The following is a 144,179-nucleotide window of genomic DNA, read 5'->3' as shown; positions in this document are numbered from 1 at the left end:
CATTAAACTCTCTGTCCCTTCTCGTCACACTCTGCTTATTTTTACCCAAATCGTTACTCTGTTCAAATACTCCATGGAAACTATGATAACAGGCCAACTGGGAAATGGAAATGTCAGTCTGAGTTGAATGATGTAGACTGAAAAAGTAAATTAGCATGCAAGAGTAGCTATTGTTAATTAGCAGTCTTGATACAGACCATATGATAGGAATGCAGATCAGCAACATGGGTACAGAAATCACTGTGCCAAATAAGATTTCTATCCATTCACTTTAATGGCTAGAAGACTGTGCAAGTCATGATTCTCTACATCTGAATTCCCACTGAGCAGAACTATTGCATAAAACTATAAATATGAGCACACATTTGCAAAATTTGCACAGTACTTTTTTTCCCACCCTTGATTGCCTTTAGGCATCAAAGAGAAATTTGACAGAAATGTATCTTTTTCGCTCTTGCTCTCTCTCTCTCTCTCCCTCTGAGAATGGGATCGGACTGTGTGTGGGGACCGAGAATGGGACCGGACTGTGTGTGGGGACTGAGAATGGGACCGGACTGTGTGTGGGGACTGAGAATGGGACCAGACAGCCTTCGGGCAGGGTTGGAGGTAAGTTGCTGCTGTATGTTTCTGTATGTCCGGGCATCTGCTGCGCCGATTTCCCTACCTGCGTCGATTTCTTTAACTCTCCGGAAGATTTTTCTGCAGAGGCCAAATATGCTGGCCTAAGCAGAACTGGAGTAACTCTCAGCTGGCCAAACTTCCTTAAATGGCCAGAATTGGTGTAGGTGGCTGGTTACGCCATTTTGGGCTGAAAAAAACTGACTTAAAAAAATCATAACTGAGTTACACTGGTGCAAATTGATTGGGGAAACTGTGGTTTTTCAACTTTGGCCAAAAAGAGCAGCCTGCTCCAAAAAAACGGTGCAAATCACTGGCGACAATTGAGCCCATAATTCTTTAATCTTTGTTTGTTTGTCAGTGAGGTGTGATTCCTGAATTGTTGTATGTTAAAATGGCTACAAGTGAACTAAGTTAATTAGTTAATTAGAGACGTGCCATTGCGTACTGGCATCCAAGTTTCAGGAAGATTTTAATCATTTGTATCTACGTAAAGCATCATCTTTTTAAATTAAGATTCCTGTAAAATGGAAGAAATCAACTGGTACTGAATAGTGCCGAAACAGACAGACTTATAATTAAAGTTTTATTTGATGAAATAGCAATTATATATAACAAGAGAAATTTGTGATAAGATAACAAAATAGGGAGTTATGCTAACCTCATTAGCCCAGTGGAAAAATAGCTCGTTAGTGAGAAAATTACCTTGTTAACTGAGATTATTGACTGAGATTAATGTTTCCCCTCATATGATGTTGCTCATACCTTCGGACTTAACTAAGGAATGTGGGAAAATGTATTGTAGGGATAAGAGAAAAGTATAAAAGTGCAAAATTCATAGAATCATAGAATGGTTACAGCATAGGAAGAGGCCATTCGGCCCGTCGAGCCCATACCAGCTCTCTGCAAGGGCACTGCAGCTAGCCTCACTCCTCCGTTCTTTCTCCGTAACCCTGCAAAAAAAAAATGTCTTTAGGCACATATCCAACTCCCTTTTGAAAGCCATGATTGAGTCTGCCTCCACCACCCTCTCAGGCAGTGCATTCCGGATCCTAACCACTTGCTGCGTAAAAACGTTTTCCCTCATGTCGCCTTTGGGTTCTTCTGCCAATCACCTTAAATCTGTGTCCTCTGGTTCTTGACTCTTCTGCCAATGGGAACAGTTTCTCTCTATCTACTCTGTCCGGACCCCTCATGATTTTGAACATCTCTATCAAATCTCCTCTCAACCTTCTCTGCTCCAAGGAGAACAACCCCAGCTTTTCCAATCTATCCAATATAATGATATTTGGATTTCGAGGGTTACCTGAATATTGATCTCAGAATTGTGACGCATGTGTCCTGAACCTTCAGCTGTAATTGTAAGTACTATACTATATTTTAAGTGTATGCTTAAGTACTATTGCACATACTTGATAAATCTATGAACATTTGACCTCAAAGTGTCAAGAACCTTATTGATTTTGATAGAATATCTAATCATATGTTGGGGTCGGAGAAGAATTTCACAGATTTTTTTCCCCGATATTGGCCTGGGTTTTTAATCTGGTTTTTCACCTTTCCCAGGGGATCATATAGTTTTGGTTGAGGTGCAGAGTGTCTCCACCACCACTCCCAAGTTCCCCTCCAAGTCACACAGCATCCTGACTTGGAAATATATCGGCCGTTCCTTCATCGTCGCTGGGTCAAAGTCCTGGAACTCCCTCCCGAACGGCACTGTGGGAGCACCTTCACCACAAGGGACTGCAGCGGTTCAAGAAGGCGGCTCACCACCACTATTCTCAAGGGCAATTAGGGATGGGCAATAAATGCTGACCTTGGCAGCGACATCCACTTCCCTTGAATGAATTAAAAAACAACCTTATTCACCTTCTCAACTTGTCGTAGAACTTCCAACACAGACAAGCTTCATATGTGTCACATGACATATATCACAGTGTCAGCCATGGTTTGCACTCTCGTCTCTGAGTCAGAAGGTTGTGGGTCCAGGTCCCACTGCAGGGACTTGAGCACATAAATCTAGGCTGACACTCCAGTGCAGTGCTGCGGGAGTGCTGCACCATTGGAGGAGATGTTAAACCGAGGCCCCATCTGCTCTCTCTCAAGTGGACTTAACAAATCCCCTGACTCTATTTCGAAGAAGAGCAGGGGAGTTGTCCCCACTGTCCTGGGGCCAATATTTATCCCCCAATCAACATAACAAAAACACAGATTAGCTGGTCATTATCACATTGCTGTTTTTGGGAGCTTGCTGTGCGCAAATTGGCTGCCGCGTTTCCCACATTACAACAGTGACTACACTCCAAAATGTACTTCATTGCCTGTAAAGTGCTTTGAGATGAAAGGCCTTCCTCTCTCCTTCCCTTCATTCCTCCCTTCATCCCTCCCTCCCTTCCTTCCTCCCTTCCTTCCTTCCTCCCTCCCTTTCCAGTGGTAACTCCAGTATGCCCAATGGTGGTTGGGCATAATGCCCAGGAATGAGTGCTTGCACACCTAATGCTTCATTAAGCTACGGAACTTTATGAAGCAGCTAGCTCAAAGGCTGAAAAATAAGGATTGAAAATGGATAAACACAAATTAAAGGGCAAATGCTCTCGTTATCTCATTCTCTCATGTTCTACGCAAGGATCCGTGCGCTCAAACACTGTTGCCTTGGGCAGAACGTCATGAACTGCAATCTCTTTAAGCACTTGGTAACAGTGCTTTGATATTTAGATGACATCTCAAGAACATTGGACGTGGCAAAGAAAAAAGAACGAATGCCCAGGGGCCAGCAAGTTAGACCACTACATTTAAATTGACTGCTAAATAAATTCTACCTTGCATTAGCAACCGTGGAATACAGGGGGAGAATAAGTTAGTGGGCTGTGAAGTCCCAAAGCTAATCCATGACTGATCTCTTGTTTCTATGGCAAAATATTAAGGCTGTAAAAAAAAATTAAAATTCTTGAATTTAATAGTCCAACAGCCAAGAATGCTGATGAGTTAATGAAAGTGAATGATTTATTGAGAATTATTATTTCCTTCCGTACTGTAGAATGAACAGATTTTTTTTTAACCCACAATTAAATTGACCCATGCCCAGGTGTATTTTCAGGCCACTTTAGGCTTCAGTGGTTTGTGATCTACTTTTTTATTTTCTTTGTGAAGTATTCAGTTTTATTTTTTTTAAGCTTCCCACTGTTGCCTTCAGCTGTTGCAATAACACTTTCAGGTTCACGAGGTTGATTCCTGGGATGAACGGGTTGTCTTATGAAGAAAGGTTGAGCAGGTTGGGCCTAGATTCACTGGAGTTTCGAAGAATGAGAGGTGATCTTATCGAAACGTATAAGATTATGAGGGGGCTTGACAAGGTAGATGCAGAGACTATGTTTCCCCTCGTGGGGGAGTCCAGAACTAGGGGGCAGAATTTCAGAATAAGGAGTCGCCCATTTAAAACTGAGATGAGGAGGAATTTCTTCTCTCAGAGGGTTGTAAATCTTTGGAATTCTCTACCCTAGAAAGTTGTGGAGGCTGGGTCATTGAATATATTCAAGGTGGAGATAGACAGATTTTTGAATGATAAGGGAGTCGAGGGTTATGGGGAGTGGACAGGAAAGTGGAGCTGAGCCCAAGATCAGATCAGCCATGATCTTATTGAATGGCGGAGCAGGCTCAAGGGGCCTACTCCTGCTCCTATTTCTTATGGTCTTATATTCAGGTTTCAGTGCTTTCAGGTGATGTGTGAGGGGTGTGGGTGGAAGTAAATTAAACGTGAAAAACTGACAATGAAGAAATTGTGAAGATTAATCTTTATATTAACAGCCCTTTAGCTGGAATTCCAATATCCCCTCACATGAACCATTGTGCGCTTAATTAGAAGTGCCTTCCAGTGAGGTATTATCATGATGTATGATGCTCAAGGTTGGGGCGGAGTTTTCGAGCCACTTTTCTTCCATCTTCCTTGGGTCTTAAAGGTTATTGGCAACAGTAGCCAAGACTGGGTGGAGAGCTTGTGGGCAGGTGGTGAAGAGATGCATCTTGGGCTTTCACTAACCTGAGAATCGATGCCGGCAGATATCTGACAGAATGGATAAAATATTCCACTCTCTGCAATACTTGGTCACAGCCCGCTAATTATTGAGTCTTGGCAGTTGAAATCAACTGAGCTACAAATACAAGTCCATGGGCTAGAACCTCCACTTTTTTTGCATGCTTAACGTCCACTTAACAGCCATTTGACTGCTGAAATGACGGATAACAACCATATATTGCCCATTTTGGCACAAAATGTAAATTGACAGGCATTTTTAGTGTTAGTTTCCCCATGTGCTTAACGCCGGGAAAAAATACTACCACCCGCCCACATTTTTTGGGCGGAATCATCAGAATGGGCAAAATCAATGCCCATAATATCGCCCAGCATTAATTTCCGCACTGATTTAACGCCGAGATTCAATAATACCGCCCGCCCACTTTTTTTTGTCGTAAGGAGCATATTTACCGAAACTAGCAGCCATGAGATCGCCCAGCGCCACTTTCACCGCCTCGCACACATATCGCCCACAATATCGCTCGCCCCAAAAAAGTGGAACTAACCGGAACTAATCACAACGTTATGGACACCATGTTGTAGATCACATGTCGCGTCCTTTAAAAGGCTGCTGTGCTTCAACCTCAGCGGAGTTCGGATGTACTCTGCTGGTCATTGGAGTTGATGTGAACATCTCTACAAACATCGTGACCAATTGGAATTGAATAGGTGTCTTCGTTGGGACATTCCTTGTTGGTGATCAATCGGTGGAAAACAGAGAGCTACTGCAATGAGGTCTGTCCTTTCTCACCCTCCCTTGGTGACCAATTACATGCAGCAGACTCAAGATCGCCAAAGGTACGCTCCACTGCATTATATGCCCAATGTATGACGTGACAGACTGATGAGGAGTACCAGATGTTACACCCCCCACAAGTACAAGGAAAAGCATTCTTAACTCGATCTGCCCGACACCACCTGCCTTCGGAGTCTGCACTTCCACAAAGAGGTTATCACTGAGGTATGCCAGCTGATAAGGGCGGATCTGCAGCCTACCACACCATCAGTACTGCACTATCCATCGAGGTCAAAGTCACCATGGCACTGTCGTTCTACACCTCAGGTTCTTTTCAGGCCACAGCTGGAGACATTTGCAGACTTTCTCAGCATGCCACACACCGCTGCATTAGACAGGTCACTGAAGCCCTGTACACATGCAGGAGGGACTTGATCAGCTTTCCTATGACCAGGGAGGCACAGAGTGAGCGGGCTCTGGGATTCTCCAGAATTGCAAACTTTCCCTAGGTGCAGAGAGCAATAGACTGTTCATATCGCGATACGGGCACCTTTTCAGGATGCTGTGGCTTTCAGGAACCGTAAGGGATTCCACTCCCTGAATGTTCAACTGGTTGTCGACCACCAGCCAATTATACTGGCAGTGAATACTCAATTTCCGGGCAGCATCCATGATGCTCACATCCTACATGAGAGCACTGTATCTGACTTGTTTAACAATCAGCCACAAGGTCAATGCTGGATGCTTGGGGACAAAGGATATGGCCTCGCCACCTGGCTGATGATCCCCCTGTGTGACACCCACACCGAGGCTGAGAGGCCTTACAATGAGAGCCACAGAGCAACTTGCAATATCGTGGAGAAAACCATTGGAGTGTTGAAGCAGCGCTTCAGATGTCTGGACCATGCAGGAGGCGAGCTCCAATACCACCCTGAGCAGGTAGTTCAATTCGTGGTGGTGTGCTCCATGCTGCACAACTTGGCTATCAGGAGGGGACAAGAATTGCCTGATGAGTCTGACAATCCACCTCACCAGAGAGAGGGGAGGCGGACGCTGACATCGGCCCAGACAATCAGGCTGACGCTGAAGCCATGCCTCCAGCCCCCTGTAGACCGCATGAAAGGGCCCGTGGTGGCATGATAGCTGCAAGAGCCTTACGTCAGGAGCTCATCAATGATCGCTTTGCCTGAAAGAACGTTGGTGTTACTTATAGGGCTGACACACTGCTGGGTGTGCAGGTGATAAATCAATGGTGGGCATCACCTTGGTGACAGTTAAAGTTTAAGTTGATTGAAGTTAAGTGTAATTATACCCTTTGATGTTAAGGAATCACCAGCGTGTAACGGTGCAGCTATCTGAGCCAATGCGCTACAAGGTTTTGTTAAATAAAAAACATTTAAACCGAACATTAGTCTGAAATCATTAGTATTTCTGTACAAACCACAAACCAACCCTCCCCACTACCCCCTCCCCGCCCCCCCCGCCGCTTCTTCTCCCACCTCTACCCCTTCCCCTTCCCCTCCTGACTCCAAGCCGCCTGGCTGAGGAGCTCCTCAGGCGATGCTTCATTGGGGGGCGTGGGGGGGGGGGGGGGGTGATGGCCGAAGCACTGCTTGGACGGATACGGGAGAGGATGGTCCTGAGGAGGGAATGTGCTCCCAGCCAGAAGCAAGATGTCGCTGCTGGCTCTCATGTGTGGTTGGCAATGGGGGTGCGGCAACTTGGGGTGCAGTGCCACGTTCTGGGACCACAGGGAGCCCTCTACCACCAGTGTTCCTGGCTACCAGCTTCAGGGCCTCCTCCATCCCTTCTATGTTATATCTTATTTGTTGGACTAAAACTCGGTGCCAGCTATGTTCTTGGTGCTTCGTCGGCTTTTTGCTGCTCGTGAATCTCCCTTGTGCCTCCCACAACAGCCAGACACACTTTCAGTGCCTCTGAGCTCCCTCTCTCTCTCTGTCTCCTCTTCTGAGCATGTCATGATGACCCTTGACCGCCATGCCATTGCTAAGGCCGGCGACACTTTACGGCAGAAGGTTGAAAAAATGTAATGCTTTCGCCCATTTCAAATCGCTCGCGGTAACGCCCATTTTCAAAAATGGAGACTAGGTGCTTTGAGAATGTGCGAGAAGACTCTTTTTTACTGCCCACGCCGGAAATATCGCCCATTTTTGTGCAATAAGCACAAAAGTGGAGGTTCTAGCCCCATATCACAAATGCACAGTCCAGAAAGGAACTGAATATATTGAATGTGGGTACCCTTCATTGTTTGGAACTAAGGTGTGTTGTGGCAGGCATGGAAAAAAAGAAAGAAATTACATTTATACTGTGCCTATTATGATCTCAGGATGTCACAAAGTGCTTTACATCCAATGAAGTAATTTTGAAATGCAGTAACTGCTGTAATATAGGAACTGGGTGTGACAGACATATGTTGTATTGGTGCAATGCGGGTACAGCATGGAAGCATGCCATTTCAGTGCTAGCTGGTCCTGGAGGGCAACGGCTATGAAGAGAGCAACTGGATTGGATGTCACCATAACCCAGGTCGGTGACTGGAGCATGGGAAAGTACAGCAGGAGCGGCAAGGTGGGGGCGAAGGAGCGGTGAGAGTTTGCAGAGTGACGTGAGCGGGGCCCAGGAGAGGCGTGAGCTCGAGGCCAGAAGAGGCGAGGGCCCAGGGGCAGCTCGGGCCAGCCCACACTGCGATGTGTGTGCGCGCACTAGGTCCGTGCAGCAGAGCAGGTCTCCAGTCGTCCTGGTTAACCCTTGCCACTGGACCAAGACTTGGCTCTGTCAAGCCCGTGTGGTGGCTGGTGTGTAACGGCCACCCCACGTTAAAAAAATCCACGCACAGGCATCTTCCACCCTTCAATGTGTAGATCAGGACCTGGAATATCAGCTCCTTCATTGAAACACCTGTGAACTCATCCCTTTTTGGTGGGGAAGCAGGTCATCCTCGATACGAGGGACCGTCCAAGAAGATAGGAAATGGGGCAGCCAATTTGTAGATACCAAGGTGCCACAAATAGCAACGTGATAATGGCCGGATAATTTTGAAGGAGGTTGAGCGATAAATGTTGGCAGGACTCCAGAGAGAAATCCTCCACTCTTCTTCGACGTACGATCACAGGATCATTTACGTCCACTTGAAAGGGCAGACGAGGCCTCGGTTTAACATTTCAATAGGAAGATTGCACCTCGAATAGTGCAGCGCTCCCTCAGTGCTGCATGGGGGTATCAGCCTGGATCATGTACTCAAAGTCTCTGGAGTGGGGCTGGAACCCACGACCTTCTGACTCGGAGGTGAGAGTGCTGCCCACTGAGCCACTGCCGGCACCATGGCATTTTGTTTATTTTTATGCGTGTGCGCTCATCAAGTTGAAAAGAGAACAATCCTGACAAAGGCAGCACAGTTTCTCCTCTGGCAATCAGTGTCTGCATCCAACACTCTCATCGCAGGGTAAGCAGGGTTTAAAATTAATGGACAGTAACTGCAACAGGCACATTAAACTGAATCTCAGAGCAGTAACCCCTATAGCACCAGTGCAAATTATGTCTGTTACACCCATCATTATTGTAGCCTGTATGAAATTGTTCTGGACATTGCTTCATTTGTGCCAATTATTATTGAATTTTGCGTTGTGGATTTGTACTTCCTTGGAACTGCACTGAAACAGAATCCTCAAATCATTTCCACCATCTACAAGACACAAGTCAGGAGTGTGATGGAATACTCGTTACTTGCCTGGATGCGTCCAGCTCCAGCAACATTCAAGAAGCTCAACACCATCCAGGACAAAGCAGCCCTCTTGATTGGCACCTCATCCACCACCTTAAACATACACTCCCTCCACCACCGGCGCACCGTGGCTGCAGTGTGTAAGATGCACTGCAGCAACTCGCCAAGGCTTCTTCGGCAGCACCTCCCAAACCCGCGACCTTTACCACCGAGAAGGACAAGGGCCGCAGGCGCATGGGAACGCCATCATCTGCAAGTTCCCCTCCGAGTCACACACCATCCTGACTTGGAAATATACCAGCCGTTCCTTCATCGTTGCTGGGTCAAAATCCTGGAACTCCCTCCCTAACAGCACTGTGGGAGCACCTTCACCACACGGACTGCAGCGGTTCAAGTAGGTGGCTCACCACCACCTTCTCAAGGGGCGATTAGGGATGGGCAATAAATGCTGGCCTTGCCAACACCCACATCCCAGGAACGAATAACAAAAACTGCTCAAAGTCATTACAGTTAAAACCACTTAAGACACACCCTAATTTTAATTTAACCCACCTGGCGGGAAGAGGGAGAGTTTGAGTCAACCATCAATTTTCCACCCTGTTCAATTTTACTCTCCACTGAAGCTAATTGACTTCCGCCCCGAACCCATCTCATTCCCGTCGAGTGGGTTAGCTTAAAATCGGGGGTTGACGGTTTTTCCCCTTGCACTCTGTAGTAGATCCAAATTTAATTTCCAAAGATGGAAAATGAAAAGTAACTCAGCCCCGTCTCTGATTTGAGAAGAGTTGGGGAGAAATTTTACAAATTACTATTCCCAGTATGGAGACTCGCTTGACCAGAGAACAGAAAGACTTGTATTTCTATAGCACCTTTCACGACCACCGGATGTCCCAAAGCACTGTACAACCAATTAAATACTTTCTGAAGTGTAGTCACTGTTATAATGTGGGAAACGCAGCAGAACATTTGCACACAGCAAGCTCCCACAAACAGCACCGTGATAGTGACCAAATAATCTTTTTTTTTAAAGTGATGTTGATTGTGGGATAAATATTGGCCAGAACACTGGGGATAACTCCTCTAATCTTCTTCAAAATAGTGCCATGGGATCTTTTACCTCCATCTGGGAGAGTAGACGGGGCCTTGGTTTAACATCTCATCTGAAAAATGGCACCTTCGAAAGTGCAGAGCTCCCTCAACACTGCACTCAAGAGTCAGCCTAGATTCATTTGGTCATTAAAATGAATTGAGGCTTAATTGCCAGAAAACGAGGAGATACACAAATTAGGTATCTTTATCTCCTAGTCACATTGTTCAATCTGCTCTCCTGGGATTGCTTCCTTACATAGATTTCTCCATGATATACTTGAGATGAGGTCAAAATTTGTTCAATCACCTGGTCCCCCCCCCATATCCCTGCCATATTTTAGTCCATGAGCCTAATCATCATCATCATAGGCAGTCCCTCGGAATCGAGGAAGACTTGCTTCCACTCTAAAAGTGAGTTCTCAGGTGACTGAACAGTCCAATATGGGAATTACAGTCTCTGTCACAGGTGGGACAGACAGTGGTTGAAGGAAAGGGTGGGTGGGGAGTCTGGTTTGCCGCACGCTTCTTCCGCTGCCTGCGCTTGTTTTCTGCATGCTCTCGACGACTAGACTCGAGACGCTCAGCGCCCTCCCACATGCTCTTCCTCCACTTAGGACGGTCTTTGCCAGGGACTCCCAGGTGTTGGTGGGGATGTTTGCATTTTATCAAGGAGGCTTTGAGGGTGCCCTTGAAACGTTTCCTTTGCCCACCTGGGGCTCACTTGCCATGTAGGAGTTTCAAGTAGAGCGCTTGTTTTGGGGGTCTTGTGTCAGGTATGCGAACAATGTGGCCCGCCCAATGGAGCTGGTCGAGTGTGGTCAGTGCTTCGATGCTGGGGATGTTGGCCTGATCGAGGACACGAACGTTGGTGTGTCTGTCCTCCCAGGGGATTTGCAGGATCTTGCGGAGACATCGTTCATGGTATTTCTCCAGCGATTTGAGTGTCTACTCTATATAGTCCATGTCTCTGAGCCATACAGGAGGGCGGGTATCCGTACAGCCCTGTAGACCATGAGATTGGTGCCAGGTTTGAGGCTAATAAGTAGACATGCTGAAACAAACATTCCACCTAAGACATTGCCCTTGCTCTAAATGTAAGGCAGTTCCAAGGGATCTTCCTATTGCCAGTATTGACTTTATCAGACATTTGTACAACCTTATGCTAACATAGATTCTAGATGCAAGGCTCAGCAAGCCCTTGGGACACAAAGAAAAAGTTTAACAAGCAGTCTAGACAACTGATTAAATTCTACTTGAAATGGAAGCTCTTAGAGATATTTGATTCACCACCATCCTATTATGTCCTACAGAATGACTACAATGTTAGTTATGAAGATGGTAATAACATTAACAGACTGTTGTCAAGTTACTAATGTAAATGATCTTATGGAAGATAGATCACAATAAAGCTATGGTTTTCACTCAATTTGCTTTAGTATTTTTTCCATCAAAATCACCAATAAATCATTATAAACACTATACAAATGACAAAAGAAGCCTTATTCCTCCAGACAATAATAGTTCCCTCAGCATTTTTGTCTCCCCTGTCTTTCTGTCCTTTCATAAGAACATACCTTGTGCAATTTGTGATTTTTGATGCAGAAATACTCTTGTATTCCGTGCGGAGAAATGGCGATCCTGACATTTACCGAGAAACCACCAAAGTGGTAATGGTTAATATTCTGGTTCAACACGACAACAAAAGGAAATTTGCAGATTCTTCACCGCCCACAGCTGGAAAATTAAAGTTGACCTTCAAAGAATTACTGTCCAACGAAAAAGTAACTCTAGGTCTCCCGTGCAGTCCATTTCTTTATGTGTGTTGTTCTTGTGTCTAAATTTGCAAAACATTATGCTGTGCACATGTGTTCAGTCATTCCGGAAAATAGCCTATTGAACCATTCTGACTTTATTTACTGGTGTAAGGAAAGCCAATGTTGGAGCATCACTTACTTCATAGTATCGTTAATGCTCTCAGACTGGGGATAATTTGCGCGGAAATTGGCTGCCCCCTTTCCTACATTACAACAGTGACTACACAGCAAAAGCACTTCATTGGCTGTAAAGCATTGAGGTTGTAAAAGGTGTTCTTTCTTCACCTGTCGCAGAAAGAGATGCCATCAGTGCAAGCAGCTGAACCACTGCTCTCACACATAGGTAGTTTTGTATCAACAGTACCTCCATGCCCTCGCCCCTTCCTATCTCTGTAATCCCCTTCAGCCCCACAACCCCCCGAGATGTCTGCGCTCCTCTAATTCTGCCCTCTTGAGCATCCCTGATTATAATCGCTCAACCATTGGTGGCCGTGCCTTCTGTTGTCTAGGCCCCCAAGCTCTGGAACTCCCTCCCTAAACCTCTCCGCCTCTCTTTCCTCTTTCAAGACGCTCCTTAAAACACTTATCTCTTTGACCAAGCTTTTGATAACCTGCGCTAATTTCTACTTATGCGGCTCGGTGTCAACATTTTTATCTCATATTACTCTGATGAAGCGGCTTGCGAGGTGTCACTATGTTAAAGGCGCTATATGAATATAAGTTGTTGCTGTTGATGAATGAGCTGGGGTTTAACCCGGCAGATAACCTGAACCCCATCCGCATATTAAAGAACCACTTCTACAATATAAAAGGTTACATTGGATGCAATTATTGGGACAGTTACTTCTGAAATCATGAAATAGTTTATTTATTCTGGATAAAGCAAGAAAAAAAAGTGTGCCGAGATAGCAAAAGATAAGTTTCATGGTGCAAGGACAGACTGAAATGATGGTTCTAGCAACGTTGAAGCACCTTGGGACATTTTACCTCGTTAAAGGCGCAATATTAATACAATGTTGTTGTTGTTGTTGTTCTATCAGGACAGCCCTGTTTGTGGCTCATGGGAAGGAGGTGGCCCAGAAATCACTTTGCATCAGGATGGAACACCAGGAAGAAGATGTATCAGACAGACTTGCTGCACAGCCCGGTGCTGCTGGAAGCAACCTTGAATAAAATGTCAGAATTACAACCCGTCACTGTCTCCTTTGCTGTCTTGAATTGATTCAATTGACGAGTGAGTAGAAAGTAAAGCTCAGAGATGTCAGGTTGTAAAGTGTTGGCAATTAGTATTGGAATGGTTACATGTTGGGTGGGTGCTGTTCCCCATTGTAAGTATCAGCAGGTTGTGGGAGTGATTGTCACATTCCATTTATCTCACAGGGACCATGGCTACATGGCAGAGCTAGAATGCGATGTTGCCATGAGAACAAGAGCTGGGGGTGGAGTGGGGTGGGCGAGTGGGAGTTTAAATTGAGGTTGCTTTGGTGAAGTCTAATTTAAGGACTCACCCAAGTAGGTTTGATCTTAGAATCATAGGATAACACAGCACAGAAGGAGGCCATTCGGCCCATCATGACCTTGGGACCATCGCGATCGGCTCTTCAAATGATTATCCAATTATAGTCCTACTCCCCCGTTCTTTCCCCACAGCCCTCCAGATCTTTCCTTTTCACAACAACTTTTATTTATATAGCTCCTTTAACTCGTGAAGTGGCTCAAGGCTCTTCTACAGGAGTATTATGAGATAAAAAAATCCGCGTAAGTAGAAATTAGCACAGGTGACTAAATGCTTGGTCAAAGAGGTAGGTTTTAAGGAGCGTCTTGAAGGAGGAAAGAGAGGTAGATAGGTGGAGAGGTTTAGGCAGGGAGTTCCAGAGCTTGGGGCCTAGGCAACAGAAGGTACGGCCACCAATGATTGAGCGATTATAATCAGGGATGCTCATGAGGGCAGAATTAGAGGAGCGCAGACATCTTGGGCAGGGGGTGGGGGGGAGGGGGGCAGTGGCTGGAGCAGATTACAGAGATAGAGAGGGGCGAGGCCATGGAGGGATTTGAAAACATGGATGATAATTTTGAAATCGAGGGGTTGCTTAACCAGAAGCCAATGTAGGTCAGCGAGCACAGGGGTGATGGGTGAGCGGGACTCAATGCTAGTTAGGCACAGGCAGCGAGTTTTGGATCACCTCTAATTTACACGGGGTAGAATGTGGGAGGCCAGCCAGGAGTGCGTTCGAATAGTCAAGTCTAGAGGGAAGAAAGGCATGGATGAGGGCTTCAACAGCCGATGAGCTGAGGGCAAGGGCAGAGACGGGCGATGTTACGCAGGTGGAAATATATATCCAATTCCCTTTTGAAAGTTACTGTTAAATGTGCTCCCACCATCCTTTCAGACAGATTTTCATAAATCGCTGCGTAAAAAAATTCTCATCTGCCCTCTGGTTCTTTTGCCAATTATCTTATATCTGTGTGGTCTGGTTACCGACACACCTGATCACCCACACTTCTGCTGAGTGTGGAGAGAACCCTCAATTGGCTTGTCACATGGAAGGCCCAACAAAGTGGTGTCCTCTTATAGTGGATATGGTTGTCCGGGCAATTTGGGAAACTAGTACAAACCAAGTCTATGGAAACCAAAGGCATTAACATGCGTATAAGATAATTGATTGTCCTGATTCAGTGTACCTCAATTTCAACTTTCACACGAGTCTTTCCTATCTCAGAAGAGTCCGAGAAAGCGAAGGAGCTGAACATTTCCACAAGCAGAAAGACTACGTGATTTTTAATCATCTTCTTCTAACTTATGGTAACAGCAAAGCAAATCAAACATCAATATCTAAGTTGGATATCCAGACCAAAGCTTGCTGTGTAACAGCGTGGATATCTTGTAGGCTGCCTGCGAATTCCATCTGAGGGCAGTGTTCAATGATGTGCTCCAGGGTCCGATTAGGAGGTTCACATTTACATGATGGGGAGGCTTTAATCTTCCACCTATGGAGAAGGTGGCAGCATCGACCGTGACCGGTTCTGAGGCGGTTGATTGTTGTCCACCATTTGCGAGAAAGGTTTGATCCTTCAAGTTGTACTGTGGCCCACTCCGTGTGTCGTGGTTCTTCGCCATCGGTCATCAAGGCTGAGGGGAGATCGCTGAAAGGCTTCGGCGACGGTCCAAAATGGACTTCTAGATTTGAGACGGGTTGGTGGTGGGTTGTTCAGGTCGGCCTGGATCGGCATGTCTTTGCTGGTGTAGTGGTTGTATTTTCTGCAGACTGCATATTCGTGGTGTAGGTGTAGTGATACGATGTTTGCACGGGGAGCCAAGATGTTGGTGTGAGTTTTAATGCTGAATTGAGGTGGGGGGATTGGATTTGTCTGCTTACAACACTGAACACACCAAACAAGTCAGGTGGATCATGCATTAGTCTCCCTTAAGCAGTTTACACTCTATGGAGAATATCTATCTGTAACATCGGGGCTTGTGTTGTATTATGGAAATTGAGAATTGCCTGATGCAAGACCATTATGGCATCAAATAACGACGACTTCTATTTCAAAGTAAACCCGATAGAAGGGTTAGTGTCGAACGTGATGAATGCATTTCAAATGACTTGTTAGCTGCCATAAAACAAACACTACTTATCAGAATTGAGGATAAGTATAAAAGGCAAAAGGCTGCATTTTCGGTCTTCTGCTGGCAGTAGCGGCGGTAAACACTTCCGTGCAGGTAGAGAGCGTCCAGCGCCCTGCCGGGACTCTCGGTGCCAGTTTGGAGGGGGGGAGGGTGGAGCGTTACCGCCCGGAAGAGGCGAGCCGGTGTGCGACGCCCCCTGGTTGCGACACCGGCTCGATCTTTGGCTCCCGCCCGATCCACAGCGCCCTGTAGCGCGCACCCTGCTGGGAACGCCTGTGAAAGCAGGCGGTCAGAACTGTAGCGGCCGCAGTGAGGGAAGTAATGTCCACCTCAGGTAAGTGTGAGTGGGTTTTTTTGCAATTTATGTTGTGGTGCTGTTTTTGGGAGTATTTTTGGTGTTTTTTTTTAAAAGGAGTTTGCTGTGCGCAAGTTGGCTGCCGCATTTCCCACATTACAAAGTGACGACACTCCTAAAGTACTTCATTGGCCGTAAAGCACTTTGAGACATCCGGTGGTTGTGAAAGGCGCTATATAAATGCAAGTCTTTCTTTCTTTATGCAACCCGACCAGTGGCACCCCTTTATTTGAGCCATTTTACCTCAGATGGTAGTAACCATCTCTTGATGGATCACTCCATACTGAGACATACAATTGCACACTTGATTTCTAAACAAAGAATTTGCATTTATATAGCACCTTGCACGACCTCAGTATGCCAATGAAGTACCTTTGAAGTGTAGTCACTGTTGTAATGTAGGAAACGCGGCAGCCAATTTTCACACAGACAACAATGACATTTATGACCAGCATCTTACATAACCCTTGCCACTGGACCAAGACCTCGCTCTGTCAAGCCCGTGTGGTGGCTGGTATGCAACGGCCACCAAACGTTAAAAAAAATCCACACAGGCATCTTCCATCCTTTAAAACGTAGTTCGGGATCTGGAACATTAGGTCCTTCATTGAGTAACCTGTGAACTCATTCCTTTTCGGCGTGGACGCAAGTCATCCTCATTTCGAGGGACCGTCTATGATGGTGATTATGACCAGAGAACCTGTTTTATTGATGTTGGTTGAGGGATAGATATTGGCCAGGGCATCGGGTAGAACACACCTGCTCTTCTTTGAAATAGTGCCGTGGGATGTTTTAAATCCACGTGAGAGAGCAGACGGGGCCTCGGTTTAACGTCTCATCTGAAAGACGGCACCTCCGACAGTGCAGCGCTCCCTCAGCACTGCACTGGGAGTGTCAGTCTAGATTTTTGTGTTCAAGTCTCTGGAAATGGACTTGAACCCATAATCCTCTGAAGCCAAGGCAAGAGTGCTATCCTGGAATACCCAAGGCTGACCCTTGAGTAAGCATATGGGTAAGATTCAAAAGGAAAACTTGACAGCAGAAGACGAAGAAGCAAAAAGAGAAGACCTGGCAATAATCAGCTGCTCTGCATTTTCCCGACTTTCCTTTCAACTCAACAATAAATATGGACACCCAACATCGCTAATACACTGGCCACCCACGCTCCTTAAAGATATTTTGTGTTTGAGGGGGTTATATAATCAGAAAGTAACACTTCTTTACTCATGAATAGAAACATAGAAAATAGGTGCAGGAGCGGGCCATTCGGCCCTTCGAGCCTGCACCACCATTCAATATGATCACGGCTGATCATTCAACCTCAGTGCCCCACTCCAGAATACGAATGATTTTTTTTTTTAAACGGAGGGGAGCTCAGCCTCCAAATAGGCAAAGGAGTTGCTGTGCATGGCAACATTGCTGACAGAGGGACTGCCACTTCAACGACCAGGAGGGCTTGACAGGAGGTCCGAGATAGGCCGCAATGATTTAAAAACATTGCGCAAAGGTAAGGCATGAATACACTGGACTGCACAGTAACAGCACAGGATAGATGTAGACCTGAAGCAAAGAAGTCATTGATCAAGATTCATGCAAAGAAACACATCTCTGACAAAGAGAAACCTTGCAAGGATGCATCAAGGCAATGATCTGCAACGCGCTGCCTGAAAGGGCGGGGAAGCAGGTTCAGTAGTAAATTTCAAAAGGGAATTGGATAAATATTTGAAAAGGAAAACATTTTCAGGACGATGGGGAAAGAATGGGCTCGTGGGACTAATTGGATCGCTATTTCAAAGAGCCAGCACAGGCACGATGGGCCGAATGGCCTCCTTCTGTGCTGAAAGCTTCGATGAATCTATGAAATGTGTAATGCAAAAATAGCCTACAAAACCATCTATTATTCATTCGAGTCCAGTAGATACAAGGCCTGGGTGGAACATGTGTTTGGAATTCTATATTCGTGTCTCAGCAGTCGTGTTTTTATTCAATCATTTTTTTCCGAAACAATTTTGATGAGTAGCCCGGTGATATGAATACTCTAACCCTTTTCTACACAAAGTAATTTCCCCCTAATCCCCTTATATTTTTAAGGTTTTTAAAAATGTGATATCTTAATTTGACAAGGCATGACTCTGGGCTTTTGGTGCTTACCTGTAATCTCATCAACGTTCTCCAACTCCGAGGAAGAATTGATTAAAGAAGCTGGAATGGCTAAATGTCAGGAGTGTTCAAATTCAGTTGGATCTTTACGTGCTCTACCTTCCAGAATCCCTTTCAGCATCAGATTATCCAAAGTGAGCAACTGGCTTCCGAGCTCTTTATTTCCCCCTCACTGCAAGTCCCTGAGACAGTAAACAACAGCAACTTGTATTTATATAGCGCCTTTAACCGGAGATGTTCAGGCAGGGAGTTCCAGAGCTTGGGGCCCAGGCAACAGAAGGCACGGCCATCAATGGTTGAACGATTATAATCAGGGATGCTCAGGAGGGCTGAATTAGAGGAGCGCAGACATCTCGGGGCTGGTTGTGGAGCTGGAGGAGATTACAGAGATAGGGAGGGGCGAGGCCATGGAGGGATTTGAAAACAAGTATGAGAATTTCAAAATCGAGACGTCGCTTAACCGGAAGCCATTGTAGGCCAGTGAGCACAGGAGATGATGGGTGAACGGGACTTGGTGCAGGTTAGGGCATTAGCAGCCAAGTTTTGGATCACCTCAAGTTTATGTAGGGTAGAATGTGGGAGGTCTACCAGGAGTGCATTGGAGTAGTCAGGTCAAGAGGTAACAAAGGCACGGATGAGGACTTTAGCAGCGGATGAGCTGCGGCAAGGGGCGGAGACGGGCGATGTTACGGAGGTGGAAATAGGCGTTCTTAGTTATGCTGCGGATACGTGGTCAAAAGCTCATTTCAGGGTCAGTTATGACATCAAGGTTGTGAAAAGTGTGGTGCAGCCTCAGACAGATGTGAAGGAGAGGTATGGAGTCAGTGGCTTGGGAACGGAGTTTGTGGCGGCGACCGAAAACAATATTCAATTGGAGAAAATTCATGCTCCTCCTGCTCAGTCCTTATCATCGCCTTGCTTTGCTATTCTCATCACCATCATCATCATAGGCCAACCCTCGAACGAGGATGACTTGCTTCCACAAGAGTTCACAGATGTTTCAATGAAGGACCCGATGTTCCAGTCCTGAACTCTAATTGAAGGGGTGAAAGATGCCTGTGTGTGGATTTTTTTCAATGTATGGTGACCGTTGCACACCAGCCACCACCCGGGCTTGACAGAGCTAGGTCTTTGTCCATGGCAAGGGTTAACCAGGACGACTGGAGACCAGCTCTGCTGCATGGACCTAGTGCGCGCACATATCGCAGTGTGGGTTGGCCCCGTGTGCTGCCCCTGGGCCCTCGGCTCTTCCGGGCCCCGAAACCTCAACTGTCGCACCTCCACCAAGATCTCTCGCCGCTCCTCCACCACGATCTCTTGCCGCTCCTCCATCACAAACCAGTGCAGCGGGACTGAAGCACTTTATGAGGCTTGACAAGGTGGATGCAGTGAGGATGTTTCCACTGATAGGGAAGACTAGAACTAGGGGGCATAATCTTAGAATAAGGGGCCGCCCATTTAAAACTGAAATGAGGAGGAATTTCTTCTCTGAGGGTTGTAAATCTGTGGAATTCTCTGCCTCAGAGAGCTGTGGAAGCTGGGTCATTGAATAAATTTAAGACAGCGATCGACAGTTTCTTAACCAACAATGGATTAAGGGGTTATGGGGAGCAGGCAGGGAAGTGGATCTGAGCACATGATCGGATCAGCCATGATTGTATTAAATGGCGGAGCAGGCTCGAGGGGCGGTATGACGTACTCCTGCTCCTATTCCTTATGTTCTTATGTGGACATCAAAATTAGGAAAGCTTAAATTTTTTTTAATTTACTACTATACCATCTGGACGACTCAGATTCCTTTCTACCCCCTCTATTTGATCACGCAGTGTAACCAGTTTGTTTTTGTTTCTTCAAATTGAATTTTAAAAGCGGCAGATTGTTCAGAGTTGCGTTTGCCGCTTTCATATCACAGATCTCATTCTGCACCCTTTGATATTGCAAAACTCATCACTAAGGTTTTCATAACTGTCTATCAGGTAAAAACAAGGTCTGTTATATTGATGGCTGAGGAGTAGCCGTTTTATCATTGGGCTAACATTCCTGGTGATTTTTCAGTTAGGTCTTTCAAGAACTCAAAGCCGAACAATTACCTCCAGGGATTTAGGTGGGCAAATGCGTTCATCCGGCCATCCGCCACTTGCTGTTTTAAAGCAGGTGTTCATCCGTTTGAAAATAAATAGGTTAATGTCCCACACAAACGTGGAACAAAAAAAAATCTAACGGTGAATAAAAACACAAGCGCGTGTTTTTAACAGCAGAATGGATCATGTAAATTATTCACACTGAAGTGTGGGCATTGAAGAATGGAAGGAAAAATTGGTGATGAAAGGTTGCTGTAAACCGAGTGGACATCTGTACCAGTGGCAGTGAGTCAATCCTCAACACGAGTCAGTACACGTTAGGTGTGCTGAATTTCTTTTCAAAAGATTTGACCTTCTGGAAGATTGAAAGAGTGTCTGCAAGAGGGCTCATGGAGCAGGGAGGGCCAAACACACCATCAAGTCACCTTCCCATGTTGGATTTTTGCAAAAATAATTACCTTCTTGCACAAGGGGACACAATAGCTAAAGTATATGCAAAAAGTATTAAAATCTTGACTCCCAACATTTTATGCATTTCTTCTGTCTATGCCACATTCTGGCAGTAGTAAAAGAAAGTCTTGCATTTATATAGCGTCTTTCATGACCACAAAGTGCTTTACAGCCAATGAAGTACTTTTGGAGCATAGTCACTGTTGTAATGTGGGAAATGCGGCAGCCAACATGTGCACAGCAAGCTCCCACAAATAGCAATGTGATAATGACCAAATAAACTGTTTTTGTTATGTTGTTTGAGGGATAAATATTGGCCAGGACTCCGGGTGTAACTCCCCCCCGCCACCCTTCTTCGAAATAGTGCTGTGGGATCTTTTACATTTACTTGAGAGAGCAGATGTCGGTTTAATATCTCGTCCGAAAGACGGCACCTCTGACAGTGCAGCACTCCGCTACGAGTGTCAGCCTTATTGTGCTCAAGTCCCTGGACTGAGGCTTGAAACCACAACCTCTGACTTAGAAGCAAATTTGCTACCCACTGAGCCACAACTGACACTGTGTCCACACTGCCCTAAGATTGGAATGATGTAGTTACTCCCAGTGAAGGCACTGTAGAAGATACAGCATTTTGCAAGTGTGACACTTACTGATAACAACAAGCAACTTGAGCATTAAAAGGGAAGCACAACATGTGTCTAAACTTCCATGCCCATATGGTAATTCAATCATATTTTTGTCATGTTTGTTGAAAACGAGCCAATTCTTGTATCTCTAATACAATCTGTGGTGTTCAAAGGATGGTACTTTACACTGTACATCTGGCCAGGTGCAAAGTCACAGGAATTATGGACCTGTTTTCAAAAAAAATAAGAACTAGTTGGTTTATTAGCAAAAGGTTTAACAATCAAACTACACATTACCAATTCATCTACCAGGCTCACAACCGCCTGCCTCATCGTGGATCCCCTGAACCCAACTGGCTGGGGTTTTATTGAGTCTTGTTAAACCAGTCCCAATTCAACAGCTCTACAACGATTTAAAAGCATACAATTAACCAAGTGCCTCCCTTGTTAAAGTGGACAGCAGTTCTACAACTATTTTGTTGAACCGATAACTCAAGTGCCCCCTTATTGAGAAACAATTCGAAAGCTTCTTGAAAGGGCAAACACAATCCAAGTGTACATGGGTTTATGAGAGGCATGTCATGGCCAAATATTGCACTGGTCATCTCCAAGGATATCGAGTTTGTACATTAAGATTATCCCAATGACTCTCAGAGTAGTTGATATTGTTTTTCTCACTTTGCAGCAGTAAAGTGAAGCTCCTGGGATCAAGGAGGAGATTGTGAATCAGATAATGAATTTGCTGGCTAGTAGGAAATCAGGCAGATAACAGGAAACTTGGTTGTTAGTTATTGTCACTGGCAGCAGTTCTAATTGATCTGCTGTGAGTAGCCATGGAACTTGGGGACCAGTGCAATACAACAACTTGTATTTATATAATGCCTTTAACGTAGTAAAACACCCCAAGGTACTTCACAGGAGTGTTATAAAACAAAATTTGACACCGAGCCACATAAAGAGATATTAGGGCAGATGACCAAAAGCTTGGTCAAAGAGGTAGGTTTTAAGGCGCATTTTAAAAGGAGAGAGAGGTGGAGAGGTTTAGGGAGGGAATTCCTGAGTTTAGGGCCTTGGTGGCTGAAGGCATGGCTGCCAACAGTGGAGCAATTATAATAGGGAATGCTCAAGAGGTCAGAGTTAGAGGAGCTCAAATATGTTGGATGGTTGTGGGGCTAGAGAAGATTACAGAGATAGGGGTGGTGTAGGGGTTGGTGGAGACCATGGAGTGGTTTGGAAACAAGGATGAGTTCCTAGAAGTTTTAAATAGAAAAACATTTTCTATAGTTTCCTTTAAGGCGCTCCTTAAAACGTAACTCTTTGACCAAGCTTTTGGTCATCTGCCCTAATTTCTCCTTATGCGGCTCGCTGTCAAATTTTTAATATTATAATACTCCTATGAAGCGCCTTGGAATGTTTCATTCAGAAAAGGGGAGGTGCAACGAGCCCTGGGTATCATGGTACATCAGTCATTGAAAGTTGGCATGCAGGCGGTAAAGAAAGTAAATGGCATGTTGGCCTTCATAGCGAGAGGATTTAAGTATAGGAGCAGGGAGGTCTTACTGCAGTTGTACAAGGCCTTGGCGAGGCCACACCTTGAATATTGTGTACAGTTTCAGTCTCCTAATCTGAGGAAGAACATTCTTGCTAGTGAGGGAGTGCAGCGAAGGTTCACCAGACTGATTCCCGGGATGACAGGACTGGCATATGAAGAAAGACTGGATCAACTAGGCTTATATTCACTGGAATTTAGAAGAATGAGAGGGGATCTCATAGAAACATATAAAATTCTGATGGGATTGGACAGGTTAGATGCAGGAAGAATGTTCTCAATGTTGTGGAAGTCCAGAACCAGGGTCACAGTATAAGGGTAAGGGGTAAGCCATTTAGGACTGAGATGAGGAAAAACTTCTTCACTCAAAGAGTTGTGAACCTGTGGAATTCTTTACCACAGAAAGTTGTTGAGGCCAGTTCGTTGGATATATTCAGAAGGGAGTTAGATGTGGCCCTTACGGCTAAAGGGATCAAGGGGTATGGAGAGAAAGCAGGAATGGGGTACTAAAGTTACAAAAATGATCAGCCATGATAATATTGAATGGTGGTGCCGGCTCGAAGGGCCGAATCGCCTACTCCTGCACCTATTTTCTATGTTTCTATGTTTCACTACATTAAAGGCGCTATATAAATACAAGTTGTTGTTATGTGGGACAGCGCCTTCTTGAAATACAGGCAGATGACATCCACTGTTTCTCCCCTATCTACAGGCTCAGTGTCCAATGTCAAGATAATGCAAGCACACTGCGAAAGGATTGCTGTACATTCAGCTCTAAGGGCCCTAAGCTCTGGACTTCCCTCCCCAAACTTTTCCAACTACCATGCTGACCAAGTTTTTGTTCCCCTATCCTAAGATCACCTTGTGTGCCTTGGTGTCAAATTTTGTTTGATAATCGCTCCTGTGAAACACCATACGTTGAAGGCGTCATAGAAATACAAGTTGCTGCAGCAAACATTTCCATACATCGTTATTATAAACAGTGCAGATCTAGCTAGTTAGGCAGAGAAGTTAGGCATTCTGAGCAGAGTTATCCGGCCCTGAACAGATCAGATATGTGTCAAACCTGAAGGTTCGGTTAACAAAAGAACCTGCTATTTTCTGAGGTGACGCATGATGAGTTGTCTCTTTTGCTGAAAAATATGCTGACAAAATCCATTTACATGGCTGCCATAATGGTCATCAAAGTACTAGATGGGCCCGCACACAATGGAATGCAGTGCTGGATGTGTTTGTCACAGCAACCTGAAAAGGCATTCGTCAAAGGAAACCCGGGGCATCATATTAGTGTACCAGAGCATTGATCACTGAGAATTCAAGGCATGGAATTTGACATGTTTGAAGTTGTTTAATTTCAATTGGACCGAGCCATCAAATTCCTGCTGGTTCACTTATCCCGAACTACATGAGTCTGCAAGACCACCGACATAGCTTGAGTGCATTCCATTCAGCAGTGTCTATTATTAAGGCTAGAAGAACCAACTAAAGTTGGTGGCTTGATCCATTTTCAAATCAACAAATTCAATACTTTGACGTCTCGGCTTTCAAAGGTTAAAATCTTTGATTTCTGCCCAGCCTAAATCTGTTATTGATGTGGATCAGAAACAGCTGTTCTTTCAATTAGCACAAATATGTGCTGCTGTAAAGCTGACTGACAAGTTCGGACTGCCTTTCATCAGTCCCAACTAACTCTGGGCACTCGCTCGTGGCGGGGTCAGTCTCGATCTTTGAATAACTACAAACCAACGTGAAAAGACGGCAAGGTGAAGAGAACAATTAATCAATTTATTTCAGTTTGCGTGTGAGGGAAGGAAGATATGGATTTATGTAGCACCTTTCTCGACCACCGGACGTCTCAAAGCACTTTACAGCCAATGAAGTACTTTTGGAGTGTAGTCACTGTTGTCATGTGGGAAACACGGTAGCCAATTAGACCATAGCAAGCTCCCACAAACAGTAATGTGATAATGACCCGATAATCTGTTTTTGTTATGTTGATTGAGGGATTACAAATTGGCCAGGGCACTAGGAATAACTCCCCTGCTCTTCTTCAAAATAGTGCCATGGGATCTTTTATGTCCATTTGAGAGAGACGGGGCCTCGGTTTAACGTCTCATCCAAAAGACGACACCTCCAACAGTGCAGTTCTCCTTCAGTACTGCACTGGGAGTGTCAGCCTAGATTTATGTGCTCAAGCCTCTGGAGTGGGACTTGAACCCACAACCTTCTGACTCAAAGGCAAGAGAGTGCTAACCACTGAGCCACAGCTGACAGGAGTATTGAGTAGCTGTGATTGCTGGTTCGTTGGGCAACATAGGAGAAGACCACCGTGGTTCGGTTGGTCAATCCTACAGACTTGGAGATATCATATCCCACAACACCTCTCATGCCCCTCCATCAAATTGTTCTCCAATTTACCCAACACTTGAAGTTCCTGATTCAATCAGCCTTTCCACTACCTCCCTTGTAGTTCCATTCAATACATTCAACATCCTTTGCATAAAGAAGTTTAATCTAAACTGACAGATCAATCTCCCTCTTCTAAGTTTGAGGCTAGGCCCTCCTGTTGTAGAATCTTCGACAAAGTTAAACAGAAGACAATTGGGCGGGGTGTACAACAGGCAGCAGATCCTCCCACTCCTGTTTCTCCCACCATTGAAAGTGAAAATCTACCCTCTAGATGTTTATTTTGTCTATGACCTTGAAGATTTTGAATAATTCCATGAGATCACGCTTATGCGTGCTCTTCTCCAGTCTAAGCATTCCCAACTTCTGCAGTCTCTGCTCATAACTTGAAAGCTATCTGTTTGGGTTTCCGTTTGCACCGTCTCTCCAATTCCTGGATGCCTTTCCTGTAATAGTGAGCAGAATTGTATGCTGTATTCCAGCTGGGGTCTGACCAGTGCTCTACACAAACTGCCCCCAAGCTCATGGTGTACAGGGCTGTAGTAATACCTGCCCTCCTGTATGGCTCAGAGAGGTGGACCATGTACATGAGACACCTCAAGTCGCTGGAGAAATAGCACCAACGATGTCTCTGCAAGATCCTGCAAATCCCCTGGGAGGAAAGACGCACCAACTTTAGCGTCCTGACCAGGCCAACATCCCCAGCATCGAAGCACTGACCACACTTGATCAGCTCCACTGGGCAGGCCACATTGTTCGCATGCCTGACACAAGACTCCCAAAGCAAGCGCTTTACTCGGAACTCCTTAACGCAAGCGAGCCCCAGGTGGGCAGAGGAAACGTTTCAAGGATACCCTCAAAACATCCCCACTGACACCTGGGAGTCCCTGGCCAAAGACCGCTCGAAGTGGAGGAATTGCATCCGGGAGGGCGCTGAGCACCTCGGTCTCATCGCCGAGAGCATGCAGAAACCAAGCGCAGGCAGCGGAAAGAACGTGCAGCAAACCAGTCTCACCCACCCTTTCCTTCAACGATTGTCTGCCCCACCTGTGACAGGGACTGTGGTTCTTGTATTGGACTGTTCAGCCACCTAAGGACTTATTTTTAGAGTAGAAGCAAGTCTTCCTCGATTCTGAGGGACTGCCTATGATGATGATGACACAAATTCAATCTCGTCTTTTGGCTATGGAGCCCCAAGACCCTATTTGATTTTGTAACACCCCCATAGACTTTGCTGAAGTGATTTATCCACCCCACCCTGAAATCTTCCTCAAATCTTAAGCCTTGTCAAATAATACCATTTGGCTTCATCGTCATTGGGTCTAATTCCTGGAACTTCCTATACAGGGAGTACTCTGGGAGCACCTCCACCAAATGACACGGTTCAAGGAGGCGACTCACCTCCACCTTCTCAAGGACAATTAGGGATGGACAATGAATGACGGCGATGCCCAGATCCCAAGAATTATATTGCCACTGTTTTTTATCCTTTCCCAATCTGATGCTTTTTTCCACATGAAATGAAATCTGCCGCTTGTCAGCCCAGCTCCCCAATTTCTCCTGGTCCTTATGTATTTGGTTCGTTGTTTACGGTTGTTTGTAGCTCTTCTCAGTTTGGTATCATCTGCAAACTTGAGAGAGTTTTGTTTCTGTCTCCCACATCCAAGTCATTTATAAACAGCGATGGCCACAGTAGTGATCGCAACTTGTTTACTAAAACGCTTTACAAATACTTTGTTTGGTCTAATGGACATTCCTCATGGTCAATCAATCTCTATGTTTGTTTTTTTTCTGTATTAAGTCTCGTGCTGCAGCCATTTGGCTCTCTTAGACTTTCCTCACAGGCCATTGAAGTAAATAACCGACTTGTATTTATATAACGCCTTTAACGTAGCAAAAAGTCGCAAGGTGCTTGTCCGCTTCTCTAATAGTGTGGGTGTGTCCCAAATTCCCAAGTAGTGGTTCTCAAACTGGGGTCCGCGGACCCCTTGCGGGTCCGTAGGAACCGTCTAGCAGCTCCGCAAAATAATGTGAGTACCAAGCAGGGCCTACCTGATGGAGGTGCAGGGGAGGAGGGTTGGGGCGCCGAGTTCAAGAGTAAGCAAAATGAGTGGTGGCCGGAGGCGGGTGCGAGTCAGGAGGTGATAGCAGAGTGCGGCCACCGCATGTGCAGCAGAGAGTGGGCTGGCTGTCCCACCTTGGGAGGGGGGTGGGGGCGGAATGCGTGTGGAAGAGCGCTGAAAGCGGCACGAAGGATCGCCAGGTAGACCTGCTGTTACCAAGGCTGGTAGTGGCCGCCAAATCGTTGATATCTATAAGTAAATACCTGTTTTCTTCAAAGCATTATTAATACACTCTTTACATGAAGCACTTTTATATTATGAGTATTATATAGTATTATAATTTAGATGGTGGTTCTGTGATTACCAGTCCGTTTGAAAAGGGGTTCTTCAGCCCAAAAAGTTTGAGAACCACTGATCTATAAGAGGTTTTTCTTGGCTAGGACACTTAAGTATTGCTCATTTTGGACTTTTGTTTGTGGATTCCTACAAAATTTAAACCGGATAAATCCAAATTTCTAATTAAGATGATTATTCCGTGCTATTCCATATATACGCAGCTAGAAGGAAAGAAGAAATACAGACTTACATTTATGTATAGAGCCTTTCACGACCACCAGACGTCCCAAGGCGCTTTAGAGCCAATGAAGTACTTTCTGAAGTAATGTAGGAACGAAGGGGGTCGAAATTCGGTGGATTAGTGCCATCCGTTAACGCCCCACAGGAGTGCTAATGGGGTGCTTAGCATCTCCCGCCCGTGCGCCATGCTGTCGATTCCTGCCAGTGAAGGTTTAGTGGTGGCGTTGACAGCTCTCTAGTATTGCCGCCCATTCGGTGATGTCACCGAATGTACAACGGCCCCCTGTAGCGCCGCATTGGCGGAATTGACTGCATTCGCCTGCACCCGGCGTTCCTCCCGACAGGGACAGCAGTCGGTACATGGATGATCCCGGGCCGGTATCGTCTGGAGAGCAAGGCGAGTAATGAAATCGAATTTATTTAACTTCCATTTATTTATGGCCTACCCCCTAAGAGAACAGATGCACCAACATTAGCGTCCTCATTCAGGCTAACATCCCCAGCTTTGAAGCACTGACCACACTCGATCAGCTCCGCTGGGCAGGCCACATTGTCCGCATGCCAGGCACAAGACTCCCAAAGCAAGTGCTCTACTCGGAGCTCCTTCTCGGCAAACGAGCCAAAGGTGGGCAGTGGAAATACTACAAGGGCAAGCTCAGGCAGCAGAAAGAGCGTGTGGCAAACCAGTCCCACCCACCCCTTCCCTTAATGACCAGTCCCACCTGTGACAGAGTCTGTGGCTCTCGTATTGGACTGTTCAGCCACCAAAGAACTCACGTCAGGAGTGGAAGCAAGTCTTCCTCGATTCCAAGGGACTGCCTATGATGATGAGTATGATGATTTATGGAGGCAGCGGGGAAGTGTGGGTGCAGTCGGTTGTATTTTTCAGTCAGGTTATTTTTCTCATCTTCAGGCACCAATCCTAGCGGCAAAGAATTGAGTCGGCCTCCTGCGCTATCGCTCCGTTGGCACCCGAGGAGTGTGGAACGCTTCCCTTAACGCTCCTCTTTGGGCGAAACAACCGAATTTCGTACTCTGAGGTGCTAGACAACGCCCGGCGCTAAAGTTAGCGGCTCGGGAGTTTCACCGCCTCAATACGGATGGCACCAAACTTCCACCCCTAAATTCTGGCTGGGTTTGAACAAGATAGACGCCCAAACGACGTACTGCTCTCTACAATTACAGCATGCTGCAGCAACAAAAAATGTCTCGTTTTCTACCTTCTAGGCATTTTTTGTATACAAGTCGCAGGTGCCGACCAAGCAGGATGAGAATTCAGAAGAAAGAAAAAGTTCTCGAATAAAATTTCACCAATGAAATGATTATTGCATTCGTTAGTGCTGCACAGGTTAAATATTTCTCATTAAATGTGCCAAACCCCATTAGCAACACCCACACAATTCGCTGATGACTTCTGACATTTTGGATACCCATCTCAATTTTTTTCTGCAACTTAAGTAAACAGTGGGTAGGCAATCACCTAATTAAATTTGCTTGGAACTAGCTGAGGGTTTAAATTAATAATGTAACTTTTAACGAGTTTAATATGAATTAATGAAGGAATTCTAGAAGAGCCACTTCAGTCGATTCTAATTAGGATCAGCCTTACCTTTCAATCTGAGGCATATCTAGAAAAGTAGCAGACGCAATTGCGGTTGCACTGAAATGATATTCAGCATGGAAATTGCGATTTACATTCACCGATCCATCCATGGCATTTTTATCTTTCACACCATTTCCGCAGGACTCCAGATCAATTAAGCACCAGCTTATACGGCTACAGCCGACAGCATTCCTTCAGCAATACTTACAAACTGAGTGGAAGATGCGTGCAGCTCCAGCTACACTCAAGAAGCTCAACACCATCCAGGATAAAACAGCCCGCTTGATTGGCAACCTACATAGCACCTTAAACATTCACTCCCACCACCGGCGCACCGTGGCTGCAGTGCGTATCATCTACAAGATGCACTGCAGCAACTCGCCAAGGCTTCTTCAGCAGCACCTCCCAAACCTGTGACCTCTATCTCCTAGAAGGACAAGGGCAGCAGGTGCATGGGAACACCGTCACCACCAAGTCACACACCATCCTGACTTGGAAATATATCGGCTGTTCCTTCTACGTCGCTGGGTCAAAATCCTGGAACTCCCTCCCTAACAGCACTGTGGGAGCACCTTCACCACACGGACTGCAGCGGATCAAAAAGGCGGCTCACCACCACCTTCTCAAGGGGAAATTAGGGATGGGAAATAAACGCTGGCCTTGCCAGTGATGCCCATATCCCAGGAACGAATCAAAAAAAACTACGTAGATTTGTGCGGTTCAGGTGACAATGAAAGTAAGCGCGAGGCAGCACCTCAAACCCAGTCCGGACATGCCTCTGGTGTGAGCTAATTTACGTGTGGAGTAAAAATTGAATTGGCAGCATTCAAGATGGCACCATACCAGGCTTAGACTTGATGTCCATCTATAATCCAGAGTTTAGATCAGCCGGAAAATCTAGGTTGGCAGTTTAATGACAAGATGCCAATTTACTGGTGTATTTTCGGAACGGATTTTATTTTCGTTATAGCTCAACACATCATAAAACTAGCCAGCGGGAAAATGCAGCAGCAAAATCAGAAAACATCTTGCATCACATGAAACCTAGCAATTAGTAAATTGGGGAATAATCAGTGCGATCCCAAACTTAATGTGAATGAGAGAAAGAGACAGAGAGCGAACAAGCAAGAGTGGAAGATATTTAAAAAGTACTTGGATATGCACTTTATAAAGTATGCACCTGTGAGTATTCTCACAGGTTTGTTGAGCTGTTGACACTATTTAAAGGGGCTGCTCCTGAAATTCTGGTTGCACTTCAGTCCCATACTCCTGATCTTTGGGCACCCTGTGCGGAGGGGAGCGGGTAGGTCCGAGGGCCTCCTCGTAGGACTGCTCCTGGGCACGGCCAAGGGTGCCATCAGCCGGTCCAGGCAGCGGGCGGTCGAGGGGGTCGTTCAGCCCGACTGCCTGTCTCTCTTCCGCGCCGACATCCGGGCCAGGGTGTCCCTAGAGATGGAGCACGCGGTGTCCACCGGTACGCTCGCGGCCTTCCGCGAGAGGTGGGCGACGGAGGGACTCGAGTGCATTGTTACCCCCGGCAACCAAATTTTAATTTGATCATATTTGTTTTAAAGTTTAATTTGTTTTAATTGCCGGGGTTTTTTTAGTACCCCCTCCCCTTTCATAGGGGGCACTTGTAAAATTTATGAATTTATTGCCCAAAAAAAAAACACACAAAAAAAAGTAAAAAAAAACAAAAAAAAAATAAAGGGGCAGTTGAAAAATGTTTGGAGTGTCCCCCAGATTGGGGGGCACTTGATCCAATGTTTATTTTGTCCCCCCCCCAAAAGAGCTGTTGAGCTGTTGCCGCTATTTGAAGGGACTGCTCCTGAAATTCTGGTTGCACTTCAGTCCCACACTCCTGATCGTTGGGCACCCTGTGCGGAGGGGAGCGGGTAGGTCCGAGGGCCTCCTCGTAGGACTGCTCCTGGCACGGCCAAGGGTGTCATCAGCCGGTCCAGGCAGCGGGCGGTCAAGGGGGTCGTTCAGCCCGACTGCCTGCCTCTCTTCCGTGGTTACATCCGAGCCAGGGTGTCCCTGGAGAAGGAGCACGCGGTGTCCACCGGTACGCTGGCGGCCTTCCGCGAGAGGTGGGCACCGGAGGGACTGGAGTGCTTCATCACCCCCGGCAACCAAATTTTAATGTGATTTTACATGTTTTAAAGTTTAATTTGTTTATTGCCGGATTTTTAGTGTCCCCCTCCCCTTTTATAGGGGGCACTTGTAAATTATGGTTTTAGAGCCCAAAATAAACACAAAAAAAACCTACAAAAAAACAAAAAAAACAAAAAAATCAAAAAAGGGCCTTGGGAAATGTGTGGAGTGTCCCCCAGATCACACGATTTAATATTTAAGATTTAATGTTTAATATTGTTACTCCAAAAGAGTTGTTGAGCTGTTGCATTCGAGCCAGGGTATCCCTGGAGATGGAGCACGTGAGAGGCGGGCACCAGAGGGACTGGAGTGCATCATCACTCTCGGCAACCAAATTTTAATTTGAACCATTATTGTTAAAAGTTAATTAGTTTAATGTTCGGTTTTGGTGTCCCTCCTTTAATCAGGGGGCACTTGATTGAAATTTGATTTACTGGTGCAAGTGAAATAGTTGTCGAGCTGTTGCATTGTGAGTGGCTTAGCCAGTCACATGATGGTCACAAGACTCAATAAAACCCCAGTCAGTTAAGTCTAGGTCATCCACGATTGTGCAGTTGTGAGCCTGGTGGATGAACTAGTAATGGGTAGTGTGATTGTTAAAGCTTTGTTAATAAACCAACTAGTTCTTAATAGCAATGTGTTGCTATGAATGCTTAAGCAAAGATCATCATCATCATGGGCAGTCCCTCGGAATCGAGGAAGACTTGCTTCCACTCTAAAAGTGAGTTCTCAGATGACTGTACAGTCCAATACGGGAATTACAGTCTCTGTCACAGGTGGGACAGACAGTGGTTGAAGGAAAGGATGGGTGGGGAGTCTGGTTTGCTGCACGCTCCTTCCGTTGCCTGTGCTTGGTTTCTGCATGCTCTCGCCGACGAGACTTGAGGTGCTCAGCGCCCTCCTGGATGCTCTTCTTCCACTCAGGAACCCGTGAAGCAAAAACATTACACACTTGAAGTGTTAGAACCAACAAGGCTACGGACCAAGAGCTGGAAAATGGAATAAGGGTGGGTCACTCTTTCTCAGCCGGCACTTACACGATGGGCTGATTAGTCTCTTTCTGTGCCATAACGTTCTTTGATTCTGTGATTCTAGGAGAGAGAGTGAGACTCAAGGTGCCAAAGTCAACTGTTAAATGACATTTTTGCTCAATCTTTTTGTATCAAACGGCCAAGAGAAAAGGAAAGACTATTGTAATGTTCTGTTAAAGTGCGTACACTGTTTTACTTCAGCCAACTGTTTCAAAATCTGGCGTATAATACATATTTTTTTCCCATGGCTTTGTAAGATATACATTTTACTCAAGTCAGCCCTTAAGAAAAAGAAAGATTTGCATTTTTATAGGGCCTTTCCTGATCTCAGGATGTCCCAAAGTGCTTTACAGCCAATGAAGTACTTTTGAAGTCTTGTAATGTAGGAAACACGGCAGCCAATTTGTGCACAGCAAGCTCCCACAAACAACATGATAATGACCAGACCATCTGTTTTTTTTGTTATGTTGACTGAGAGATAAATATTGGCCAGGACACCGGGGGATAACTCCATTGCTCTTTTTCGAAATTGTGCCATGGGATCTTTTATGCCCACCTGAGAGGGCAGATGGGGCCTCGGTTTAACGTTTCATCTGAAAGACGGCACCTCCGACAGTGCACCACTCCCTCAGCACTGCACTGGAGTGTGAGCATATGTTTGTATGCTCAAGTTCCTGGAGTGGGACTTGAACCCACGACCTTCTGACTCAGAGGCGAGTGTGCTGCCCATTGAGCCACGGCTGGCATGGCACCACAAACACAAACTTGATGGCTTGCACTCTATCAGACTTTGTCATTTGATTCAACTTTTATTACTTTCTCTGCAGAGGTGGTGCTTTGTGTCGTCTCCCATGAAATATTCATATCAGTCACAAACATCTTTGAGTTGGCAGCAATATCAGCAAGATCCCATATATTAACCGAACAGTGCTGCAATGGTAGCCCGAGCTGTATGGTGGACAGACAGATCAATCGGGCTCACAAGACCCTCTGTGATTGAATGCCAGACAATACATAAACTGATCTGGTTACTGGATTAGAAATAAAATCTGAAATACGAATGACGAGCTTGCAGAGAAATAACAAATCCCTCTGTCAAACCCAATGGGAAAAAAAATCAAGAAATTATTTTGCAGTCGAATTGAATTTTTTTTTTTAACAGAGAATTTCATTATATTTGCAGGTGTTTGGCTCTGGATATGTCTCAACAGTTGAATAGATAACTAATCAGAGTTGATTTTAAGAAGGATTTCTGTGTGCAGTCTGTTTAAACCCAAGCTTAGCATCAAGTTGTTCCTTGATCAATCTCATCTCCTATTCCTGTCGACCTCAGTGGTGTCTTGTACCACTTCTGCCTACAGAAACAGGACTGAAATAATGACATTCAAGCTGCTGCACACAGTTGTAATGTATTTGCTTCATGGGTTCTTTGCTTAATAATTCATAGCAACACACAGCTATTAAGAACTAGTTGGTTTATTAACAAAGGTTTAACAATCACACCGCACATTACCAATTTATCCACTAGGCTCACTATCGCATACCTCATCGTGGATGACCCAGAGCCAACTGGCTGGGGTTTTATTGAGTTTTGTGAACATCACATGACTGGCTAAACCACTCACAATGCAACAACTCTACAACTATTTTGCTGTAATCAGAAAATCAAGTGCCCCCTGATTAAAGGGTGGGAGGGGCAGGGGCACACTTCAAAAACTTTTCAAGTACCCCCTTATTTTTTTTTTTGAGGGCACTAAAACACAAATTATACAAGTGCCCCCTGGCAACAGCTCTACACCCTATGAGCATGCTCACAGGTGCATACATTACAATAGTTTTAAAATATTCATTAAACTTTTTAAATCTGCACTATGCAGAGTTAGAGGTTGTTAAGCACCATTTAAGATTCTGAGGGGGATTGATAAGGTAGATGCTAAGAGGTTGTTCCCCCTGGCTGGGGAGTCTAGAACGAGGGGGCATCGTCTCAGGATAAGGGGTCAGCCATTTAAGAACGAGATGAGGAAGAATTTCTTCACTCAAGAGGGTTGTGAATCTTTGCAATTGTCTGTCTCAAAGGGCTGTGGAAGCTGAATCATTGAGTATATTCAAGGATGAGACAGATAGATTTTTGGATTCAAGGGGAATGAAAGGATTTGGGGATCAGGAGGGAAAATGGGGTTGAGATCGAAGATCAGCCATGAGCTTATTGAATGGCGGAGAAGGCTCGAGAAGCCGTATGGTCTATTCCTGCTGCTATATCTTATGTGCTTATTCTCACTGATGATGTTGAAGGCCTTAACCCTTCAATGATTAACATTTATACAGTGCCTTTAACTTAGTAAAATGTGCCAAGATGTTTCACATGAGCTGAAACAAAGATCAACGCTAAGCCAAAGAAGGAAACACTTGTGACAGTTGTCCAAAGGCTTGGTCAAAGAGATAGATCTTAAGGAACCTCTTAATGGAGCGTAGTGAGGTGGAGAGGTTTATGGAGGGAATTCCAGAGCTTAGGACTGAGACAGTTGAAGACACAGCAGTGAATTGGAGGAACACAGAGATCTCGGAGGTTTGCAGGCCTGAAGGAGGTTACAAAGACAGGAAGGGATTTGAATACAAGGATGAGAATCTCACCCAGATGTCTCAATAAAAAATGATGGAGGCTGCATCAAGTTTCTGAGACGACCTGCTTCAACAAACCTCAGTGAGACATTTTTCTCTTATTTTTTAAAAATTTCTGAGATTAAAATACACAAAGCTGTTTCTATGGGACCAAGTTTCGGCCTGAGTTGCTCCTGTTTTTTTGGAGCAACTGGTTTAGAATGGAGTATCTTAGAAATTGCAATTCTCGGCATTTAGTTTGCTCCAGTTCTAGTCAGTGAGAACAGTTTTACTTTGGAACAGATTTTTTTTTTCAACAGGGGGTGTGTCCGGCCACTTACGCCCGTTTCGAAAGTTTAGGCAGTGAAAACATACTCCAAACTAACTTAGAATGGAGTAAGTGTAGATTTTTGTACGCTCAGAAAAATCTTGTCTACACTTTAGAAAATCAGGCGTAGGTTACAAATCAGGCATAGGGAATGGGGGGGGGGTTTAAAGGGAAGTTTACAAACATTAAACACTTCAGTTTTACAAATAAAGAGCCATCATCAATAATAAATGATAAATAAATCAATAAATGAATCAAAAAAATGTTTTTAAAAATTAAAATAAATTAAAAATCAAGAAATAAAACATTTTCTACTTACCGACTGCAGCACCGGGAGTCCTCCAACAGAGTGTTGGGACGGCCCTCCCAGTGTGTCTCTGTCAGTGTCTCTATCTCTCTGTCTGTCTGTGTGTGTCTCTCACTCTCTGTCTCTCAGTGTCTGTGTTTCTGACAGCGAGGGGAGGGGGAGAAGGGGGGTGGGAGAGGGGGAGAAGGGGGAGGGGGGGAGAAGGGGGTAGGGGGGAGGGTTAGAAGGGGGAAGGGGAGAAGGGAGGAGAAGGGGGAAGGGGAGAAGGGGGGAAGGGGAGGAGGGAGGTAGAGGGGGGTGGGGGTTAGGGGGGTGGGGTTAGGGAGGAGGGGGTTAGGGAGGAGGGAGAAGGGGAGGGGGGAGGAGGAGAGGGGGGGAGGAGAGGAGGAGGAGGAGAAGGAGGGGAAGGAGAGAACGGGGGTGGAAGGAGAGATGAGGGGGTTGGAAGCAGAGATGGGGGTGTGGGAAGGAGAGATGGGGGGGAAGGAGAGATTGGGGGGGAAAGGGGGGGAGAGTGGAGGGAGGGAAGGAGAGGGGAGGGCAGGAATGAGAGGGGAGGGAGCGAAGGAGAGGGGAGGGAGGGAAGGAGAGAGGAGGGAGGGAAGGAGAGGGGAGGAGAGTGAACGGCCTGGCCCAAGACTTCGCGGAGATGGGGGGGGGGGGGGGGGAGAGAGAAAGAGTCGCGGAGGTCGGGGGGGAGAGAGAGAGTCGCGGAGGTCGGGGGGGGAAGAGAGTGTCGCGGAGGTCGGGGGGGGGGAGAGTCGCGGAGGTCGGGTCGCCGGGGGGGGAAAAAGCCGAGGTCGGGTCACCGGGGGGTAGGGGGGAGCCGAGGTCGGTGGGGGGGGTGCACGGAGGTCGGGTTGGGTCGCCGGGGGGGGGGGAGTGGAGGTCGGGTCACCGGGGGGGGAGTTGAGAGAGCAGAGGTCGGGTCGCCGGGGTGGGGAGAGCGGGGGTCGGGTCCGGTCCGGTCCGGGGAGTGGGAGTCAAGTCGGGTCGGGTCCGGTCGGGTGGGAGGAGCCTTATCCACGCAGCCCCAGTGAGGCCATTCAGCCAGGGCTAGGGGCTGCGTGCTTCGGGCCCCTCCCACAGTTTTGGGCGCCTGGAGCTACTGCTCATGTGCGCCCACTGTAGCGCGCATGTGCAGAGGTCCCGGCACTGTTTTCAGTGCAGGGACCTGGCTCCGCCCCCCACAGCTCATGCTGCGCTGCGGCCAACTCCAGAGGACCTGCAGGGAGCCGGAGAATAGGTGAGGTTTTTTTTGGCGCACTTTGTGGCGTGAAAAACGGGCGTCCAGGTACGGGCTACGCCGTTTTAGGCGCGGCCTGAAACTTGGGCCCAGAATTTTAGAAATAACAGGAAAGTAAAGCTGGACCTTTGTAATAGTAATCTCGCGGAGTTTCTTCTAATCACCCCCCGTAACTTTGGTGGAAGTTTGATGAAACTCCAGGGAAATGATGCAAATGGCTGTTCATGCCAATCCTCCAGTGTTTCTATCAAAGTCACGACGTGTGAGATGGAGGAACACTTGTGCAATGTCTACTGCTTAAAAGCACATAAATCAAATCGAGACAAAAGTCAATGCACACACTTAGTGCAGTATTTCAAGGACCTGCCCAGTGGATTAATCCAGATAAAGCATTTATTATGCTCCATACTACAACGGAGAATGATGCACCCATGGAATCCAAGATCTCACATTTCAAGGAAACCTTCTCTTTTACAATGTTACTTTTCCAGTGGGGAGCTGCATTCGAATCAAAAATGAGGGTGAGAGATGCACATTCGTGCCGATTCTCGAACCATCATTTCCTTTGGGCATGGGGAGTGCGAGATCGACTAACTCACCCCTATCGTGCGAGGCGTAGAAACATAGAAAATAGGTGCAGGAGTAGGCCACTCGGCCCTTCGAACCTGCACCGCCATTCAATGAGATCATGGCTGATCATTCACCTCAGTACCCCTTTCCTGCTTTCTCTCCATACTCCTTGATGCCTTTAGCCGTAAGGGACATATCTAACTCCCTCTTGAATATATCCAATGAACTGGCATCAACAACTCTCTGCAGTAGGGAATTCCACAGGTTAACAACTCTCTGAGTGAAGAAGTTTCTCCTCATCTCAGTCCTAAATGGCTTACCCCTTATCCTTAGATTATGTCCCCTGGTTCTGGACTTCCCCAACATCGGGAACATTCTTCCTGCATCTAACCTGTCCAGTCCTGACAGAATTGTATATGTTTCTATGAGGTCCCTTCTCATCCTTCTAAACTCTAGTGAATACAGGCCCAGTCGATCCAGTCTCTCCTCATATGTCAGTCCTGCCATCTCGGGAATCAGTCTGGTGAACCTTCGCTGCACTCCCTCAATAGCAAGAACGTCCTTCATCAGATTAGGAGACCAAAACTGAACACAATATTCCAGGTGAGGCCTCACTAAGGCCCTGTACAACTGCCGTAAGACCTCCCTGCTCCTATACTCAAATCCCCTAGCTATGAAGGCCAACATACCATTTGCCTTCTTCACCGCCTGCTTTCAATGACTGATGTACCATGACACACAAGTCTCGTTGCACCTCCCCTTTTCCTAATCTGCCGCCATTCAGATAATATTCTGCCTTCATGTTTTTGCCACCAAAGTGGATAACATCACATTTATCCACATTATACTGCATCTGCCATGTATTTGCCCACTCACCTAACCTGTCCAAGTCACCCTGCAGCCTTTTAGCGTCCTCCTCACAGCTCACACCACCACCCAGCTTAGTGTCACCTGCAAACTTGGAGATATTACACTCAATTCCCTCATCCAAATCATTAATGTATATTGTAAATAGCTGGGGTCCCAGCACTGAGCCCTGCGGCACCCCACTAGTCACTGTCTGCCATTCTGAAAAGGAACCATTTATCCCGACTCTTTGCTTCATGTCTGCCAACCAGTTCTCTATTCACGTCAGTACACTACCCCCAATACCATGTGCTTTAATTTTGCACACCAATCTCTTGTGTGGGACCTTGTCAAAAGCCTTTTGAAAGTCCAAATACACCACATCCACTGGTTCTCCCTTGTCCACTCTACCAGTTACATCCCCCAAAAATTCTAGAAGATACATCCTCATGTCATAATCATGTCAAGTCCAGATGGTTTGCATCATAAAGAAAGAAAAAGATAGACTCTCATTCTTATAGCCCCTTCACAACCTTTGCAGCCAATGAAGTACTTTATGAAGTGAACTCCTTCACAGCAAACGAGCCAAAGGTGGGCAGAGGAAACGTTACCCTCAAAGCCTCCCTGATAAACTGCAACATCCCCACTGACGCCTGTAAGTTCCTGGCCAAAGACTGCCCTAATTGGAGGAATTGTATCCTGGAGGGTGCTGAGCACCTCAAGTCTCATCGCCGAGAGCATGCTGAAATCAAGCGCAGGCAGCAGAAAGGGCATGCGGCAAACCAGTTCCACCCACCCTTTCCCGCAACGACGATCTGTCCCGCCTATGACAGGGACTGTGGATCTCATATTGGACTGTTCAGCCACCTAAGGACTCATTTTTAGAGTGGAAGCAAGTCTTCCTCAATTCCAAGGGACTGCCTGTGATGATGATTCATGAAGCGTAATCACTTTTGTCATGGAGGAAACGCAGCAGCCAATTTGGGCACAGCAAGCTTCCACCAACAGCAATGTGATAATGACCAGGCAATATGTTTTAGCAATGTGATATATGAACCATTTTTCCTCGGTCTAATTTCCATTACTTGGGTTATAGTTTGATCGAGGGGATAAATATTGGCCAGGACACTGGGGATAACTCCCCTGCTCTTCTTCGAAATAGTGCCATGGGCCTGCTATATTATCCATGGTAAGGAAGACAACACCAATGCTGTCGAGAGGCACAAACTCACCATCAATACTTGAATTCTAAAGTTTACAAATAGTTTGTTCAATATCTTAAAACTTGTACATTTTTCTGTATTTTTTTTAATAGTCACACTTTCCCCATCACACTTACTTGATAATACCCTCTAACTTATCATGACCAATGCTGTGCAAAAATCTGTTTCTAGGAATCTTGCGTCCACGCGTACTTCCTGAAAATATAAGAATTTACAATAAATATCTATATTTATAATGAGAGCTACCTCTGTGAAGGGGCTCAGACTGTAATTACGCCTTTTCATCTATTGGAGGTGCTGCATCGTACAGCTTAATTACCGCATAAAAGGTTACTGTAATATATATAGCTCCACCCAGTGGACTACTGTGGCACTGCAGCCAGTGCTGTTTACAACTCTTTTGGGAGGAAAAAGTAAACATTAAATCAAGTGCCCCCGACATGGGGGACACACCAAACATTTTTCAAGGCCCTTTTTTTTGGTTTTTTGGGGTTTTTTTGTATTTTTTTTGTGTTTTTTATTGTTGTTTTTTTTTGGGCACTAAAATCATATTTTTTTTTCCAAGTGCCCCCTATAAAAGGGGAGGGGGACACTAAAAATCCAGCAATAAACAAATTAAACTTTAAAACATGTAAAATCAAATTAAAATTTGGTTGCCGGGGGTGATAATGCACTCCAGTCCCTCCGGCGCCCACCTCTCACGGAAGGCCGCGAGCGTACCGGTGGACACCGCGTGCTCCATCTCCAGGGACACCCTGGCACAGATGTACACGCGGAAGAGAGGCAGGCAGTCAGGCTGAACGACCCCCTCGACCGCCCGCTGCCTGGACCGGCTGATGGCCCTCTTGGCCGTGCCCAGGAGCAGTCCTACGAGGAGGCCCTCGGACCTACCCGCTCCCCTCCGCACAGGGTGCCCAAAGATCAGGAGTGTGGGACTGAAGTGCAACCAGAAATTGAGGAGCAGCCCCTTTAAATAATGAAATGCCAGTGCTGTTTACAAGAATAAAAAGTTCAGGTCAGCTGACAGGGTTCCTGAAGTTATCAGCCATCTTGGAGCCTGGGTTTTTGTGATGTCGTACTGAAAACATAACATTGGTGATGAAGGATAGGATAATCGGATAACCTAGCTGAAATTTTAGTTGGTGGATGATTCAGCCATCTGACAGAGAGACTGAGAGCTTCTCTGTTTGATTAACAGCTAAAAATCCACGGTAAATTACAAGCACACTTGCCTGAACTGCCAGAGTCCAGATGGGAACAATAAGGCGCTTGGGGGAGTTTCAATGCGACCATGAACGTTTTGGAGCATATGTGGAGAGGCTAGAAATGATTTTCACTGCAAATAATATCATCGAAGTCCCCAATGATGAAAACTATAACCGGGTGGTGTTGGAAAGACAACGGGCAGGGAGAAGTGTAATATATATAGCTCCACCCAGTGGACTACTGTGGCACTACAGCCAGTACTGTTGACAAGAATAAACAGTTCAGGCCAGCTGACAGGGTTCCTGAAGTTATCAGCCACCTTCGAGCCTGCGTGTTTGTGATGTTGTACTGAAAACATAACAGCTACATAGGCAGTTTCCCTGATAAATATGGATAGAGTAGGGGTCATATCCGCTTCCTCTGCTGGGCAGGAACAGGGCAGGCGCATTCCGAAAATGACAGTGCCAAATGCTGTCTTCTTCCATGAACATACCACACTGCGCCACTGCGCCTACTCCCGATCTGCGCGCTCCCGTTTCCAACCAGACCAGGAAACGGATAGTCATTTCCCCCCCCCCCCGCTCGTTTCAGGTGGGCACCTCCGTAAGGCAGGAAAATTGGGATCAACACTGCACATAGGACCCCCAATGCGATTTCCAGGTACCAATGTGTGGAGCGTGCACTGAGCATTCTCCGCCCGTTGGCACGAGGTGTAGCGTGGTCCCCAAAAGGGATTGCTGCAGGCATTGTGCAAACTGTACGGGCGAGACTTCAGAATTATTTTTGTGGGGCAGGTGGAGGAGACACCAGATTGCCCCCCGCCTCACCATGAACTGCCTGAGCTTCGACACTGACAGCTCACCAATCAAATGCAAAATTAGTCCAACCACCAAAATGGCTTGGGCCTCCCATCGAGGACTTTGGGCAGACTGCTGCGCTCACTGCCCAATGTCCGCCAATGATGAAAACCGGCCCCGTTAGTTCATTACAATTGAAAAATAAAATTGTAAGAATCGTTTGTGAATTTCATACCTCCAGCATTGGGTGTTCATCATCATTGGCAGTCCCTCGAAATCAAGGAAGACTTGCTTCCACTCTAAAAGTGAGTTCTCAGGTGACTGAACAGTCCACGACAGGAATTACAGTCTCTGTCACAGGTGGGACAGACAGTGGTTGAAGGAAAGGGATGGGTGAGTCTGGTTTGCCGCATGCTCCTTCCGCTGCCTGCGCTTGCTTTCTGCATGCTCTCGGCGACGAGACTCGAGGTGCTCAGCCCCTGACAGATGCACTTGATCCACTTAGGGCCATCTTTGGCCAGGGACGCCCAGGTGTTGGTGGGGATGTTGCATTTTATTAAGGAGGCTTTGAGGGTGTCATTGAAACGCTTCCTCTGCCCACCTTTGGCTCGCTTGCCGTGTCGGAGTTCCGAGTAGAGCGCTTGCTTTGGGAGTCTTGTGCCGGGCATGCGGACAATGTGGCCCGCCCAGCGGAGCTGGTCAAGTGTGGTCAGTGCTTCGATGCTGAGGATGTTGGCCTGATCGAGGACGATTGGGTGTTAGAATAGGGCTCATTGACCTGAATCCAACATATCAGAGACACAAGAATAAATTATGGCCTGGAAATTGCGTAGCACCTCGTTTGGGAGGGGTGGGGGGGGGGCCATAATTTCCGCGAGGTGGGAATTCCTGCGCCAGGCACGGAGGTCCCGCCCCGCTCATGAAATTTGGGTTGCCGCCCCCTGAGCAGAAGTGAAGCACAAAGAAACCCCAATCCACTTCCTCCCTGGGTCGCTAAGGACGGGGTTGCAACGCAAGCGGGGCATAATGCCGTGTCGGAGGGGCTCCCCTTCATTAAAGGGGAGAGCCAAGCTGCCAACGCCGCGGGTCCTTACCTGGACCACCGCCGAGCGGGATGCTGAGCCATCAGCGCGGCACTCGAGTGGAGCGCCGAGTTGCCAGATCACGGCACGGACCCCGCGTTCAAAGAGGCAACGGGCTGCGACCGGTAATTCAGCCGATTTTTTGTTTACATGCATGCCACCACCCCTTGAACCAGCGTCCTGCGAGGGGCTAGCCACCATGTACGCGCCCACCTGAAGCTGTCGCTGGCATCGCCCGGCACAGCTTATTGGGCAATACCCAATTTTTGCTCCGGGGCCAAAATGGGGCGCTGCGTGAGGCAACGGTGTCATCAGTGTTGGCGCTGCGGAGCGAGTCGCAAAATTTAGCGGGAGTGGTTCGTGATGCCGTGCCTGGGTGAAAAGTCACTTACCGGAACGCTAACGAACCCATTCTCTCCCCCTCTCTCTCGCTCACACAGAGATCTATTATTTAATCACGGACACATGGATTAAATGAGAAACACAACTAGACCTGACTTGGAGTCTTTACGATGGCCAAACCGATGATCAGCCGAAGTCCGCTGAAATCTTTATAGGTCTTGTTGCTGTTAGACCAGGACACATTTGTCCTCGTGACTGCAGTGAAAGGAGCTCGGCATTGCAAAATTCTATATTCTTTGTGTCCGCACTTCTCTTCTGATTTTCACATGCATATCTCAATGATTGATTTCTTCGAGTGTGGCTATTCCCCCTCGTCGTTCATGGTTGGTTCAAAGGTTACTGGGGTTTATTTCGTCACGCGTGTCACTTGTTGCAGTTTCATTCAGCCAAGTTTACATAGGAATGGCATAGAAACAGGCCATTCGGCCCATCCAGTCCATGCCAGCATTTATGTTCCAATCGAGCCTCCTCCCACAGTTCCTCATCTAAATCTATCAGCATAACCCTCTATTCCCTTCTCCCTCATATGCTTGTCTAGCCTCCCCTTAAATGAATCGATACTATTCACCTCAACCACTCCCTGTGGTAGCGAGTTCCACATTCTCACCACTCTCTGGGTAAAGAAGTTTCTTCTGAATTCCCTATTGGATTTCTGGGTGACTATCTTATATTGATGGCCTCTAGTTATGCTCTTCCCCACAAGTGGAAACATTCTCTCTGTATCCACTGTATACACACACACATGCACTTCAGGCACGATTTGTAATAATATTACTTATCCAATCTCTTGTGGCATTACACATTGGGAGTTTGTGTGAGCAGTGTAAAATGGAATGATAGCAAATCAGCAGCCACTGAAGTTAGTGGAAATGAAGATCAGAAGAGACATGAAACAGGCTGCCAGCTCATTGTCACCAAAACTCAAGATCTAACCCGACATCTGATGTCGTTCAATAAATACGTTACATTCGCATAATACACGACCAGTATTTGTCAATCTCAGAAGAACAACTTTTATTTATATAGCACCTTTAACGTAGTAAAACGTCCCAAGCTCTTCACAGGAGTGTTATAAGAGAAAACAAATAAACTTGACTCCGAGCCACATAAGAAGAAATTACAGATCACCAAAAGTTTGGTCAAAGAAGTATATTTTAAGGAGCGTCTTAAAGGAGGCAAGAGAGGTAGCGAGGCGGAGAGGTTTAGGGAGGGAATTGCAGAGTTTAGACCCGAGGCAACAGAAGGCACGGCCACCGATGGTTGAGCGATTATAATCAGGGATGCACAAGAAGGCGGAATTTGAGGAGCGCAGACATCTTGTGGGGTTGTGGGGCTGGAGGAGATTACAGAGATAGGGAGGGGTGAGGCCATGGAGGGATTTGTAAACAAGGATGAGAATTTTGAAATCGAGGCATTGCTTAACCGGGAGCCAATGTAGGTCAGTGAGCACAGGCGGTGATGGGTGATCGGAACTTGGTGAGAGTTAGGACACGGGCAGCCGAGTTTTGGATTACCTCAAGTTTACGTAAGGTAGAATGTGGGAGGCCAGCCAGGAGTGCGTTGGAATAGTCAAGTCTAGCGGTAACAAAGGCACGGATGAGGGTTTCAGCAGCAGATGAGCTGAGGTGCAAGCAATGGGGCAGAAATCCCTGCCTCCCTGGGTCTGTACGGAGTGTGTACGGAGTGTGTATGGACCCGGGAAAGCATCGCAAAAGCCAGTTTTCGGCGCGCAATGCGCATGCGCTGAAAACCAGCTTTTCCAATCGGTCAAGCTCTGGCTTGACAGATCATCCATAACCCCACAGCCAGGACATTCGAATGGACAAGATTGCAGTATTTACTCATCTCTTGCCCAGCGGATGTCCTGAAAACTCTTGCGCCTGCTAAAAGCAGCATAAGAGTTTTAAAATATACAAAAACATAATAAAATAACATTTAAAAAACACATTTTAATGTTAAAAACCTTGCCCGCTAAGGGAAGTTTATTTTAAACCATAATTTTAAAACTTTTTTTAAAAATCAGAAAAATATATATTTTTTCGAAGACATTTATTAACTTTAATTTAAATTAATCTTCAATATGTGGTGTACTTTTTCTACTTTTTTAATTTGTGTTTTGGTGTTTGTGGGCAGGGGGTGTTTCTCAATAATAATAATAATGAGAACTCCAACTTACGGAGCTCCCATTATTATGAATGAGAAGATACTGTACCTGGATTGGCTGCCCAGAGCCATGTGACTCCAGCTCCACCTTACGGGCGTCCCGACGTGCACGCGCTCCGATGCACAGGGAGAGGAGGCCTCAGTACTGGGATCATTGGTGGGCGCAGCAGGAACAGGTAGGTGCACATCTTTTTTTTTACCATTTTCTGTCGAGCGCACATGGGAAGCAGAGGACCGGGATTTCAGGTCCAATGTTTTCTTTAAGCTGCACAGCGGGCAGTATTAATGTTTGCATATGTAACATTAATACTGTTACATTTGCAAACTATAGATATACTCTCTTTGTAATCATTGTATAGTTGCATAAGATGGAGACTTGTTTACCTGATGTAGTGTCAATAAGGTTTACACTGTGTATATACTATGCTGGCATCACTAGAGGGTGCAACTGGTGGAGACCGGGATTTCCTACCCTGGTGGCAGGGGCTGTATAAAAGGATAGCCACCAGGCAGCTGTCTCACTCTGGAGTTACGAATAAAGGACCAAGGTCACTACAATTTGAGTACAACACATTGCTTCGTGGAGTCATTCATAAGTACCATACAGACATAAGTACCATACAGAGGAGTGCAGCGAAGATTCACCAGACTGATTCCTGGGATGGTGGGACTGACCTATCAAGAAAGACTGGATCAACTGGGCTTGTATTCACTGGAGTTCAGAAGAATGAGAGGGGACCTCACAGAAACATTTAAATTCTGATGGGTTTAGTCAGGTTAGATGCAGGAAGAATGTTCCCAATGTTGGGGATGTCCAGAACCAGGGGTCACAGTCTAAGGATAAGGGGTAAGCCACTTAGGACTGAGATGAGGAGAAACTTCTTCACCCAGAGAGTGGTGAACCTGTGAAATTCTCTACCACAGAAAGTAGTTGAGGCCAATTCACTAAATATATTCAAAAGGGAGTTAGATGAAGTCCTTACTACTAGGGGGATCAAGGGGTATGGCGAGAAAGCAGGAATGGGGTACTGAAGTTGCATGTTCAGCCATGAACTCATTGAATGGCGGTGCAGGCTAGAAGGGCTGAATGGCCTACTCCTGCACCTATTTTCTATGTTTCTATGTTTCTATAATAACTACCATGCATGCCGCTATTTTGAATGGCCCATGCAGCCCCTTAAAAGGGCTTCGTATGGCCAACAAAAAAATGACAGGGAACATTGGATGTAAGATGTCGCATTGTCCTATACCTGAGAAAGTAACCTGAGAATGGTCATGCTTTGAGTTCAGAATGTGCAATGTGATGTCCCTGCATGTTTTGCCTATATTTCTAACACCAGTCATCCATTTGCACTGTGGTGCCTCTGACTTCCTCAGTCCATTGTTCTTCATCACTAACTGCCTGCTTCCTCACCCGTACAGCCAGCCCATTTCTCCAGTGACAATGACAATTCATCTGGAAGCTTCGAGAAATAATAAGGCCGTATATTGCAAAGACGAATGGACGGACGTGTTATCAATCACGAAGATGTATGGTGAGCTGCGTAATGGTTTCGGGCTGCACGGACATTCATGGCTGTTTCAGCAGCGCCGTGCACTGTGGGTAACTTTTCCCAGGAGAGAGACTCTGGGAATGATCAAACCTGTCTTAGACGATGGTGCAAAACAGACTATAGCGGATCAGCAGCGTGTTTTTGCACGCCACCCGAGTTTAGTTTCTGTTGACTTCACATAAAGCAAAATCCCAACGGAGTGCCAGACTCGTACTCTAACGCTAACAGCGCTGTGGGAGCACCTTCACCACACGGACTGCAGCGGCTCAAGAAGGTGGCTCACCACCACCACCTCAAGGGCAGCTAGGGGATGGGCAATTAAATGGCAGCTTTGCCAATGATTCCCACATCTCGAGAATTAATCTAAAAAAAACGAAGCCTTGGCAGGTTGCGGCCATGCATCGTGTAGATGGTAGGCACTGTAGCCATGTTGCGCCAGTGGTGGAGTGAGTGAATGAATATCAGCTGTGGCTCAGTGGGTCACACTCTCGCCTTGGAGTTAGAAGGTTGTGGGTTCCAGTCTGACTCCAGGGACTTGAGTCCCTAAATCTAGGCTGACATTCCAGTGGGAGTTTGCTTGTGTGCAAATTGGCTGCTGTGTATCCTACATTACAACAATGACTACGCTCCAAAGGTACTTCTTTGGCTGCAAAGCTCATTGAGACATCCAGTGGTGGTGAAAGGCACTCTATAAATCCAAGTCTTTCTTTCTTTTTTAAGGAGCCAACTCATCATCATCGTGGATGGTCACTCGAAGTGGGGATGACTTGCTTCCACGACAAAAAGGGATGAGTTCACAGGTGTTTCAATGAAGGACCTAATATTCCGGATCCCGAACTGCATGTTGAAGGGTGGAAGATGCCTGTGCGTGGATTTTATTAACGTTTTGGTGACCGTTGCACACCAGCCACCACACGGGCTTGACTGAGCTAGGTCTTGGCCCAGTGGCAAGGATTAACCAGGACGACTGGAGACTTGCTCTGCTGCATGGACCTAGTGCGCGCACATATCGCAGTGTGGGCTGGCCCGTGCTGCCCCTGGGCCCTCGCCTCTTCTGGGTCCCGGTCACTTCCCTCTACATTGGAACATTTCCCACACCTCGCCCCCAAAAATGTGACAATGTTAGAACGCTGACCCCATTTGTCCTTCCCCCAACGGGGGGGCGGGTAAGGGGGGGGGAAAGGGGCGGGGTTTACTAAGTCTAGCCAACCATGCTCCCCATAATCCTGTCACGGTGTACATTCAGAACATGGATTGTGCACACTAGACATGCTGAAATATGACTTCCAAAATACTGGAACTTTTTATATATTAGTTCCTGGGATGTGGATGTCACTGGCAAGGCTGGCATTTATTGCCCAACCCTAATTGCCCTCGAGAAGGTGGCGGTGAGCTGCCTTCTTGAACCACAGAGGGCAGTTAACTGTCAACCTCATTGCTGTGGGTCTGGAGTCACGTATAGGCCAGACCCGGTAAAGGCGGCAGATTTCCTTCCCTAAAGGACCTAAGTGAACCAAATGGGTTTTTAAACGACTAACTGGAAGTGCCATGTCACCATTACTGACACTCACATTTTATTCAAGATTTATTTAATTAACTGAATTAAAATTTTCCCAGCTGCCGCAGTGGGATTTGAACTCATTAGTCCAGGTCTGGGGCTCACTCATCCAGTAACATAACAACAATGCTACTGTTCGTGTAACTAAGCTGGATTGTAGTGGTCGGACATGTGCTGCAAACCATTGGACCCAAATTTATTCTCCAAGGCAATAAAATATATAATTCAGAGTTTGAACAAAACTTTACAACAAGGAACTGTAACTTATTCACATTCTATTAAACCCAATGACCTAATTTAATTTTCAAAGTCAGGGATTCATCAATTCCCATATCCATGGAACAAATTGGAATGTTAATCTCAATGATAGGCAGCTGGAGGTTAAACATGATGAGGCTCGACCAAGTTGTATCCTTAATACTAATGAATATGTATAGGCTTTCCACAGCCTCAAATTTCATCCTTATTTCCACTAAGGTCCAACAGTGTCAGATTCACGGCAGCAACTTGCCGAGGCTTCTTTGACAGCAGCTCCCAAACCCGCGAGCTCTACCACCTCCACGTACCCCTCCAAGTCACACACCATCCTGACTTGGGAATACATCGCCGTTCCTTCATCGTCGCGGGGTCAAAATCCTGGAACCCCCTCCCCACAACAGCACTGTGGGAGAACCTTCACCTCAGCGGTTCAAGAAGGAATCTCATCGCTACCTTCTCAAGGTCAGTAAGTGCTGGCCTTGCCAGCGATGCCTACATCCCGTGAAAGAATTTAACAACTCTCAGATCTCCAACTCAATTGACTTGACTCTTTCCTGTTTACCTACTGGGTTATATGTCCCTTTGATAATGAGATGGTCGGATATTGCGCTTCTGAACATGCACACAGTTAGTGTCAGGTTAGCTCAGTGGAAACACTTTTGCTTCTGAGATGGAAGCTTGTGGGTTCAAGCCCCACTCCTGGTATTCAAAGCACAAAATCTAGGCTATTCTTACATCAGTCATTGAAAATTGGCAAATTGGCATGCAGGTACAGCAGGCGGTTAAGAAGGCAAATGGCATGTTGGCCTTCATAGTGAGAGGATTTGAGTACAGAAGTAGGGAGGCAATTGTACTTGGTGAGGCAACACCTGGAGTATTGTGTACAGTTTTGGTCTCCTAATCTGAGGAAGTATATTCTTGCTATTGAGGGAGTGCAGCGAAGGTTCACCAGACGGATTCCCGGGATGGCAGGGCTGACATATGAAAAAAGATTGGATCAACTAAGCTTATATTCACTGGAATTTAGAAGAATGAGAGGGGATCTCATAGAAACATATAAAATTCTGACGGGATTGGACAGGTTAGATGCAGGAAGAATGTTCCCGATGTTAGGGAAGTCCAGAACCAGGGGGTCACAGACTAAGGATAAGGGGTGAGCCATTTAGGACCGAAATGAGGAGAAACTTCTTGACTCAGAGAATTGTGAACCTGTGGAAAGCTCTACCACAGAAAGTTGTTGAGGCCAGTTCGTTAGATATATGCAAAAGGGAGTTAGATGTGGCCCTTACAGCTAAAGGGATCAAGGGGTATGGAGAGAAAGCAGGAATGGGGGACTAAAGTTGCAAAAATGATCAGCCATGATCATATTGAAGGGTGGTGCAGGCTTGAAGGGCCGAATGGCACCTATTTTGAACGTTTCTATGTTTCTATTTCAAAGAAGAGCATGAGAGTTCTCCCCAGTGTCCTGGGGCCAATATTTCTCCTTCAACCAACATCACTGGTCAATATTAATTTGCAGTGTGCAAATTAGCTGCCTCAATTTCTATATTATAACAGTGACTACATGTCAAAGGTACTTCATTATCAGCCTATTATCAGCAAGGGCAGACATCGACGATTAGGTTCAACACCACCTCCAGTGTGCCAGAGCAGCCTTCGGTCACCTGAGGAAGAGAGTGTTCAAAGATCAGGCCCTCAACTCTGACACAAAGATTATGGTCTACAGGGCTGTATTGATACCCGCCCTCCTGTATGGCTCAGAGAGGTGGACCATATACAGTAGACACCTCAAATTGCTGGAGAAATATCACCAACGCTGCCTCTGCAAGATCCTGCAAATCCCCTGGGAGAATAGATGCACCAACGTCAGTGTTCTCGATCAGGCCAACATCCCCAGCATCGAAACACTGACCACACTCGACCAGCTCCGTTGGGCGGGCCACATTGTCCGCATGCCCGACAGAAGACTCTCAAAGCAAGAACTCTACTCGGAACTCCTACATGGCAAGCGTGCCCCAGGTGGGCAGAGGAAACGTTTCAAGGACACCCTCAAAGCCTCCTTGATAAAGTGCAACACCCCCACCGACACCTGGGAGTCCCTGGCCCAAGACCGCCCAAAGTGGAGGAAAAGCATTCGGGAGGGCGCTGAGCACCTCGAGTCTCGTTGCCGAGAGCATGCAGAAAGCAAGCGCAGGCAGCGGAAAGAGCGTGCGGCAAACCAGACTTCCCCACCCACCCTTTCCTTCAACCACTGTCTGTCCCACCTGTGACAGAGACTGTAATTCCCGTATTGGACTGTACAGTCACCTGAGAACTCACTTTTAAAGTGGAAGCAAGCCTTCCTCGATTTCAAGGGACTGTCTATGATGATGATTGGCTGTAAAGCACTTTGGGATATTCTGAGGTCATGAAAGATGCTATAGAATTTTTTTTTTCAGTTTTAAATTCGTTCACACGATGTGGGCGTCACTGACAAGGCCAGCATTTATTGCCCACCCCTAATTGCCTTTGAGTGGTTTGCTAGGCCATTTCAAAGGGAAGTTAAGAGTCAACCACACTGCTGTGGGTCTGGAGTCACATATAGGCCAAACCTGGTAAGTATTTCCTTCCCTAAAGGATAATTGTGAACCAGAAGGGATACATCCAATAGTTTCATGGTCACCATTAGTGACACTCGCTTTTTATTCCAGATTTATTTAATTAACTGAGCTGCCATGGTGGGATTTGAACTCTTGTCTCTGGATTATTAGTCCTCGCCTCTGGATTACTATTCCAGTAACGTAACTGTTAAGTATGGAAGAACTCCTCAAGACTACTGTGAGCTAAAACTAATGTGACCTCAGTCTCTTTAATACAACTCCAGAGTGCCTAAGCAGCCTGGCAGACAACCTTTCATACTCCCTTGCACGAGGTGTGCAGGTGACCCTTGGGCCTCCAACAGTTGCGCCCTCTGGTGGCAAGTCTTACACAGTTACAATGTTTACATACGTAACTGTAACCACTATGCTACCGTTCCCGTAAGTTATGCATTCTTCCTTTTTTTCTTTTATAATTCAGGCATGATTCACATCACACTGGCATTGTCATCTGCTCCAAAAATGGATTCAAGTCCATTAGCGAAACATTAGTTGATAAAAAGCCAAACTGTGCCAGTTAAATCTTGTCACTAATGAGGAAGTGGTGCAAGCTTTATACAGCTGGGCAGTCGAATCAGAAAGGTCAGATCTGCTGTTAATGAGCTTAGCACAAGGGGAAGATTTCAAATTATCACCTCAGGCACACACAGGAGCCTAGGGGTAGCTCATTGATTTAGTCTGTTGAGCAGAAATGCAGCTTACACAGATAAATGGTACAGCACAGAAGGCGGCCATTCGGCCCATCACACCTATGCTGGAAACGAGCTCGTCCGAGATTTGAACGCAAAACCTCTTGCCATTTTCGATCATAAAATTTCAAATCAAGAATCATGCCCCTGGACCAACCAGCCAACTGAATGTAGAAAGAAAGAAAGACTTGCATTTATATAGCGCTTTTCACGCTGTACATCCCAAACTGCTTTACAGCCAATGAAGTACTTTTGGAGTGTAGTCACCGTTGCAATGTGGGAAATGTGGCAGCCAATTTGCGCACAGCAAGCTCCCACAAACAGCAATGTGATAATCACCAGATAAATCTGTTTTGTTGTTATGTTAATTGAGGGATAAATATTGGCCAGGACACCGGGGATAACTCCCCTGCTCTTCTTTGAAATAGTTCCGTTGGATCTTTTACGTCCACCCGAGAGAGCAGACGAGGCTTCGGTTTAACGTCTCATCCGAAAGACGGCACCTCCGACAGTGCAGCACTGCACTGGAATGTCAGCTTAGATTTTTGCCCTCAATTCTCAGAATAACATCCTCAGTTACTAACTACTGACCAGCTATAGGAGGTTTATAAATTTCTGAAGCTGAATAGACACAAGTGCAGGAGGCACAAGAATTTTTCTTTAAAAAAATCCGACTGAAAGAATATTGATTTTTTTTTAATTACTTTATTCGGTGCTTTTTTCCAGCATTTTGGAGCAAAAATGTCGATGGGCAAACAAAGTTCATTCCCAGATGCCTCCTCCCATCATCATCGCCATAGGCACTCCATCGAAATCGAGGAAGACTTGCTTCCACTCCAAAAATGAGTTCTTCGGTGACTGAACAGTCCAATACAGGAATTACAGTCTCTGTCACAGGTGGGACAGACAGTGGTTGAAGGAAAGGGTGGGTGGGGAGTCTGGTTTGTCGCACGCTCCTTCCGCTGCCTGCGCTTGATTTCTCCATGCTCTCGGCGACGAGACCCGAGGTGCTCAGCGCCCTCCCGGATGCTTTTCCTCCACTTAGGGCGGTCTTTGGCCAGGGACTCCCAGGTGTCAGTGGGGATGTTGCATTTTATCAAGGAGGCGTTGAGGGTGCCCTTGAAACGTTTCCTCTGCCCAGCTTGGGCCCGTATGCCGTGTAGGAGTTCCGAGTAGAGCGCTTGCTTTGGGAGTCTTGTGTCAGGCATGCGGACAATGTGGCCCACCCAACGGAGCTGGTCGAGTGTGGTCAGTGCTTCGATGCTGGGGATGTTGGCCTGGTCGAGAACGCTAATGTTTGTGTGTCTGTCCTCCCAGGGGATTTGCAGGATCTTGCAGAGACATCGCTGGTGGTATTTCTCCAGCGATTTGTGATGTCTGCTGTACATGGTCCATGTTTCTGAGCTGCACAAGGTGCCTCCTCCCTGCTTCACGAAGACACCCACACACTGATCTGAGTGGGCGTATGGAAACAAACAGGTCTCACACCGTTTAAATGAAGATCATTTTGCTTTAGATGCTTCTTGACAGGCTTTTCTCATGACAAAGGCCTGTGTAATTGTCCAATGATGCATCAAGTTAGTCCATTAGCCTCTGAACGATTTATTTTCGCGTCACTCAATCTATCGATCACATTTGCTTTAATGAGTCCTTTGTATAATCGGGTTTCAGTACTGTAGCTTCAAGTGCAGACACCCAAGAGCAGAACGCAAAGGAGAGGTCTGCGCTCTTCTAATTCTGCCCTCTTAAGCATCCCTGGTTATAATCTCTCAACCAGCGGTGGCCGAGCCTTCTGTTGCCTCGGCCCCAAGCTCTGGAATTCCCTGTCTAAACCTCTCCGCCTCTCTATCCTCCTTCGAGACGCTCCTTAAAACCTACCTCTTTAACCATCTGCCCTAATTTCTCCTTGTGTGGCTTGGTGCCAAATTCTTTGGCTCATAATACTCCTGTGAAGCGCCTTGGGATGTTTCACTACGTTAAAAGGCGCTAGATAAATAAAAAGTGTTGTTATTGTTGCAACATATTCCCTCATGAATCTGTGACCTTCTTACGTCTAACATCAGCTTCATATTTGCACTCAATACGCCACAAGAAATTAAATACCGTAAGCTACAGCTTTGTGCTCGCAGCACCAGTTAAGATCTTTTATTTTTCCAGCTGTCAAGGTCAGATTTTTTATTTTTAGGTTACTTAATTTTTCAATTATGATAATATTATTTAAATGGAGCAAAGTGACAGACTCACACACCGCTGCAGGTCGGGGCTATAAATAGAGCTAGGTCTTGGTCCAGTGGCAAGGATTAACCAAGATGACTGGAGACCAGTTCTGCTGTACGGACCTAATGTGCACACTAATAGGAGTTCTCAGGTGGCTGATGAGTCCAATGCGGGACCTACAGTCTCTGTCACAGATGTGGGCAGACGATGGTTGGAGGAACGGGAGGGTGGAGTGCTTGAGTTGTCGTGCGCTCCTTCCGCTTGGCTTCTGCGTGGTTTCCGGCGAAGAGACTCGAAGTGTTTGGCGCCCTCCCGGATATTTCTCTTCCACTTTGAGAGGTCTTGGGCCAGGGATTCCCAGGTGTCGGTGGAGATGTTGCACTTTTTCAAGGAGGCTTTGAGGGTGTCCTTGAAGCATTTCCTCTGCCCACCTGGGCATAGAAGGAAGCTATTTCGGCCCATTGTGTCCGCGCCGGCCGACAAAGAGCCATCCAGCCTAATCCCACTTTCCAGCACTAGGTCCATAGCCCTGTAGGTCACGGCACTTCAAGTGCACATCCAAATACCTTTTCAATATGATGAGGGTTTCAGCCTCTACCACCCTTTCAGGCAGTGAGTTCAAGACCCCCACCACCCTCTGGGTGAAAAAAGTTCACCTCAATTCCCCTCCAATCCTTCTACCAATTACTTTAAATCTATGCCTCTAGTTTTTGACCTCTCTTCTAAGGGAAATAGGTCCTTCCTATCCAGTCTCTCTAAGCCCCTCATAATTTTATACACTTTAATTAAGTCTTCCCTCAGCCTCCTCTGTTCCAAAGAAAACAACCCCAGTCGTCCAATCTTTCCTCATAGCTAAAATTCTCCAGTCCTTGAAACATCCTCGTAAATCTCCTGAGAAGTGACATTTCATTCATACCATTTTGATTGTGTTATACATTATATCTAATTTTAACAATGCATCGACATTGAAAACTGCACAGGATATAACCCAGACATTATTGTTGGCAAGACCAGGGAACAAATGCTTAGCATGTTCATCAGACAATCCTTTGCTCATTATTATTAACAGCGGTATGAACAAGTTAATTTTAATGAGGCTAATGCCAAAAATATCAGACAAATAATGTCAACACAAAGTGTTTGTTCAGTAGTATCCCAGACAATAATTACTAGGCTTGTAAGAAAAAGTGGATTACAATGTGGGGAGACTGCACAAAATACATATTGCGATCGTAGTCGGAATAGGAGGGAACCTGATGACTGTCAGCTAATCGTGCCTCACAATTGAGGACATTACTCAAGTTAGAACATAAGAACATAAGAATTAGGAGCAGGAATAGGCCATACGATCCCTCGAGCCTGCTTCCCCATTCAATAAGATCATGGCTGATTGTCTACCTCAACTCCACCTTCTCATAATATCTCCATATCCCTTGATTCCCTTACTATCCAAAAAGCTATCGAGCTCTGTCTTGAATATACTCAACAACTGCGTATATTAAGGGAATCAAGGGATTTGGGGATACTGCAGGCAAGTAGAATTGAGGTAAAAGATCAAACATGATCTTATTGAATGGCAGAGCAGGCTCGAGGGACAAATGGCCTACTCCTGCTCCTATTTCTCATGTTCTTATGTTCTTATGTCTTCACAGCCCTCTGAGGTAGAGAATTTCAAAGATTCACAACCCTCTGACTGAAGAAATTTCTCCTCATCTCAGTCCTAAATGGCCGACCCCTTATTCTGAGACTGTGACCCCGAATTCTAGACTATACAGCCGGGGGAAACATCTTCCCAAGAATTTATTCCTGTCAAGCCCTTAAATGTTTCAATGAGATCACCTCTCATTCTTCTAAATTCTAGGGAATATAGGCCTAGTCTCAAAACTATTTCCTCCGCCTTGGGTAGAAAATGATATATCAAAAGAAAGAAAGATTGCATTTATTTGGTACTGTTCACGACCTCAGGGCGTTTTAGTGAATGTTGGTTGAGGGAGAAGTATTGGCAAGGACACTTAGGAAAGACTCACCTGCTCTTCTTCGAAATAGTGTCGTGGGATCTTTTACATCCACGAGAGAGTAGACGGGACTTCGGTTTAAAGCCTCATCTGAAAGATGACACCTCAGATGGTGTAGCATTGCACCGGAGTGATAGCTAAGATCATGTATTCAAGTATTTTGAAATCTTGGAGGCAAAATTGGTGTTGTGTGGTAACACAAAATGAGTGATAGCGAATTGGCAGCCCAATTTTATGCCCCACCCAATGTTCTGTGCTATTGACGTCAACTAAAAGGAAAATCAAAATGATTCTCAATAAATAATCTCCCCCACATTGTTACCTGAATTGGAGGGTAAAGAGAAAATCAATAGCAAGCAAGTCCCAAGGAATACCCATCCTCACTTGAATAAATACCTCTGTCCTTGCACCAGTTTGAGTCACTTAGGCCTCCCTTTAACTGATCTTTGTTAATAGACCCAATGTTTGAGAAGGTCAACGTGTGTCTCCCTGAAGTCATAACTGGCTGTCGCAGCCCAACAAAATGTGTGTGTTTGCTTGTGTGTGAAGGACTAGGAATAATTTCAGTCCAGTCACCGAGGCTCATCAAGTCTGCTGGAGTACCAACAGTACAAAGTTGCAAGACTGAACAGGCTAGGGTTTTTTACTCTTGAAAAAAGGCGGCTGAGGATCACCAAATAGAAATCTTTAAAATGATCAAGGGTTTGATAGAGCAGGCGTAGAGAAGATGTTTCCACTTGCAGGGGAAAACTTGGGGCCATAACTATTTGTGGCTATAAATATAAGATGGTCACGAATAAATCCAATAGAAATTCAGGAGAAACTTCATTAGAATCTGTTATGTATGTAACTATGAAACACTTGCCACCAGAGGGCGCGACTGTTGGAGCCCTAATGGTCACCTGCACACTCGTGCAGGGTCAGTATAAAAGGTTGGCTGCCATGTTGTTTAGACACTCTGGAGTTGTAATAAAGAAGACTAAGATCACACTAAGTTTAGCTCACAGTACTCAGCCTCGTGGAGTTCTTGTATACTTAACAGAATCGCCAGGGAGTGGCATGAATGTGGAATTTGCTACCACAGGGAGTAGTTGAGGTGAATAGCATCGATGTATTTAAGGGGAAGCTAGATAAACACATGAGGGAGATTGGAATAGAAGGTTATGCTGATAGGGTGAGATGAAGTAGGGAGGGAGGAGGCTCATGTGGAGCATAAACGCCAGCACAGATCAGTTGGGCCGAATGGCCTGTTTCTGTGCCGTAATTTCTATGCAATTATAAAAAGGTGTGCCCGAGTGTCACTCATTCAGACTGACAACGACTCACCTTCATTTAAAAATGTGACATGTTTTGATGTATGACACGCTTGAAAATAAACACAGCTCTACGCGCAAATACGCTCGCAATCTATGTCACTGCAGCCGATCATAACTGTCACTCCCAACATGTTATTGACAATGGCAGTGCTGTCAGAGTGCTGATGTGACCCCTGTCAAACTCACTAGCAGAAATTTGTAACACATGAACAATCCTTGGCACCTACCAAGTAATTGTTCATTAATGTTCAACACAGGGAATAGAGTGGTGTAACAGTCCCAAGGAAACAAAAGAAGATTTTCATCAATATTAAAGTTTGTAATAGCTCATATTTAAGGAACTTCAGATCACCAGCACCACTCCCATTTTGTAGGACAGATGGTAATGGTCCTGTTAATATAATTTACACCTTCCCTAGATCCATCTTTTGTTTCTTTACTTGTCCCATTACCAACCCCTTTATGCATGGCACCATCATCCCTTTTGGCATTTAATCGCTTCTGCCCCCACCCTATCACAGACCTTCCCTTTAGTTCCTTTCTCCCCTCCCCCATTTCCCTGCTGGAATGTATGCACCTGTGAGTATGCTCACAGAAATGCTAATTCTAATTTGATTATAAAGGTTTCCGTTACAGTCTTAAATTGTTAATTTGTGGGTTCTAGTGCCCCTGGTCAAAAGGGGGCATTTGATTTAAGTATCAACAAAAATAGTTGTAGAGCTGTTGAGTTGGGAGTGGCTTAGCCAGTCACGTGATGTTCACAAGACTCAATAAAACCCCAGTCATTTGGGTTCAGGGTGTCCACGATGAGGCAGGATCTGGTGATTGTGAGCCCGGTGGATGAAGTGGTAATGTGGAGCGTGATTGTTAAACCTTTGCTAATAACCCAAATAGTTCTTAATAGCAATGTGTTGCTATGAATTCTTAAGCAAAGTACCCATGAAGCAAATACATTGCAACTGCCTCTGAACTTGCTTAAAACCTGTTGCATCTCTAACTTCTTCCAGTTCTGATGAAAGATCATCGACCTGAAACATTAACTCTGTTTCTCTCTCCAAAGATGCTGCCTGACCTGCTGAGTGTCTGCAGCATTTTCTGTTGGTATTTCAGATATCTAGTATCTGCAGTATTTCACTTTTGTTTAAGGAAAGAGCCTGTGATTTATTAACACTGTATTTACGGACCAAGGTGTTGGGGGAGAGAGGGAAGGCTTCTTTTCCTACGAGCGGGCCCACTGATATAGAGGGTCGACGCTTGCCCCAGCCCACGTAGCAATTCTCGAAGTTAGCAGACAGAGACGGATGGCAAAGTATAACGATCTTTATTACGAATGTCCGGGAACAACCTGCATCACAGCCGCCTGTGAGTGGAGATGCTCCCCGAACAGCACAATCGTACAACTTTTATACATTTCAAAAACCCCTCTGTTCCCGGACAAGACCTCCCTAGATCTCTAATTGGACTACCTTATCAGCGCTACTTCCCTTATTGGACTACCTTATCAGTACTACTCCGGATTGACAGGTCATGAGCTCTGACTGACAGGCCATGATCTCGTGACCATCTTAGACCATTCCCAGAATGGTATCATTACGTTGGGATTTGTTATACATTTCCTTTGGTGCCATGAAGTCTCTCTGGTCTCTTCTCACCGCCTTATCAGCGGTCTGTTTAGGTTCTCTCCTATTGACATTCCATGTTGGAATACTATCTGGTATCCCAACCCATAACAGTACCTTCTGGAGCCTTGGAGCTGGAATGTACAAGGCGTGAGAAGAGATACAAGGCGTGAGAAGAGATACAAGGCGTGAGAAGAGATACAAGGCGTGAGAAGAAAAGCCTTTACCTCCTTATGCAGGAACCAGCACTTTAACCCTTGTCCTGCTGGTACCCCTAATGCCAAATTTCTCTTACAAAGGGTACAACAGGCTGGACGATGAGTACGCCTCTCACCTTATGCGGCGCTGGCACAGTCGACAATTGGAGCACAATACCCGATCCAAGTTCAATTATCCTAACTTCTTCCACACTGGGAACTTGCATTTGAACTGTTATCAACAACAACAAGTTTCATTTATGTAGCGCCTTTAACGCTATGAAACAATAAATTTGACACCAAGCCACAAAGGAGAAATTAACACAGGTGACCAAAAGCTTATCAAAGAAGTAGGTTTTAAGGAGCGTCTTAAAGGAGGAAAGAGAGTTAGAGAGGCGGAGAACGTAGACAGGGAATTCCAGAGCTTGGGGCCGAGGCAACAGAAGGCACGGCCACCGATGTTTGAGCGATTACAATCAGGGATGGTCAAGAGGGCAGAATTAGAGGAGCGCAGGCATTTTGGGGGGTTTGTGCAGCGGAAGGAGATTACAGAGATAGAGAGGGGGCGAGGCCATGGAGGGATTTGAAAATAAGGATAAGAATTTTGATAGAGACGTTGCTTAACCGGGAGCCAGTGGTAGGTCAATGAGCACAGGGGGTGATGGGTGAGCGGGACTTGGTGCGAGTTGGAACACAGACAGCTGACTATTGGATCACCTCAAGTTTACGTAGGGTAGAATGTAGGCGGCCATCCAGGCATTGGAGTAGTCAAGTCTAGAGGTAACAAAGGCATGGGTGAGGGCTTCAGCAGCAGATGAGATGAGGCAGGGGGGGAGACGGGCCATGTTACAGAGGTGGAAATAGACGGTCTTAGTTATGCCGCGGATATGTGGCCGAAAGCTAAACGGGGGCCAAGGATAAATCCTTGGGGGACACCCGAGGTAACGTTGTGGGAAGAGAAGCCATTTCAGGTGATTCTCTGGCTATGATTAGATAGATAAGAATGGAACCAGGCAAGTGCAGGCCCACCCAGCTGGACGACAGTGGAGAGGCGTTGGAGAAGGATAGAGTGGTCAACTGTGTGAACGGTTGCAGACAAGTCAGGAAGGATGAGGAGGGACAGCTTGCCTCCGTCACAGTCACAAAGGATGTCATTTGTGACCTTAACCAGAACCATTTCGCTACTGTGGCAGGTGCGGAAACCGTATTGCAGGGATTCAAACATGGAGTTGTGGGAAAGGTGGACACGGATAACGATAAGCCGAGCTGAATTTGCTGAGTAATTGTTGCATCAGGCATGTGGCCTCCAGTTGCCAACTCTTGTTGAACATATTCCTGGAGGTGCCTTCACATGTCCTCCTACCTCCAACTGCCGTGACCAATCGAACAACCTTTTTTCCCCATCGCCAATATTTTTATTAAGAATAAATGAAAGTGTTCAAAAAAAAGAACGAAATAAACACACAATTGTGGCTCTATCATTTCTTTCTCCTGTGTTGTTCACAGCAGTGTCCAGGAGATTATTTTTTAATTCCTGGAGGCTCCAGGACAATCCTGGAGGGTTGGCAACATCATTTTCTTGCGATTTCAAAACAAAAGGCAATTGGGTGGCACAAAGGGTGAGACACTGGGGTGAGAGGGTGAATTTTCACATGGGTTCTGCTTGTCCACCGTAATCTCAGCAGAGGAACCGTGGATACTCTGGGAAAACGCCACAAACCCAGGGAAAAAAATACCATGTTGACGCAGTAAGAGAAGCTCTGAGGTTAGAGGTCGAAGCTTTCCTTTGCACCTAGTTGTGCAGTGCTGTATCATGCTGCGGCTCAGTGGGCAGCACCCTCGCCTCGGGGTCAGAAGGTTGCGAGTTCAAGTCCCACTCCAGAGACTTGAGCACAAAATCCCGTCCGACACTCCCAGAGGAGGACTGAGGGAGCGCTGCACTGTCAAAGGTGCCGTCTTTCGGATGAGATGTTAAGCCGAGGCCCCGTCTGCCCTCTCAGGTGGACGTAAAAGATCCCACGGCACTAATTCAAAGAAGAGCAGGGGAGTTATCCCCGGTGTCCTGACCAATAATTATCCCTCAATCAACATCACTAAAACAGATTATCTGGTCTTTGTCGTATTGGTGTTTGTGGGAGATTGCTGTGTGCAAATTGGCTGCCGCGTTTCCTGTATTATAAAAGTGACTACACTTCAACTGTACTTCATTGGCTGTAATGAGCTTTGCGACGTCCGGTGGTTGTGAAAGGCGCTATAGAAATGCAAGTTCTTTCTTTCTTTCCACAAAACCATGTCCGATCTACTCGATTGTGCACTCGACCCAAAATATTTAAGTCTTGAGAAAAGTTTCTGCAAAATTTCTCTCATATTAAATCGAATAAAATATCCAGAATATTAATCTGTACTTAATCCAATATTGTACAGCCTTAAATAAGGTTTGGGTAACATAACATAAAAACATAAGTAATAGGAGCAGGAGAAGGCCATACGGACCCTCAAGCCTGCTCCGCCATTCAATAAGATCATGGCTGATCTTCGACCTTAACTCCACTTTCCTGCCTGTTCGCCATAACCCTCGACTCCCATATAGTTCAAGAATCTGTCCATCTCTGCCTTGAATATACTGAATGACACAGCCTCCACAGCTCTCTGGGGCAGAGAATTCCAAAGATTCACGACCGTCAGAGAGAAGAAATTCCTCCTCATCTCCGTTTTAAATGGGCGACCCCTTAGTCTGAAACTATGCCCCCTAGTTCTAGATTCCCCCACGAGGGGAAACATCCTCTCGGCATCGACCCTGTCAAGCCCCCTCAAATCTTGAATGTTTCAATAAGATCACCTCTCATTCTTCTAAGCTCCAATGAGTATAGGCCCAACCTGCTCAACCTTTCCTTATGAGCCAACCCCTTCGTCCCAGGAATCAACCTCGTGAACCTTCTCTGAACTGCCTCCAATGCAAATACAGGAAACTCTCGTTTATCCGGATCGCTCGGGATTCTGCAATTCCAGGTAAACGAATTTTCCAATAGGGCGAGTTTATATTTTAAAGTTAATATTTGTACATATATTTAACAACTCATTGGAAATCAAAATTCCCACGGGTCTGTTAGTGATCACCTACTTAATAGTCTCTGCATCTGAAGTAACTAATTGCAAGAAGAGTTCTGAGTGGTTTCAATGTGAGAACGTGCGAGGCAAATGGTTCATGTGTGACACTCGTTTCTGCAGAAGAAAAGGGATCGCTTTGCCAGCGTGCATGTACTTCCCCCGGACAGTAATCACGGAGGGACGAATGCTGCACTGGGAGTGGCTGCAAGTGGCCTCGAGGAGGAGATTGTCTAGCTCCGGGCTTCCGGAGTGCGCTCTCTGGGCTGCGTTCTGTGCCAGGAACCCGGTGCTGGCACTGCCCCCGTTACCAACATCAGCGGCGGCCGCCAGAGACAGCTGCTCCAGCAGCTTGCATGCACACACACACCAGCAAAGCAAGGGCAGAGGAGGGTGAACTTGTGTATTCAGTTTTTAGATTTTTACGGTAGATTTTCTGAGTCCTTGCTTGTGGTGAGTGTCACGTTGTGCAATTATTAGTGATTTTGCAACAGAAGGATCTGGATAAGATATATGTCGAAGTGTTACGTGCAGGGCCGTCTGCCAGTGAGAAGTGGCGACACAATATTTTAAATTCCGTTAGGGCGGGTTTTCCGTTAAATTCGTATCCGGATAAATGAGAGTTTCCTGTATATTCCTTCTTAAATAAGGAGACCAAAACTCTACGCAGTACTCCAGGTGTGGTCTCACCAATGCCCTGTACAGTTGTAGCAGGACTTCCCTACTTTTATACTCCATCCCCTTGGCAATAAGGGCCAACATTCCATTTGCCTTCCTAATTACTTGCATGCTAACGTTGTGTTTCATGTACGAGGACACACAGATCCCTCTGTACCGCAGCACTCTGTAGTCTCTCTCCATTTAAATCGTATTTGGCTTTGCTAGTTCAATGACTTCAGCAGCTCAGCAATCATCCTATTCCACGCAACATTTGAGTTCCTTTGCCTGCTGCACGTATCCTTAAATCGCTCAATCCCTGCTCAAACCAGACATTCATGCATCTCTTCCCTTTAAAGGTGGCACTCACCACAGCATTAACTGCTTTTGCGTCAGTCCCGCATATACACTCGCAAGTGTGGTGAACCAGTTCTTATCTAAAGTCTTTCTGGAGGTTTATTAATTCTATATTCTTGTGCCCTCTTGCTCTGAGTTCACAGCACAGGCTAAATAATCTGCCTGCGTTCACGCGATCCATTTCTCGGAATATCCTTAAACCCGAGATCATGTCTCCTGTCAATCTCCTTTTTTCTGATGAGCTTAAGTTCAGTTTCCTAAGTCTCTTATCACAATGTAGAGCCGCAAGTCGTAGAATTATTTGTGTTGCTCTTTTCTTTGAATTCTCTCCAACACGCCAATGCTTTTTCAGATGATAACGCAGCCAGACCCACGTGACATTTGAAATGCGGCCTGAATGTTGATCACTGCAGACCTTAATCCAGTGATGAATGTACATTCTTCCTGTCCAACTCCCAAAGGAGCGTCAAAAACAAGCAAAGAATCTGCAGAAGCTGAGAATTTGAATTAGAACGAGAAACTGAGAGAAGCACTTAGGTCAGTCAGCATCGCTGGAGAGAAGCCCTCCTCTTGACCCATCTTTAGTTTCTAGCTGGGCAGAGGAAACGTTTCGAGGACTCCCTCAAAGTCTCCTTGATAAAATGCAACATACCAACCGGCACCTGGGAATCCCTGGCCCAAAGACCGCCCTAAGTGGAGGAAGAGCATCCGGGAGGGCGTTGAGCACCTCGAGTCTCGTCGCCGAGAGCATGCAGAAAGCAAGCGCAGGCAGTGGAAGGAGCGTGCGACAAACCAGACTCCTCACCCACCCTTTCCTTCAACCACTGTCTGTCCCACCTGTGACAGAGACTGTAATTCCCGTATTGGACTGTACAGTCACCTGAGAACTCACTTTTAGAGTGGAAGCAAGTCTTCCTCGATTTCGAGGGACTGCCAATGATGATGCGTTTCTTCACCTGTCCCATTACCATCTCCTTTTGCCTCACATCATCACCCGTTTTGTCATTTAATCTCTCCTGCCTTCCTCCCTATCACAGTCTTTCCCTTTTGTTATTTCCAGCTCTCTCCCCTTTCCCTGCCTCTGCGCTTGCTTAAAGCCTGGTACACCTCGAACTTTCTCAAGTTCTGACGACGGGACATCGCCCTGAAATATTAACTCGGTTTCTCTCTCCCACAGACGCTGCCTGACTTGCTGAGATTTCCAGCATTTTTTGTTTTTATTTCAAATTTCCAGCACCACAATTTTTTGCTTTTGTAGAGGAGTTAATGGTTCCGTTGTGGATTCTTCGTGAGGACTGAGAAAAATACAGACGGTTAGCATTTAAAGAAGTACAAAGGGAAGGGACTGGAAATATACCCACACACATGCACACATGCAGACACACACTAGAGTGGAAATAGAATGACCTGTAAAGTGCTTAAATGCAAAACAGGAAACTATCTCCTGTTTCCCATTAAGCACTGTACAGAACATTCGATGCATGTATGCCTCTGGTTGTTCTTTCCCTCGTTCTTGTGATATATTCTTTACAACATCACAAACACACACGTACACAAGATGGCTCTGCAGGAACTTGTCATATGACCTTGTCACATGATCCTTTATTGTATTCACATCAGCAGTGGCATTACCACAGTCATCCACCAGGTGGAGGTCTATATTACAGTTCTGTTCCTTTATCATTTGTATTTATTCCCATGTCTGATAAAAGAACCACACCTGAGACTTCAACTCCCCTGTTCTCTCCACAGATGCTGACCGGCCTGCTAAGTGTTTCCAGCATTTACCGTTGTTGTTTTTTATTTATTAAAGATGTATGTACTGCAGGGAATAGAATATGGCCAGGTGATCTTCTGGACTAGTTTCGATCACCTGGATGGGTCGGAGAGGAATTTTCCCAGATTTTTTTCTCCCTACATTGGCCTGGGTTTTTATCTGTTTTTTTGCCTCTCCCAGGAGATCACATGGCTCCGGTTGGGGTGGAGTGTAGAATGTTTTTAGTGTAAGGGGTGTCGCAGTGGTGTGGGGTGGAATGGTTGGGCTTTTTGCCTTTCCATCATTGTTCATGGGTTTGTATGTAACCTTTAGGGCTGCTGATGAAGGGCCATGCAGCTCTTTGTCGGCCGGAGCGGACACGATGGGCAGAAATGGTTTCCTTCTATGCTGTAAATATCTATGTTTCTATGTCTTTAACATAAGAATATAATAAATAGGAGCAGGAGTAGGCCATATGGCTCCTCGAGCCAGCTCCACCATTTAATACGATCATGGCTGATCTGATCATGGATTCGGGTCCACTTCCCTGCCCGCTCCCCATAACCCCTTAATCCCTCATCGGTTAAGAAACTGTCTATCTCGGTGTTAAATTTATTCAAGGTCCCAGCTTCCACAGTTCTCTGAGGCAGCGAATTCCACAGATTTACAACACTCAGAGAAGAAATTCCTCCTCATCTCAGTTTTAAATGGGCGGCCCCTTATTCTAAGATTATGCCCCCTAGTTCTAGTCTCCCCTATCAATGGAAACATCCTCTCTGCATCCACCCTGTCAAGCCCCCTCATAATCTTATACGTTTCGATAAGATCATCTCTCATTTTTCTGAATTCCAATGAGTAGAGGCCCAACCTATTCAACCTTTCCTCATAAGTCAACCCCCTCATCCCCGGAATCAACCTAGTGAACCTTCTCTGAACTGCCTCCAAAGCAAGTATATCCTTTCGTAAATATGGAAACCAAAACTGCACGCAGTATTCCAGGTGTGGCCTCACCAATACTCTCTATAACTGGAGCAAGACTTCGCTACTTTTATACTCCATCCCCTTTACAATAAAGGCCAAGATGCTTTGCCAGGTTTGCAAACATTGAGGTGCCATGAAGTTTGTTGATGTGATGACATTGACTGCAATTAATGCTACATGATTTAATTTGAAGTGTAACTGGAATAAAAACGGAGATCAAATCTAAAACATGTCCCTGTAAAAAGTTCATTATATGCCTCAGCACAGACTTGTTGTGGGAATTGGGGCGATAACGTGTCTCTCTGCCATACCCATATTTAAGGCTGCAATTATACTGCACAACCGCTCAGTGACTGGTAGCTGTAGAGGGTGAAAATAGCTAGCAAGATCAGAGTTATACTGTGAACTGTGCCTAGCCTTGACTTCAATACGGGTACAGTAGCAGAGTGGAGATTTTACTGGATCAGTATTCAAGAGGCCTTGGACGGTTACTTTGGAGATGTGTGCCCAAATCCCACAATGGCAGTTTGGGAATTTAAATTCAATTAATTAAATTAATCTTGAATTAAAAAGCTAGTGTCAATAATGGTGACCATGAAACTACCAGATTGTTGTAAAAACCCAACTGGTTCACTAATGTCCTTTACGGAAGGAAATCTGCCGCCCTTACCTGGTCTGGCCGATATGTGAATCCAGACCCACAGCAATGTCTGCCTGAAAGTAAGGTAAAGGCAGAAATGCTCATCACATTTCAAGAGAACTTGGATGTGCACTTGAAGTGTCATAACCTACAGGACTACGGGCCAAATGATGGAAAGCGTGATTAGACTGGATAGCGCTTTTTCGGGCGGCACAGACACAATGGGTCGAATGGCCTCCTTCTGTGTCGTAAATGTCTATGATTCTGTGGGGTATAAATTGCCCTCGTCCGAAACGAAGCGCCCCCACCCTGTTTCGGTGGTTTTGACCGCAGCTGCGGTTCAGGTAACCTCTTGAGCGGCATTCGGGACTCGATCATAATGGGGGCGGTGACCACACGAGAGGGGCGGGTCGGCAGCAGTTACACAACTGTGGGGCGGAAGTTGGGTGCGGAGTGACCGCCGCGATGACATCATCACGGTGCCGCGTCACCACGGCTCTCCTCTTCATTTAAAGGGGAGAGCCTCCGCGATTATAAAACTTCGGCCCACTGGGCCACCAGGGAGGGTTTCGGTCGGGCCAGTGGCCTGGCACCCAAGAGGGGGGGTGCCAGATTGCCTGCTGGCGGCCCGGCCGAACCCGGGGGCTTACTTGTCGGGCCGATGTGGCAGTCGGACGAAAAAGAAGATAACATGGTGGCAGCGGCAGTGCGCCCTCCCCTTTAAGGGAAGTCGCATCGCCATTGCAGAAGGCCACAGCCTCACTGGACCACCGGGAAAAAGCTTGTTTCGGCACTGCCGGGCCGGCCGAAGATTTTCCGAGGAGAATGTCGCCGGCGGGGGTGTAGATCGGCGGTGCGCACGGTGATGACGCACTTACCGCAGATCGGCAACAGCGGAGCAGTGGCGGGGGTCGGGTGGGGGGTGGGGTGGAGAATATCGGGGCACCGGCGGGAAAGCTCGGGAGGGCAATTGGGCTAGCAGCGGCCATTTCACCAAAAGTCGCCGGCCACTCCACTCCGCAGCGTGGCCGCCGCTTTGTGTTGGTAACAGGCCTTAAGGAGAGGGGCAATTTCGGCTGCCATGACTCGTAACTGCCCTCTGAAATGGTCACTAGCAAGCTACTCTGTCGCATCCCCCAAAAAAGCCTGCTACGATGGACTGCAGCAGTGCAAGAAGGTGGCTCACCACACCTTCTCGAGGGCAATTAGGGATGGGCAATAAATGCCAGCCTTGCCAGCGATGCCCACATCCTGTGAATGAATAGATTTTTTTTTAAACTTGCACACTAACCTGGCAAGAGAAAGCTTCGCCTATTTGTGCTTGTATGCTCACATAGGATGGTTATTTTTTCAGGGAGCAGTGTCCATATTCTCAGAACGCTACAAAGATTCATTACTAATGTCATAAATTGCTCAGAAGATCCAATCAATTCTATTTGGAAGCGACCCACCTCAGCATGTTTTACTGGAGTTATAATCCAGCTGGTGCAAAGCGCTTGAGGTGTCAGACAGCCTGCGAAGATGCTCGGCTATAGTACCCTCAGTAGCAAAACTGGAACCAGACTGCTGTAATGTATTTGCTTCATGGGTTCTTTGCTAAAGAATTCATAGCAACACATTGCTATTAAGGACTAGTTGGTTTATGAACAGAGATTTACCAATCACACTACACATTACCAGTCCATCCACTAGGATGACCGAGACCCAACTGGCCGGGGTTTTATTGAGTCTTGTGAACAGCACGTGACTGGCTAAACCACTCACAGTGCAACAGCTCGACAAACCTTCATTGCAAGAGGATTTGAGTACAGGAGCAAGGATGTATTACTACAGTTATACAGGGCCTTGGTGAGAGTATTGTGTGCAGTTTTGGTCTCCTTACCCAAAAAAGGATATACTTGTTATAGAGGGGAGTGCAGCGAAGGTTCACCAGACTGATTCCTGGGATGGCAGGACTGGTCATATGAGGAGAGATTGGGTCGACTAGGCCAGTATTCACTAGATTTTAGAAGAATGAGAGGGGAATCTCATTGAAACGTATAAAATTCTGACTGGGTTGGACAGACTGGATGCGGGAAGGATGTTTCCCCGGGCTGGGAAGTCTAGGACAAGGGGTCACAGTCTCAGGATACGGGGTAGGACATTTAGGACTGAGATGTTTTCACTCAGAGGGTGGTGAACCTGTGGAATTCTCTACCACAGAAGGCTGTGGAGGCCAAGTCACTGAATATATTTAAGAGGGAGATAGATAGATTTCTAGAAACAAAAGGCATCAAGGGGTATGGAGAAAAAGCGGGAATATGGTGTTGAGATAGAGGATCACCCATGATCATACTGAATGAAGGTGCAGACTCGAAGGGCCGAATGACCTGCTACTGCTCCTATTTTCTATGTAAACTTGTGAGCATACTCACAGGTTAATACATTTTAACTGCCAAGTAATACTGGGACTAGACTCTTAAATAAAACTGCTTCTTTTGTGGTACAACACAGCCAAAACCTATATGCAGCTACATGAAAGTGGCAGCTTAAAGGTAATTTTATTTGCCTCTTATTCCATCAGGTGTGTTTGGGCCATGCACCATTACTTGTTAGCAAGCCGAATGTTCTCAAGGCTCTCCCAATTCTAGTCTTGAACTAGGCACTAGAAGGTCATCAAATGTATCTTTGTGTGACGGAGCCTACTGTTCTCCGGTCTTTCTAAGTGGTTAACCCTTTCCAACTTCCCTCACACTGGAGATTAAATTTATTTTTTAAACATTAGCAAATGTGAACATGGGTAATAGCAATCCAGAGGTCAGCCTTGGCTCAGTGGTAACACTCTTTCCTCTGAATCAGAAGGTCATGAGTTCAAGTCCCCACTCATCTAAACTGACACTGCAGCGCAGGACTGAAGGTCGACTGGACTGTCAGAGGTGCGACCTTTCAGATGAGACGTTAAACCGAGGCCCCGTCTTCCCTCTCAGGTGAAGATAAAAGATCCAATGGTCACTGATCAAAGAAGAGCAGGGGAGTTATTCCCAGTGTCCTGGGGCCAATATTTATCCCCCAACCATCATCACCAAAACAGGTCATTTATCTGTGGGATTTTGCTTTGTGCAAATTGGCTGCTGCGTTTCCCTATAATTAGAACAGTGCCTACACTTTATTTAATTGGCTGTGATGAATGCCGTCCCACTCCAGCCTCCTCCCTCATCTAACTATCAGCATAACCCTCGATTCCCTTCACCCTCACATGAGGACACTAACAATATCCCAACAGTGGATAGCCAAGGGGCTATAGGGGAAGAAACTTAATACAATCACAATCACTAAGGAAGTGGTAATCAGTAAGATAATGGGACTAAAGGAAGATAAAATCCCCTGGATCTGATGGCATGCATCCTAGGGTCTTAAGAGAAGTAACGGCTGGCATTGGTTGCAATTTACCAAAATTCCCTGGATTCTAGGGAGGTCCCAGCAGATTGGAAAACTGCAAATGTAATGCCCCTATTTAAAAAAGGAGGCAGACAAAAAGCAGGAAACTATAGAACAGTTAGCCTAACATCTGTGGTTGGGAAAATGTTGGAGTCCATTATTTAAGAAGCAATAGCAGGACATTTGGAAAAGCAAACTTCAGTCAGGCAGAGTCAGCATGGATTTATGAAGGGGAAGTCATGTTTGACAAATTTTCTGGAGTTCTTCGAGGATGTAACGAACAGGGTGGATAAAGGGGAACCAGTAGATGTGGTATATTTGGACTTCCAGAAGGCATTTGACAAGGTGCCACATAAAAGGTTAATGCACAAGATAAAAGTTCACGGGGTTGGGGGTAATATATTAGCACGGATAGAGGATTGGCTAACTAACAGAAAACAGAGTCAGGATAAATGGTTCATTCTCTGGTTGGCAACCAGTAACTAGTGGGGTGCCGCAGGGATCAGTGCTGGGACCCCAACTATTTACAATTTATATTAACGACTTGGAAGAAGGGACTGAGTGTAATGTAGCCAAGTTTGCTGATGATACAAAGATGGGAGGAAAAGCAATGTGTGAGGAAGACACAAAAAATCTGCAAAAGGACAGACAGGCTAAGTGAGTTGGCAAAAATTTTGCAGATGGAGTATAATGTTGGAAAGTGTGAGGTCATGAATTTTGGCAGAAAAAAGATCAAGGAGCAAGTTATTATTTAAATGGAGAAAAATTGTAAAGTGCCGCAGTATAGCGGGGCCTGGGGGATACATGTGCATGAAATGCAAAAGGATAGTATGCAGGTACAGCAAATGATCAGGAAGGCCAATGTTATCTTGGCCTTTATTGCAAAGGGGATGGAGTATAAAAGCAGGGAAGTCTTGCTACAGTTATACAGGGTATTGGTGAGGCCACACCAGGAATACTGCGTGCAGTTTTGGTTTCCATATTTACGAAAGGATATATTTGCTTTGGAGGCAGTTCAGAGAAGGCTCACTAGGTTGATTCCGGGGATGAGGGGGTTGACTTATGAGAGGAGGTTGGGCCTCTACTCATTGGAATTCAGAAGAATGAAAGGTGATCTTATCAAAATGTTTAAGATTATGAGTGGGCTTGATAAGGTGGATGCAGAGAGGATGTTTCCACTGATAGGGGAGATTAGAACTAATCTTAGAATAAGGGGCCGCCCATTTAAAACAGAGATGAGGAGAAAGTTCTTCTCTCAGAGGGTTGTAAATCTGTGGAATTCGCTGCCTCAGAGAATTGTGGAAGCTGGGACATTGAATAAATTTAAGAAAGAAATAGACAGTTTCTTAAACAATAAGGGTATAAGGGGTTATGGGGAGCGGGCGGGGAAGTGGACCTGAGTCCATGATCAGATCTTATTGAATGGCGGAGTAGGCTTGAGGGGCCATATGGCCTACTCCTGCTCCTATTTTTTATGTTCTTATGAAAGCAAGAAAAGAAAGAAAGACTTGCATTTCTATAGCACCTTCCATGACCACCGGACGTCCCAAAGCGCTTTACAGCCAACAAAGTACTTTTTGAAGTGTAGTCACTGTTGTAATGTAGGAAACTTACCGAGTTTCCCCTGAAATGCATCTGTACAATTCATCTCAACTACTTTGATTTCTTGGTGAAGGTTTTACATCTTATAATTACAGAAGTCTCTGGTTGGTGAAAGGCACTATATATAAAAGCAAACCTCTTTCTTTCTTTAAGGCACAGCTCATTGATACCCCAAGTTCGTGGGCCACTCTGCGGCCTGGAATCAATGGAGTTTTCAAGGAAAATTGTCTGAAGACTTAACCCTCCTTCAAAGCTTTATATTCAAAACAGGGAGCAGGGATAAATGGGTCTTTTTCAGGTTGGCAGGCTGTAATTAGTGGGGTGCCACAAGGATCAATGCTCATGTCTCAGCTAGTTACAATCTATATTAATGACCGAGATGAAGGGACCAAGTGTAATGTATCCAAGTTTACTGATGATACAAAGCTAGGTGGGACAGTAAGCTATGAGGAGAACACAAAGTGTCTGCAAAGGGATATAGATAAAATAAGTGTGTGGGTAGCAAGCTGGCAGATGGAGTGTAAGGTAGGGAAATGTCAGGTTATTCATTTTGGTAGAAAGAATAGAAAAACATAATATTTTTTCAATTGTGAAAAACTTTTAAATGTCGGAGAGATTTGGGTGTTCTCGTGCAAGAAACACAGAAAGCGAGCATGCAGGTACAGCATGCAATAAGAAGGCAAATGGCATGCTGTCCTTAATTGCAAAGGGGTTGGAGTGCAAGAGCAAAGACGCCTTGGTGTGACCACACCTGGAGTACTGTGCACAGTTTTAGTCTCCTTATCTAGGGAAGGATATTTTTGCCTTGGAGGCGGTGCATTGAAGGTTCACAAGATTGATTCCTGGAATGAGAGGGCTGTCTTATGATGAGAGATTGGGCCTATACTCTCTGGAGTTTAGAAGAATGAGAGGTGATCAGATTGAAACATACAAGATCCTTAAGGGGATTGACAGGGTTGATTGAGAGGTTGTTTCCCCTGGCTGGAGTGTCTAGAACTAGGGGGCACAGTCTCAGGATAAGGGGTAGACCATTTAAGACTGAGATAAGGAGGAATTTCTTCACTCAGAGGGTTATGAATCTTTGGAATTCTCTGCCCCAGAGGGCTGTGGATGCTGAGTCTCTGAATATATTCATGACTGAGATAAACAGATTTTTGGAGTCTGGGATATGGAGATGGGGCGGGAAAGTGGAGTTGAGGTCGATGATCAGCCATTATCTTATTAAATGGCGGAGCAGACTTGAGGAGCCGTATGGCCTACTCCTGCTCCTATTTCTTATCTTCTTATGAAAGTAACAGCATCACCCTTATAAAAAAATTCCAGTTCTAGTGCTACAATGGTCTCTTTTAATCATGATATTAATCCCAATAGTCACATGTTCCAAAGACCACTAGATCAATTTCGACTGTTCCAAAGCATAAGGTGCAATATAGTTCTTATAAAATAAATGCCATTAATCACAATCTCTATGATTTAAGTAATTCATCGTTAGATCAGTAATTGACAATGAGGCAGGATCATTTTTGCTTAACTACTTTGACTGCAATTTTAAAAAGATGCATAAAAGATGTTCAAATCAAATTTGTTTTATATATATCTCAAATAGCTCTGACCTTTTGCAACGTTTTAATTTGGGAAGTTGAAATATTCAGTGTGAACATATTAAAGTTGTCGTTACGGGCTGTAAGTAATGTCGATGACTGATTTCTACCCTTGCCACCATCATCGTCTTTGACTTTCATCTGCGATGTGGCAAGTACTGCAACAATTAAGCTAAGAGCATGACTAAATGGCGATCAAAGACATCTACATGATCACAACTAAATCTCCAACTGGAATCAAAATCAGATTTGGGAAAAAAATGCACCAATTCAAAAAATGATCCATTCAATTTTGAACTCAATGCCAGTGAACTACCTCAACTTAGGATATACGGCACAGAAACAGGCCATTCAGCCCAATCAGTCCATGCCGACATTTATGCTCCACTCCCATCCTTCCTCATCTAACTATCAGCGTAACCCTCTATTCCCTTCTCCCTCACATGAAAGAAAGAAAAGAAAGAAAGACTTGCATTTCTATAGCACCTTCCACGACCAGCGGACGACCCAAAGCGCTTTACAGCCAACAAAGTACTTTTTGAAGTGTAGTCACTGTTGTAATGTAGGAATAACGTCTGCGCACATACAGAGGTTGAACTCCAGGTAACGTACTTACTGAGGCGTACGAAAGCATGGGCCTTACGCTAAACATACGTAAGACAGGTCCTCCACCAGCCTGTCCTCGTCGCACAGTCATCAAGTTCCACGGCACAGCCCTGGACAACGTGGGCCATTTCCCATACCTCCGGAGCCTCTTATCAACAAGCGCAGACATCGACGATGAGATTCAACACCGCCTCCAGTGCGCCAGGGCAGCCTTTGGCTGCCTGAGGAAAACAGTGTTCGAAGACCAGGCCCTCAAATCTGCCACCAAGCTCATGGTCTACAGGGTTATAGTAATACCCGCCCTCCTGTAACGCTCAGAGGCATGGACCATGTACAGTAGACACCTCAAGTCGCTGGAGAAATACCACCCTAAGTGGAGGAGGAGCATCTGGGAGGGCGCTGAGCACCTCGAGTCTCATCACCGAGAGCATGCAGAAAACAAGCGCAGGCAGCGGAACGAGCTTGCGGCAAACCTGTCCCACCCTCCCTTACCCTCATCGACTATCTGTCCCACCTGTGACAGGTTCTCGTATTGGACTGTTCAGCCACCTAAGGATTCATTTTTAAGAGTGGAAGCAAATCTTCCTCGATTCAGAGGGACAGCCTATGATGATGATGAATGTAGGAAACTTATCGAGTTTCCCCTTAAATGCATCTGTACTATTCATCTCAACTACTTTGATTCCTTGGTGATGATTTTGTATCATATAATTACAATTATCTGAAGTTTCTGCTTTGATTTGTGAATTGTGACATTGCTAATCTAACAACACCACAGCTCAGATTCCAACTCTTGTGTTGCCAGTGTTGCTCAGGTACTGGGAGTGTGTACAGCGCATCTATCCTTGGAGCTCACAATACCACCTGCCACTAATTTTCAAACTGCGAGACTAAGTTCTGACAAATCCTATTGAATGTAGTTAAGCTTATCTAGGAAATACAATGTGCCTCATCTCAGAAGCTTGTGAATACCTTCTCCTCACCTGCTCAGTCCAGCTGGAGCCAATTGTCCTGCACTAGCCTGGATTATCTCTGAGTACGTTTTATCAACAAATATTATTACTACACTAAGGCGTTGGTGATGAACAGTCGCACCACAAGAAGATTATAAAGTGCTGTAGAAGCAGGGATCAAAACTTTATAATACATTTTTATGCAAGATTGAGTCAAGCTCAAACAAAATATGTAATTATTTTATTATGTCTTTTATCTCACAAGTACCAGGTGTGAACCATCTCCAACAAGGTTAAACTCCATCACGTCCACTATCATCATAGACAGTCCCTCGAAATCGAGGAAGACTCGTGTATGCAATAACTGTTAGACTGAGTACTGTTTAACTCCAAGAGGTATGACCTTGGCTCTGCTTTATTAAGGCCCAAAGTGCTTATATACAAAATGGCTGGTCTTTTATACTTCGGCTGCACACCCGTGCGTGCAGCCCAATGGCCTCCAACAGTGACGCCATCTAGTGGCTAGTAATCCCGAAAGTACATACATGACTCACTCTAAAAGTGGGTTCTTAGGCAACTGAACAATCCAATACGGGAATTACAGTCTCGGTCACAGGTGGGACAAACAGTGTTGAAGGAAAGGGTGGGTGGGGAGTCTGGTTTGCCGCACGCTCCTTCCGCTGCCTGCACTTGCTTTCTGCATGCTCTCGGCGACGAGACTCGAGGTGCTCAGCGCCCTCCCGGATGCTCTTCCTCCACTTAGGGCGGTCTTTGGCCAGGGACTCCCAGGTGTCGGTGAGGATGTTACACTTTATCAGGGAGGCTTTGAGGGTGTCCTTGAAATGTTTCCTCTGCTCACCTGGGGCTCGCTTGTTGTGTAGGAGTTCCGAGTCGAGCGCTTGCTTTGGGCGTCTTGTGTCAGGCATGTGAACAATGTGGCCCGCCCAACGGAGCTGGTCGAGTGTGGTCAGTGCTTTACTGCTGGGGATCTTGGCCTGATCCCAGGGGATTTGCAGGCTCTAGCGGAGACATCGTTGGTGATATTTCTTCGGCGATATTAGATGTCTACTTTACATGGTCCACGTCTCTGGGTCATACAGGAGGGCGGGTATTACTACAGCACTGTAGACCATGAGCTTGATGCCAGATTTGAGGGCCTGGTCTTCGAACACTCTCTTTCTCAGGCGGCCGAAGGTTGCGCTGGCACACTGGAGGCGGTGTTGGATCTCATCGTCGATGTCTGTCCTTGCTGATCATATGCTTCCGAGGTATGGAGTCCATGAATAACACCACGACGGGCAAATTCCCCAGCATCAACATCTTGGGCAGGTGGGGAGTGGGGCGGTGACCATTCATCAGAAGCATCACAAGACCAGTCATACCAACACCGTGACTACAGGAGCAGGACTGAGGCGGCGTACTCTGTAACGAGGGGCTCAGCTCCTGACCTCACAAAGGGTCTCCGGCATCGCCATCACGCTTGCGACGGAATATTCATCGTTCGCCTGGACAGGTGCAATTGTGACAACACTCAAGAAATCCAGCACCAAAGTCTTCCTATTAGAATCGGTATCCATCCCCTCCAGCACCGTATCTATGTGGGGGAAACTAACTGGCTGAACTTACTTTCACAGTACATCTCAGCCTCATCTTACAATCCATGACTGAGACCGTTGGTTTCCCTTTTATCTTTTCAGATAAAGGGTGCTCAAGTATGCACTAAAAGCAAGTAAACTGCTGGCTTGCTTGTTGTAACAAGCATGCCATCTTATAATGATATAACAGTAATTTCAATCACTGGAGGTTTACTATAAAATAGCTGTACTCTTTTTGAGTTCTGTATAAGTAATTGTCACTTTTTTTGTAATATTCCATTAGCCCTCATTTATCAGTAATTGTTCTAATGGTGCTTTCTTTTTCGCAGTGCAATGCAAACAATAATAAGGTTTGACAATAACACTAAGACTTCTAGACTTAAGGGTACAGCACTGTCACAAAGTTCATATCTGTGCTTACAGTCAAATTACAGTCAGCATACCACTGGAATGCACTACCTGAAAGGGCAGTGGAAGCAGATTCAATAGGGAATTGGGTAAAAACTTCAAACTGCAGGACTATGGGGAAAGAGCAGGGGGAGTGGGACTAATTGGATCGCTCTTTCAAAGAGCTGGCACAGGCACAGTGGGCCGAATGGCCTCCTTCAGTGTTGTATGATTCTGTGATTCCTACGCCACAAGACAGAGGATACTAACTGACTCCATCCCACACTGCCCTGGGCCATTAAACCTTTTCTGAAATGCTCTTTCCATGGCCCATTGTTAATGGACCAGCTGTAATACAATATGGAATACAATGTCGGAAAGTGTGAGGTCATCCACCTTGGGAAAAAAAACAGTAAAAGGGAATATTATTTGAATGGGGAGAAATTACAACATGCTGAGGTGCAGAGGGACCTGGGGGTCCTTGTGCATGAAACTCTTTTGGAGTCCTTGTGCATGAATCCCAAAAAGTTAGTTTGCAGGTGCAGCAGGTAATCAGGAAGGCGAATGCAATGTTGGCCTTCATTGCGAGAGGGATGGAGTACAAAAGCAGAGAGGTCCTGCTGCAACTGTATAGGGTATTGGTAAGGCCGTACCTGGAGTACCGCGTGCAGTTTTGGTCACCTTACTTAAGGAAGGATATACTAGCTTTGGAGGGGGTACAGAGATGATTCACTCGGCTGATTCCGGAGATGAGGGGGTTACCTTATGATGATAGACTGAGTAGACTGGGTCTTTACTCGTTGGAGTTCAGAAGGATGAGGGGTGATCTTATAGAAACATTTAAAATCATGAAAGGGATAGACAAGATAGAGGCAGAGAGGTTGTTTCCACTGGTCGGGGAGACTAGAACTAGGGGGCACAGCCTCAAAATACGGGGGAGCCAATTTAAAACCGAGTTGAGAAGGAATTTCTTCTCCCAGAGGGTTGTGAATCTGTGGAATTCTCTGCCCAAGGAAGCAGTTGAGGCTGGCTCATTGAATGTATTCAAGTCACGGATAGATAGATTTTTAACCAATAAGGGAATTAAGGGTTACGGGGAGAGGGCGGGTAAGTGGAGCTGAGTCCATGGCCAGATCAGCCATGATCTTGTTGAATGGCGGAGCAGGCTCGAGGGGCTAGATGGCCTACTCCTGTTCCAATTCTTATGTAATTTACCTCCCTTGCTGCAGATCAGCTATTTTCTTTCATGTATGTACATTCTGTTTGTAGCCACCAGATGGCGTCATTGTTGGAGGCCACTAAGCAGCACACACATGGTGCTGCTCAGCTATAAAAGGCCAGCCATTTTGAGAGTCAGGCACTTTGGGCCTATATAAAGCAGAGCCAAGGTTGTACCTTGCTTAGTTAAAACAGTACTCAGTTTGAAACTTGATTGCATACATAACATTTTCAAACTGCACCTACAGCACATGACAATATTATGGGAACTGTCAGATATTTGTGAGTACATGAAAGAATGTCCCAACAACTGAAAACCACAGTGACTGAGTATGAGAGTGTACCAGATAATAATTTAATGCTCATTAATGTGACAACAGTTAAAAAAATAATTCTATGAAATTAAATATATGATTATAACTTTTCTAAGTTGGATCTACTTCACTGAGCACCTGAGCATTCGTTGAATAGTTGGATATATGGAAATGGACCTTTCATATGAGGGTTTTCTTATTTAAGAAAGCAAAGAAAACCAATTGTTGCAGGAAATAAAAATGAACAGAACTCAGAACTCAGACTGAGCACCACAATTTCACAAAGGATATTCCGAGTGGATAACTGTTCTGTGCATTGTCTGTGTAGATGTACTGAGGGAGTGCAGAGCCGTCAAAGATGCCGTCTTTCTGATGAGGCGTTGAACCTCGGTTCTCTTTGCCCTCACAGGTGAATCCCATGCTTCCATTATCGGTGGCCAATCTACTCCAGTAGTTTACTGCCCAAGTGATGAAGGTGAAAATGACACCACTTTATTTTGAAGAAAAGCAAGGGAGTTATCGCCAGTAGTTATCCCCTGGCCGACATTTATCCCTCAAACAGCATCACCACAACGTCTGGTCATTATCTCATTGCTGTTTGTGGAGCCTTGCAGTGCTCACATTGGCTGTCACCTCTCCTACATCACAGCAGTGACTACACTTCAAAAGTACTTCATTTGCTGTAAAGCGCTTTGGGACTTTTGAGGGAGTGAAAGGCGCCATACAAATGCATGCCTTTCTTTCTATTTTTTCATTGCCAACTGGTGAGCATTATAGAGATATTTTTTAATTAGATTCTTTCATCATCATCATAGGTGGTCCCTCGTATCGAGGATGACTTGCTTCCATGCCAAAAAGGGATGAGTTCACAGGTGTTTCAACGAAGGACCTAATATTCCAGATCCCGAACTACATCGTGAAGGGTGGAAGATGCCTGTGTGTGGATTTTTTTTTAACATGTGGTGGCCGTTGCACACCAGCCACCACACGGGCTTGACAGAACGAGGTCTTGGTCCAGTGGCAAGGGTTAACCAAGGGTAACTGGAGACCAGCTCTGCTGCACGGACCTAGTGCGCACACATATCGCAGTGGGGACTGAATGGTGCTGCCGCTGGGCACTCGCCTCTTCTGGGCCCCAAACTCTCGCCTCTCCTGGGCTCTGACTGTTTCTTTAGATAAGGATCAACCAACATGAAGGGCGTCTGCTGTTGCACCAAAGTTACATTGCCCATTTCTCACTATTTGCTGAGATCTCCTTTCCTTTGGGGTAACTTTTACTTTCACCATTGGCCAGTAAACTGGCAGAGTGGATTGTCACCAATTATAGGTGCAGAGTGTAAACGCCGCTGTAGATCTATGGGTATTGCAGGCAGGGACCACGCCAATTTTCGGGCCGGGCCGCCGCACGTTGCTCCCTCTAATTAAAGCCTGCAAGACCATCAGCAGGCCGGGGCCATTAGAGGGAGCAACGTACGGTGGCATGCCACTGTAGGGAGCAGCGCGTGCTGCTGCAGGAGGGCGACGGCTGTGAAGAGGGCGACTGGATTTGAAGTCACCCAAATCCAGGTCGCTGATTGGCGTATGGGCTGGTACAACAGGAGCGGCGAGGTCTGGGCGAAGGACCGGCGAGAGTTCAAAGAGGGTCGTGATCAGGGCCCAGGAGAGGCGTGAGTTCGGGGCCCAGAAGAGGTGTGAGCCCAGGGGCAGCACAGGCCAGCCCACACTGCGATATGTGTGCGCACTAGGTCCATGCAGCAGAGCTGGTCTCCAGTCGTCTTGGTTAATCCTTGCCACTGGACCAAGACCTAGCTCTGCCACACCTGTGGCTGGTGTGCAACGGCCACCACATGTAAAACAAAATCCACGCACAGGCATCTGCCACCCTTCAATATGTAGTTCGGGACCTGGAATATCAGGTCCTTCATTGAAACTGTAATGATTCAAGAGTCTTGTTACTGTAAACGGCCTCAGGTATAAACCTAATCCAACTTTATCCGCGCCCAAAGTACCCGCGCTTATTTACCAGTGACCACGCAGAGCCCGATGACCTCCGACAGTGGTGCCCACTGGTATCTGGCGACCCCAAGCATCAATACATAACAGAAACACCTGTGAACTCATCCCCTTTTGACGTGAAAGCAAGCCACCTTCGTTTCGAGGGACCGGCTATGATGATAATGAGATCTATGGGGCCGAATGGTCTGTTTCTGTGCTGTACATTCTATGTAACGGAACCTATTCAATTTTTATTTCATGGTTTTCAATGAAAATAAAAATCAGGCATTATCCATTATCAGCTGGAAATCTACTGATCAGCTCACTGCCCTAGTAGTAAAGGTGAAAATTACTCAGAATGTTCCCAATGTTAGGGAAGTCCAGAACCAAGGGTCACAGGCAAAGGATAAGGAGTAAGCCATTTAGGACCGAGATGAGGAAAAACCTCTTCACCCAGAGAGTGGTGAACCTGTGGAATTCTCGACCACAGAAAGTTGTTGAGGCCAATTCACTAAATATATTCAAAAGGGAGTTCGATGTAGTCCTTACTACTAGGGGGATCAAGGGGTATGGCGAGAAAGCAGGAATGGGGTACTGAAGTTGCATGTTCAGCCATGAACTCATTGAATGGTGGTGCAGGCTCAAAGGGCCGAATGGCCTACTCCTGCACCTATTTTCTATGTTTCTATGTTTACCATGCCTCTGGTTGAATCTATTGACATCTAACTTCTTTTTTCACATTGCTTCTTGATCTACCTCGCTTTTGCTTATTCTTTTCAGTCTTGGTGGTGTTGTGGCCTTTGGTCCTTCACCCAAGCTATGAAACTAACAAAAAAAGCAGCCCCCTTGGTTTCATTTTCATTTTATTTGTCGCAACATTTTGAACTAATTTCCGGCAGCTTTTCTTTTAATTTTAATTGATTCGTTCAGGGGATGTGGGCATCGCTGGCAAGGCCGGCATTTATTGCCTGTCCCTAATTGCCCACGACAAGGTGGTGGCGAGCCGCCATCTTGAACCACTTTGTTGTCGCAGTTTGGTGCAACTGAGTGGAGTGCTGGGCCATTTCAGAGGGCAGTTAAGAGACATTGCTTTGGGTCTGGAGTCACATATAGGCCAGACCGGGTTAGGGGCAGCAGATTTCCTTCCCTAAAGGGGCATTAGTGAACCAGATAGGTTTTTCCAACAATCCGGTAGTCTCATGGTCACCATTACAGATACTAGCTTTTTAATTCCACATCTATTTAAGTAACTGAATTTAAATTGCCCATTGCAGGATTATTAGTTCAGTCCTCAGGATTACTCCAGGATGGTATGTTGCCTCCCTGGTGCAAGGGTCAAGGATATCTCGGAGCGGGTGCAGGACATTCACAAAAGGGAGGGACAACAGCCAGTTGTCGTGGTGCACATTGGTACCAACGACATAGGTAAAAAAAAGGGATGAGTTCCTATGAGACGAATTTAAGGAGCTAGGAGCTAAATTAAAAAGTAGGACCTCAAAAGTAGTAATCTCGGGATTGCTACCAGTGCCACGTGCTAGTCAGAGTAGGAATCGCAGGATAGCACAGATGAATACGTGGCTTGAGCAGTGGTGCAGCGGGGAGGGATTCAAATTCCTGGGGCATTGGAACCGGTTCTGGGGGAGGTGGGACCAGTACAGACCGGACGGTCTGCACCTGGGCAGGACCGGAACCAATATCCTAGGGGGAGTGTTTGCTAGTGCTGTTGGGGAGGAGTTAAACTAATATGGCAGGGGGATGGGAACCAATGCAGGGAGACAGAGGGAAACAAAAAGGAGACAAAAGCAAAAGACAGAAAGGAGATGAGTAAAAGTGGAAGGCAGAGAAACCCAAGGCAAAAAACAAAAAGGGCCACTGAATATAAAGGGGCTGCAGGAGGGGTCAAAACTAAAAATCATGGTTTAAAAACTAGGATTAAAACACTCTACCTAAATGCACGCAGCATTCAAAATAAAGTAAATGAGTTGACGGCACAAATCATTACAAATGGGTATGATTTGGTGGCCATGACAGAAACATGGTTGCAGGGTGGCCAAGACTGGGAATTAAACATACAGGGGTATCTGACGATTCAGAAAGATAGACAAGAAGGGAAAGGAGGTGGGGTAGCTCTGTTAATAAAGGATGATATCAGGGCAGTTGTGAGAGACGATATTGGCTCCAATGAACAAAATGTTGAATCATTGTGGGTGGAGATTAGAGATAGTAAGGGGAAAAGTCACTGGTGGGCGTAGTTTATAGGCCCCCAAATAATAACTTCACGATGGGGCGGGCAATAATTAAGGGAATAATGGAGGCATGTGAAAAAGGAACGGCAGTAGTCATGGGGGATGTTAACCTACATTTCGATTGGTCAACTCAAATCGCACAGGGTAGCCTGGAGGAGGAATTCATAGAATGCATACGGGATTGTTTCTTAGAACAGTATGTAACAGAACCTACAAGGGAGCAAGCTATCTTAGATCTGGTCCTGTGTAATGAGACAGGAAAAATAAACGATCTCCTCGTAAAAGATCCTCTCGGAATGAGTGATCACAGTATGGTTGAATTTGTAATACAGATTGAGGGTGAGGAAGTTGTGTCAGAAATGAGCGTACTATGTTTAAACAAAGGGAACTACAGTGGGATGAGGGCAGAGTTGGCTAAAGTAGACTGGAAACACAGACTAAACCGTGGCACAATTGAGGAACAGTGGAGGACTTTTAAGGAGCTTTTTCATAGTGCGCAACAAAAATATATTCCAGTGAAAAAGAAGGGCTGTAAGAGAAGGGATAACCAGCCGTGGATAACCAAGGAAATAAAGGAGAGTATCAAATCAAAGACCAATGCATATAAGATTAGTGGGAAACTAGAGGATTGGGAAAATATTAAACAACAGCAAAGAATGACTAAAAAAGCAATAAAGAAAGGAAAGATAGATTACAAAGGTAAACTTGCTCAAAACATAAAAACAGATAGTAAAAGCTTTTACAGATATATAAAATGGAAAAAAAGAGTGACTAAAGTAAATGTTGGTCCCTTAGAAGATGAGAAGGGGAATTTAATAATGGGAAATGTGGAAATGGCTGAGACTTTAAACAATTATTTTGCTTCGGTCTTCACAGTGGAAGACACAAAAACCATGCCAAAAATTGCTGGTCACAGGAATGTGGGAAGGGAGGACCTTGAGACAATCACTATCACTAGGGGCGTAGTGCTGGACAGGCTAATGGGACTCAAGGTAGACAAGTCCCCTGGTCCTGATGAAATGCATCCCAGGGTATTAAAAGAGATGGCGGAAGTTATAGCAGATGCATTCGTTATAATCTCCCAAAATTCTCTGGACTCTGGGGAGTTACCATCGGATTGGAAAGCAGCTAATGTAACACATCTGTTTAAAAAAGGGGGCAGACAAAAGGCCGGTTAGTTTAACATCTGTAGTGGGGAAAATGCTTGAAACTATCATTAAGGAATAAATAGCGGGACATCTCGATAGGAATAGTGCAATCAAGCAGACGCAACATGGATTCATGAAGGGGAAATCATGTTTAACTAATTTACTGGAATTCTTTGAAGATATAACGAGCATGGTGGATAGAGGTGTACCGATGGATGTGGTGTATTTAGATTTCCAAAAGGCATTCGATAAGGTGCCACACAAAAGGTTACAGCAGAAGATAAAGGTACGCGGAGTCAGAGGAAATGTATTAGCATGGATCGAGAATTGGCTGGCTAACAGAAAGCAGAGAGTCGGGATAAATGGGTCCTTTTCGGGTTGGAAATCAGTGGTTAGTGGTGTGCCACAGGAATCGGTGCTGGGACCACAACTGTTTACAATATACATAGATGACCTGGAAGAGGGGACAGAGTGTAGTGTTACAACATTTGCAGATGACACAAAGATTAGTGGGAAAGCGGCATGTGTAGAGGACACAGAGAGGCTGCAAAGAGATTTGGATAGGTTAAGCGAATGGGCTAAGGTTTGGCAGATGGAATACAATGTCGGAAAGTGTGAGGTCATCTATTTTGGGAAAAAAAACAGTAAAGGGGAATATTATTTGAATGGGGAGAAATTACAACATGCTGCGGTGCAGCGGGACCTGGGGGTCCTTGTGCATGAATCCCAAAAAGTTAGTTTGCAGGTGCAGCAGGTAATCAGGAAGGCGAATGCAATGTTGGCTTTCATTGCGAGAGGGATGGAGTACAAAAGCAGGGAGGTCCTGCTGCAACTGTATAGGGTATTGGTGAGGCCGCACCTGGAGTACTGCGTGCAGTTTTGGTCACCTTACTTAAGGAAGGATATACTGGCTTTGGAGGGGGTACAGAGACGATTCACTAGGCTGATTCCGGAGATGAGGGGGTTACCTTATGATGATAGATTGAGTAGACTGGGTCTTTACTCGTTGGAGTTCAGAAGGATGAGGGGTGATCTTATAGAAACATTTAAAATCATGAAAGGGATAGACAAGATAGAGGCAGAGAGGTTGTTTCCACTGGTCGGGGAGACTCGAACTAGGGGGCACAGCCTCAAAATACTGGGGAGCCAATTTAAAACCGAGTTGAGAAGGAATTTCTTCTCCCAGAGGGTTGTGAATCTGTGGAATTCTCTGCCCAAGGAAGCAGTTGAGGCTAACTCATTGAATGTATTCAAGTCACAGATAGATTGATTTTTAACCAATAAGGGAATTAAGGGTTACGGGGAGAGGGCGGGTAAGTGGAGCTGAGTCCACGGCCAGATCAGCCATGATCTTATTGAATGGCGGAGCAGGCTCGAGGGGCTAGATGGCCTACTCCTGTTCCTAATTTTTATGTTCTTATGTTATTACTAATCCAGTACATAACTACTCTGCTACCATACCCCGTCTCTAATTCCCTGGACTTTCCGAGCGTAGCAGTGATGCAGCACAATGAAATGTTTGGAGACTCAATGAATCTGTGCACATCAAATGATTTTACGGTGCTCACATTCAAAATTCCCTTTTGTGCTGACTCATCAACAAATTTACTGCACTTAATGACTTGACTTTACATCTCAAAAATGTATGTTTTCTTCAAAATTAATTTCGGTTCCCATGTACATTGTAGCATTTGATAAAAAACAAATTATTTTCCTTAATGGCTTTATGTCAGTCATACCCGCTTTCATTTTCTCATCTAATATAGGATGATAATTCACTTTCATGTGATGCTGGCTGGCTTCTGCACAACACATAGGAAGATTCCTTAAAGCAGGTAGGTTCTATGGCCAACTGTGTAAGTCGATGGCTTAAACATCTACTCATTGACGCACCGTGTCCTATCTACAGGCTGCACTACAGGAACCTGCCAGGGCTTCTTCGGCAGCACATTCGAAACCGCGATCTCTACCACCTCATCATCATCATCATCATCATGGTGGAACTGATTTACCGCACGCTCCTTCCACTGCCTGCGCCTGACCTCTTCACGCTCGCGGCATTGAGATTCGAAGAGCTCAACGCCCTCCCGGATGCACTTTCTCCACCTAAGGCGGTCTTCGGCCAGGGGCTCCCAGGTGTCAGTGGGAATGTCGCACTTTACCGGGGAGGCTTTGAGGGTGTCCTTGTAACGTTTCCGCTGCCCACCTTTGGCTCATTTGCCGTGAAGGAGCTCCGCACAGAGCAATTGCTTACATATATCCCCAAGATGAATGCCGAATCTCTTTTGCACAAATGTTAGCTCCTGCACTTTGGGCATCAGGGTGAGATTTTACACTTGCACATTTCAACCTAACAGTTGGGAAAGCCACATATTTGCATGAAAAATATGGTTTGAGCTTAGCTTTCTTCACATTAACAATTCATGAAATCGGTAAGAAACCCCAGATGTCTGTTCAATTCACAACTAGATAGAGTAAAGTATTTAATCCTCTTAGCCACCATTGATGGCCCTCTATAATTACAAAGGCTGGGGAATTGGAAGGCAGAGTGCACTAGTGGGGTGTGACTTTGCAGAAAGCCAGTTGCAGTTACAATATATTAATTCTGCTTATCTCTGAAATGATACACGGCAGATATAAGTTGTAGAGAGAAAAAAAAATGGAACAGTTTGGAGAGTGCTTCGGTATGAAAGTAGATAATGGGCCGGAACTTAGGGTGGGTAATGATGACGAGCTGTCAGCGTTCGCTGTTATTACCCCTCTGAAACTCACCGCAACTTCAGGATGGAGCGTGTGCGCGTCTAAAGACAGAAATCCTGACGCTGCGTTCAGTCATTTGGCGCTCCGACACAGGCTGCGTTGCACTCTAAAAATGAGTTCAGAGGTGAATGAACAGTCCAATACAGGTGGGACAGACAGTCGTTGAGGGAAAGGGAGGGTGGAACTGGTTTGCCGCACGCTCCTTCTGCTGCCTGCGCTTGATTTTTGCATGCTATCGGCAACGAAACTCGAGGTGCTCGGCGCCCTCCCGGATGCACTTCCTCTACTTAGGGCTTTGGCCAGGGACTCCCAGGTGTCGGTGGGGATGTTGCACTTTATCAGGGAGGCTTTGAGGGTGTCCTTGAAACGTTTCCTCTGCCCACCTTTGGCTCTTTTGTGGTGAAGGAGTTCCGAGAAGAGCGTTTGCTTTGGGAGTCTCGTGTCAGGCATGAGAACAATGTGGCCCACCCAGCGGAGCTGGTCGAGTGTGGTCAGTGCTTCGATGCTGGGGATATTGGCCTAGTCAAGGATGCTAATGTTGGTGCCTCTTTCCTCCCAGGGGATTTGCAGGATCTTGCGGAGACATCGTTGGTGGTATTTCTCCAGTGACTTGAGGTGTCTCCTGTACATTGTCCATGTCTCTGAGCCATACAGGAGGGCAGACTTTGACGACGAGATTCAACACCGCCTCCAGTGAGCCAGTGCAGCCTTCGGCCGCCTGAGGAAAAGAGTGTTCAAAGACCAGGCCCTCAAATCTGCCACCAAGCTCAAGGTCTACAGGGCTGTAGTAATACCTGCCCTCCTGTATGGCTCAGAGACATGGACCATGTACAATAGACACCTCAATAACTAATCAAGGCCCAAATGTAAACAAACCACCATTTATAGGCTATGTTACATATTGATTCTCAAACTGTGTAAGGACTGGTTACTATGACAACCTTACTGACAACGCTCAAATTCCATTCCGCCTAAATTCCAAGGTCACCTCTCCATGATTATTTAGCACCTGGTTATGGTAGAACGGGGATTAATTAACTGGTAATTAATGTATATGTTCATGTCTATACACCACAAGAATGGTTTCATTAAGTATCATAAAATTCTTCTGACATAATTTCATTAAAAATCTTGCTTATTTTCTAAAAGTGTCAAGGGTTGATGTAGTGATAAATAGTTCATATTAAAAACATTCCATGGATGGTGAAATTCAGCTATTAATTTTGCCGCCTGCTCATTAGTGATATCAGAATGCTGCGTACTAAAGCCAAGGGCCCAACAGTGAACTGGGGGAGGGGGAAGTGGAAATAATAGTTATTTTGGGCTGAAGGAAAAATGCTAACAAGTTTTCCTCAGCTCTTCATTGCTTACCTGATAATTTATAGACTGCACTCATTTTAATCCAAATTCAAATATGGGCTGCGGCCAAGACGTGTTTGGATCCAAAGGTTTCATTCTTTCAGGTAGCCCGCTGGTTAATGTGATTGTGTAAAATTCCTATGTGCATCACTTCCACACAAGTCAATAACCTGAACACATGGGTGAAATTAAACTCCCTGTTGTCTCCTTGAAGATCTTCTGAATAGAATGCAGAACATTGCCGTGCTTAACAAGTGAAGTGCTTCTCTGAGGGACCAAACATTGCTATTTCTTTGATATATATATATATATATATGCGTGCTGCCATTAGGTGAGCAAAGTCTAAGAGGCCAAAATTGCCCCATACCCCGATCGGAGCGGTAACCTTTCGCGGCCATAACCTTTCGCGGCCAGGATGTTTATTGCCCGGTCCGGAAGCCCCGCCCCCGATGCTGTTGTCCATTGAGTGAAAATACAGAAACATAGGGCTAGAACCTCCACTTTTGTGGTTATCGCTGGCGATATTTCCGGCGTGGGTGGTAAAAAAGGGTTTTCAGATCACTGGCTTCTCGCCCTTTCTCAAACCACCTAGCCTCCAATTTCGAAAATGGCCGTTACCGCGAGCCATATAAAATGGGCAGTAGCGTTAAATTTTTTTGACCTTCTGCGGTAAAGTGTGGCCACCCTTTGCAATGGCTTGACAATGCTCGATTCCCATGGTTCTAGAGGTCAAGGGTCAACATGACATGCGCAGAAGAGGAGACAGAGAGAAAGGGAGCTCAGAGTGACTGAAGATATGTCTGGGTGTGGTGTGGCTGCTTTGGGAGGAAGGAGGGAGACTTTAGAGCTTCACAGCAAGTAGGCAAACAAAAAGTAGGTGTTACCAGCCACATTATTGACTGAATTTGGCCTATAATGGAGAGAGAGGAGGAGGCATCACAGCACACTGTGGAGACTGACGCTGGAGAGAGCAGTGAGATGGGAGAGGAGCACATTGGAGGGCGCAAAAGAGCCTGGAGGTTCTCGGACGAGGCAAATGACCCCCTCCTGCAGGAGTTCAAGTTACGCTGGGGTGATTTGACACAGGGAAGGCGTGGGAAGCCCACCCCAAAGGCATGACAGAAGATATGGACCGAGATAGCAGAGGTGGTCTTGTCGGTGACCAACGAGGTGCATGAGGGCAACCAATGCCGCAAACAATGGAACGACCTCGTGGAATATTACATTGATTTACATGTACTTATGTATTTATATAATTTGATTTGTAACAGTCATGGGTGACTATCAGCAGATGTGAGGTCTTGCACCTTTACTGGGAATGTTTTACTCAAAGCCTGCGGTCACGGTGTACGTCTTTAGGTAAAGAATTATAATAATCATAATAATCATGATTACATCTGTCGGTTATGTCTTGTTTCAGTCTCTGTGACAGTACCTAGCAAAGATATCACGCAATGATCTCATGCCATGTCGTGCAGTCACCTATTACAGAAGAAGCTATCGATGATGAGCTCCATGCAGAGGCAAACGGGTGGGGGGCCACCAGTCCCTAGCGACATCACTGACATGGAGGAGTAAGTGCTCGCACTCGTGGGGAAGCACCCCCGGACAGCCACGGACGCATCTGCAGACCCTGAAGTGATGCCACGTGAGTAAAGTTTACACCATTGAGTCATGTAAAGTCTATAAGATGCCACACCCACTCATATCTGAACAATCACATATGATAGATGATTTCTAAAATTGTCATAGAAATAATGCTGGCCTAATGAAAATCATTGCAATGCACAATGTGTTGATGGTCATGAAATATGATGTATGTAATGATTTTGATAGTGGTGGTGCTTTTGTCGTACATATGCAGTGTGTAGCGCTGGACTCACCTTGTCACCCTAGCACCCCCTTCTCCTCTAATAACCTCATTTGTGTTTTGCAGCTCAGTCATCAGCGCGTCCCAAGGCAAGACCACAGAGGCCAGAAGGTGGGGGTGCAGGGCAGGAGTCGGTGGACGATCCTCCTACATTTGGTGCTGAGGAGCTCCAATTGTCGCCCGTCAATCCGCTAGGTCTGTTCTCCACGGATGAAAACACGGACTTCGAAGAACCTGCATTGCCACGCTCCAGAATCCATTCCACCCCAAGGCCAATTAGTGGTCCTTGGGTCATTCCTGCCCCAAGCACCTCGCCACAGGGCACCCCATTTGTCCCCGCAGAGGCCTCGTGGATGTGGCAGGTCTGTTCCAAGAGGGCGACATGAGAGCGGAGAGATGGTACAGTTGTCCAGGAGGACTGTAGACATTGCTGACCAGCTCATTGAAGCATTTGGGGGCATATCCTGACAGCTGGCCACCATGACCGAGTACATTCCATGCATGGCAGAGGCCCTGGATGTGATAGGCAGGAACACTGCTGGCACAGGCCTCCCAGTTGTCCCCGAGCACGGCACCCCACCCCTAGGTTCCGCCCCACCACTGCGAAAGACAGATAAGAGCAAGGACCAAGATCCTGCTTCTGCATCAGAAAATGTTGCCCCCTCGGCACCCCCCTGCTCCCGTACCCGTGCAACCACCGCATCTGCCTTCATCCCCCAGAATGAGGCACTGCCTGAGGAGCTCCTCGGCCAGGCGCCGTGGAGCGAGGAGGGGAAGGGGTAGAGGTGGGGAGAAGAAGGAGAGGAGGGAAGGAAAGTGAGGTGCATGTGCGCAGGTGATGGCTGTGTTATATCTCCATCTGGGTGTATGCAATTTGTTGCAATGTATGGGGGCTGGGGACCACGCTCCTGCTTTGCCTTTGTATTCTGTGTTGCTGGACATGTTGAACATGTGATTTATGTCAATGGTGGAAAAATGGGATGTGGGCAGGGATTGGGTGTTATTGGATGTGATACTTATGATTTCAGACTAATGTTGGTATAAAATTTTTGTTATTGAACATAACCTTGTTGCGCATTGTCTCAGATAGCTGGACCATTACACACTGGTGATTCCTGACCATGAAAGGGTTAAATACAACTTAACCTCAATCAACGTAAACTTTAACTGGCACCAAGGTGATGGGCACCATTGATGTCTGAGCTGCACACATACAGCAGTGTGTCAGCGTTGCCACTTACATCAGCGCTCTTTCAGGCAAATCTTTCAGATATGAGCTCCTCACATAAGAGTGGGATTCAACAAATACCAGCCACACCGCTGGCATTCGTTCTGGTTAGTTCCACTTTTTGTGGGCGAGTGATATTCTGGGCGATGTGTGCGAGGTGGTGAAATTGACGCTGGCCGATCTCATGGCTGCTAGTTTGGGTAAATATGCTCTTTACGATTTCGCCCATTCTGCTGATTCCGCCCCAAAAAAGTAGGCGGGCGGTAATATTTTTTCCCGGCGTTAAGCACATGGTGAAAGTAATGTTCGGCGATAAGTTTGCGAAAAATGCCCGTCAGTTTCCATTTTGTGCCAAAATGGGCGATATATGTGCATTATACGTCATTTCAGCGGTAAAATGGGAGTTAAGTGGGCATTAAGCATGCAAAAAAAGTGAAGGTTTATAGTCCATAGAAATTTACAGTGCAGGAGGAGGCCATTTCGGCCCATTGTGTCCGCGCCGGCTGACAAGGAGTCGCACGGCCCTCGGTCAGCAGCCCTGAAGGTTACATATAAACCTATAAACAATGAACAATGGTGGACAGGTAAAGAGCATCCGGCCCAAACAGACCGCCCCACACAACTGCAACAACTGTTGCACCGAAACATTCTACACTCCACGCCAATCGGAGCCATGTGATCTCCTGGGAGAGGCAAAAACCAGATAAAAACCCAGGCCAATTGGGGAAAAATAAATCAGGGAAAATTCTTCTCCGACCCATTCAGGCGATCGAAATATGAGTCAATAAACTTGCAGGAGTAGGGTCAGAGAGGAGAGCAGCGCAGAGGATAGGAGGAAAGGATAGGATCGGGCTGAAAGATGAATAGAATATTGACTATAACTTAGAATAGAGCTGCTTTCTTTGTTGGGCTTAAGGATTGTCTGTGAAATTATCGTGATATCTGGTCGGCTCAAACTTGAAACGAAACAAATGTATGCAAATAAGGGACCAAACGTCAGTATTGAGGCGGCCTGTGCAAAATTGGGCTGCCTTAAACATGGCCGCGCCAATGCTATTATATATCGTAAGCCCCGATATTAATCCTCTATTGCCCTTGCCATGCCCGACGAGAACAGGTATATGATGGGATTCAAAATCGGAGCAGCATAACACTCACCTTATACACTCCGCACTCTCGCTCTGTGCCATTTTATCAGGCAGGATTCAGCCAGCATGCAAATTTGAGTTCCTCATTCAAACTGTAAAAGACACGGTCTGGTGACCAACGTTCCCTGCGTTATTGTTTTGAGTCGCGCGTCCCTTTAACGCGCTGCGTGGGCGGTGTTATGTTTAGAATAACTCCACAAGACTGTATATCTTAAGCTCAAACTATTGTGACCTTAGTCTCTTTATTGTAACTCCAGAGTGAGGAGACAGCATGGTGGACTGCCTTTTATACCTGCTTGCCCAGGGTGTGCAGGTGGCCCTTGGATCTCCCACAGGTACGCCCCCTGGTGGTAAGTCTTACACATTTGTAACGTTTACATACGTAACAGGCGGCCCATTCAAAATTCTGCACATGCATTTTTTTTTCAATTTAAAAGCCAGCTCACTGGCTGGGTGGGAGCTCAAGGGTGCTGTGTGGCCACACAGCTTAAATGGAACATTGGCAGTGACATCATTCGGACATCATTCGGACCATGGCTCGATTTTAATCCCTGCCCACATGGGTGCCAACCAGGCCTGGAGACCAAGTGGCCTCCTTGTGTGCCCTCATCAGTCAAAGTTCGCCGCCGGCAGTGTGAATCATAGAATGGTTACAGCACAGGAGGAGGCTATTCGGCCTGTCGAGCCCATGCTGACTCTCTGCAAGAGCACTTCAGCTAGTCCCACTCCCCTGCCCTTTCCTCGTAGCCCTGCACATGTTTTTCCTTCAGGTACTTATCCAATTCACCTTTGAAAGCCATGATTGAGTCTGCCTCCACCACCCTTTCAGGCCGTGCATTCCAGATCCTAACCACTTGCTGTGTGTGTAAAAATGTTTTTCCTCATGTCGTCTTTGGTTCTTCTGCTAATCACCTTAAATCTGTGTCCTCTGGTTCGCGACCTTTCCGCCAATGGGAACAGTTTCTCTCCATCTACTCTGTCCAGACCCTCATGATTTTGAGCACCTCTATCAAATCTTCTCTCAGCTTTGGCAGATTCTGCAACAATCCCAGACACGTTAAATCCCACCTGATGATTATTGGACAATTGACCTCAGGATGCACACCTTGAAGAGAACAGGGTATAGAAAAAGTTACAAAATCAAAAAACACTGCGGAGCCGGAAACCAGAAATAAAAGCAGAAAATGGTGGGAATACTCAACGGGTCAGGCAGCGTCTGTGGAGACAGAAACAGCGTTAACGTTTCAGGTCGATGACCTTTCGTCAGAACGGTACAGCCTGTCGACTGGATGGAAGGAAGGATGTTTGTTAGACACTGAGAGAGAGAGAAGACTGTTGTGTAAAAATGCTGAAACACTAGCAGCTGGCTAGCACACAGATGAGGAGACTGACAGTCTCACTTATCCTAGAATTCAGCGGACCATATAGACGTTCTTGATGCAGTCTAAAGCCATCAGAAAGCCAACCCAGATACCTGTGGCCACGTTTTCGCGTACAGAATTGATGTTTCGCTGTCTGCATCAGACCGGGAAAGTCTAAGCTGCATGTGAGCACTTTAACAGATAATAGTGCGGAGGTGGTATAAGGCCAGTTATTGTAACAGTAACTGCATCCCAGACAGGTATAGAAAAATAGCTACCCAGAAATGAATGCGCAATGGTAATAACATTGTGGCATCTCAGAGAACATTATAAACCATGAAAGTGAAATTTATACAGCTTATAATCCTCTGTTGAATGTAACGGTGAGCTTTCTGGCTTGCAAACCGTTTCCATACAATTATCACAATTCGAGGATTGTCTCATTTAGATTCAACAACAACAACTTGTATTTATATAGCGCCTTTAACGTAGTAAAATGTCCCAAGGTGCTTCACAGCAGTGTTATAAGACAGTGTTAGATGAAGTCCTTACTACTAGGGGGATCAAGGGGTATGGCAAGAAAGCAGGAATGGGGTACTGAAGTTGCATGTTCAGCCATGAACTCATTGAATGGCGGTGCAGGCTAGAAGGGCCGAATGGCCTACTCCTGCACCTATTTTCTATGTTTCTATGTTTCTAAAACAAATAAGGAGCCACATAAGGAGAAATTACAGCAGATGACCAAAAGCTTGGTCAGAGGGGCAGTTTTAATGAGCGTCTTGAAGGAGGAAAGAGAGGTAGAGAGGGGGAGAGGTTTTGGGAGACAGTCCAGAGCTTGGGGCCCAGGCAACAGAAGGCACGGCCACCAATGGTTTAGCGGTTATAATCAGGGATGCTCAAGAGGGCAGAATTAGAGGAGCGCAGACATCTCGGGGGGGTTGTGGGGCTGGAGAAGATTACAGAGATAGGAGTACAGAGAATGCAGCCTATATCTAAAATGAAACAAGGTATTTTGTGTTTCCCTCACCATCCAAGATATCGTTAGTTGACCTTTAAATTACAATAGGGCAGAACAGCAATTGTGATCAATAAGCAGAATTTAATTAGCACTGATTGACTGTTTTGGCACAGCCCTGCTTTATAATTTATTACCAGTATTAAGAGATAGCTTATTCATTGCTTGACAAAGAAACTCCATGCATAACTGTTTCTCCAGAGTTCTAGGCTTTCAAATGCTAAACATTTGTTTCCAATTACAGAATGTAATTTGAAGTACAATATGTTTCGTGCTGGTTCCACATCTTTCTCTTTTTCTTCAAAAACAAAACAGTAATCTTCATTTTCATTTGCCAGTCAGCCTTCATTGTCTGTTTTGTCATGTGTGTTAAGTTCTGGTATGATGTGATGAGAAAACCGCCTTGAGCATTCACCATTCAAACAGCAACAATGATTGAGTTTCCCGGCTGTAAAATGCGCTAATTTCAAGAACAACACACAGCGGCTCCCGTAATCCTTCTATTCTGCTTCACTGCTAAAACCAGAAGGCAAAAACCAGAGGAGAAAGAATCTTTCCGGAATCCCAACCTGACCAATCTTACCATAGAAACAACAACTTATATTTATATAGTGCCTTAAATGTAGTAAAACATCGCAAGGCATTATCAAACAAAATTCGACACCGATAATTGTACCGAGCTGTGATATATTCTTACAACATTACTAACAAACACACTCTACAGAAGATGGCTCTCAACAGCAAACTGTCATCATGTGACCTTGCCACATGATCCTTTACAGCAGCAGTTGCAGTACATCAGTAACCCACTAGGTGGAACAGTAGTCCACTAGGGGGAGCTCTATTACACGAGCCACATAAGGAGATATTAGGATAGGTGACCAACAGCTTGGTCAAAGAGGTTTTAAAGAGCGTCTTAAAGGAGGAGGGAGAAGTAGAGAGGGGGAGAGGTTTAGGGAGGGAATTCCAGGGCTTAGGGCCTGGGCAGCTGAAGGCATGGCCACCAATAATGGAGCGATGAAAATTGTAGATGAGCAAGAGGACAGAATTGGAAGATCGCAGAGATCTCAGTGAGTTGTTGGGCTGGAGGAGGTTACAGCGATAGGGAGGGGCGAGGGCACGGAGGGATTTGAGACCAAGGAAAACTCAACATTCAAGTCTTTCGCTGCACAAAGTGTCTTGAGAAAAGGGTTGACACAAAGCAATCAAACCGAAGAGGGATGAAGAGCTCAGATGTGTGTACACACTGATCCATTGAGAAGCTACCTTACCTTAAGCTGCCGCAGACAGCTTAATAAAAGCACAGCTGGGTAATGTGGAATTCAGTGGAAATAAAAATCAGGAGAGGTGTAAAACGGACCGCGAGATTTTCCATCGTGCGTGCGAGTGAAATCCCATTTTTAAGGAATTATTCTCCTGTCGTTTTGCTTCAGATGAAGCTTAATGAGTGCGGGCAAACCATTTTATTCAAGCACCTGAAAACTCACGATATCGGGGCAAGAACGCAGCGCAGGAGCCACGACCTGAAAAGAAAGCGCGATTTTGTTCACTGGGATATTAACAGCAAATGCACCAACGCAGCTATCAGTTGCCGAGGGCGACGAGGCTTCAGTTCCCGCAGCTCTTGTACGCTTGCAATTAAAGATGCTCTGCTCGCCTTGTCCCTGTGCAGCAAGAGGTTTGGATGCCGCAGACCTGGGAATGTCAGAGCAGTTTTGGCACCAATTCCCAGCAAAGCACAGAGTTAGCGCTCCGTCAACTGTGAACTTGCGGCAGTGGGGGATGGGGGAAAGGAACGCTGGGCTTGATTTTAACTCCCACCACCCACCCCCCCCCACCCACATCCTCGCCACCTGGTGGGAAACAGGAAGGGAGGGCAGTTAAAATAAAACGGGGAGAGGGTTAAGTTATACACCCTCCTTTCCCCGCTCCAATCTGGTCAACGTCATCGGGGCCCATTCTGCCATCTTAACCCGAAGCCAGAACTGGCGAGGGAGCATCGGTGGCTCCACCTCCAAGCCAAGTCTGCCGAGAACAGCAGCCGGCAACACAAGGGGCCCGGGCGAGGTGGGTTTAAAATAAAACCCAGAGCATGGGCCTTGGGCCTACTTTGCTTCAAGCATTCCCCTCCCTCCCTCCCCAACCGGGATTCCCTTTCCCGGAGCACTTACCCTGCGCGGATGATCGTACCCCTGGGACCCGCTGCCGTCTGATCTTAACAGCCAGATAGCCGTTTCCTGCTGAGTTTCCGGCCGTCTTGGTCAGGTCGGCGGCAAGCGGCATGTTAAATTGAGGCCTGGCCATTAAAATCGCTTGAGCTACCCTGCTGTTGCTCCACAACCGGCAATATTTCCTGAATTTCCTCTATTTTAAGCCCAGTTAAAATAAGCAAGCCTACTCTGTTATGTATGCACACCTCACCAATGGCAAGACTTGCCACCAGGGGGCACACCTGTGGGAGACCTAAGTGTCACCTGTGCACCCTGGGCAAGCAGGTATAAAAGGCAGCCCACCATGCTGCTTCCTCACTTTGGAGTTACATTAAAGAGGCCAAGGTCACAATGATTTGAGCTTACAACGTAGTCTTGTGGAGTTATTCTGAACACAATATACTCCCTCCAGTAAAACAGCGGAGGGAGGAAGAACAGCTGAACATGTTGGGTGTAATGTATTTGCTTCATGGGTTCTTTGCTTAAGAATTCATAGCAACACATTGTTCTTAAGAACTAGTTGGTTTATTAACAAAGGTTTATCACACTGCATATTACCAGTTTATCCACCAGGCTCACAACTGCATACCTCAATCGTGGATGACCCAGAGCCAACTGACTGGGGTTTTATTGAGTCTTGCGAACATCACATGACGGGCTAAGCCACTCACACTGCAACAGCTCTACAAACCTGTGAGCATACTCACCGGTGCATACATTACACTGTGTTCTCAAACACGGCCTGCTAAGCCACAGTGAACGAACGGTGCTTTAGAAATCCTCCCCAAAGCAGCAACAGTTAAAGTCACTCAGAGAAACCTGGGGACGCCTGGAGTTATCTTATCTCTGCCAACTCCTTTAGGCAAAAAAAATAAATAAATGAGATAATGAGAAGCTGCCCATGAGATACATTGAAGTGACTATTTGTCTTGGCTGTGTCCTACGGAAATGATCAGGAAGAGCAGCTTTGTGAAGTACAGCGTGCTGGTGGTATGCCATATCTATGGCTCACTGTTGGCACATCCTGAGGCCTTCGCTGTTGGAAAGTCTGACTGCACATGCTTATTTTAAATTCGTTGACCCAGTTACTTCCAAAGCACGGCTAGCTGTCACCAAGCTCCACGAGAAGGTGGCCACCAACCGAATCGCAGTCGTTACAGCTTCTCCCACACAGCATTTTGAGACACGGTGTCGCCGTCAGCCGATGTTCAGGCCTGAACACAGATCCTCTAAGCAGCCGTGTCTGCAGCTTGTATGCAAATAGCGGAGTTGTAAAGTCCCGTCCCCTCAGTCCAGATTCACACGAGGCATGTAGTAAAGTCAAGGTCACTCTGGACCTGCACCTTTATTTCACAGCTCTGGAATGCTGCACTTGCCTGAGACCTGTCCTTATATACCTGTCTCTTGCAAGTGCACCTCTGGTGGTAAGGTATGCTGGTGGTTACAGGTCATATCTTATTACAGTCATGTATCGCATGTTGGGATACAGTTATATATAATAATGTAAGATACATGACAGGAGTCATAACTCGGTTGATGTTATGGATGGATGAGGCACACATTAGACACGTCAGTTTAAAGCTTCAACGCATTGTCCAATCAATAACTAGGGGTTTTTAAAACATCGTAACACTTCGACCTGAAGCTAACCAATTTACTAAGAACCTTTAAATAAATGGTATAATGGAGATAATATGATGAGGTAATATGAGACAATATAATGTGAGATAATGTAATATGAGATAATATACAAGATAATACGAGATAATATAATGAACACCATCACCTCCAAGTTCCCCTCCAAGTCACACACCAGCCCAAATTGGTAAGTATATCGGCCGTTCCTTCAGCTGAGTCACAATCCTGGAACTCCCTCCCTAACAGCACTGTGGGAGCACCTTCACCACACGGACTGCAGCGGTTCAAGAAGGCGGCTGACCACCATCTTCTCAAGGGGCAATTAAAGATGGGCAATAAATGCCGGCCTTGCCAGCGACGCACACATCCCGAGAACGAGCAATAATTTTTAAAAGACTGCCGTCAGGCGGGAGAAATTCCCGCGAGGCTCCCCCCGCTCCCCCATCCCGCTCTGCTGCTGTAACTTTGGCAGGACTGTGGCAGAAATCCTGTCTGCGTGCACGAACAGGGTTCCAATTATGTGACGGAGTCGGAGAAGCTCAACCCTCACCTCCTCCACCCCCCCCCCACCGCCCGGGTCTTTGAAGTTTATTCAAATATGCACCGTCACCATTCACTTTGTTAAACACTCCAGCGCACTATCAGCGAGCGGCTGTTTGTGGACTGCTCAGTTTTGATGCCACCGTGCTCTGTTAAACGAGTTTGCATTTTTCCAAAAAAAATGCTAATGCCTCGAGCAATTTATATATCCAAAGTGGCTTACATACAAACCTGTGGGCGATCAGTCCCCCTGGATTAAAAACATTTAGTGTGTTCTGCTGGCACACAGTTCCCTCTGACATCCTCGGCTTAAGAGAAAGGAGATGTCCAGTTCTGTTTGGTCAGAGACAACTTGACCCTTTCGCTGATTGGCCAACTCAAATGTCACTCAATGTCCCTTCCTGTTTCAATTCAAACTTTACTCAGTCTGTTAGACTTCCTGTCCCCAGCACCCCCGAGGCTTCTTCAAACAGGTTACAGTTGAATGTTCATCTCTCATAACCCTTCACCAGCGATCCCTGATTTTAATCATTTCCACCAATGTTCCCTCTGATTTTTTTCTGGGTGCATGCTCCGTTTCAGTGGCTGCACAGCCCATTCAAATTTCCGCGCATGCGCATTTTTTTTTCCCCATTTAGAACTTGCGAGCAGCTTGCGTGGGACCTCCAGTCCATTGTGTAGCAGCTTAACGGTAACGTTGGTTTCCACCCAAAAATTCCTGGAATTTTTTGCGGAGGTGGAGGGTTGGAGGGTTGGCAATTGGCACTTTGAGAGAAAAAGAATGTGAAATTTACCAATATTATCTTGCCTCTCTCCACCACACCGCCCCCCCCACAAAAAAAATTAAGCCCGGAAAGATGGACGCACATTGCATCTGCATGGTAAGCGCACCGACACGGTACGTTAATGTGACATCAGGAACGGGAGTCGGCCATTCAGCCCCTCAATCCTGTTCTGACAAACTACTGGATCCTGACTGATCCCCACCTCAACTCTATTTTCCTGCCCTTGATCCACATCCTTTGGTACCCTTACCCATCAGAAATCTCTCCATCTCAGTCTGGAAAGCTCCAAACATCCCCAGGAATCAACGTGTATTTCTGCACCTAACTTTCCGCAGGGAAAGGTAAGATTGCGCATTTTAGATTCGAGATCAACTCATCTTTGGATCCTGCTGTTGTGCCCATATGTGTTTTTATTTGTTCCGGGATGTCCCCGGCAAGACCCAGCACTTATTGCCCATCCCTAATTGCCCTCGAGAAGGTGGTGGGGAGCAGCCATCTTGAACCGCTGCAGTCGTGCATTTGAAATGTATAAGATTCTGAGGGGGCTTGACAGGGTAGATACAGAGAGGATGTTTCCCCTTGTGGGGGAATCTAGAATGAGGGGGCATAGTTTCAGAATAAGGGGTTATCCAGTTAAAACTGAGATGAGGAGGAATTTCTTCTCTCAGGGGGTCGTGAACTTTTGGAATTCTCTAGCCCAGAGAGCTGTGGAGGCTGGGTCACTAAATATATTTAAGGTGGAGATCGACAGATTTTTCAGCGATAAGGAAGTGAAAGGTTATCGGGAGCGGGCACGGAACTGGAGTTGGGGCCAAGATCAGATCAGTCATGATCTTATTGAATGGCGGAGCAGGCTTGAGGGGCCAAATGGCCGACTCCTGCTCCTATTTCTTATGTTCTTATGTGTGGTGAAGGTACTCCCACAGTGCTGTTAGGGAGGGAGTTCCAGGATTTTGACCCGTATTGTTTATACTGCATCATCGGGGTCTGATTTGCAGAGCAGTGATATCGTCCCTACCTAATCCAAACCAGCTGGCAGCAGTAGCCTGGGGCCAGAAGAGGTCTGGTAAAGCAAATTTCTAAAATTGTGTTTGGTTCCTTGTGGAAGTGCTTAAGCATTCCCTTCGCCTCCGCCAACCCCCAACCCTCTCCGCCGCGATCCACGAAATCCTGCTCAAAGTCTCGCGATCACAGAGCGTGATTTACCCAAAACACATTATAAGCCAGTGCCCTCGCAATTAAATATTGAGGTGGATTTTCCAACTGGCCACCCGTGAGAGGGCGAGGCTTGCTGTGTGAGTCGTCGCCCGTTACAGAAACTACCAATAAATCCAATGGAAACAGGCGCTTTTCATTACAGGCGATAAGTTGAAAAATCGACCCCATTTTATTTGCAATACTACTATCGAGCATAAATCTTTTTTTTATTTAATCCAACGTATGCTGCAGTCAAATTATGAAGAGTTAAAAACGAAACTACACCGTCACAGGCCAGATGTGTGGTACTGTACAACATTGGTCACCTCCCAGTCGGGAAGTCCCAACACATCTGGAGAACGAATCCCAAGTACTCAGGGGCCATCTTAACCTAACTCGCCCAGCGGGAAACTAACACGATTGGATCGTCCGCTCGATTCACACCCTGCCTGATTTAAGGTTCCACTGAAGTCAACAGAGCGTTGAAATCGGGCGGAGTGGAAAATGAGAGGCCAATCAGATTTGATCTGGTCAGTTTCCAGCCGGGCGTGTTAGCTTAAAAATCCTGCTTCCTCTCTTCCAGAAATTCGACTGTACAGTTAGGTGCATTTTTATCAAAAGAGTAAGGCAGCAATGAGAGTTTTCAGAATGATGTACCTCTAATGCATCTCACCAAAGCTTTAATAAACAAACCAAATGCTTTATTTGGTTTTTACAGATCAATTCAATAATTGAAGGATCGAGATTTTTCCATTGGATCATTGAGACAGATAAAAAGACCATTTCTTATTGGCTATTGCAATGGTAACCGAGAGCAACAGTGAGGTATAAATTCGAATGATGACAAGACACAGTCAAGAGGAACCAAACACATGATCATTGAGTCTTACCTTCCTGCACCACCTGGAAGGGATTGTTGCTGTCCACAAATTCCACGGAAACAGTAATTTTCTCTGTCTGTAAAATTTCCTCGTTTGTGTTGAGGTCGGCTACAGCCAGTTGAAACACTTCATTGTCCTTCTTGGCCGTTTCGTCAAAAATTGCCCCTGTTGAAGTAAAGAGATGCTTTAGTAAAATATCGTAGCCAAGCATCTTTAACATCAGTTGCCACCTGGCCATCCTCCCGAGACTGGAGCTGGAGAATAGGGGATGGGGAAGGGGAAAAAGGGAGGTGGGATGTGTCTGGAGCAACTCATCAATACGTCATGGTGTGATACAAGGTGTCAGCTGTGGCTCAGTGGGCAGTCCCCTCACCTCTGAGTCACATGTCTGTGGGTTCTTAGTCCCATTCTAGAGACTTGAGCACATTGGGCCGAAAACTCCCGCCTCGCCGGGTCCGTACGAAGTGCGCAAAAGCCAGTTTTCGGGGCGAGATGCGCATGCGCCGAAAACTGGCTTTTCCGATCTGTTAAGATTTCTCTAGACTGATCCTCCACATCGCCGGGAGAAAGGCATCCACGCGGGGGAGACTGGGCTATTTGCCCAGCGAATGTCCTTCAAACTTTTACACCTGCACAGCTTTCGTTTGCCAGTGTAAAAGTTTAAAAAAATATAAAAATGTAATTTAATCATTCATGTTTATGTTATAAACCCTGTCCATCAAGGTAAGTTTATTTTGAACCCTATTTAAACACACAAAAAAAATTCTATGTTTTTTTTTCTGAATCATTTCATTTCAATTAATTTTAAACATGTGAGGTGTTTTTTTAATTTATTACGCTGTGTTTCATGTTTTAGGAGAGTTTTCTCATTGATAGTAATGGGATCTCGCACAAACAAAGATCCCATTATTATCAATGAGAATACTGCATCGTGATTGGTGGTCCAGGCCCATGTGACTCCAGCATGTCCGTACATACGGGTAAGTCATCTCACCGTATGCTGCGGATCGAATGATGGCCTCCGACTGCAATCGAAGGCGCCTCAGTGACCACCAGGGGCTAGACTTTCGGCACATTATCCATTTAGCGTCCATATAAGAGCTGAGATGCAGACTATCGCCCATATTTGCTAAAAAGTGGAAACTCCCCCCCCCCGATTATCGCCGGCCCAACTTTCGGCACACTTGAATGTGCTGCATTGCCTGGCCTAATTTAAAAAATATATATATTACCCCCACTATCTCAGCTGACACTCCAATGCAATGCTGAGGGAGCGCTGCACTGTCGTAGGAGCCGTCTTTCAGATGAGACGTTAAACCGAGGCCTTGTCTGCCCTCTCAGGTGGGCCTGGTAGATCCTGCAGCACTATTCGAAGAGGAACCGGGGAGATCTCCCAACGTCCTGGCCAATATTTATCCCTCAATCAACAACCGATAGAGATGATCTGGTAATTTATTTCATTGCTGTTTGCAGGACCTGGCTGAGTGAAAATTTCCTACAACATCATCATAGGCGGTCCATCGAGCGAGGATGACTTGCTTCCACAAGAGTTCACAGATGTTTCAATGAAGGACCCGATGTTCCAGTCCTAAACTCCAATGAAGGGGTGGAAGATGCCTGTGCGTGGATCTTTTTAATGTGTGGTGACTGTTGCACACCAGCCACCACACGGGCTTGACAGAGCTAGGCCTTTATCCAGTGGCAAGGGTTAACCAGGACGACTGGAGACCAACTCTGCTGCACGGACCTAGTGCGCACACATATCGCAGTGTGGGCTGGGCCCGTGCTGCCCCTGGGCCCTCGGCTCTTCTGGGCCCCGTACCCTCATTTGCCGCACCTCCGTCGGCGATGTTCCAGGGCCCGGCGCTCCAGCTCTATTTATAGCCCCGACCTGCGGTGGTGGTCTCACACAGGTCGGGGCGGCCCACAGTGCAAATTTCCTACAGTACATCAATGATTACACTGCAAAAGGTTCTTCACTGGCTGTAAAGCACTTTATGATACCCTGAGGTTGTGAAAGCAAAGTATGTTCTTTGTCTTCATTCCTACCTTCTACCATAGTCTTCCAATATTTATAACCTCCCGAATCTGAACCATTCCAACAGTAACTGTTATATATGTAAACCTGTAAATACCATGTTTAACCACCAGAGGGCTCATCCCCTGGAGTCCCAAGGGATCCCACAATCCATTGGGAGCACCTGTACATAAGGAGGCCTCACAGGTTGGAGAGGCACTCTGGAGACCTGCAATGAAGGATTACGGTCACACAATACTTTAAGCTTACAGTAAGCGGTCAGATTCTTTATTCAAGACATAACAACTGGCGACGAGATACAGATGACGAACCCCACCGCAACAATGCAGAGACCCGTGGGCATCCTGGAGAAATTTTTAGCGGGAGATGATTGGGAAACCTTTGTGGAGCGACTCGACCAATAGTTCATGGCCAACAAGCTAGAAGGAGAAGCGAACGCTGCCAAATGAAGGGCGATCCTCCTCACCATTTGCAGGGTACCAACATATGGCCTCATGAAAAATCTGCTCGCTCCAGCGAAACCCACAGAGAAATCGTACGATGATTTGTGCACACTGGTCCAGGAACATCTAAACCCGAAGGAAAGTGTTCTGATGGCGAGGTACCGGTTCTACACGTACAAGAGGTCTGAAGGCCAGGAAGTGGTGAGCTATGTCGCCAAGCTAAGGCGCCTTGCAGGACATTGCGAATTTCAAGGAAACTTGGGGCACATGCTCAGGGACTTCTTTGTACTTGGCGTTGGCCATGAAGTAATACTTCGCAAACTTTTGACTGTAGAGACCCCAACCTTGAGTAAAGCCATAGCGATAGCCCAGGCATTCATCGCCACCAGTGACAATACGAAACAAATCTCTCAGCACACGAGTGCTGCTGCAAGTACTGTGAACTTAGTAATGTTGTTTTCGAATCATAATGTACAGGGCAGGACTCACATGCCTGCAGCTGCACATTCGCAGATGTCTCAGAGTCCACCATCAAGGGTGGTGAATGCAAGGCCATTAACAACTTGTTGGCATTGCGGAGGTGATCATCGATTTCATTCATACGTTTGCAAGGGCTGTGGAACAATGGGACACCTCCAACGAGTGTGCAGGCGAGCTACAAACCCTGCCAATCCTGCAAACCACAATGTTGCCGAGGAGGACAGATCCACGGAGGATCACAATGAACCAGAGCCTCAGACTGAGGAGGCAGAGGTATATGGGGTGCACACATTCACCACAAAGTGTCCCTCGATAATGCTGAAGGTTGAATTAAATGGACTCCCGGTGTCAATGGAGCTGGATGCGGGTGCGAGCCAGTCCATAATGAGCAAAAAGACTTTGGATAAATTGTGGTGCAGCAAGGCCTCAAGGACAGTCCTGACTCCCATTCGTACTAAACTAAGAACTTACACAAAGGAACTGATTCCCGTAATCGGCACTGCTACCCTAACAGACTCCTACGGTGGAGTGGTGCAAAATTTACACTCTGGGTGGTACCGGGCGATAGCCCCATGCTGTTCGGCAGGAGCTGGCTGGGAAAGATATGCTGGAACTGGGATGACGTGCGAGTGCTCTCGTCCGTCGACGACACTTCATGTGCCCAGGTCCTAAACAAGTTCCCCTCGCTGTTCGAACCAGGCATCGGGAAGTTCCAAGGAGCAAAAGTGCAACTCCACTTGATTCCGGGGGTGCAACCCATCCATCACAAGGCGAGAGCGGTACCGTAAATGGTGAGAGAGAGGGTGGAGATCGAGCTGGACCAGCTGCATTGAGAGGGCATCATTTCGCCGATCGAATTCAACGAGTGGGCCAGTCCGATTGTTCCAGTCCTCAAGGGAGACGGAACCATCAGAATCTGTGGTGATTACAAAGTAACTATCAATCGTTTCTCCCTGCAGGATCAATACCCGCTACCAAAGACAGACGACCTATTTGCAACACTGGTGGGAGGAAAAACGTTCACGAAGCTGGACTTGACCTCGGCCTACCTGACGCAGGAGCTGGAAGAATCATCGAAGGGCCTCACCTGCATCAACACACACAAAGGTCTCTTCATTTACAACAGATGCCCATTTGGGATTCGATCAGCCATGGCGATATTCCAGAGGAACATGGAAAGCTTGCTGAAGTCGGTCCCGCACACCGTGGTCTTCCAGGACGGGACACCGTCGAGCACCTACAGAACCTGGAGGAGGTTCTTAATCGGCTTAATCATGTGGGGCTCAGGTTAAAATGCTCTAAGTGCATTTTCCTGGTGCCTGAAGTGGAGTTCCTGGGGAGAAGAATCGCGGCGGGCGGCATCAGGCCCACCGATTCGAAGACAGAGGCAATCGAGAACGCACCGAGGCCACAGAATGTGACGGAGCTGCGGTCATTTCTAGGACTCCAGAACTACTTTGGTAACTTCTTACCGGGACTTAGCACATTGTTAGGACCACTGCACTCTTTACTGCATAAAGGAGATGAATGGGTATCGGGTAAAAGCCAAGAAAATGCCTTTGAGAAAGCTAGGAAACTGTTAGGCTCAAACAAATTGCTTGTGTTGTATGATCCATGTAAGCGTTTGGTACTAGCATGTGATGCGTTGTCATACGGTGTCGGGTGTGTATTGCAACAAGCTAATGAATCTGGGAAATTGCAACCGGTTGCTTATGCATCCAGAAGTCTGTCTAAGGCTGAGAGGGCCTACAGCATGATCGACAAATAAGCGTTAACGTGTGTTTATGGGGTAAAGGAAATGCATCAATATCTGTTTGGGCTCAAATATGAATTGGAAACCGACCATAAGCCACTTATATCCATTTTTTCTGAAAGTAAGGGGATAAATACGAATGCATCGGCCCGCATCCAGAGATGGACGCTCACGTTGTCCGCATACAACTATGCCATCCACCACAGGCCAGGCACAGAAAACTGTGCTGATGCTCTCAGTAGGCTGCCATTGCCGACCACAGAGGTGAAAATGGCACAGCCCGCAGATTTAGTTATGGTAATAGAAGCATTCGAGAGTGAGCAATCAACTCTTACCGCCCGACAGATTAGAACCTGGATGACCCAGGACCCCTTACTGTCCTTAGTAAAAAAACTGTGTGCTCCACGGGAGTTGGTCTAGTGTCCCGTTAGAGATGCAGGAAGAAATAAAGCCGTACCAGCGGTGCAGAGATGAAATGTCCATACAGGCAGACTGCCTCCTATGGGGTAATCGGGTAGTGGTGCCAAAAAGGAGCAGGGACACTTTTATTAGTAACCTCCACAGCACCCACCCAGGCATTATAATGATGAAAATAATAGCCAGATCCCACATGTGGTGGCCAGGTTTCGATGCAGACTTAAAGTTCTGCGTGCATAAATGTAACACATGTTCATAATTAAGCAATGCATCCAGGGAGGCGCCACTAAGTTTATGGTCCTGGCCCTCCAAAACATGGTCCAGCATCCATTTCGACTATGCAAGCTCATTCTTGGGAAAAATGTTCCTTGTGGTTGTAGATGCGTACTCCAAATGGATTGAATGTGAGATAATGTCGGCAAGCACTTCCACTGCCAACATTGAAAGTCTGCGGGCCATGTTTGCCACGCACGGCCTGCCTGATGTCCTTGTGAGTGACAATGGGCCGTGCTTCACCAGTGCCGAGTTCAAAGAGTTCATGACCCGCAATGGGATCAAACATGTCACATCTGCCGTGTTTAAACCAACGTCCAATGGTCAGGTAGAGCGAGCAGTGCAAACAATCAAGCAGAGCTTGAAGAGGGTAACTGAAGGCTCACTGCAGACTCGCCTATCCCGAGTCCTGCTTAGTTACTGCACAAGACCCCACTCGCTCTCTGGGGTTCCCCCCACTGAACTGCTCATGAAAAGTGAACTTAAGACAAGGCTCTCGTTAGTCCATCCTGATCTACGCGAACAGGTAGAGAGCAGGCTGCTTCAACAGAATACGTACCATGATTGCGCAAATGTGTCACGCGAAAGCGAGATTAATGATCCTGTATTTGTGTTGAAGTAGGAACAAGGTCCCAAGTGGCTTCCTGGCACTGTCATGGCCAAAGAGGGGAGTAGGGTGTTTCTGGTCAAACTTTCAAATGGATTCACCTTCCGAAAACACTTGGACCAAACCAAACTCAGATTCACGGACTATCCAGAACAACCCACAATAGACTCTACCTTTTTCGACCCCCCAACACACACACAAGTGGCAACTGACCCAGCGGTTGACCACGAAGCAGAACCCATCACCTGCAGCAGCCCAGCAGGACTCACCACAGCCAGCAGCCCTGCAAGGCCAGCTCCGCAGCAGCCCAGCGAGGGCCCAACAAACGACTCATCAAAACCAGCATTTGCACCGAGACGATCAACCAGGGAAAGGAAGGCCCCAGATCGACTCACATTGTAAATAGTTACATTATTGACTTTGGGGGGGGCAGGGGGGGAAGTGTTGTTATATATGTAAACCTGTAAATACCTTGTTTAACCACCAGAGGGCTCATCCCCTGGAGTCCCAAGGGATCCTTCAATCCCTTGAGAGCACCTGTACATAAGAAGGTCTCACAGGCTGGAGAGGCACTTTGGATAACTGCAATAAAGGACTATGGTCACACATTACTTTAAGCTTACAGTATCTGGTCTGATTCTTTATTCAAGACATAACAATAACAATCAAGGTTATGTTTGAAATCACACATTGTAACTCATTACCATCCATAGAACCACCAACTACAATGAGAAACATTTTATAGTATGTCCAAGGGGCTAACGAACAATAAGGTCACCACGTAAATGATCACCGTTAATGACTTGAAGTAATTCCCAGGAGAAATTATCGCAGGTACATTTTGAAATTGAGCCCCAGGAAGAAGTAATAAAGGTCAATTGCACTAATGGTTATGCAAAACTATCAAGGCAATGAATTACCTGCAGGTTCACTTAATGTGAGCCTGTAATGGTACCGTAAAAAATTATGTATTTGTCGCACCAGAATACAAGTCGCATTCCTATTTTTTTTGTTCATTTCTGGCTTTCAAAAAAAGATATATATTTTTTAAACATTATATGTTGTTAAAATGTTTCTATCATCTTTCTAACACATCGAATGTAACCCTGCCCACCCACAGTTTAAGTCAGCCAGGTGACTAGCCCACATAAATCTTGACATCTGAAATTTTAACACAGTCTTCTGAACAGGTGGCAAGAACACCCAGTTGAAGCCAGACTGGGTCCTTCTTTAAATATACAGATCAGAGTCCGATAACGCAATTTTAACAAGAGGTGAAGTCTCTGTGGCTTTCCCACCAGGTAAAGACAGCAGGAAGAGGATTGGGAACCAGAAGAGGCCATTTAAAGAAAGATTTGTATTTATATAATGCCTTTCACAACCACTGGATGTCTCAAAGCGCTTTACAGCCAATGAAGTACTTTTTGGAGTGTAGCCACTGTTGTAATATGGGAAACGCAGCAACCAACTCCCACAAACAGCAATCAGATAATGACCAGATAATCTGTTTGTGATTTTGATGGGAGGGGTGTATATTGGCCAGGAGCCCGAGGATAACTCCCCTGCTCTTCTTCGAAATAGTGCCATGGGATCTTTTACGCCATTTGAGAGAGCAAACGGGGCCTCGGTTTAATGTCTCATCTGAAAGACGGCACCTCCGACAGTGCAGCGCTCCCTCAGCACTGCACAGGGAGTGTCAGACTAGATTTATGTGCTCAAGTTCCTGAAGTGAGAGATTTTCATCTTCACCAGAGAATCATAGAAATTTACAGCACGGAAGGACACCATTTCGTCCCATCGTGTCCGCGCCGGCCGACAAAGAGTTATCCAGCCTAATTCCGCTTTCCAGCTCTTGGTCCGTAGCCCTGTAGGTTACGGCACTTCAAGTGCACATCCAAGTACTTTTCAAAAGCGGTGAGGGTTTCAGCCTCCATCACCCTCGGGGTGAAGAAAATTCCTCTCATATCTCCTCTAAACCTCCCACTTTAAATTTATTCCCCCTGGTTATTGACCCCTCTGCTAAGGGAAATAGGTCCTTCCTATCCACTCGAAACAGGCTCCTCATAATGTTATGTACCTCAATAAGGTCTCCCCTCAGTCTCCTCTATGCCAAAGAAAACCAAACTATCTGGGTGTTAAGCATCTCCTGAGCGGGGCAGAGCGCACAAAATTTGGTGGGGAAGATCCCACATCTCTTGCAGAACCCGCCGTAATTTACTTGAATTAGTGTCAGTGGCCAGGAAAATGCGATGGGTTCCGTTACTGACCATAAAGGTGTAAATCCATCTCTTGGGGTTTTTCTGTATTCGCTTCAATGAATTGTTGAGCCTGTCGGTTAATTTAGACTTTAGATTGCATCCCCAAGACAGAGACCGATCTTTCCTACTACGGCTGTGGTAACCAGCAGTGCATAATGGGAGAAGCCAAGACGTTTTTAAATCCAGTGTGTTTGGATAGGAAGGGGCCTGACAGCAATGCAGTTCATGAGAGATCGAACTGTCCAAAGGCATTGCCATTTAGGAGGCTCACTAATGGACCGGCTTGACTAACTTGTGGTCATGAGCAGGATCTGGGAGGTTTTACTCTCAAGAGTACGCTAGGCAAGCAGTAGGAGTCGCATACCATATCACTTTCAATCACACTGATGGATGTGACTGCCATTCAGTTCAAAGAGTACTTGAAACATTTTTATTTGGTGTTCCTGATGCCCTTTTGAAGCTCCTTGGTTTACAATGGGAAAAGGCTCCCCAGAAATGTTTTCCACATCCCTTCAAAGTCTGGTATCACTTGACAGTATTGCTTTGTCGGTCATTGCCTGTGGTGTGTGTGTGTGTGTGTGTGTGTGTGTGTGTGGTGTGTTTGTGTGGTGTGGTGTGGTGTGTTGTTTGTGGTGTGTTGTATGTGGTGCGTGTGTGTATGTTTGTGATGGATTAAAAAGACAGACTTGGATTTATCTAGCGCCTTTCATGGCCACTGGACGTCCCAAAGTGCTTCACAGCCAATGAAGTACTTTTGGAGTGTAGTCACTGTTGTAATGTGGGAAACGCGGCAGCCAATTTGCGCACAGCAAGCTCCCACACACAAATGACCAGATAATCTGGTTATTTTGTTATGTTGATTGAGGGATAAATATTTTCCAGGACACCAGGGATAACTCCCCTGCTCTTCTTCAAAATAGTGCCAGATCTTTTATGTCCACCTGAGAGAGCAGACGGTGTTATGTCTGTAATGCACTTATGAATGACTCCACGAGGCAATGTATTATACTCAAACTGTAATGACCTTGGTCCTTTATTCGTAACTCCAGAGTGAGGCACAAGTATGGTGGGCAGCCTTTTATACTGGATCCTGCACACCTATGTAGGTGACTCTCAGGTCTCCCACTGCAGTGCCCTCTGGTGGACAGCCTCTGCCACAAGAGCAGGAAACCCCGGTCTCCACCAGTTACACCCTCTAGTGGTGCCGGGCATAGTATATACACAGTGTAAACCTTATTGATAGTACATCAGGTAACAAGTCTCCATCTTATGCAACTATACAGTGATTATACAGAGAGTATATCTATAGTCTGCACCTCTGACAGTGCGGCGCTCCCTCAGCACTGCACTGGGAGTGTCAGCCTAGCATATGTTCAAGTTTCTGAAGTGGGACTCGAACCCGCAACCTTCTAATTCAGAGGGGAGAGTGCTACCCACTGAGCCACACAGAATAAGCAGAATACAAAGTTAGTGATCTGAGAGTGGTTAGAATACAGAAGGAACGCAGAGTGAGACTATGATGGCTTTGAGATGGAAGAAACTGTTGGCATTTAACTTTTTCCATGAAGGGGTGAGTGCTTTTACAGATAGAACCCCTGAAGCCAACTAACTTTGCTCCCCCCAACAGCAGTAATTATATTTTTCACTGAAATACAAGGAGCAATTTTTAGAAAACCACAAAGCTTTGCTGTCTGAGAGCTCAGATCATGAACACAGGTTTTTTGCCGCCGTAATTTTCCACTCAATTCTCTCTCCCAGTGCTGCATTGAAGTGTCTGCCTCAATTAGGTGCTCAAGTCTCTGGAATGGGACTTGGTTGAGGGTGAATGCAGTAGCAGTTAACTCTTTCCAAATGCTTTTTTTATTGACTGCCTTCGCAGTCAGTTTAAGAGCTAACAACCCAAATTTAACAGGGAGCGGAATTGTGCTACTACACTGGACACTCGATCAGGGAGTTAGCGTGCTTCAATTTGAGGTCATCCAAAACTCGGCAGCCTGTAATGTACTTGCTTCACGGGTTCTTAGCTTAAGCATTCATAGCAACACATTGCTATTAAGAACTAGGTAGTTTATTAACAAAGGTTTAACAATCACACTACACATTACCAGTTCATCCACCAGCCTCACAATCACCTGCCTCATCGTGGATGACCTGGACCCAACTGGCTGGGGTTTTCTTGAGTCTGTGAACATCACGTGACTGGCTTAGCCACTCACAAAGCAACATCTCTACACACCTGTGAGGATACTCATAGTTGCATACATTACACTGCCCATGTCCTAACTCGCCCATCAACCCTGTGCTTGCTGACCCACATTGGCTTCCGGTTAAGCAACATCTTGATTTTAACATTCTCAGTTTTGTTTTCAAATCCCCTCCATGGCCCTCGCCTCTCCCTCTCTTTGTAATCTCCTCCAGCCGAGATGACAGCGCTCCTCTAACTCTGTCCTCTTGAGCATCCCTGATTATAATTGCTCCACCATTGGTGGTCATGCCTTCTATTGCCTAGGTCCCAAGCTCTGGAATTCCCTCCCTAAAGCTCTCCGGCTCTCTCCCTCTCTTTCCTCCTTTAAGACGCTCCTTAAAACCTACCTCTTTGACCAAGCCTGCCCTAACATCTCCTTATGCAGCTTGGTGTCGGGTTGTTTGATAACGCTTCTGTGAAGCGCTTTGGGACATTTTACTACGTTAATGGCGCTATAGAAAAACAAGTTGTAGTTGTTGTGATACACTGCGATATGTGTGCGCACTAGGTCTGTGAAGCAGAGCAAGTCTCCAGCTGTCTTGGTTAATCCCTTGCCACTGGACCAAGACCCAGCTCTGTCAAGCCCGTGTGGTGGCTGGTGTGCAACAGCCACCACACGTTAAAAAAATCCACGCACAGGCATCTTCCACCCTTCAAGATTTAGTTCGGGACCTGGAATTTTAAGTCCTCCATTGAAACACCTGTGAACTTTTTAACGTGGAAGCAAGTCATCCTCGATTCGAGGGACTGCCTATGATGATATGATGATGAGTAGTTGTTGTTGCTGCTTTATAAACTATTCTATGGAAAACACTATGGGCCTGAAAATCCAACATCCCCGGGCCAGTATGGAGTATCTACGGACCCGGGAAGGCATCGGAAAAGCCGGTTTTCAGCACGCAATGCACATGCGTTGAAAACCGGCTTTTCCGATCTGCCAAGTTTCTGGCTTGACAGATCCTCCGTATCTCGGGAGCAAGGACATTTGTAAGTGGAAATTTCTGCTTACAAATGTGTTCAAAAATCTTGCGTCTGCAAAAGCAGGCGCTTAGCTTACTTTTACAGGTGCAAGTGTTTTAAAAAACACAAAAGCGTATAAAAATAAAGTTATTAAAACTTATTTTATCATTAACAACCCTCCCCACAATGGTAAGTTTATTTTAAAAAACTTTTAAAAATCAGGAAATTATTTTTTTTAAGACATTAATAACTTTAATTTAAATGAACGTAGTGTAATTATTTTCTATTTTTTTATTGGTGCTTTGGACGTTTGGGGTTGTGTATTGGGTGTTTCGGGCTCGATCACAATCATAGTAATAGGAGTTTAGGACCCTGCGGAACTCCTATTACTATGATACTTTACCTGATTGGCTGCCCAGAGCCATGTGACTTCAGCTCAAGGCCTGCGCATGTGTCGATGTGCACACGCTGCGACTGACAGTCAGGAGAGGCCTCAGCATCGGAAGGTCCAACGTGGGCACCAGCTTAAGGTAGGTGTATATTTTTTCTCTAAAATGCCCACGGGAAGGAACCTGGACCTGGCCACGGGGGGGGGGCGGGGGGCTCTGTTTACTCAATCATTCCAGAGCTCTTTCATTCGAGTAATGGTACGAATCACTGCCAAAGAGCAAAACCAATGATAACAGATATGAGCCGCATATGGATTTCCACTCTATTTGTTTCAATCAACCTAAAATCCCGATAGCAGTGAAATATACATTTAGCCAGCTCCCGTACACGTTAAATGAAATGCTTGCCCACTGATTATTAAATGGATCTTTTAAGAAGTTTCGGTGTGCTTTAATAATCTAGCTCCTCTGCTTCATAATATTTTGTCAACCCTGACTCAGTGGGTAGCACACTCACCTCTGAGTCAAAAGGTTGTGGGTTCAAGTCCCACGCCAGAGACTTGAGCACAATAATCTAGGCTGACACTCCAGTGCAGTGCTGAGGGTGCGCCGCACTGTCGGAGGTGCCGTCTTTCGAATGAAAAGTTAAGCCGAGGCCCCGTCTGCCCTCTCAAATGGACATAAAAGATCCCACGGGCACTATTTCGAAGAAGAGCAGGGGAGTTATTCCCAATGTCTTGGCCAATATTTATCCCTCAATCAACATCACAAAAATAGTTTATTTGGTCATTATCACATTGCACATCCAACCATGGGAAAGCTGGATGCAATCAGAAATGCACCCACTACCAAGAATGTCACTGAACTTCGATCATGTTTGGGCCTCTTGAACTATTATGGGAAGTTCTTACCAAATTTGGCTACAGTGTTACATCCACTGAATGAACTGTTGAAAAAACAGGTCCATTGGAAGTGGTCAGAAGAATGCGACGCAGCATTCAAGGAGTGTAAAAGCCAGTTGGCAGAGAGCACCATGACGTATCTAAGGAGATCAATCTAGCATGTGACACCTCTCCGTATGGAGTTGAGGCAGTGATCACTCACGTACGACATAGTGGGGAGGAGAGACCAATTGCTTTTGCTTCACGCACTCTCAGTGCCAGTGAGCGTAATTATGCGCAAATTGAAAGGGAAGCTTTGACATTAATTTTTGGGGTCAAGAAGTTCCACAAATACTTGTACGGTCATAAGTTTATTATCGTTACGGACCATAATCCCCTGACAGCAATCCTCCATCCAAAGTCCCCAGATCCAACATTAGCTGCAGCCCGAATGCAGAGATGGGCTTTGGTTTTGTCAGCATATACATATGACATTGAGTACAGACGATCAGCTGATCACAGTAATGCTGATGCTATGTCTAGATTGCCTTCCCCATCACAAGTTACACCCGATAGGGAAGAAGTGTTCTATTTTTCATGTATTGACGAACTGCCACTCACTGCTGAAGAGATTGTTAGAGCAACCAAACTTGACCCAGTGATGTCAAAGGTGTATGATTCATCATAGGCAGTCCCTCAAAATCGAGGAAGACTTGCTTCCACTCTAAAAGTGAGTTCTCAGGTGGCTGTACTGTCCAATACGGGAATTACAGTCTCTGTCACAGGTGGGGTCAACAGTGGTTGAAGGAAAGGGTGGGTGGGGAGTCTGGTTTGCTGCACGCTCCTTCCGCTGTCTGCGCTTGCTTTCTGCATGCTCTCGGCTATGAGGTTCAAGGTGCTCAGTGCCCTCCCGGATGCTCTTCCTCCATTTGGGCAGTCTTGGGTCAGTGATTCCCAGGTGTCAGTGGGAATGTTGCACTGTATCAAGGAGGCTTTGAGGGTGTCCTTGAAATGTTTACTCTGCCCACCTGGGGCTCGCTTGCTGTGTAGGAGTTCTGAGTAGAGCACTTCCTTCGGGAGTCTCGTGTCAGGCATGCAGACAAAGTGGCCCACCCAACGGACCTGGTCGAATGTCATCAGTGCTTCGATGCTGGGGATGTTGGCCTGAGCGGGAACACTGACATTGGTGCATCTATCCTCCCAGTGGATTTACAGAATCTTGCGGAGGCAGCGCTGGTGGTACTTCTTCAGCACTTTGAGATGTCTGCTGTATATGTTCCACGTTTCTGAGCCATATAGGAGGGTGGGTATGACTACTGCACTGTAGACCATAAGCTTAGTGCCAGATTTGAGGTCCTGGTCTTCAAACACTCTCTTCCTCAGGCGACCGAAGGCTGCGCTGGACCTCGTCATCGATGTCTGCCCTTGCTGATAGTAGACTCCTGAGGTATGGAAAATGGTCCACGTTGTCCAAGGTCGAACCGTGGATTTTGATGACCGGGGGGGCAGTGCTGCATGGCGGAGTCAGGTTGGTGGAGCACTTTTCTCTTACGGAAGTTTAGCGTAAGGCTTCAGCTTTCGTAAGCCCGGTGAAGGTGTTGACGATGACTTGGAGTTCGGCTTCCCAGTGTGCGCAGATGCAAGCATCGTCCATGCACTGCAGGTGTATGATTACATCGCAAATGGATGGCCAAACCCGGTATCAGAGAATGATATTCATCCATTCTTCATTCGTAGGAATGAATTATCAGTCGATAAAGATTATATCATGTGGGGTGCAAGAGTAGTTATACCAAATAAATTCAGGTCCAAATTATTAGAAGATCTTCATGACCAGCACCTGGGAATGCACTTGACCAAGAGTTTTGCATGCAGTTACTTATGGTGGCCAGGTCTAAATATTGAGTACATCATGAGTCAGTGTACTACAGGTCAATCGGTAAGCAAGAAACCACCATCAGTGCCATTACAGCCGTGGAAATGGCCTCCCAGGGTGTGGCAAATGTTACATATCGATTTTGCTGAGCTAGAAGGACAGCAATTGTTTATTGTGATTGATACCATTTGAAGTGGATAGAGGTGTTTCCAATGCGGAAAACAAGTAAAACATTAGACATTTTGCAAAGATTATTTTCTTCATATGGCTCCCAGAAGAAATTGTGTCGGATAATGGACCACAATTTTGTTCAAAAGAATTTACATGGTTCAGAAGCAAAAATGATGTGAAACTAAGGTTGAACCATACCACCCTGCTTCAAATGGTGTTACAGAGCGCACAGTACAAATTGTAAAATGTGCCCTCTTCAAGCAGATGTTGGATCCAAATCCAAAGAAACGACAGTTGTCATTGGACCACAACTTGGCTAATTTTCTTATCACACAACTACTGGTAGAACATCCTGCAGAGTTGTTTCTCAAACGACAGCCACGAACCAGATGTTAAAATCAAACTTGGCATAGTCCGTAGAAGAGATACAATTAAGACAGAAAGAGAATCATGATAGAGGTAGAGTAAAAGAAACAAGTGTGAAATTAAATCAGAAGGTGAGAGTGAAGAACCATCAACATAAATGGTTGAAGTGGTTACCAGGAAGAGTGGTGAAGATATGTGGTCCTCGCACATATTTGGTCAAGATGTTTGATCATGGATAGGTTAGGTTTGTTCATATTGAACATATTTTACCTACAGATGTGGAAGGAGTTGAAGGTTGGAATGATTCGGTTATTTCTGAATCATCAGATAGTTTTGATCCAAGTAAAGTACCAGTCGCATATCCTACATCAAATGTACTGGAAACAAGTCCAAGAGAAAGTCAGAATTTAAGTCTGAGTCTGAATCAGGCAGACAAACAGTCTGAAGTTGTAGAAAGTTCAAAATGTAAATCGAGGGCATCCCTTGGAGGAAAACTTTCCTCAGGATCAGCCTCGAATGAGTCTAAGTTCGACACCATGTTTGGAAGGTTCAGTTCGAGAGCGAAGGTATCCACTTCGAAACAGAAAACAAGTGGTTAAGCTTGATTTGTAAACATGGCAAAATAAGTCGAGATATTTTGTTATGTATAACCATGCAAGTTATGTATGATGATTGTTTGTTATAATTACTTCTTCATTAAGGAGGGAGAAGTGTAATATATATAACTCCACCCAGTGGACTACTGTGGCATTGCAGCCATTGCTGGTTCATCATCATCATCATAGGCAGTCCCTCAGAATCGAGGAAGACTTGCTTTCTCTCTTAAAATGAGTCCTTAGGTGGCTGAACAGACCAATACGAGAGCCACAGTCCCTGTCACAGGTGGGACAGACAGTATTTGAGGGAAGGGGTGGGTGGAACAGGTTTACCGCACGCTTTTTCCGCTGCCTGCGCTTGATTTCTGCACGCTCTCGGCTATGAGACTTGAGGTGCTCTGCGCCCTCCCAAATGCACTTCCTCCACTTAGAGTGGTCTTTGGCCAGGGACTCCCAGGTGTCAGTGGGAATGTTGCATTTTATCAGGGAGGCTTTGAGGGTATCCTTGTAATGTTTCCTCTGCCCACCCTTTGGCTCGTTTGTCGCGAAGGAGTTCCGAGTAGAGCGCTTGCTTTGGGAGTTCTCAACACTAAGTTTTTTGGGAGTCTACAACAATAAAATGGGAACAGGTAACCTGACAGGTTCCTGAAGTCATCAGCCATCTTAAAGCCTGTGTGTTTGTGAGGTCGTACAGAAGATTTCACAGTGCTACCCACTGAGCCTCAGCTGACACTACAGCTACAGCTGCACTCTACACTGTAACCTCCGTTAAAAGCAAATGGTTCAGGAGAATTATATTGTCTGTTTGATCTAGGATCTATTAGTGGAAAAGACAGCTCCGGATAAGAAAACTTCCTGAAACAAAAACTGAAAATGTCCAATGAAGGTTTCACACCTGAAATATTGCCCTGAGGTGATGGTGGTGGGCTTTCTCCTCGAACCACTTCAGTCCTTGTGATGATGCTCCCATGGCAATGGTGTTAGCTGGGGAATTCCAGCATAGTGACCCAACAACAACAACTTGTATTTTTATAGCGCCTTTAACATCGTAAAACATCCCAAGGCTCTTCACAGGAGTATTATAAGACAAAACAGATAAATTTGACACCGAGCCACATAAGAAGAAATTACGGCAGATGACCAAAAGCTTGGTCTAAAGAAGTATGTTATAAGGAGCATCTTAAAGGAGGAAATAGAGGTTGAGAGGTGGAGAGGATTAGCGACAGAATTCCAGAGCTTAGGGCCTAGACAGCTGAAGGCACGGCCACCAATGTTTAAGCGATTATGATCAGGGATGCTCAAGGAGGCAGAATTTGAGGAGCGCAGACATCTCGGGGGGTTGTGGGGCTGGAGGAGATTACAGAGATAGGGAGGGGCGAGGCCATGGAGGGATTTGTAAACAAGGATGAGAATTTTGAAATCGAGGCATTGCTTAACCGGGAGCCCATGTAGGTCGACAAGCACAGGGGTGATGCGTGAGCGGGACTTGGTGCGAGTTAGGATACAGGCTGCCGAGTTTTGGATGACCTCAAGTTTGCATAGGATCGAATGTGGGAGGCCAGCCAGGAGTGTGTTAGAGTAATCAAGTCTACAGGTAACAAGGGCACGGATGAGGGTTTCAGCAACGATGAACAGTGTCCAAGTCAGGATGATGTGTGACTTGCGAGGGGAATATTGAGCTGGCGATGACTCATTACATGGATGCTGTTCACCACCTCAGTGGTAGATATCATGTAGTCAGTACTGTGCTGGCAAAGTAAACTTAGTGAGTTGCTGCGGTGCATGCCATTGAGGATAGATACTGTAGTCACAGTCCAGTGCGCTGAAATTGAGGCCAGTGACAGAAGCGCTGTTTAAGCTCACTGGGTGTTAAGATTTTTGAGTGTTCCTGGAGTTGCACGCGTGCAGGCGAGTGTTAAGCATTCCATCATGCTCCTGACTTGTGTTTAATCACTGGCAGAGAAGCGTTTAATCGGCAGGTGGTGAATGATTTGAGCATTAGTCAGGGCCTGCCCTGCTACAGTGCCCATTTGGCTGATCCAGTTAGGCTTCTGGTCAATAGATGTTTGATCATGTTGTAAAGGAAAAAAATCCAAGGCAGCATGAAACCAATGGCTGTACAACTTACCTCCCGTCAAATTATCTCCCTTATGACTCTGGCAAAGCGGCACACACCAGATAAGTTGTTTTTTTTGAGGGAGAAGCTAGATTAGTACAGGACAGAGAAAGGAAGAGAATATAAGAGGCTGAGATGGAGTTAGGTAGGTAGGAGACTTGTGTGGAACATAAACACCAACATAAACTTGTTGGGCCGAATGGCCTGTTTCAGTGCTGTAAAATGCGATGTGATTTTATGTAATATTCAATTTGAAAATTGACATTAATTGTATCCAGTGTACCAGACAGAATGGATAGCTACAAGCAACTTTAAAAAAAAAATACCGCACAAACAGAAATACATTGTTAATTTAGTGTTTTTTCAATTAAAAGTGAGGGACACTATTTTATAGTCAAATATGCAAATTGCTTCAAAGCATTAATTAATGAGGCGCTTTGTAATTAGATTTTCCCAGTCGCACAGAAGCAAACAAAAAGAACTCTCTCCCTACAGATGCTTGTGAAAGTCACCAGTGTACGAAAGGAGATGAGAATGCCTATAAAAGACTTCTGAAAATGTCACACAGTCAGTCACAGCAGGTGACCTAAGCTGGAAGGGTTCATTTCAAATTGGAAATGACGCAAGTATTTCCAATTTGAAACGAACAATAAAAAAGGCGCAAGTATTTGCTTGAAGCCCACCGAACCTCTGTCACCACGATTTCCCTTCATTGTAGTCCTTGGACCTCTCGCTGGTTTTCAGAGATTGCAGTGTAGGTGAGCACATTAATCTTGGGGCAACTTATGAGTTTGCCCATATAACACTGACGCTGTACCCCGGGCCCCCGGCTCCAGCTCGTTGCTCATCATTCGAAGATACTGTTGCACTTTTTTCACTCTCTCTCCATCAGCTCACGCTTTGGCCGTTGAGTCTTTAGTGGTGGCCGCGTGTATTCTGGCCCCGACCTCCCTACCTCGATGGTAATATCATGTAAATTGGGTGCTTCACCTGAAGATGCAGAGTTGCAGGAGCTACGAGAAATCTGCCGCACAATTTCTCCATTTAATTCTCGGGTGTCAGGTCAGCTTCATGAAATATCTAAATATCTCAGCCATTGGAAATCACCGCTCCTGCTCCCAGTTCCTGGGATTATATTCACCGTTTCCTCCCCTGCCGGTTAAAAATATAGCCGATTCTCGCCGCCCACGGCCCCCGCGCCCCCCCCCCCCGCACCACGGTTTTTACTGGTTGTCTCGACACTTGCCGCCCGATGCCACTGGATTGGCGAAGCCCGCTGGTAACCTGGCCGCCGCCATCTTCCAATCACAGTTACGACAATGTACAGCAGCCATCTCGAAGCACTGGAGAAGTACTGCCAACGCTGCCTCCGCAAAATCCTGCAAATCCATTGGCAGGCTAGGCGCAACATCATCAGCGTTCTCTCTCAGGCCAACATCCCCAGCACTGAGGCACTGACCACGTTCGATCAGCTCCGATGGATGGGCCACATTGTCCGCATGCCCAATACTAGACTCCCGAAACAAGAGCTCTACTCTGAGCTACCTCACGGCAAGCGAGTCCCAGGAGGGCATTAAGGGTTACAGGGAGCGGGCGGGTAAGTGGAGCTGAGTCCACGGCCAGATCAGCCATGATCTTGTTGAATGGCGGAGCAGGCTCGAGGGGCTAAATGGCCTACTCCTGCTCCTAATTCTTATGTTCTTATGTTCTTATGACAACCCAAGTACCCCAGCCACCCATTCCTCCAACCACCGTCTGCCCCACCTGTGACAGAGACTGTAGGTCCCGCCTTAGACTCATCAGTCACTGGAGAACTCATATTAGTGTGGAAGCAAGTCGTCCTCGGCTCCGAGGGACTGCTGAAGAGAGAGAGCTGCTTGTGGGAGCTTGCTGTGCACAAATTGGCTGCCACTTTTCCAACATTACAACAGTGACTGCACTTCAATAAGTACATTTCTTGGCTGTCACTCACCATGGGACGCCCTGAGGTCGTGGAAGGCGCGATATAAAATGCAAGTATCTCTTTCATTGTCCTCAAACTCTCCTGCACCCTTTGACACGGTTGACCACACCATCTGTTGTTTATAGAAGAACTCCACGAGGGTGAGCACTGTGAGCCAAACTTAGTGTGACCTTAGTCTTCTTTATTACAACTCCAGAGTGCCAAAACAACATGGCAGCCAACCTTTTATACTGGCCCTGCACGTGTGTGCAATTGACCATTAGGACTCCAATAGGCGTGCCCTCTGGTGGCAAGTATTATAAAGAAGCAAAGAAAATAGGTGCAGGAGTAGGCCATTCGGCCCTTCGAGCCTGCACCACCATTCAATATGATCATGGCTGAACATTCACCTCAATACCCCATTCCTGCTTTCTCTCCATACTCCTTGATCCCTTTAGCTGTAAGGGCCACATCTAACTCCCTTTTGAATATATCTAATGAACTGGCCTCAACAACTTTCTGTGGTAGAGAATTCCACAGGTTCACAATTTTCTGAGTGAAGAAGTTTCTCCTCATCTCGGTCATAAATGGCTTACCCCTTATCCTTAGAATGTGTCCCCTGGTTCTGAACTTCCCCAACATCGGGAACATTCTTCCTGCATCTAACCTGTCCAATCCCGTCAGAATTTTAATGTTTCTAAGAGATTCCCTCTCATTGTTCTAAATTCCAGTTAGTATAAGCCTAGTCAATCCAGTCTTTCTTCATATGTCAGTCCTGTCATCCCGGGAATCAGTCTGGTGAACATTCTCTGCACTCCCTCAATAGCAAGAATGTCCTTCCTCAGAATAGGAGACCAAAACTGTACACAATATTCAAGGTGTGGCCTCACCAAGGCCATGTACAAGTGCAGTAAGACCTCCGTGCTCCGATACTCAAATCCTCTTGCCATAAAGGCCAACATGCCATTTGCTTTCTTCACTGCCTGCTGTACCTGCATGTCAACTTTCAATGACTGATGTACCATGACACACAGGTCTCGTTGCACCTCCCCTTTTACTAATCTGTCACCATTCAGATAATATTCTGCCTTTCTGTTTTTGCCACCAAAGTGGATAGCCTCACATTTATCTGCATTATACTGCATTTTCCCACTCACCTAAACTGTCCAAGTCTCCCTGCAGCCTTTTAGCATCCTCCTCACACTGCCATCCAGCTTAGCGTCATCTGCAAACTTGGAGATATTACATTCAATTCCTTCATCTAAATCATTAATGTTTATTGTAAATAGCTGGGGTCCCAGCACTGAACCCTGCGGTACCCCACTAGTCACTGCCTGCCATTCTGAAAAGGACCCGTTTATTCCTAATCTTTGCTTCCTGTCTGCCAACCAGTTCTCTATCCACGCCAATACATTACCCCCAAATAAAGTCCAAATACACCACATCCAGTGGTTCTCCCTTGTCCACTCTACAAGTTACATCCTCAAAAAATTCTAGAAGATTTGTCAAGCATGGTTTCCCTTTCATAAATCCATGCTGACTTGGATCGATCCTGTCACTGCTTTCCAAATGCGCTGCTATTACATCTTTAATAATTGATTCCAGCATTTTCCCCACCACCGATGTCAGGCTAACCGGTCTATACTCCCGTGTTTTCTCTCTCCCTCCTTTTTTAGAAAGTGGGGTTACATTAGCTACCCTCCAATCCATAGGAACTGATCCAGAGTCTATAGAATGTTGGAAAATGACCACCAATGCATCCACTATTTCTAGTGCTTCCTTAAGTACTCTGGAATGCAGACTATCAGGCCCTGGGGATTTATCGGGTTTCAATCCCACCAATTTCCCTAACACAATTTCCTGACTAATAAGGATTTCCTTCAGTTCCTCTTTCTCGCTAGATCCTCGGTCCCCTAGTATTTCCGGAAGGTTATTTGTGTCTTCCTTAGTGAAGACAGAACCAAAATATTTGTTCAATTGGTCTGCCATTTCGTTGCTCTCCATTAGAAATTCACCTGAGCCTGACTGCAAGGGACCTATATTTGTCTTCACTAATCTTTTTCTCTTCACATATCTACAGAAGCTTTTGCAGTCAGTTTTTATGTTCCCTGAAAGCTTACTCTCATGCTCTATTTCCGCCCCCCCCCTAATTAAACCCTTTGTCCTCCTCTGCTGAATGCTAAATTTCTCCCGGTCCTCAGGTTTGCTGCTTTTTCCGGCCAATTTATATGCCTCTTCCTTGGTTTTAACACTATCCCTAATTTCCCTTGTTAGCCACGGTTGAGCCACCTTCCCCGTTTTATTTTTACGCCAGACAGGGATGTACAATTGTTGAAGTTCATCCATGTGATCTTTAAATGTGTGCCATTGCCTATCCACCTCAACCCTTTAAGTATCATTCGCCAGTCTATCCTAGCTAATTCACGTCTCATACCATCGAAGTTACCTTTAAGTTCAGGACCCTAGTCTCTGAATTAACTGTGTCACTCTCCATTTTAATGAAGAATTCTACCAAATTATGGTCACTCTTCCCCGAAGGCCCTCGCACAACAAGTTACATACATAACACCATCCTCCTCTCTGCTGCTTCTGATTGGGCCAGCTGGATGGGAACCGCCCTCCCTTGGTCACACTTTCACGATTCAATCGCAACCAGAGCATCTCTTGCAATGGCTCCGCGTCCCACTCCCACACAGTCAATGCAGATTTGCATCCTTGGCCCCTTTCTTCATTTATACTTGAAAAATGAGGGTTTCCATCCCCAGCATTGAAGCTTTGACCATGAAGTTACGGCAGTGCAGAGGCACAAGGTCTGAGGACATTCAGGGCTCTGAGTCAATTTTCACATTAAAAAATAAATCTAATCTGAATTAAGCACACGGGATATAAAAATAGTACCGGAGGCTTTTTAGCACAATTCACATCTGAATTATTCAAGTTTTTCAATCATTCGAATGAAGCAGCTTCAAATTACCAGGAGCGAACAGTCATTTCCAGGCTATCCTGTGTTCGCAACAAAGTGCTAATTTGTTTTATAACCTGACAGATAGGGTGAGCCTCTCTGTTGGAGAAATAAATTATGCTTAACGTGTCACAGTCATATTTAGGTGAAACCTTCTACGAGTCCTTTGTGCATAAGACGATAATGGCTTCTTTGTTAATTAATAGAGGACATAGTGCAAAGTATTTTAATCAAAGCACGAGAGTTATTTTTAAGTACATTTGGGAACAGTGCAGAGTATTCGTGGAATAGAAAGAAAGTCAATTTTAAGACAAAATATTTGATTGATGAATACTGCAATTTTTCTAGTCTTTTATTCACGTCTTTTGCTGACTCGAAATTATGCCTTCCATTGTAGTCATTTTATCACGCTGCTTATGGCTGTCAGATGCAAGAGGCTCCTAATAGCATCTAACATATAAATCACATCATTAATGTCACAGAGCTGATAATAAAGTCGAGCTTATTGATTTTAGGATTGGTCCTTGTTTGCACGATCTTTACTTCAGATAAGGAGAGCTCTTGAATTTAGGATCATCTCCTGATCATGGAATATTACAGCACAGAAATAACCCTACCTCCAGAAATGGATCTGTTCCCCAATCCACTATGATATTACCTCTAATTAATGTCTATCTCTTCCCTTTCTGCTTTCCCTATTTCCCTCATGAAAGTGTTATACCTGGGGATATTTAATTGCCAATCCTGCTTCATCATCATCATAGGCAGTCCCTTGAAATCGAGGAAGACTTGCTTCCACTCCAAAAAGGTGACTGAACAGTCCAATACGGGAATTACAGTCTCTGTCATAGGCAGGAGAGACAGTGTCTGAGGGAAAGGGTGGGTGGGGAGTCTGGTTTGCCGCACGCTCCTTCCGCTGCTTGCGCTTGATTTCTGCACGCTCTCGGCGACGAGACTCGAGGTGCTCAGCGCCCTCCTGGATACACTTCCCCCACTGAGGGCGGTCTTTGGCCAAGGACTCCCAGGTGCCGGTGCGGATATTGCATTTTATCAAGGAGGCTTTGAGGGTGTCCTTGAAACATTTCCTCTGCCCACTTGGGGCTCGCTTGCCATATAGGAGTTCCGAGTCGAGCGCTTCCTTTGGGAGTCTTGTGTCAGGCATGCGAACAATGCGGCCCGTTCAGCGGAGCTGGTTGAGCGTGGTCCGTGCTTTGACACTGGGGATGTTGGCCTGGTCGAGGACGCTAATGAAGCCATGCTTCAGCTATCCAATAAAATCGTGGGGCCGAAAATTGCGGCCTCTCCGGGTGCGTACGATGTGCACACCCGCCCGAAGAGGTCTCGCAAATGTCGGTTCTCACCGTGCAATGCACATGCACCGAGAACCGGTTTTTCCGTTCTGTCAAAATGTCTTCAGACAGATCGCATGCATCCCCGCGGGAAGGACATCCACGGGCCAGAGATTGAGCTGTTGGCCCAACTCTTGCCTAGCGAATGTCCTTCAAACTCTTACTCCTGGTAAAAGCAGGCACATAGCTTACTTTTACCAGCGCAAGAGTTTTAAAACATAGAAAAATTAAATTCAATCACTCATTTTTACTTTAAAAACCCTGTCCATTAATACAAGTTTATTTCTAACCCTCTTAAAATATATTTAAAATTTTTTTCCAAACAAAAACATTTCTAAAATATTTACAATCAATTTCAATTAGTTTTAACGATGTGAGGTGTGTTTTTTAAGTTATTGTGTTGTGATTCTTGTTTCAGGGGGTATTGTCATTGATAGCAATGGGAGCTCCGGCAAATGGAACTCCCCATTATTATCAATGAGAATACTCGACGTCCATTGGTGGTCCAGGCCCACGTGATCCCAGGATACAAATACGTATCTGGAAGACATGTTCACATACGCTGCACAGCGAATGGATGATTCTGACCATGATCCTACGTTCCTTTGGGAGCGCCAGGTATTTTCGTAAACATTTTTCGGGTCGGAGGCGTTCGTCCGAAGGAAGCCTCCGATCGCAATTTCATTCACCACTTCCCACCTCACACCCTGCCAATGATTCTCTATTTGAATTAACGAGGTTGACTTTAAACTAGCTGCCCAGTGTAAAACTGACCCTGTGGATCGGCTGCCCATTATAGAAACATCACCCCCACCACCCCCACGTTAATTTCTATTGATTTCAACGGAGATAAATATCGGCCGTTTACCATAGCCAGCAACTATCCAGGATGCCAGTCAAATGCCTATGTAATGAGCTGAAAATTTACTGTAATGATTCCAGTTCCACAATTTTGTTCCTTATAGATTTTTATTCAATTCTTCTGCTTTGGCAAGTGTTCCTTTTTTTTTTGCCTTGTTCTGATCTATTTTTTCACTATCTTGTCCCATTTAACCATGTCGACGCTTTCAAACGAAACTGCACTTTAAAAAAAACTATTCATTCACAGGATGTGGGCATCGTGGGCGAGGCCGGCATTTATTGCCCATCCCTAATTGCCCTTGAGAAGGTGGTGGTGAGCCGCCATCTTGAACCGCTGCAGTCCATGTGGTGAAGGTGCTCCCACAGTGCTGTTAGGGAGGGAGTTCCAAGACTTTGACCCAGCGTTGATGAAGGAACGGCCGATATATTTCCAAGTCAAGATGGTATGTGACTTGGAGGGGAGCTTGGAGGTGGTGGGTGTTCCCATGCACCTGCTGCCCTTGTCCTTCTAGGCGGTAGAGGTCGCGGGTTTGGGAGGTGCTATCGAAGAAGCCTTGGCGAGTTGCTGCAGTGCATCTTGTAGATGGTGCACACTGTAGCCACAGTGCGCAGTGGTGGAGGGAGTGAATGTTGAAGGTGATGGAAGGGGTGCCACTCAAGCGGGCTGCTTTGTCCTGGATGGTGTCGAGCTTCTTGAGTCTTGTTGGAGCTGCACTCATCCAGGCAAATGGATGACTAAAGATTACTTCCTCTCCAAATCAGCCTCTTGCTTTATCCCATCCTCCCTCTAAGATCTGATCACCTTGACGCAGAGAAGTGCTTGCAGTTGTTGGCCAGAGAAAAGCACCTCTTCATACTTTACAACCAACCATTTAGGAATCTGGACTAAAAAGGAACTCTGAAAATGATGTTCAAGGCACAGTTTCCCAATTGTGGTATGTTGGGAATCACTGGCATGGATCCTACAAGTCTGGTGCAGTATTCTATTCACCTGCATGCACAGTCTGTACATTCCAGGCTCTATCCCTTACCCTGACTAGCAATGCTGCTAGTTTCTTTCTGACAGGGCTATGCCAACAGACAAGGTGAACATTGCAATAGCTCTTCTTGGACCCTGGTTTTGAATTGTTTGCAAAATGACCAGTTGTAAAATTCCTTTGTTTCTGGCTTAAGACTCCCACCTGAAATAATCCATAGAAAAAGGAAATCGGGCAAAATGGGCAGCCAATTTGCTATCGCTCGCTTCGTGCTACCGCTCGATGAACTTGTACCCAAGTGCATCACTGAGATGAGGAAGAGAAGTTTGCCAGAGACCAACAAATGCAACTACACCCATTGTGATATATTCTTACGACATCACTAACAGACACACTCTACACAAGATGGTTCTTAATCAGAAAACTATCATGTGACTTTGCCACATGACCCTTTTATTGTATTTACATCAGTAGTTGCAGTACATCAGTAGTCCACTAGGGGGAGCTCTATTACATCCATGACGATACCTCTTTCCTTTCTTCTTTATCCCTCATGCAAGTGTTCTACCTGTGTATATTTAATTGTCAATCCTGTCCTAGCTGTAGCCATGCTGCAGCTACCCTATAGCATCATGATTTTCTATTTGAATTAAGGACGTTGATTTTAAACTTGGCGCCGAGTGTAAAACTGGCACTGTGGATCGGCTGCCCATTATGGAAAACCTCACCGCTTCTTCTGCCACAAAGGTTGTGATATCTGCTGCACATTGACCAGCACATAATTCTCTAGATAAAGAGAAGGTTCCTCCTGTGAAGCTTATCACAGTGTGCAATTTGCATTCCAAACCACCCCAGGAGACCTGTACCACATCAGGCAGGCTGTAGTGCACAAATATATCAGGGACATGACCGTCACTGTTGGCAAGAGACAGCATTTTTATCTCGTTTCCTGTGGCAAAAAACCAGCTGGACATGGCATGCAGTTTTCAAAGGGATGGCAAGGTCTCCTCAAGTGCACAAGAGTCACACATGCTACCTAAGTGGGCATCAGCGCTCTTCATATTAAGCCCATGAGCTTCATGAAGAGCAAGGGTTTGTGCTCAACGAATGAGCCAGTGGCATCTGACATCATTATGTGCGTCAACTGCCACGATCCAGGGAGCATTCATGATGTCGCCATTGTGCGGTGCACCAAGAAGGGGAAGAGATACTGGAGAGATGGCTCAGCGGAGAATAGAGCTACCCTCTGCATCCATGGCTGTTGACCCCACTGAGGAACTCCAGCAGGAGAGGAGCGCCTCAACCGGGATCCCTCAGCATCCCATGATGTTTCTCACCTCACCGTTCCACCTTGAAGAAAGAAAAGCAAAATGCTGCGGATGCTGGAATCTGGAATAAAAACAGAAAATGCTGCAAATCTCAGCAGGTCAGGCAGCCATTTGTGGAGAGGGAAACAGAGTTAACATTTCGGGTCGATGACCCTTGAAGAAACATGTGCCCATGCAGCTTAAGTGCAATGAAAGGGCACGCAAATAAAGGACAATGATTGTACAAAATGCTTGAAATACCACCTTCCAGAAAGTGCAGCACTTCCCGACACATACCCGCAGCGTAACTAAAACCGTCTATTTCCACCTCCGTAACATTGCCCATCTCCGAAAGATTGCAAAGTGCCGCAGTACAGCGGGACCTGGGGGTACTTGTGCATGAAACACAAAAGGTTAGTATGCAGGTGCAGCAAGTGATCAGGAAGGCCAATGGAATCTTGGCTTTTATTGCAAAGGGGATGGAGTATCAAAGCAGGGAAGCCTTGCTACAGTTATACAGGGTATTGGTGAGGCCACACCTGGAATACTGCGTGCAGTTTTGGTTTCCATATTTACAAAAGGATATACTTGCTTTGGAGGCAGTTCAAAAAAAGTTCACAAGGTTGATTCCAGAGATGAGGGGGTTGACTTATGAGGAAAGGTTGAGTAAGTTGGGCCTCTACTCATTGGAATTCAGAAGAATGAGAGGTGATCTTATCAAAAGGTATAAGATTATGAGGGGGCTTGACAAGCTGGATGCAGAGAGGATGTTTCCACTGATGGGGGAGACTAGAACTAGAGGGCATAATCTTAGAATAAGGGGCCACCCATTTAAAACTGAGATGAGGAGAAATTTCTTATCTCAGAGGGTTGTTAATCTGTGGAATCCGCTGCTTCAGAGAGCTGTGGAAACTGGGACAGTGAATAAATTTAAGACAGAAATAGACAGTTTCTTAAACGTTAAGGGGATAAGGGGTTATGGGGAGAGGACAGGAAGTGGAGCTGACTCCATGATCGGATCAGCCGTGATCGTATTGAATGGCGGAGCAGGCTCAAGGGGCCGTATGGCCTACTCCTGCTCCTATTTCTTATGTTTTTAAATCCGCCCCTGTCTCACCTCATCCACTGTTGAAACCGTCATCCATGCCTTTGTTACCTTTAGACTTGACTACTCCAACGCACTGCACTCCTGGCTGGCCTCCCACATTCGACCCTACGCAAACTTGAGGTCATCCAAAACTCGGCAGCCTGAGTCCTAACTCGCACCAAATCCTGCTCACCCATCATCCCTGTGCCCGCTGACCTACATTGGCTCCCGGTTAAGCAACGCCTTGATTTCAAAATTCTCAACCTTGTTTACAAATCCCACAATGGTCTTGCCCCTCCCCATCTCTATAATCTCCTCCAGCCCCACAAACACCCCCCCACCCCCACCCCTATGATGTCTGCTCTAATTATGCCCTCTTGAACATCCCTGAATATAATCACTCAACCATCGGTGGCCGTGCCTTCCGTTGCCTAGGCCCTAAGCTCTGGGACTCCCTCCTTAAACCGCTCCACCTCTCTCCCTCTTTCTGTAAGACGTTCCTTAAAACCTACCTCTTTGACCAAGCTTTTGGTCATCTGCTGTAATTTCTTCTTATCTTGCTCGGTGTCAAATTTTTATTTATTTTTTGCTGTTTTCACACCCCTGTGAAGTACCTTGGGACGTCTTACTATGTTAAAGGCGCTATATAAATACAAGTTGTTGTTAGGTTAGCACCACGTTTGACGGGTTGCCCTAAGTGTGCAAAAAGCGAGGATAATGCTGGAGCTTCTTCTCCCGATACCAGCAACCTCTGTCTCATTTGTAGCCAGGTACAAGAGGTACAAACGATCGTATTGACTCAGGTCAGTGACTTCCCTTCATTCAACCGGCATCTGTACTCTTAAAGGAAAGTGGCTGTCAGCCTCAGATAGATTCAGCATACATCGGTGTACCTGCTGCAGCTTTTCAGCATCAAAAGGGGTCACGTTAGCCGTATGCTATAACGTTGGCGTCTCTACTTCCCTTCCGCCACCAGCCCCACTCGACTACAGAGGCAAAGACAGCTGGAGGAATCGCGGTGGATATGTGATGCGTGCAATGGTGCTGGACATGTGGTACGTGTAATAGTGGCGGTCACCCTCTCTCCTCCTGCGACCCACCGAGAGACAAAGATGGAGCGGGATGGTGCTAAAAAAAAATATGAACGTGGCCCCCGTGTTTGCCCTCAACCAGGGACTAATCCCTGGGAGAGTGAAGCATTGCATTAAGTTCCGCACCTTACCCTCTGCACATCGGATTTCCCACCATCTAGGCCCATACAGCAGAGCCTGGTCTCCAGTCGTCTTGGACCCCCTTGCCACTGGACCAAGACCTTGCTCAGCTAAGCCCGTGTGGTAGCCAGTGTGCAACGACCACCCCACGTTACAAGAACTCGCGCACAGACATCTTCCACCCTTCAAAATGAAATTCGGGACCTGGAACGTCAGGACTCTCATGGACAACCCCAACAGCGACAGACCGGAACGTCGCACTGCTGCCAATGATGATATAAGTGTTTGATAGGGTAGATGTAGAGAAGATGTTTCCACTTGCGTGGGAGATCAAACCAGGGGCCATAAATATAATGTGGTCACTAATAAATCGAATAAGGAATTCAGGAGAAACTTCTTTACCCAGAGAGTGGTGAGAATATGGAACTCATTAGCACAAAGGGCAGATGAGGCAACTTGCATTTAAGGGGAAGCTAGATAAGCACATGAAGGAGAAAAGAATATAAAGTTATGCTGATAGGGTTGGATGAAGTAGGATGGGAGGAGGCTCGTGTGGAGCATTAATACTGGCATGGACCTGTTGGGCTGAATGGGCTGTTACGCTGCTGTAAATACTTTGTAACTATGTAATACTATGTAATAGATTCAGTCCAAGGTGTTCACTTGTCCCTAAAGATGACGAGGAATATTAGAATTAGGAGCAGGAGTAGGCCACATGGTCCCTCGAGCCTGCTCCGCCATTCAATGAGATCATGGCTGATTTTCCACCTCAACTCCACTTTCCCGCCCTATCACCATATCCCTTGGTTCTCGGAGTGTCCAAAAATCTATCGATCTTAGCTTTGAATATACGCAATGTCTGAGCATCCACAACCCTTTGGGGTAAAGAATTCCAAAGATTCACAACCCTCTGAGTGAAGATATTCCTTCTCATCTCAGTCTTAAGTGGCCTACCCCTTATCTGGAGACTATGACCCCTAATTCTAGACTCTCCAGCCAGGGGTGACAGCCCGTCAGCATCTATCCTGTCAAGCCCTCTCAGAATCTTATAAGTTTCAATGAGATCACCTCTCATTCTTCTAAACTCCAGAGAGTATAGGCCCAATCTACTCAAACTCTTCTCTTAGGACAATCCTCCAATCCCAGGGATCAATCTCGTGAACCTTCGTTCACCTCTAAGGCATGTATGTCCTTCCTCAGATAAGACTAAAACTGTGCACAATACTCCAGGTGTGGTCTCATCAAAGCCCTGTACAATGTAGCAAGACTTGCTTACTTTTATACTCGAATACTTGCAATAAAGGTCAAAATGCCATTTACCTCCCTAATTGCTTGCTTTACTTGGGCTTAAGAAAGTCCAAAAGTAACCAATTATATTAGAAAAACTATGGTGTAACTGTGTAAAAAAAAGTCTGTCATTCTTAATATGGACAATCTTTGCATATATGGAAAATGGTAATATTTTAAGATGTGGATGAAACAAATGAAACAGGCACAGACTCAAATGAGTGATCCATCCTTTCCATATTCAATGATCTGTGGCTACAGGAACAGGTCAGAGGCAATGCATTTTGCGACGAGTGTCTCATATATTGACTCCTCAAACACTTTTCACCATCTACAAGGCACAAGTCAGGAGTGTGATGGAATACTCTCCACTTGCCTGGATGATTGCAGCTCCAACAACACTCAAGAAGCTCAACACCATCCCAGACAAAGCAGCCCGCTTGATCGGCACCCCATCCACCACCTTCAACATTCACTCCCTCCACCACCGGCGCACCGTGGCTGCAGTGTGCACCATCTACAAGATGCACTGCAGCAACTCGCCAAGGCTTCTTCGGCAGCACCTCCCAAACCAGAAACCTCTGCCATCTAGAAGGACCAGGGCAGCAGTCGCATGGACACACATCACCTCCCAGTTACACACCAGTCTGACTTGGAAACATATATCCATTCCTTCGTCGTCGCTGTGTCATAATCCTGGAACTCCCTCCCTAACACCACTATGGAAGCACCTTCACCACACAGAATGCAGTGGTTCAAGAAGGTGGCTCACCAACTTCTCAAGGGCAATTAGGGCTGGGCACTAAATACCGGCCCTGCCAGTGATGCCCACAACCCAGGAACGAATATTAAAAAAGGGCATGATTCGTGAGAATTGGGTGATGGTCATGGGCTGACAGTTGTAACTCATGCTACAAGTAGGATGTCACACCCAAAATCCACTACTGCTTCACCTATACCTAGATTAGGCCCAGTTGGCATAATTATGTCTGGTTTGGCTGCCCTCTTAAAAGGGGAAAAAAATGGGAAGTTGAATTAAAATTTGACATCTTGCGTTTGCTTCACAAAACTAATTTACAAATGTTGCTAGGAGTAATATTCACACACTTTCTATTTATCCCACCATGATTGAAGTCAAGGCCATCTTGCTTAACGTTCAACAGAGACAGACATTTTATTTTTATTTTACATGGGCTCACTTTGTTGGCACAGAAACGAGAGCTCCACCTGGCTCATCATCTGTTATCTCGCATCTATTTATTCCTTCAACCTTATCCACAGAGCCTTCGAGACCCACTGAAAACGTTTCAAATGCTGGAGCAATGTTGCTTTCGTGCCATGCAATGTGCAACCATAGGCAGTGAGTTGGGTGCAAGGGATGCTGTGTGGACAGCCCAATGCTTAGTGACCAGGTTCTCAATCCTTGTTGTCAAAATCCCTCCATTGCCTTGCCCCTCCCTATCCCTGTAATCTCCTCCAACCCCACAACCCCCCCGAGATATCTGCGCTCCTCTAATTCCGCCCTCTTGAGCATCCCTGATTATAATCGCTCAACAATTGGTGGCTGTGCCTTCTGTTGCCTGGGCCCCAAGCTCTGGAACTCCCTGCCTAAACCTCTCCGCTTCTCCACCTCTCTTTCCTCCTTCAAGACGCTCCTTAAAACCTATCTCTCACCTGCCCTAATTTCTCCCGATGCGGCTCGGTGCCAAACGTTTTATCTCGTAATCCTCCTGTGAAGCGCCTTGGGACGTTTCACTACGTTAAGGGTGCTATATAAATACAAGTTGTTGTTGTTGTGGTGATCAAAAGAACAAGGGGTTATGGGGAGCGGGCAGGGAAGTGGAGCTGAGTACATGATCCGATCAGCCATGATCTTATTGCATGGCAGAGCAGGCTCGAGGGGTCGTATGGCCTACTCCTGCTCCTATTTCTTATGTTCTTATATAACATAAAACCTTGAGAACAATAAATCTGCAACTGACTGTTCTGCCAAGTTGAGAATAAGCGAGAGTGTTTAAATACTGCAATTCTAAAAGTATTGTAAGGAATTGCTATATCTGCAAGCGTGACAGGGAACGAACTCTACATCAATGCCGAGTTGATGAAGCATAATCCTGAACCAATTATATAATTCCCAATCCCAAACCCCATTCTATTATACCGAACTACTAAATCCTCGAATACACTTAACAGAAACCCAGATTCAGACAGTAAGTGTTTTCCGGTGATCTGCTATTTTACGAGGCTCTGCACACTGAGAACTTGTAATTGAGGAAGACTTTCTTCCGCTCTAAAAGTGAGTACTCAGGTGGCTGTACAGTCCAATATGGGAATGACAGTCTCTGTCACAGGTGGGACAGACAGTGGTTGAAGGAAAGGATGGGTGAGGTGACTGGTTTGCCACACGCTCTTTCTGCTGCCTGCGCTGGCTTTCTGCATGCTCTCGGCGACGAGACTCGAGGTGCTCAACGCCCTCCCAGATGCTCTTCCTCCACTTAGGGCGGTCTTTGGCCACGGCAGTTCAGGAAAGTGTTCTCAAATCTTCTGGTTTGCAACGGTTCATTGGTGTCCCCGAAAGCTTCCCTTGATCTCAGTCAACGTGCATCACAAGGACAACAACAACTTGCATTCACATAGCGCCTTCAGTGCAGCACAGCATCCCAAGGCGCGTCACAGGAGCGTACACCAAACAAAATTTGACACCGAGCCACATAGGGAGAGGTATTACGACAGCTGATCAAAAGTTGGTCAAAGAGGTAGGTTATAAGGAGCGTCGTAAGGAGGAGAGAGAGGGGGAAAGGTGGAGAGGTTTAGGGAGGGAATTCCAGACCTTGGCGCCAAGGCAACAGAAGGCACGGCCACCAATGGTGGGGTGAAGAAAATCGGACGACATCATTCAGATCTCGATGATGTCACTGACACCTCAAAAACTCACTTGCGCCAGTCAAAAAGCACTGCGTTGCAGAAAATGTCGCGGTTTCCTTTTTGCCATATGTCTCTCGCGGGTACGTCAAAGGCCTGAATTTCCGCCGTGGGATAATAACGCGTTAAAATATTTGCCCCCAGATTCCTCCCTCCGCGATGGTGGTGCCAGATTTGGCCTGTTCGCCATCAAGGAGTTGAGGACTTCTCTAGAATAGCGGAGGAGAGGAACTTTGGACAAATCCATCCGTATGCTAACCTCTCGATTTAGAAAACGGCACGAGTAGGTTTAGCAGATCACTCAACCCAGGCCATGTCCCGAGTTTGTGTTGCCGGCGGGAGAGCAAGCAGACTCTTGTGGGTTCCCGACATCTGTACCCGGTGAGTGATCTCAGACAGAGAGTGCCTCTCATCAGCTGTGGCTCAGTGGGTAGTACTCTCGCCTCGGAGTTAGAATGTGGGTTCAAGTCCTACTCCAGGGACTTGAGCACAATAATCTGGGCTGACACTCCCAGTGCAATGTTGAGGGAGTGCTGCACTGTCGGAGATGCCGTCTTTCAGATGAGACCTGAAACCGAAGCCCCGTCTGCTCTCTCTCAACTGGACGTAAAAGATCCCATGGCACTGTTGCGAAGAAGAGCAGGGAAGTTATTCCCGGTGTCCTTGCCAATATTTATCCCTCAATCAAAATTGCAAAAAAAATGGATTATCTGGTCATTATCACATTGCTGTTTGTGGGCGTTTACTTGTGCCATGTTTCCCTACATTACAACAGTGACTACACTCCAAAAAGTACTTCATTGGCTGCAAAGTGCTTTGAGACGTCCGGTGGTCGTGAAAGGCGCTATGTAAATCCAAGTCTTTCTTTCTTCTTTATAAAATTTATCTTGATGGTTTCTATTGTGTTCCTAACACAGATGAGGCTGCACACAGGGAGGTTAAAGTAACAGTGACCTCAGTCTTTAATAAGACACTCCAGAGTGAGGAACAGGTCTGAGGGGCCAGCTTATATTCTGCCACGTGGTGGTTAGCAGGTTTTGCAGAGCTTGCAGCTCGTTTGCAAGCTCGTTGGAGGTGCCCCATTGTTCCACAGCTCTTGCAAACATACCCTTTGAAGCGGCATGAATAGGCTGAATGGAAGCCTCCACCATGCCAACAAGGTGTGAATTGCCTTGCATTCATCCTTTGTTGGGGACTCTGAGTCATCTGGGTCACCTGAGGCCTGCTGGCAGTTGCAGACTCGTGGATTCTGCCCTGTACATTTCTGCTCGCAAACACAATTCCAGTTAATTTATGAACATTACTAGCATTTATGTGCTGAGAGATTTGTTTGGTGTTATCACTGGTGGACATAAACGCCTGTGCTATCACAATGGCCTTACTGAGGGTCGGTGTCTCTACAGTCAAAAGTTTTCGTAGGATGGTCTCGTGGCCAATGCCCAGTACAAAAAAGTCTCTGAGCATTTGCTCCAGGTAGCCATCAAACTCACACTGTCCTGCAAGTCGCCTTAGTTCGGTGATGTAGCTCACCACTTCCTGACCTTCAGATTGTTGGCACGTGTAGAACCGATACCTCGCCATCAGCACGCTCTCCCTCGGGTTAAGATGCTCCCGAACTAGTGTACACAGCTCCTCATACGACTTATCTGTGGGTTTCACCGGAGCCAGAAGATTCTTCATAAGGCTGTAGGTCAGTGCCCCGTAGACTATGAGGAGGACCGCTCTCCTTTTTGCAGCACTTCCTTCTCCATCCAGCTCGTTGGCTACAAAGTATTGATCTAGCCGTTCGACATAGGCTTCCCAGTCCTCACCCTCCGAGAACGCCTCCAGGATGCCCACAATTTGCTGCATTTTTGCATTGGATTCATATTCTCGTCGCCAGTTATTGTGTTCCTAACACAGATGAGACTGCACACAGTGACCTCAGTCTTTAATAAGACACTCCAGAGTGAGGAACAGGTCTTAGGGGCCGGCTTATATACAGTGCTCCCAAGGGATGCTGGGATCCCTTGGGACTTCAGGGGATGAGCTCCCTGGTGACAGAATATGGGAGTGCATGCCTTCCAGATACACAACAGTTTCCATTCCCGAAGATGGCCGAGCTTCATATGCAACTTTTATGACTTTATTCAGCTAGCCGAAATAAAAGAAATGCGTATTTTACAAGAGGATAATGAGCCTCGAGCTGTTTAGCAACCTAGTTATGCATTAACCATGGCTTTCTGCTTTGCAGTGATTCATCATCATTTCTTTTACTGTCAGTTCTCATCCCTTTTGTAAAGGGGCAGGTTGGACTTAATCTTTTGTGCAAAGCTGTGTTCCAGGAACATTTACAGATGTTCCAGCTGGAGTGAATACTTTGTCCAAGGTGAATTTATAATATTTTCAAGGTTGAAAAAACTGTTTTCTTAAAAAAAACACTTTTAGAGTGTTGTACATCCATAAGCTCTTGCACTAGTCTCAACACACAATCGGACTATAAATTGTTCTGAGGAAACAAGGTGGCCTTAATGTGCCAATCTCCTTTAATTGCAAAGTGGTTAGCATTGACGATCATAGTTTATCAGTCTACAAATCTGCTAGATTGTTAGCATTGTCACTTTCTCTGCCCAGTAGGATATATTTTTTTCTCTTTCCACCCCCTGCGCAACACCTTCAGGTATTCTCGACATTAAAGGTGCTATATACATGCAAGCGGCTGTTGGAAACATGGTCCTGCAAGACTAGCCTTGTGTCTTTGAAATATACTGCGAGGGACTTTTGTATCTGTTTGTCTTAAACAGCATCTTCCTTCTCAATCCGATCGTCAAATGGAAAAAGTAGCAAGGAAGATTTGAGACAGGTTTCTGAAGCACAGAATCCCACAGCATAGAAAGATGCCAGTGAGTCCACAGTGCCGAGTCGTAAATTAAATAATTGTGGGGTAACGCAGGAAAATCAATGCGTTCTTCTGCTAGAGGATGCTATGTATGGAAGCCATAACTTTATCAGCTAACTGAGCATTTAGTCTCATAACTGTCGTTGGGAAAATGCATTGGAGGCAGTTCAGAGAAGGTTGACGAGGTTGATTCCTGTGATGAAGCGGTTGATTTATGAAGAAAGGTTGAACAGGTTGGGCCTATACTCATTGGAGTTTAGAAGAATGAGAGGGGATCTCATTGAAACATATAAGATTCTGAGGGGGCTCGACAGGGTAGATGCTGAGAGGATGTTTCCACTCATGGGGGTATCTAGAACTAGGAGGCATAATTTCAAAATAAGGGGTTGCTCATTTAGAACTAAGTTGAGGAGAAATTTCTTCTCTCAGAGGATGGTAAATCTGTAGAATTTTCTGCCCCAGAGAGCTGTGGAGGCTGGGTCATTGAATGTATTTAAGGCGGAGATAAAGAGATTTTTGAACAATATGGCAGTGAAGGGTTATGGGGAGCGGGCGGGGAAGTGGAGCTGAGCCCAAGATCAGATCAGCCATGATCTTATTGAATGGTGGAGCAGGGTTGAGAGGCCAACGGTCTACTCCGGCCCCTACTTCTTACATTCTTTGAGCTTCATAGTGACTCATGCCCTTTTAAGCTGAAGAGCTAATTCCTCTGATGTTCCGTTTGACCTCTGTAGTTTTTGACCTTTGCGCCCTGACAACTGCTTAGATCTTAACCATCAAAGTACCAGTTGGGCACAACCAGACTAAGCCAAAGCCTCTCATCTCGCCATATCACTGTCACATCCGCGGTGGAAATACTGCATTCCGAGTTCTCCAAACTGATATCCGCTTCCAGATGCAGGTGGCAACCATCGTCATGACCCGTGCAGTATGTCCCTCCAACCTTCTTTCAGAAGATATTTTGTCAGCAGTGTTAAGATCTTAATAAAGTAATGTAACTGAGTACTGTAGACGTGAGTAAGTGTGACCTTAGTCTCTTTATTCTAACTCCAGAGTGTTGTTACAGCATGGGAGGCCTGCTTATATACAGTGCTCCCAAGGGATGCTGGGATCCCTTGGGACTCCAACAGGTATGCCCTCTGGTGGCGGTATAATAGGGTTGCATACAGAACAGGCGGCAGTAGCTCCTGAACAATGCAGAGGCTCCAACAAGGAAGGCTACGAATCAAGCTGTGATATATTCTTTATGACATCACAAATGCACACATATGCAAGATGGCTCTACAGGAAGTTCTCATGTAGCCTTGTCACGTGATCCTTTTATTATATACATCAATAGTTGCACTGCCCCAGTTGTCCACTAGGTGGAGCTTTAGTCCACTAGGGGGAGTTCTATATCACACAAACTAATAATAATTGCTTGATAATAGTGCCCATCCTATATCATTTGCCCTCATCCTTCAGTTTCCCCGTACGCACACAAAGTAAAACTAGTTCCACAACTTTGGCATTCGGAAGCATTCATCTCAATTCCTCGTTAATTCACATAGCACCGAATATCAAGACACAATCTAAATCTATCAACTATTGCCATAGAGGGAGTGCAGTGAACGTTCACCAGATTGATTCCTGGGATGGCAGGACTGTCGTATGAGGAGAGATTGGGTCGACTAGGCCTGTATTCACTAGAGTTTAGAAGAATGAGAGGGGATCTCATTGAAACGTATAAAATTCTGACTGGGTTGGATAGACTGGATGCGGGAGGATGTTTCTCCTGGCTGGGAAGTCTAGAACAAGGCGTCACAGTCTCAGGATATGGGGTAGGAAATTTAGGACCGAGATGAGGAGAAATTTTTTCACTCAGAGGGTGGTGAACCTGCGGAATTCTCTACCACAGAAGGGTGTGGAGGCCAAGTCACTGAATGTATTTAAGAGGGAGATAGATAGATTTCTAGAAACAAAGGCATCAAGGGGTATGGGGAAAAGCAGAAATATGGTGTTGAGATAGAAGATCAGCCGTGATCATATTGAATGGTGGTGCAGACTCGAAGGGCCGAATGGCCTACAACTGCTCCTATTTTCTATGTTTATATGTTTCTCCTGCTCCTATTGCTTATGTTCTTGATTCATGTTTCTTGGAATACAACCTTAAATATCACTTGATTTCCTTCGCCAGAGTGGAGCTTTTCTCAGGGTAATCTTTTCTTAGTGTATGGTGGTTCCAATAAATATTTGTTAAAATGGTACAAGAGAGCATCTCTGGGTGATTTGCCTTCCAGTTTATCTACTGCCTCACAGAAGAGTGTTTGGCCTGCCTAATTTTACATGGCTATGAACCATAGTACTTGCATTGGAGGCTGTTCAGAGAAGGTTCACTCGGTTGATTCCGGAGATGAGGGGGTTGACTTATTAAGATAGGTTGAGTAGGTTAGGCCTATACACATTGGAGTTCAAAAGATTGAGAGGTGATTTTATTGAAACTTATAAGATAATGAGGTAACCCAACAAGGTGGATGCAGAGAGGATATTTCCACTCACAGGGGAAATTAAAACTAGGGGACATAATCTTAGAATAAGGAGCCGCCCATTTAAAACTGAGATGAGGAGAAATTTCTTTTCTCAGAGGGTTGTAAATCTGTGGAATTCTCTGCCCCAGAGAGCTGTGGAGGCTGGGTCATTGAATATATTTAAGGCGGAGACAGACAGATTTTTGAGCAATAAGGGAGTAAAGGGTTATGGGGAGCGGGCAGGGAAGTGGAGCTGAGTCCATGATCAGAGCCATGATCTTATTGAATGGCGGAGCAGGCTCGAGGGGCCAAGTGGCCTACTCCTGCTCCTATTTCTTATGTTCTTATAGTTTGGATATCTCTGTTATGTGGGAATCCAACTCTCAACTCTGCACAATGGAGGCAAGATGAAAGAGACAAACCTGTCCGACAAATGGATTCCCGTTGTCATTAAGGTAATAACCACTTCACTGCCTTGGTGCCAAAGATTGATGAAAAAAAAAAATCCTGACAGTAATTAATGGAGGTTACCCACCCACCTTGCTGGAGTAAACCAGAATATTCACAAATCGCATTACTGGCCCTGACTGCAGTCAAGCCACATCCAAACATAATTGAAATGCTTTAACCTCCTCATTTTTAGTGCACAATGTATACAAGATACGAGGAAGAAACGGGTGCTGAAGCTCCACGGGGTTCCTTCTTGGTCTACAGGGCTGTAGTAATACCCGCCCTCCTGTATGGCTCAGAGACATGAACCATGTACAGTCGACAGCTCAAGTCACTGGAAAAAATAGTGCCAACGATGTCTCCGCAAGATCCTATAAATTCCCTGGGAGGACAGGCGCATCAACATCAGCATCCTCATCCAGACTAACATCGCCAGCATTGAAGCACTGACCACACTCGATCAGCTTCGCTGGGCGAGCCACATTGTTCGCATGCCAGGCATGAGACTCCCAAAGCAAGTGCTCTACTCGGAGCTCCTTCACGGCAAATGAGCCAAAGGAAACGTTACAAGGACACCCTCAAAAACTCCCTGATAAAGTCTCACATCCCCACTGATACCTGGGAGTCCCTGGCCCAAGACCGCCCTAAGTGGAGGAAGTGCATCCGGGAGGGCGTTGAGCACCTCGAGTCTCAACGCCGAGAGCATGCAGAAAGCAAGCACAGGCAGCGGAAAGAGCGTGCGGCAAACCAGTCCCATCCACCCCTTCCCTCAATGACTATCTGTCCACCTGTGACAGAGACTCTGGTTCTCATATTGGACTGTTAAGCCACCAAATAACTCACTTCAGGAGTGGAAGCAAGGGACTGACTATGATGATATCCCAACTGAACAAATATCTGACTTCGACAGTAAAATGATCACACTACGAGGGACTAGTTACTAGCAATGTCAGTCGTCAGTTAATAATTGTTTTGCACCTTATTCTGACTTGCAATAAGCATATCAAACTCCGCTCATATAAACTTTCTGTTATTTATTGTCAAACCTACTCTTTCACCTGCTCGAGGGATTCCACGTTCAAACTGCTAATTCGAATTACAATTAACTTCAAAATCTTTAGCCTGAATTAATGACATTAATATTAATTTAGTTCTCTTACATAAAGCCCAAAAGCTTCTCTCAGTGAATTCCCCCAATGATGTCATCTGCATTCATGATTTCAACAAAAGTACTCACTGATGCAGAAGAAAGGGATAGATTAAAAAAATATGAATTTCAACGAGAGCTACAGTCCTCTACCCTTAAATCGGTCTCATCTCCTGTTCAGCAGTCCTCTCTAATTCTTGTAAAGTGCTGAGATGATATACAATGTGACAGACTGTCAACCATGACTCAGTGGGTAGAACTCTTGCCTCAGTTGTGGGTTCAAGTCCCACTCCAGAGACGTGAGCACAAAAATCCAGGCTGATGCTCCAGTGCAGTGCCGAGAGAGTGCTGCACTGTCGGAGATGCCGTCTTTCGGATGAGACTGAGGCCCGGTCTGCTCTCTCAGATAGAGGTAAAAGGTCCCATGATACTATTTCAAACAGCAGGGGCATTTTCCCTGTTGTTCTGGACGATATTTATCAACCAACATCACTGAGAAACAGATTAGTTGGTCGTTATGATTGCTGTTTATGGGAGCTTGCTGTGCGCAAATTGGCTGCGGTGTTTCCTACATTACAACAGTGACTACACTTCAAAAAGTGCTTTGTTGGCTGTAAAGTGCTTTGGGACGTCCCAAGGTCGTGAAAGGTGCTATATAAATTCAAGTCTTTCTTTTTCTTCGGTGCAAGAATTGCTTTTTGCAATTTATTTTTAATCAGGGTTCTGGATGACTCTCTCTTTAAGTGATTGATTTCAGAATATGGTCACAGCAACAAGAATGGTGGTTGATAAGGCATGCTGGCAATGTGTTGTCAGAGGTTGAATTGGCCCGCGTACCAGGACTAAGCTGTTAACAGCGTCTCCTGCTCATGAGCCTGTTCCAAAAACAGAAGTTACTAAAACTGAATGTTGTCATGTTGCTATTATAACATGTCATCAGTAGTTAGAATGTCACTGGATTCGACCTATCCACTCTCTCACTCAGACGGCACTTAAGATGGGTATGGTTCCACGATGATGCACTTCCTGCATGTTATGCATATAATGACTCAAAAGGCTTGTTACTGTAAACTCACTTTATTCGCGCCCAAAGTGACGACCAGGCATGGTACCAGCACTTATATACCAGGGCCCGCACACACGCGCGTACAGCCCGATGACCTCCGACAGTGGCACCCCCTGGTGTCGAGCGACCCCAAGCATCAATACATGACACTGCAGACCTTTCAATTGGTCACATTGACTGCAAAGTGAAAAAGACTTGGATTTATGTA

Source organism: Pristiophorus japonicus, chromosome 2 (genome assembly GCF_044704955.1).
Source record: "Pristiophorus japonicus isolate sPriJap1 chromosome 2, sPriJap1.hap1, whole genome shotgun sequence".
Taxonomy (NCBI): domain Eukaryota; kingdom Metazoa; phylum Chordata; class Chondrichthyes; family Pristiophoridae; genus Pristiophorus; species Pristiophorus japonicus.
This window is presented reverse-complemented; position numbering follows the sequence as displayed.